Here is a 144,179-nt window from a genome sequence, read left to right as displayed (position 1 = left end):
TCTAGGGTATCTCTTTAATAGATTGCTTTATGTTTAGTTCCTACTGAGGAGTTATGAAACTTACTGCTTCTGGCTTATTAGTATAGTCTTAAGGTCTTCTTAAATCAAAAGTCTAATCTAGATATGGACCACCTTGCTCACTGAGCCAAGTGGGGTTTTGGCTACACCTTGCAGATGAGTTCCAAGATTGGATGTGTCACTCATGCAGAGTAGAACTGCCTGGCATTTTGATTCTGGAATGATCACATAGATGGGCCCAGTCGGTAATGTTAAACACATAACTCTTTAACACGCTATGAAGTTTACTTAAGACCTGGGCAGACAAAAATCCACAATTCAAAACACTTTACAACAAAATGGAGAAAAATCCTTTTTGTGCACTTTTTTTTACATTACCTCATTGACTCCAATTAAAGAGCCACTGGAAAGTACATTTCTAGTGTCTACTGTCCAATGTCCATGACAGCAGGTTGTATGTTGCATGCTCCGCTGTCAGATAAGATTTACCTTTAACTTGTAATGTGCAGGCAACATTTAAAAAAATATATGATGTGTGAGTATATATATATATATATATTTTTCTTTTTTTAGAACAATGAAAGGAATGTCAGATGTATTCTACGTGCAACGTCTATGCTTTCATTTTGTATTTGTTTGCCATGAAAAGCTGCATACCCCATTCAAACAGCATTAGCACACCTTTGGAATTCCGTACATTCTTGTGCTTCTTAATACAAATACTATTGTCCAAATCTTTTCTTCGTTCACATAGAAAAAGAAAACTAAAAAAAAAACCACAAAAAACTGTCTTTCTTGCTTGTTAAATGAAGAGAGGAGATGTGGGAGAATGGCATTTTAGACAAAACCTTAATCGCAGGGAGAATATGGAAATACTGAACAGAAGGAGAATCTCTGGAGAATGGGAGGAATGTACAAGGAGAATATAAGTAACCCAAGTACAATGCAAAAAGAATAATGCAAAAATTAGATTTGTTTTAATCAGCACTCTCACAGGCTCGTTCTCATACACAACTAGGCAGCCTTTGTCTGGCTCCCGGCTCCTTGACAACTTTGAGATACGGGCAAAGGGCCAAGCCAGAAAGAAATGAATACCTGTAAATACCAGACCTTTCGAGCAGTGAGAACGGCTAGCATGTCATAATGTCACAACTGTCTCAGAAGAATCTTAGCAATGAAGAAAGGGAAACAGATCTGCTTTGAAAAAGCTTAGTGAGCTGGCTCCCTTTTGTACGTATTGACTTGCTTTTATTGATGAATGTTAATTGAAACTGTGGCCATTATGATCTTATTATTAACTGGGGTATAGGACAAGATACAAGAAAATAATAATAAGATCCACATAGCACGTAGACAGTAAAAACCATAAAAACTTTACTTTCTTTAATATGTAGCTCCTCTTCACAAACATGTTAATCACAATATCTAAAATGTCATTAACCCCTTAAGGATGCGGGACGCTCTATGCCATCCTTAAGTAAGTGGCTCTAAACGCCGCAGGGCGGCATAGTACTTCCCCGCCATCCTATGTACTTACCCGGTCGCTGGCAGTCCCCCTCTGTCCTCTTCGGCCCCTCTGGGCCATGTGATCGCAAGGTCCTTACGAGGACCTCGAGATCACATGGACGGCATAGCCGTCCAAGGCATTGCCAGCAGGGGGAGTGCCTGTAATGACTGTCTGAAAAAAAACAGTTTAAAACAGTGTAAAATTAAATAATATATACTTAGATCATATATATATTTGTATATATATATATATATATATATATATGATCTACGTATATAGATACACATATACACACATACACATAAATACACATACACTGTCTAAGTGTATTTTAATATTAATATATATATATAATTATATACATATATTCATATCAAAGAACACGTACAATGATATTGACTAAATATATATATATATATATATATATAATTATCATTATATATATTTATATAAAATATAAAATAAATATGTAAATACGTTAAAAAATAAAATAAAAAAATAAATAAATAAAAAATATATATACATGTGTAATTTCGTTCTAACTGTATTTTAAAATGAATATATATATATTATTATCAAAATACATGTAGAACGAAATAATATATATATCTATATACATAAGAATATAAGTATATATCACTATATATATACCTATATATAAATAAAAATAATTGTAAAAAATTATATATATATATATATATATATACACATATATATTTAAATATATATACACACGCATAATTATAATAATTCTACATATATATTTATGTAATAATTATATAATTAGGTCATTTTATTAATTACAATTTGCAGGACCTGCTTGACAACTCAGGCTGAAAGTTCAGGGAATTTAATTTGCTAGCACTATATTTAACCCTATAACTTTCCAAGACACCATAACACCTGTACATGGAGGGTACCGTTTTACTCAGAAGACTTCGCTGAACACAAATATTAGTGTTTCAAAATGGTAAAATGTATTACAATGACAATATCATCAGTGAAAGTGACATTATTTGCATTTTCACACACAAATGGCACTTACACTGACAATATAATTGTTGTGATACGTTTTACTGTTTTGAAATACTAATATTTGGGTTCAGCAAAGTCTGCCGAGTATAACAGTACCCCTCATGTACAGGTTTTATGGTGTTTTCAAAAGTTACAGAGTCAAACATAAGGCTTGCATTTCAGTTTTTTTCACAGTGAAATTCGACAGGTTGGTTATGTTGCCTTTGAGACCGTACGGTAGCCCAGGAATGAAAATTAACCCAAGGTATTGCAAATGGGGTATGTTCAGTCTTTTTTAGTAGCCACTTAGTCACATACACTGGCCAAAATTGGCGTTCAAATTAGTTTTTTGCATTTTTAAATATTAACACTAACTTTGGCCAGTGTTTGTGACCAAGTGGCTACTAAAAAAGACTGGACATACCCCATTTGCAATACCTTGGGTTGTCTACTTTTGCAAATGGTAAACCATCATGGGGGTAATTCTTATTCCTGGGCTACCATACGGTCTCAAAGGCAACGTAACCAATCTGGCGAATTTCAATGTGAAAAAAATTAACATGCTATATTTGACTCTGTAACTTCCCAAAACACCATAAAACCTGTACATAGGGGAATACAAATATGTGTATTTTATTGCAGTAAAAGAAAACAGTATTATGACATTCACAGTTAGAATGTCAAATAGAACTAAAATAAAATTAAAAATTCTCATTTGTCCGCATTTTTTGTACATTTTATTCAGATTAAATTATGTTTCATACCTAAATATTTGATGTTACATGAAAGCCCTGTTTCCCCTGAATACAATTATATATAATAAGTGTGGGTGCACATAATATGAAAGAGGTGAATTACGCCTGAACAGACATATAGCGCAAATTCCAGTTTTTGTTTACGTTTTGTTTTGATCACAACGTGTAAATTTGGCTCAGTTCTTAAGGGGTTAACAAATCAAAATGTAGGGCGCATGAAAAAATAAAAATAAACGATATAGTGTAATAGTGCTGGTAAACAAAATAACTCCACACACAGAATAACATGGAATGACACGTTATAGCACACTTTACAATAACTGTGGAGTATGTCTTTCTTTTTCTAGTTCAAGGGTACCCAAAAGTTAAATCCACATCTGGTTCTAGAATGCACCTCCGTTCTAGAATGTAGCTCACAGAAAATTAGTTAACATGAACAAAGTAATAACGTATACATTATTTATTCAAACTTATCCAAAAGGTGCAATTAAAGGTGGACATTAAAGGTATTGCATATAATATAGTGGCTTCACCAATTATTTAAGGTTCTTTACCCAACACATAACACTTATCTGAAAAATGTACATTATATTTTGTTATCTAGAATTTCAGAGAGAGGAAAGAACAGCAATCCAGCACTGGAACACAGACTTTGAAGTTAAAGCGTTCATGAAAACATAAGCTGGCACGTGGCAAAATAACAACATCTTAAAATATAGATAATGTTTCTAAACGCACTCAAATATTAAAGGGCATCATGGATGAAAACAATGGGCTCACCATTTGGCTCAGGCTCTTTTTTTATTTTATTTTTTAACCCCTTTACTACCAAGTGGTTTGCAAAAACAACACTTCCAGAATCCGATTTTGGTTGTCCATGAAAGTAATGCTTAAAGTACCTCCTGACACCGGATCAACTTATTTTTTGGTGACAAAACTGGTCCTTCAAATGCATGCATAGCACATTATTTAATGAAAGCAAAAACAAAACTTTTGGTTGAATAGAAAAACGTTTAAACACAGACACCAAATACAACAGATACCAAAATACACTGTCAAATACATACATCATATATACATTCTGACAGACACACCAACTGTCACACCACACATACATTGCCAGAAGCACAACACACGCACATTTAGCCTGGTGTTGTAGCGGTCATAGTATGAACTGATGCGACCGTCAGACAGTTTCTCAGCACTTGCTGCTTCACTGCTCCATTGTAATGTGAAGTGAAACTAGTGATGGAGCAGAGCAATCAGACTGTGCCGAGAGACCGTCTCATCAGGCATTACACTACCGGCTGTTCAGCTGGTGCAGGTCGGGGGTCCCGCCAATGCCCATTGCTCCTATGGGCCACACCGGGCCTTTATTGGTTGTGCCGAGACTGCTTGAAGTTCTGGCACCAATATAGAGGCAAGGTTGCACAGAGGCTCACTGGGGCATATGGTAGATTGTGTGCACAGCAGAAAAAGTGATGGCGAGACAAGTTAATATGCGTTCGATTGTGCACATATGTGTCAGTGTTTGTGGATGTGTCATTGTGTGCATGTGCGTGTTTATGTGCATGTGTCACTATATTTGTTTATGTGAGTCAATCTGCATATGTGTATATTTGTTTGGCGATGTGCATCTTCATAAATGTGTGACAATGTATGTGAACACGCACCTGCATGCAAAAATCTCACATCACACCACCTCTGCTTTCAAATGCTAACACTACACAGAAACATACTCCTGCATTCAAACACCAACACTCTACACAAAAACAGCCTTGCATGCAAACACCAATGCTACACACAAACAAACCCCTGCATTCTAATACTACAAGAAACACACCTCAGCATTCAAATGCCAACACTACACATAAATAAACCGCGACATTCTAACATCAGTTGTATACATAAATATGGCTGCTCACTTCCTTAAACTGAACCTGTCCAAAACAGAACTTCTGGTCTTTCCTCCCTCAAGTGTTGCTACTCCCTTGTCTGTATCCCTCCAAGTCAATGGCGCTACTGTCCGCTCAACCTCTAAGGCTTGCTGCCTTGGTGATCTCTTTGACTCCGACCTCTCCTTCACCCCTCATGTCCAATCAATCGCCAAATCCTGCCGCTTCCATCTCAAAAACATTGCGCGCATCCAACCCCATTTAACATCTGATACAGCAAAGGTGCTTGTACATCCTGCTGTCCTCTCTTGCCTTAACTACTGTAATCCGCTTCTTAGTGGTCTTACGTGTTCAAAACTTGCCCGTTAAGTCTATAATGAATTCGGCAGCGAGGCTCATCTTCCTGTCCGCCCGCACCTCCCACGCCTCCCCCTTTGTCAGTCCCTCCATTGGCTTCCCATAAGATATAGGACTAAATTTAAAATCCTGATATTTGCTTACAAATCTCTACACAATGCAGCTCCCACCTACATATCCTCATTAATACACAAATATGTCCCGTCTAGGCCCCTACGCTCTACTGGAGACCTACGTCTAACATCTGTACGTTCTCCTACCTTTGATGCTCACCTTAAAGACTTCTCTAGGGCTGCACAGTTCTAATGGAACGCCCTTCCCCTCTCCGTTAGACTCTCACCCAGTCTCCACTCCTTCAAAAAAATCTTTGAAAACTTACTTCTTTAGGAAAGCATATCAATTAAACTGTGAACAGCTTTCCCTCCCCGCACCCTGATTCCTCTCCTGAAACTGTCATCAAAACAAAACACTAAGCCCTCAATGAATACTATTCCTAGCAACCTACTTTTCTACCCTTATCTTTTGTGTCACTATATCCCACTTCCTCTAGCATGTAAGCTTACTGAGCAGGGCCCTCAATCCCTTTGTTCCTGGGCGTCAAACTTGTCTGGTTACAAATACGTGTCTATTAGTTCACCCATTGTACAGTGCTACGGAAATTGTAAATAAATAAATATAATAAATATGCAAACATTCACACTCTCCATACAAACCCCTCCACATTTACACTCAATTACTGCACTATAAAACCCTGCAAGGATGGTCAAATGATAAATATACAGCTGACAAGCATTGTCAGGATAGATAGACAGTAGAGATGGCATTTTGACCATCCCTGCTCTATATGTAGGGAGGCACAGACATGTTTTTTATACCAGGCCCTCTCTACATTAGTTCTGTCACTGTGTCTGATGGGTCCTGTCAGGTTCCAATTACACTCACTGCTCTACCCTGCCAGCCACCCTTGATTACCTTATTCTCTGGGAGAGTGCCTGTTCTGTACCCTGCACTTCCAGCAGGCTGACTTTCAGATGATTCACAGAGAGCAGTGGTGGAAGTAATGTCACATCCACTCACTGCTCTTAGTAAATACAGGAATAGGAGAGTGGAGAAGGCGCCTCGTCAGACCTCAATGCCACGGCCCCACCTAACTCCAACAATCGAGCAGAACCGCATAGAGAGTACTAAATACAGAGAGCTAGTCACTCTGTATTCAGCTCTCGGATGCTAACAGCATAGAGGCTCCCATGCCACTGTGAGCTTCTGGACAGTGGTAATGGCGTAGATTGCAAATTAATTTATTGCAAACCAATTTTATTTAATTTGCAATTATGAAAATCATGTATACATGATGGAGGGTTTTTGCTGAATACATTGCAAAGGGTTAAACATACTTTTTCACGGGAAATGCTATTTTCATGGGAACACATACTCTGCATTACACACATCTGCAAGTTTAGGTGGAATTTTATTCCCTATAAAGTGACACCAAGTCTTGTTTATCATGACAGGTGCACTTTAAAATTGATCCATTTAGAGGAACTTCATTGTTCAGCTAGTCAAGACTCTCACATCACACCTCTGGTAAATGCAGTCATATCTCTACCTATGTAGCATGCTGTCAAAGATTAAAACCTTTGGCAAGAGCTCTAGAAATCATTCAGTGGAATTTGTCTCTCCATATCTGCAATCATTTTTACACAGGCTTTTCCATATAGTCAATGTAAGTAAGAATTCCATACACAGTCATTTTGTACAATCCTTGGCTGGTAGTGTAGACAGATGAAGACAGTGTAGGAACACTTCCAGAAGATAAGAGATATTTCCTGTGATACAAGAAGGCTACTGTTTTGCACCAATTTTTTTTTCAATGTTTCCTTGTGTGAGTAGAAAACTTGCAAAGAAGCCAAATCTTAAGCAACTTAAAATAATCTACTTGGAGACATAAGAAACCACAAGTAAAACTTTATATAGAATTGTATTCCAAAATGTACTGATTTGGGAGGCTAAAATTGAATTTAAAACAGTGAATCTTGGATCTGTGTTGCGGTGAACAGAGCAGTTGGATTATTTTAGAGGTTACATGCCATATTGTCATTCTTAAGAGTTCAGCATCAGTAACGGATTCGTAGCTTTTGACTTTTGTCCAGTATGGCAAGATAGTTATCAAGGTGATTACAATCCAGATTTCATGAACCTTTTTTCTTTTACAACGCAGCCAAAGTCAGAAAACATTGTTGTAAAACCTGACCTAAATTGCGATCTCATTGTTAATTTTATGATGTTGAGCTCCAAAGGCTCATATGGCAAGGTTAACCAAACAAAACAAAACAAAAAAAAAACAATTACCATCTTTGAGGGTTTTTCTTTTATTACATCACAGTTTGAAGGTTAGAGAAGCCAAGTACATTGATGATGCCAATAAGTGGCAGGTGTGTCACTGACCTGTTATGATGTGTAAAAGTAAACATGGGCAGCACATCTCCATGTGAGCTACAGTTAGTGCAAACTAAATAAGAGTTGGCACAACTTCTCCCAGTCACAGTAAAATCCAATGATATTTGGGCACACAATGGCTCAATAGATAGCAGCTTTATTAGATCAAAATTCACATCAATGTTTTTTCCACCTCACAATTAGAGCTTTGCCAAGCTAATCACCAAAATACCAATAATGCCCATAAAACTAATAAACACAGCAGCAGTAATTACTTATACAGCCTTCTGCTTCCAACAGAGGCCATGCCCCGGGTACTGGACATAATGTAGCAGCTGTTATTCACAAAAGAAAACATGCATTCGGTTGTAAAATAACTGCCATGACCACGAGGTCTCATGGCATGTGTCTGAACAAAGCAGAAGATATCAAAACAAGACAAATGAATCAGACCATCTCCAAAATGGCAAGTCTTGTGGGATATTAAGTGGTTAGTACCTACTTAAGACAACTTAAGACAACCAGTGAACAGGTGTAAGGATCATGGACACCCTGGCTCATTAATGCACTTGTAGAACGAAGACTAGCCCATCTGGTTCAAATACAAAGAAGAGATTCTGTAGCTCAAGTTGCTGAAAAACGTAATGCTGGCCATGAAAAATGTAAGAACACACATTACAGTTTGCTGTAATGGGGCCACATAGCCATAGACCAGTCAGAGTGCCTATGATTGCGCCTATCCATCAACAAAAGCGCCACCAATGGGGACTTGAGTGTCAGAACTGGACCATGGAGCAATCGAAGAAGGTTGACTGGTCTGATTAATCCAGCCAGGTGGATGGCTGGGTGCATGTGCTTCATTTAACGGGGAAGAAATGTGACCTGCATGCACTAGGAAGAAGGCAAGTCAGTGGCTACCCTATATAAGGACCATTTTTGTTATTTTTGGGTTACTTTGACAAAGATATCATTGTAAGGTTGAAACGTTGTTTATGTGCACTTTGATCTACTAAAGCTGATATCTATTGCTCCATTGTGTGTTGAAACAACTAGATTCTAATGTTATGATATAAACACTTCAGCATGTATGTTTTAACTAGACAGTTTCATGTCTTGTGCACATGTGTAGCTTTTATGTTATCAATTTTGCAAGTTATATTTTAGTTACAATGCTTATTTGTCCTTTAATTGGTGTAAATGATCAGTGAGGAATTATTAGGTAAACACTCAAATATAAATAAGCATCAGATGAGGTAATCTGTTATGATGAATTTTGTCCAATCCAATGCTTCTCATAGAGAAGTGTTGGATACATTGGGCACATACATGCCAATTGCTATGCCTCGCCAATAAAATGCTTCTCAATGAGAAGCACTGAATACAGTGATACTCCAGGAAGAGCATTGGGTGCGTTCCGCATTATCATGCTCTGTATCATGTTTTGAATGGAACCAAGGACCATAACGGCTACCGTATGCTGTTGTAGTTATGGTGCCAGGAGTGCCCTTGTTCCATTCCACTATAAGATATCAAACCATTTTAGCATAGTTTGACAACTTACTTGGGTCCTAGCCAGGGGCGGGCTGGGCCGGGGGGCAGGGAGGCAATTGCCCCCCAGGCCGCCCGAAATTATTTTAGGACCGGCCGCGGCGGGCCGGCCCTTTAAATGCTGCAGCCGCCGAGCGCTCTGTAAAGAGCGCTCAGACGGCTGCAGCTGCTTTTCCCTCCCTCCCCTCCCCTGTAGGTGGCCGAGCTGCACTCCGGTCCGCGGTCCCGGCCGGAGTGATGGGAAGGTGTTTCTGTTTCCTGTACCCGGCCGGACTGACAGGAAGGTGCACACTGAGCACCTTCCTATCACTCCGGCCGGGACCGCGGACCGGAGTGCAGCTCGGCCACCTACAGGGGAGGGGGTAAGAAGAAGGGGGGGGGGAGAGTAAAAAGAGGGGAGGGGGGGAGAGTAAAAAGAGGGGAGGGGGGGAGAGTAAAAAGAGGGGAGAGGGGAGTGGGAGAGTAAAAAGAGGGGAGAGGGGAGAGTAAAAAAGAGGGGAGGGGAGGAGAGTAAAAAGAGGGGGGAGAGTAAGAAGGGGGGGATAGTAAGAAGAGGGGGGGAGAGTAAGAAGAGGGGGGGAGAGTAAGAAGAGGGGAGGGGGGAGAGTAAGAAGAGGGGAGGGGGAGAGTAAAAAGAGGGGAGGGGGAGAGTAAAAAGAGGGGAGGGGGAGAGTAAAAAGAGGGGAGGGGGGAGAGTAAAAGAGGGGAGGGGGGGAGAGTAAGAAGAGGGGAGGGGGGGGAGTAAGAAGAGGGGAGGGGGGGAGTAAGAAGAGGGGAGGGGGGAGAGTAAGAAGAGGGGAGAGTAAGAAGAGGGGAGGGGGGAGAGTAAGAAGAGGGGAGGGGGGAGAGTAAGAAGAGGGGAGGGGGAGAGTAAGAAGAGGGGAGGGGGGGAGTAAAAAGAGGGGAGGGGGGAGAGTAAAAAGAGGGGAGGGGAGAGTAAGAAGAGGGGGGGAGTAAGAAGAGGGGAGGGGGGAGTAAGAAGAGGGAAGAGAGGGAGTAAGAAGAGGGAAGGGAGGGAGTAAGAAGAGGGGAGGGGGGATAATAAGTGGGGGGGAGTAAGAAGAAGGGGAGGGGGGAGTAAGAAGAGGGAAGAGAGGGAGTAAGAAGAGGGAAGAGAGGGAGTAAGAAGAGGGGAGGGGGGATAATAAGTGGGGGGGAGTAAGAAGAAGGGGAGATAAGAGAAAGAGGGGGGTAAGAAGAAGAAGGGGGAGTAAGAACAAGAGTGGGGAGTAATTAGAAGAAGGGGGTAAGAAGAAGAGGGGAGTAAGAAGAAGAGGGGGGAGTAAGAAGAAGGGGGTAAGAAGAAGAAGGGGGTAAGAAGAAGAAGAAGGAAGGGGTAAGAAGAAGAAGGAAGGGGTAAGAAGAAGAAGGAAGGGGTAAGAAGAAGAAGGAGGGAGTAAGAAGAAGAAGAGGGGGTAAGAAGAAGTAGGAGGGTTAAGAAGAAGGGGGGTAAGAAGAAGGGGGGAGTAATAAGAAGAACAAGGGGGGGAGTAAGAAGAACACAGGGAGGAGGGGGGGGGTAAGAAGAACACAGGGGGGGTGAGAACACACAGAGGGAGGAGTGAGAAGAACACACGGAGGGTGGAGGGGGGATGAGAAGAGCACAGGGAGGGTGGGTGAGTGTGAGAAGAGACCGCTAGGGGAGGGTGGGGGAGAGGAGAGACCACTAAGGGGCAGGGAGAGCTCTAAGGGACAGAAGGGACAGCTCTATAGGACAGGGGGCAAGACAGGGAGCTCTTTAACACTATGCGCACACACACACACACACACACAATGCATCCCTATACATACACAGAAACACACAATGCACCCCTATACATACACAGAAACACACAATGCATCCCTATACATACACAGAAACAGAACATGCTTCCCTTACACACAGAGAAACACACAATGCATCCATTACACACAAAGACAATGCATCATTTGCACACATACACAGAAACATACAATGCAAACCCTTACACACACATGTAAACACACACACTGTTTTTCTTACATACACACAGAAACACAATGCATCTCTTACACTCAATGCACAGACATACAGACACACACCTTGCATCCCTTATGCATACAAACACAGATTCACACAATGCATCCCTCACACACAACCAGAAACACATAATACATCCCTTATACACAAATACACACTGCTTCCACTATACACAAACACACTGCATCACCTGCACAAACTGGTATCCCTATACACTACATACCATAAGCACACATATGAGATAACACATAACACATCCCCTACACACTCCACTCCCTGTGAGCGAGCTCATGGGTGGGTGGAACATATAAGTGGACTTATGAGTGGGCCTTATGGGCATACTCACCGTCAGGCACTGGGGCCCAGACCTTGAGCTGTGTAAGAGGCCCCCAAAAAATGGAGCTTCTTCCAATTCTCCCAGAACGTTGAATTTTGTGACCACAGTTGCAAACAGCCTCCAGAGGTCCTGTTCTACACCAGACCAGTGGAGCCAAACTGCAGCCCATCATCATCCTCATCTAATTGTAAGTAGGCAGTCTAGTATATTATTAGTGACACTAATCTATAATTTACCTCACATTAAAGGGACACTATAGCTTAATGAAGTGGTTCTGGTGTCTATAGCTGGTCCCTGCAGGCTTTTTAATGTAAACACACACTGTGTGCAGCACTGGCGTTAGTTCATATGGCAGATCATATGGGTGGGGCATTGTGATGTCACATGGGGGGGGGGCGGCAAATTTATATTTTGTCTAGGGCGGCAAAAATCCTTGCACCGGCTCTGATCCTGGGCAGGTGCACCAGTCTACTGGTGACCCACAGGAGGGGAGTGCACTGATTGCACTGCACTCTCCTCCTGCGCAGACCCGTCTTGACCGCAGTACAAGTGCCCTCTGCCCCTAATTTACAGTGGCTCACACTCACAACAAGCAGTGCCTAGAGCCCTTTGCAGAGACGGAAACAAAGAGGTTCTGCGGCAGCTGGCCGTCCTGCAAGCATTACATTAAACAGCTGTTCCCCATGAAGCCACAGGTGGCGTTGTGCTGGGAGACTGTGATTACTCTTCACTTCCTCCCAGCCTACAGAGCAGCGCATGGGGGAGAGAGGAGGAGGCATGATTTAATCTTGAATAAATCCTCTAAGCAAACCTTTATAAATTTGGGGGGGGATCAGCTCTGTTTCCACAGTTTATTGGTGTTTACTCTCATCTCTGTATTAATATTGAGGGATGTCTAAGTAGTAACATCAGTGTGTGTCAGCAGGGCCAGCCATTAGGGTGGGCAAGCTGTGCGGTCACGCAGGGTGCCATGACAACAGAGGCGCCCGGCGGCCAACACAGCTCACAAGTTGGGTACACCAGCATATTTAATTTAAACGATTCGCTGGTGGTCCACTGGTGTGCACCAGCAGTAGGTGCAGTCAGATCATATCCTCTCCCTCGTGGTTCCGGCGCTCAGTTAGTGAGTCAGAGCACAGGCTCAGAGATTCTCAGCCTGTGCTCTGACAACATTGAAAGTCAGAGCCGTGAAGGAGCGGGTATGGCAAAGAGCTACTGATTAGCATAACATCAATATCCGTTATAAAACCAGAAAAAGGTGGGCATGGACGGTGAACTGATTTGGTGGCGCAATGGGCCACTTGACTGGTTTTGCCCCCCAGGCCTAAGGCTGCCAGCCCTCCCCTGGTCCTAGCAGACGCCCGCAGTGGCATCCTTCGCATACAGTCTTATTCAGCAGGAGAATTTGGATTGTCCCATAGTAAGCAAGATCATGCAGGATCCCATCAGCTGAGCACTTGCAACCAACCATCAGGCATGACGTATCTCACAGACATTAGACTCTTACAGCAGGTGAAGATTGGAAAGTGATGCCATTAGAGATGTGATTTTGTACACATGCAAATGATGTTTCTAAGAAACTGTAATGTTTCACATTGTCTGAAAAAGGAAATGGGGTCTCCCCTTTAAACACTTTATCAACATGAAGTGGTTGTGGTGCTTAGAGTCCCTTTTAAAGTTGCTCATCATCAAGTTAGGTGATTAGAGTAGTTTTTGTTGCAAGTTTTTTTTAATCAAATCTATTGGTATTGTAAGGACTACTGACTAAGAGTGTGTTATAAAAAACAAGTGTCTATCTCAGTTAGACCTGCACTGTTCTTACTCCCCTTGATTTCTTAAGGGAGAAGTAGATGGTTTTGTGCAGGGCATCTCACGGGGTTAAATAGGTTGAGCCCATCAAGTCATAAGTGACACCCCCACCATCTTTTTTTTTTTTTTATTCTTTATTTTACTTGTGCGAAAAGTAACAACAGGCGTGCATAGCCACGATAGCATCTGCAGGCGTTTTTCAATACATTTCAAAGAGTGGCAGTTGAGACAGCACATTTTTCATATATATAACAAGAGAATAACAGGCTATTAAACATCATTGAATTAGGTTGTAGCATGCTGGGTTAAAAAGTGTATGTAACGAGGCTAATATGTATGTAGCATTGCGTCGTTAAGAATGACAGCTGATACGTTGAACATAATAATGACAAGTTATTAACGGTTGGCACTAGGCAAGAGACGGCGGCATTGAACATGAGTTACGTTCTTAGTGCTGAACTTTTGATGTTGATCAATAGCGGAGCCACAGTATTTAGGGTTTCACAGGGGTGGCTTAGCTTAGTGGTCATGTTTCTAATTAACCTTTTGACACATAAATAACTATAGCAAAGATTTGTCAAAATGTAATGTCAACAGGTTAACGCCAGGTATGGCCATTGCTGACTGAAGCTTAGTTTTGTGATAGTACCAACTAGCATAATCTTAAATCTAAGGCTGGATGGGCCAAATTGCGAGTCATGTCGTGGGGGAAGCCACGCGTATAGGCAGTATGCCTGAGAGTGTACTCTACCGGGTAGGGAGTGATATACGAGGGGTTCAGGGCCGGTGCAAGGATTTTTGGCTACACAGGCGAAGATGAATTTTGCCGCCCCCCCACACACAAATAAGATGTATCTTTAGCGGTGTCTCATATCCAGCCTTTTGAAATCCCCATGTAGTGTATTGTTTTTTTTTTTTTTTTAGACAATCTTTATTTTCGTTTTATATTTGACATACATCAAGATGGTGATACAAGTGTACATTTATCGATAGTCATTGAAAACAGGTTAATTGGATGAAAAAGTTAACATCGGTTTAGTAACAACAGAGTCTACTATTCATTCGTTATATATGCACAGTAACATCAAAAGAAGGTAAAACTTGTAACAGGGATTGCTTCCTACCAAATATGGGTGACAGCAATTGTACAGGGAAACGGGAACTCGGGGCGTCTCTACCAGAGGGGGCGCTTTGGGGGCTATCCCCCGCTAGTGGGTAGGACGTTCCGAGGGCGAGGTGAGGTGGTCAGTACCGCAGGAGGGTTGCACGGTTATCAAGTTGCTTATACCCTGTGAGATGAATTTTTCAGTCAGTTGGTAAGTGAGAACCGTCTTGTTTGTCAAGTTATTGCTATCATCCTGTCTGAGGTTGGTACGTGTGGGTATACTATGTCGGTAGTTCCGGTCTCTTAGGTCCGTTTTTCGGGTATCTGGCCATGTCTGGAAGCAGGTCGCACGTCTGGATTTGTGCGGGCGGTACTCAGGCATTGGACCTGTGCATTGTAGGCATTAACGTTGTCAGTGTCCGGTCATCTCGAGGCCTTACAAATATGTAACAGTAGGTATGGGGTACGGTGGAGGTTGGAACATATGAACACAGGGGGCGTCCATTGAGGAAGAGCGTTTATGAGGTAGGGTTAGTCCTTACTCAGTCGACTGGTTAATTGTCCAGTGTTCGGTCAGGGGGGGCATGACAGGGAAGGAGGGGGAGGGAGGAGAGGGGGGGGGGAGGGGGTGGAGGCCTCCGGCTTCCCGCTCCATCCATCATAAGGTACCACAACCATGGTGCCCAGGTACGATCACATTTCTCTAGCCTCCCATAAAGCGCTGCCGTGAGTGATTCCATATGGTGTATCTCTCCCACCTTGTCCAGCCACTGCCAGAGGGTAGGCGCATCCTTCTGTTTCCACCTAGTTGGGATTATTGCCGCTGCCGCGGACAACAGGTGTTTGAGTAGTGATTTTTTGTATGCGGAGATGGACATGTCTGTGTGGTGAAGGAGCATAGCGAGTGGTTGGAGAGGAACGGTAATATCCGTTATGAGACGGATGGTCTCCCTGATCTCTGACCAGAAGGGAGTGATATCAGGGCAACTCCACCAGATATGAATAAAAGAGCCATCGGGGGCCCCGCACCTCCAGCATTCGTTTGGTATACTCAGGTCTATACGGTGTATGATGTCCGGGGTTCTATACCAGTGTGTGAGGATTTTGAAGCTAGTCTCCTGAAGCTTAGAGCTGATGGAGCATTTGTGAGTCAGTATTAGGATCTTGTCCCATTCCTGCTCTGTGAGCGTGGACCCTGTCTCTGATTCCCATCTCGCGATGTACCTCGGGTGGGGCTGATGTTCGCCGTTGAGCAGGGTCGCATATAGCTGCGAGACCCCCCTTTCCGGATGGGTTTGTGCTATACAAAGGGATTCGAACTGCGTGGGCGGTCTGGTCAGGCAATGTTTATTAGGGAAGGTCGCGTAGTAAGCTCGGATTTGGGCGTAGTGAAAGTGATCTACTCCAGTTGGTGTCTTGTCCCCCAGTATATCGGTGAGAGGTCTGAGGTGGGTACCCCGCAGCAACTGCCGAAAGCTGAGCCAGCCAGTGTCTGTGAAAGCGCGTAAGTCTGAAGGCGTGAGTCCCCCTCCCACCCGTGGGTTATGTGTGATGGGTGTAAGGGGGCCGTCGGTGGTGGTGAGTTGGTGCGGGAATCGTAACTTACACCAGACTCGCAGTGTGGCGTCGGTCAGGGGATTACCTGTTCGTAGCGCTGTTAGAGTGAGTGAACTGAGCCACAGGCGGGAGGGGAGTGTTCCTCCCGTCTGCGTCCGCTCCATGGGGACCCACAGTTTGGCCGTGGGACGCGCGTGCCAGTCAACAACCCTGAGTAAGTGTGCCGCATGATAGTATCCCCGGAGAGATGGGAGTCCCGCGCCTCCTTTACTTTTAGGGCGCTCTAGGAGCTTCCTGCTTATTCTGCTTGCCTTACCGTTCCAGACGAACTGCCGTATCGCTGTGTCTAGTGTTTGGAAGAATGACCTGGGTATCGTAATGGGGATGGCTTGAAACAAGTACAGGAGGCGCGGGAGTACATTCATCTTCACGGCATTAATTCGGCCAAACCAAGAGACGTAGAGGCCTTTCCAGCGATGAAGATCCACCTGAAGGACTGAGAGGATGGAAAGAAAGTTTAACCGGAACAGGAGTGTTAGGTCACTGGGCAACCAGACGCCGAGATACTTGAGTTTCGTATCACACCAGGAAAAGCGAAACTGCGACTTTAAGTGCGCGACTCTCTCGGCGGCGAGTGAGATCGGCAAGGCTTCCGATTTGCTGAGATTTAGCTTGAGATTAGAGATCTCACCGAAGATTCGGAAGGCCCGGAGGAGATTAGGGAAGGAGACCGTGGGGTTGTCTAGAAAAAACAGCATATCGTCGGCATAGGCGGCAACTTTATGTTCTGAGTGGTGGTGCCTATACCCGGTGATACCCCCGTCCCGTCTGACCGCCTCTAGGAAGGGTTCTAGAGTGAGGGCAAACAGGAGGGGGGACAGGGGGCAGCCCTGCCTGGTACCGTTCCGAATGGCGAAGGGGGCTGAGAGACCGCCGTTAATCCGAATGCGGGCCGTCGGGTTTGTGTACAGGGCGAGGATCCACGAGCGTATGTGGGGGCCAAACCTCATGTGGCTGTGGGTGGCTTCGAGATACTGCCAGTCGACCCGGTCAAAGGCCTTCTCCGCGTCTGTGGAGACCAGGATTAGGCTACTATTTGTCGATCTAGCAGAGTGGACCATATGTAGGGCTCGGATGGTGTTGTCTCGAGCCTCCCGTCCCTGAATGAACCCCACCTGGTCGGGGTGGACCAGAGTGGGGAGGACGCGGGCGAGTCTCACGGCTATGGTTTTTGCGAAGAGCTTAAGATCGGCATTGAGGAGCGAGATCGGTCTATAGCTCCCACATTCAGTGGGGTCTTTCCCCTCTTTAGGTATGACCGTGACCGTGGCGCGGAGGGTGTCCGTCGGGAACCGCCCACCATCCAGCAAGGAGTTGAGACCCTGTAACAGATGTGGTAACAGTATGTCTTTGAACTTTCGCAGGTATGAGACCGTCAAACCGTCGGGGCCCGGCGCTTTATTCGACTTAGAGCTTTTTAGTGCGGCGGCGAGTTCCTCCCCCGTCAGAGGCTGTTCTAGCTCCTCGGCTAGTTCCTCCGGGAGCGTTCGGCCTATGTGTTCTGTGAGGAAGGCATTTATTTTGTGCAGGTGCTGGGGTTTATCTGAGCGTCGTGTTGTGGTATCTAGATTATATAGCTCCTCATAGAAAAGCCTAAACGTGTGTAAGATATCCGACGGTGTCCTTCTCAGTGTCCCATCCTTCCCTTTAATCTGGTGGATATGGTGTTGTCTCCGTTTCTGCTGCAGTGTGCGGGCTAGTGTCCTACCGCATTTGTCAGAAAACTCATAAAAGTGTCTGTGGGATTTGCGTATGGTTTGAAGTAAGTTCTGGGATAACAGGTCTCTAAGCTGCCTGCGTGTGTCTGTGAGGCGTCGGTAGGTTTCGTCCGTCTGGTCGCTTTTATGTGTCGTCTCTAAGGTAGCTATTTCGCGTAGCAGCTCCTGCGTTCTGGCTGAGCGCTCTTTTTTCCGCCGGGAGCACAGTTTAATCATGTGTCCCCGTATTACGCATTTATGTGCCTCCCAGACCGTGAGGGGTGCAGTGTCTGGCCTGACATTGTCTTGGAAGTATTGGGTCAGAGTCTGGGTTATTTGTGTGGCGATAGCGTCGTCCGTCAGGATAGTTTCATTTAGCCTCCAGTGGCGGTCACTGGGTTTGAAGAGCGGTGACTTAATGGTGGCTCGGACCGGTGCGTGATCAGAGTCGTGCTGTAGCCCTATCGAGGAGGACATGAGGAAGGGGAGGTATTCCTGTGCTAGGAAGATATAATCAATTCTGCTATACCTATTATGTGCTGCTGAGTAGCATGTGAAATCTTTATCATCAGGATGCGCCACCCTCCAGCAGTCCACCAGGCCCGATCTGGACAGGGCTTGCTTAGCTTGTCGGATACAGTGCGGGGGGATGGCGCTAGAGCCCGCGGAAGAGTCCATCCGGGGGTCCAGGGGGATGTTGAGGTCACCGGTTAGGATCAAAGTTCCCTCCCGAAACCTCTCCAATTTCACGAGAGTTTTTGCCAGGAATCGGTGTTGCCCTTTATTGGGGCAGTAGATAGTAGCGAACGTGTATTTGTGGTCAGCTATTGTGCCCTTAACGAATAGAAATCTGCCCATGGGATCAGCCTGTGTTGCTGAGCTGAGAAACGGGGTGTTGTGGGAGAAGAGGATGGCAACCCCCGCACGTTTAGCATCAGGGTGGTTAGCGTAGAATCCTAATGGGAATCTCCTGTCTTTGATCTGCGGGGCATCACCTCCTTTCAGGTGAGTTTCTTGTAGAAATGCTACTGAAACCTTTTGTGACCATAGAGTGTGCAGCAGATGGCGCCTTTTATTAGGGGAGTTGAGACCGCGGACATTATGTGACCGCAGGAGCAAGGGCGAGGGTCTGAAGCCCGACGCCATGTCCGAGCAGTGGCACCGTACTCTTGGAGGGAGCGGGGCGCCGGGGGTAAAGAGGAGGGGAAAAAGGGATGTAAAGGGCAGAGAGGGGCAGTAGGGAGGGGGGTGGGTAGGAGAGGTTAGGGTGCTAGCCCGTGAAGGGGCTCTGTGGTATAGGCAACCGTAGCCCTAGGTCTAGCTAGGGTGACCTAATTTACAAGAGGGCCGGTCGCAGGGGGTCTCGGAAGTCGAGCGGGTGTGGTCTGTCAGGATATATCAGGGACCGCGGTCCCTCGGACCACGATATCGTTCAGCAGGTCTTCTGGGGGTCTCGTCAGTAAACTGGTGTGGGCGGGCTGGGAATTTAGTCCGGGCGGGATTAACGTGTATCCCCAGGGGCGTCCCACCGTAAACCGTCAGGATCGTCAGAGCATTCGGGCGACGGGCACCGGGGAGGGGGGCACTATGTCCTATGCGATGTCTCTAGGGGGGTAGCAACGGTAGGGGCTATCCAGCCATGCCGTGGTGGGTCGGGTGTAGTGAATGAATTCGTCACCTGGTTCATGAGCCGTCTCCGGGCCGTCCGGGGAGGTAGTAGGAGAGGGCGGGGGGGGGGGGGGGGGGGGGGGGGGGCCGACCCAGCACCGACCCAGCCAAGGGGACCCGGAGGGTACCTCAGTCAGGCCAGTTCAGGGATCGTCTCACACGGAGGCAGGATTATTCGGGTTTTCACAGACAGTACTTATCATGCAAAGTCATACATTGCTCTCGACATTCCCAATGGATGAAACCATGCCCAGTTCCCCCCGCCCCCTGAACCTCTTGTCCCGAGGCAGCGCGGGCCGCCCCATGACCAGCACGGGCGGCCCGCTCAGCCCCGGGAGCAAAAATACGACAGCAGCATGGCAAGCATAACATAAAGGCAATTAACGGAAAACAAACTTTATGGGTGCGTGGAGGCATGTGAACAGACATATAACAGGACTGGGGGACGAGCATATTCAACACAATACCATGGGTAGATCAGATCACCCCAGGGAGCCCCCCCTCCTCCCACCCCGCTAAGGAATCATATGAGCGTCACATCGTATGGGCGGGGGGCAGTTGGTGCCCTTGGGCTAGAGTGTCGTAGCGGTGTGGCCATCAATTCTGCTCAAAGTGCTAAGAGCCACAGGCAATAAGATCAACCGATAGCATGCGGGTGTGTAATAAACAGGGCAGGTTACATTTCACAAAACATGTGACACTCCAGTCTAAGCAAAGAACCCCCAATATTCCCGAGCCCCCACCACCCAACCCTGATTCAGTGTGTGTCTACTCGGCCCCAGTTTATGGGTTATCATGCGGGTCAACAGTTACTGGTGAGGTGGTCGGCGGGGCAGGAGGGGAGGCAGACCTCCATTAAGTCGGTCCGCGAGAGGGGTCCAGGGCAACGGCATGTCATGAGGGGAAAGCAAAGCCAGGATACCACATCTCAGGAACCCCGGTAAGGTGAGATCCGCTACACGGCTGACCTGGGAGGCATCGGTGAATCCCTCACCCGTACCCCACCCAAGAGACAGTCAGATTGTAAGAAGTGCAGGCCCACCCCAATAACCCGTGGTGGTCAGAACTATAGGCCCCAGGCCCCCCTTACCCTTGGCAGTATGGGGAATGTGGCAGCACCCCAGTGGATGAAAGTGTGGGTACTTATCTGGTGTCGCGAAGCCATGGGGTAACCTCAGCAGGTTAAGTCAGTGCAGGAGGGCAGGGAAGCTCCGGGGCCCGTGTGGGTCAGTCTATTCTTCGGGTTCATCAGGGCCTCCCCATCGCGTGGGCTGTGTGTCGCTCCGTGCCTGGTTACGTAGCGTAGCCGGTACTTCAGGGTTGTCCGGGCGGGCCGGAGGTTGGTCCAAGATCCAGTTGCGGATGGAAACCGGTGGCAAGTCCATCGTCCTCAGGAAACTAGGTATGTCGTTGGGCCACCTCAGTGTGCACCACGTGTTCCCTCGCTTGGCCTGAAGGCTGAAGGGAAAGCCCCACTTATAGGGAATACGTTTTTCTTGGAGAGCTTGCGTGAGAGGCCTCAGTGCCCTTCGTGCATCTAGAGTGAGGGTGGATAGGTCTTGATACAGCGAGATAGTGGCCTCTTGGAAGGTGATGGTCTGAGGGCGCGCCGCTCTCATAATGGCGTCCTTGAGTTGAAAGGACAGGAGGCAGCAGATCACATCACGTGGTAGGCCGTCTCTCCTGGGGGGGCGCAAGGCCCTGTGAGCACGTTCTATTTGAAAGTCCTCTGGGGCGTCGTCGCCCAGGATGTGGGTAAATAACTGTGTGAGGGTTGAGGTCAGGTTTGCTTGGTCAGTTTCTGGTAGGCCTCGAATTCTAATATTATTGCGTCTCCCCCTGTTGTCCAGGTCCTCCACTTGTCTTCGGAGGTCAAGCAGCACAGAGCCTTGCCTCGCTGTGGCATGGTCTGCCGATTGGGAGTGTTGTATGGCCCTGAGGTTCTCCCCTTCTAGTTCTGAGACTCTCTCCTCTAGCGCTGAAAGGTCTCTCCGTACCTCCTGTATCTCCTCTCGTATCGCCGACCGCAGCTCCGCCACTAGGGCAGTCTTATCGGACTTTGAGAGCATGTTAGCTGAGATGGTTGCCAGTTCGGCAGTGATCCTTGCAAGAGGGTCTCCGCCGGTCGCCCCTGGCTCCGAGCTTGCGTTACTCTCCGCCCCTGGGGAAGCGGCCGCCATCTTGTCCGCGTGTCTCGCGGGTCTCGTGCTATCAGAGAAGGAGAGGAATTCATCTAGCGGACCTGCGGTTTTTCTTTGCGGGCTGGACCCAGATGGTCCCGGAGTGCCCTGGCGCTTCGTTCTGCCCATCGTTGTGGTGTAGTGTGGCATTGATATGGGGCTTTGTGGTCCGAGGTGGCGGAGCTCCTGTGGTGTGCGACTCACTCCATGCACGGCAAGCCACGCCCCCCCCATGTAGTGTATTGTATCCCCCTTTAGTGTGTCTTACACCCCCTTGTATGTCTCTTACAACCCCCATGTGTATCTCCTTTCCCCCCCCCCAGCCCCTTTGTGTGTCTTTCTTTCCCACAGCCCTTTTCTGTGGGTCTCTCCCCTCAGCCTGTTTATTGTGTGTCCCTCTTCCCCTCAGGCTCCTTTGTGTAACTTTTCCCTCCCAAGCCATATAGACATAGATATATAGCTACACACACACATACAGGCACATAGTCACAGAAATATGCAGGCACACAATCAAACAAACACAGCCATACAGGCACACAGTCATACAATCAACACATACAGGTACACAGACATACAGTCATACAGACACACACACACAGACATGCAGACACTGGCATATAGATAAATAAAAACACAGTTATACAAACACAGACATACAGAGACATGAAGATGCAGGCATACAGAGACCTAACGAACAATGCATACAGAGACATATATACACAGACAGTCACACAAAGATATACAGAACAAGGCATACAGAGACATATGGATACAGTCATACAGCGACATACAGGCATACAGGGACATTCAGAAACACACGGACACAGTCATATAGAGACATACAGACACAGACAGACAGTCATACAGAGACATGCAGACAGGTATACAGAGCAGGGGCAGATCCAGAACCTAATCTTGGGTGGGGGGGGGAGGTGGTAGTGAGTTTTAGTGGGGTAATAGGGGCTCTAATTAAGGAGTTAAGGGATGTAGTAGGGGGACAGGGGCTGTAGTTGAGAGTTAGGGGCTGTAATTGGGGGCTTAGGAAATGTAGTGGGGAATTGGGGCTGTAGTAGGGGGTTAGGGACTGAAGTAGGTTGATGGCTGCAAGTGGGAACAGGGGCTGTAGTGTGGGGGATATGGGCAGCAATTTGGGGGAGAGGGGCTGTAGTGGGGGTAAGTACTGTAGTAAGGGAATAGGGGCTGTACTGGAGCTATGGGGTAAAAGGGAGTGGAAGGGATGTGAAGTAAGGGAGTTAGAGGCTGTAGAAGGGAGTATAGGGGCTGTGGTGGGAGCAAAGGGGCAATGTGGTTGGAAATGGGCAGTAGAGGGGGGACACAGGGGCAGTAGAGGGGGACACAGGGGCAGTATGGTGTGGGCACAGGCTGTAACGAGGGACACAGGCAATAAAGTGGTGTCACAGGGACAGTATGGTAGGGGGTAAATGGGAAGTAGAGGGGGGGACAGGGGCTTTTGAGGCGGGTAGAGGAAGTAGAGGGGGGAGACAGAGGCAGTAGAGGCGTGTGAAAGGGGGGCAGAGGCAGGGGGCAGGGGCTGTAGAGGGAAATAGAAGTGCTGTAGAGGGGCACATGGGGCAGTAGAGGGGGCAGGGGCTATTGAGGGGCTGTAAAGGGGGCAGGGGTAGTATGATGGGGCAGGGGCTATAGAGGTGGCAGGGGTAGTATGGTGGGGGCAGGGGCTATAGAGGTGGCAGGGTTAGTATGGTGGGGGCAGGGGGGAGTTTGGTGGGGGCAGGGGGGAGTATGGTGGGGCAGGGGGGAGTATGGTGGGGGCAGGGGGGAGTATGGTGGGGGCAGGGGGGAGTATGGTGGGGCAGGGGTAGTATGGTGGGGCAGCGGGAGTATGGTGGGGGCAGGGGAAGTATAGTGGGGGCAGGGGGAGTATAGTGGGGGCAGGGGGAGTATATTGGGGCAGGGGGAGTATAGTGGGGGCAGGGGCTGTAAAGGGGGCAGTATGGTGGGGGCAGGGTCTATAGAGGGAAATAGAAGTGCTGTAGAGGGGCACATGGGGCAGTAGAGGGGGCAGAGGCACTATGGTGGGGCAGGGGCTATAGAGGGGCTGTAAAGGGGGCAGGGGTAGTATGGTGGGGCAGTTTGGAGGGGTAGGGGCTGTAGAGGGGGCAGGGGCTATAGAGGTGTCAGGGGTAGTATGGTGGGGCAGGGGCTATAGAGGTGGCAGGGGAGTATAGTGGGGGCAGGGGCTATAGAGGTGGCAGGGGAGTATAGTGGGGGCAGGGGCCGTATGGTGGGGGCAGGGGCCGTATGGTGGGGCAGGGGGAGTATAGTGGGGGCAGGGGGAGTATGGTGGGGCAGGGGGAGTATAGTGGGGGCAGGGACCGTATAGTGGGGGCAGGGGCCGTATGGTGGGGGCAGGGATAGTATGGTGGGGGCAGGGATAGTATGGTGGGGGCAGGGGGAGTATAGTGGGGGAAGGGGGAGTATAGTGGGGGCAGGGGGAGTATAGTGGGGGCAGGGGGAGTATAGTGGGGGCAGGGGCAGTATAGTGGGGGCAGGGGCAGTATAGTGGGGGCAGGGGGAGTATGGTGGGGGGCAGGGGGAGTATGGTGGGGGCAGGGGGGAGTATGGTGGGGGCAGGGGGGAGTATGGTGGGGGGCAGGTGGAGTATGGTGGGGGCAGGGGGGAGTATGGTGGGGGCAGGGGGGAGTATGGTGGGGGCAGGGGCTGAAGAAAGGGGCTGAAAAAAAAAAACGTTTTGATTTAAAAAAAAATAAAAAAAAATGCTACAAGTTCTTCCCCCACCCCCTCCCAGAGACTTACCTTGGTCCAGGAGGGAGAACCTTATCCCTGGTGGTCGGATGGGATGGGATGGGCTGCACTGGAGGCTGGAGGCTGGAGCTGCAATCAGGACCGCTGGGGAGTCTGGGAGCAGTAGAAGTCCCGCCCCCTTCTGACATCATCAGAGGAGGACGGCTGACTTCACTGCCAGGCTCCTGTGTGCTGGCTGCAGGGAGAGAGGTGAGATTAAAAATCCGAGTCTCCAGCCAGAGGCAGGGGATTCGGATTTTTGCGCCCCCCTTCTCTGGCGCCCTAAGGCGGCCGCCTGTGCCGCCTTATGGACGCGCCGGCCCTGGAGGGGTTAACCTGCGGTACTACGCATATGGGCATGAGCCTGCACGGGTGCTGAGTAAGGGTGTACTAATTGGCTGGCTATTTATTAGCTATGCCTTCAGTGACAAAAAATAAAAGTAAAAGTAAATAAGAAAGGAAAAGAGAAACAATCAAGAAACGCATAACAGTTAGTGTAGCAGGAGCCATAGGAAGCGGTTGTAGTAGTCTTCTCCTAGGGTAGTTAGAGGGGTCTTGCTCTTGGGTTGGATTCAACCAGTGCCCCTTCTGGAGGGCTACTGGTGACTCGGGCATGAGTCCTTCGTAACGGAAGCATGTGGGACTGCGACAAGTTCCCGTCGCTGGCTTTCCTCGGTTGCCGCTCACCGCCGGTAGTTCCGGGTGCTCTCGTGTGCGTGATCCATGGGGTTTCAGCCTGTTGGGGGGCAACAATAGTGAGCCATGTTCGGGAGTGTGGGGTCTTCTGATGTGACATAGTCTCTTAGGTGGAGCCAGAGTTTTGTGGAAGGAGTGGTGAAAGGGAGCCCCTGAGGTAAGTCCTTGTTGTGGTGTAACATGGCTCGCTGTCTGTCTAGGATTGTGATGTTGTGCCTACTTCGTGCTCTCCTCCTCATTCTATAGGGGGTGGTTGGCGGTTTACGGGTGGTGGCGTCCGTGTTCGTGTGTCTTATTTTTGCCGGTATCATGCTGCGAGGTTAAGACTCAGGCGGGTGGGTACCTTCTCGTTTCTAAGTCGTGATTGTCGCATATGCGTCCGGCGTGGGGATTTGGGAGGTGAATGGGATGGTCAGGTCTGGGTCCCAGGTGTGGGTGCGATTTGGAGAGCTGCTGTTGGCGCTGGCCAGTCCTACCGGGGGCATGGAGTCTTGAGGCAGATTCAGGCTCTGCAGGAAGGCTGGGGCGTCGTGAATATCTAGGATGGTGTGCACGACTGCCCCTCGTTGGACCACCAGTGTCCTAGGGGACCGACAGTGGAAGTCTATCTTGTGGGCTCTTAGCGTCGTGGTGAGTGGCTTAAGCGATTTACGCCATGCCAGGGTGCCACTGGACAGGTCCATGTAAAACGAGAGGTCCATGTTCTCGAAGCATAAGGGGGTCCTGCCACGGTGGGTGGACAGGATCGTCGCCTTTTCTTTTCTGTTGCGGAGGGTTACAATGACATCCCTTGTGGCCCTGATTGGTGCGCTTGGCGGTTTAGGGATACGAAACACCTCCACTGGGGTGATTTTTGTGGCCTGTCTGGGTGGCATAATAGCTGGGATTAGGCGCCCCAAAAGCTTAGGTAGGTCGGCTTCTGGGATGTCCTCCTGGATTCCCCTAATCTTGATGTTGGAGCCGCGCCTGGCGTCTTCAAGCACCGCGAGGCGGTGCTCATATTGCTGGTTCTGCTTTTTGAGGTCTTGTACAGTATGTTGCAGTGCAGTGACTTCCTGGGCCTGGGAGTGTACAGAGCCCTCCAAGTTGGAGATGCGGCCTGTCAGGCCTTTCAGGTCTGCATGAAGTGTTGTGATATCCTCGTGGATACTGCTTTTCAAGTCCAGCAGCAGTGCCTTCAAGACCGCTGTGGTGACCGGTTCCGAGTCTACTTGTTTGTCACGTTGTTTTGCCTTCTGTGGTGAGGGCTGGGAGGGCTGCGTGGCAACAGGTTGTGTGTATCCCACATCCTCCACCTCCGACATGTCCTCGGAAAAATCCGAGTACCCACCATGTAGGGCAGCCATGCTTGTTTCAGTTGCTCCTTGTGCCTGCCTCCACATCTGCCCTATCGTGAGTCCCGTGGCGGGCTTGTTCGGGTTTTTTTTGTTCCCCTTTTTCCCCATAACATCTAGGAGGTGTTGCCCAGCTATTGGGGTCCCGGGGGGGATATTTCTGCTCTTTTTCTCCGGTAACAGCTCGGAGCTCCTCGTGTGTGCGACCGTTCGCTTCGGCGTGCTAGCTCCGCCCATCACCCCCACCATCTTTAAACCTCACTAGCCGGTGTTCGGTGAGGTCATGAGCATTAGTTTATGGTTATTCATTAGAAAAGTGTTTTTTTTCAAGTCCTTGTGCTGTTGAATGAACTGCTTTCAATGTTTCTATAAATGTTTCTACCTATTTGGCAGTGTTGTTATCAGTAAAAAATGAGTTTGTAAAGCAAGGTGTAAGTCCCATTTTCAGGTAGCCAATACTGGTAATAGTTTTGCCAGAGAGTACTGGAATGTGGGGATAGTGATCGCATCAGCATTATTAATGTCTCTGTAACAGAGAACCCTCTACCCTGACTGGGCACCTCTGCCAAAGGACCACTTCCTAGCTGAAACAGAATAAGGGAATAGCTCAGTGCCCTCCCAGGGACTGGACGACACAGCCATGTGAGCCCTGAGATCTTACAAGGACGTCCCCCTGCCGAATCCTCCAAGAACTGGAACAAGCTGGAACAGTGATTAGCCCTTTCATCTCCCATTAACCAGACGACACACAGTTCTGGGAGTACATCTCAAACTGAAGTTTATTGGAACACACACAGGTTTTATGCAATAGCCCCTAAAAGGGGTTTCCAATCCAACATTACAGGTGTAATACTTACCTGAGCAAACACTTATAATTTAATTATTTCTCAGGGACAGAAAATATAACAATTTATAAAACACCACAAAATACACATAAAATACACGAAAACCCCACAAAAGTCAAAGCCCCAATCTGGGTGACCAACATATCCAAAAATCACCCAGATCGGTTTCCGTTTTTAACTGACCGCACGTGTGCCTGAAGCCCAAAATAGTTCCATGAAATCAGTGCTAGCGGTCGGTCAACTTTGGTAACAAAAAAAATAAAGAATTACTGAACGTTAGGGATCGACCGATATTGATTTTTTAGAGCCGATACCGATATCGACAATCTGTGAACTTTCAGGCCGATAGCTGATAACTTACCGATCTTCTGTACATTTACCATTTTGAAAAATAAACTATTTCTAAAGGTAAATGCACAAAATATACATGCCACATGTAGTGGATGCAGTGTGTTTAGACAGGGGAGCTGTGTGTGTTTGTGTAGTGTGTGTATAGTAAAAGCAGTGTGTGTTTCTATATAATGAATGCAGAGTGTGTTTGTGTAGTGTGTGTATAGTGAATGCAGTGTGTTTGTATATAATGCATGCAGAGTGTGTGTGTTTGTGTAGTGTGTGTCTAGTGAATGCAGTGTGTTTGTGTAGTGTGTGTATTTAACGAATGCAGAGTGTGTGTATGTTTATCTAGTGTGTGTATATAATGAATGCACGGTGTGTGTGCTTGTGTAGTGTTTGTCTAGTGATTGCAGTGTGTTTGTGTAGTGTGTGTATATAATGAATGCAGTGTGTGAGTGTGTGTGTTTGTGTAGTGTGTGTATATAATGAATACAGAGTGTGCATGTGTGTTTGTGTATATAATTAATGCAGAGTGTGTGTGTGTAGTGTGTGCATATAATGAATGCAGTTGTGTGTGTAGTGTGTGTATATAATGAATGCAGAGTGTGTGTGTAGTGTGTGTATACAGAGACATTAATAATGCTGATGCGATCACTATCCCCACATTCCAGTACTCATTCAATTAAATCTTGCGGCCTGTGTGCCGCGCAGAGCTTTGCCATGGTAACCCAAGGCAACACTCTGATGGCCATGGGACTGCGAGATTTACACAGGGGAGTTGAAGGGAGCTGCTGGGAAGGTAAGTAAGTGCTTGCTGGGCCCCCCAGGACTGCTGGGCTTGTAATGGGCCTGGCGGTCCTGCTATGTATTATCGGCAATATCGGTATCTCTAGAGGCCGATACTGATATTGCTGAAAATACAGAATATCGGCCGATAATATCAGCCAGACCGATAATTGGTCAATCCCTACCGAATGCAGTCTATATTTGAACCATGGAGCTTTTCCCCCTCATCCAGTCGAATGATTCCACCAAACAGTGTTCTTTTAGGATCTACAGAACTGAACGTAGGCAATGATGGAAGACCAGCGGTGTTCAGGAGTTTCAGTGTCCGTGATTTTAGTTCCATGAACTCGACGACCAAACACTGCTGCCTGTGTTCATGCGAACAAGATGGCTGCCACCTTGTGGTTGTTCATACAAATTGCAGCCACCGAGACGAACAATTAGAACACTGAGGTGAGAACCGTTACAAGGTGTTAATAGGCTTTAACAAGCTCCCGTGTGGTCCGTGGTTCGTGCGGTTGTTCGGTTACCGAATAGTATAGAGAAATTACATAAACCAAGCCATTTAAACTGTCTTTTACAGGTTTCCCTGCAGGGCCCATAGTCTGTGAAAAGGAAGAGAAAAGGCAGTGTTTACATTGCCCCTAGGGACACCTTCAAGTAGCCACTCCTCAGATGGCCACTGTGAGGACGCTGAATTTTCCTCATAGATATGCATTGATTCAATGGATCTCTACGAGGAGGTGCTGATTGGCCAAAATGGCATTTGGCCCCACCCTCTTGACGATTTTAGCCAATCCAATGCTTTCCCCAAGGATTTCAGCCAACCAATGCTTTCCTCCTGCTGTTCAGGCTCATTAGCTTGAGTAGCACAGAAGGGACAGCTGTTGAGGAGTCTTGATTAGCGTTAAACCATTAAAAAATGGATGAAGAGACTAAAGTGCTTACAGTGTCCATTTAAACGTATTGCATTTTAAGCTCCATTGAACATGTAGAGAGAAAGGAGTGGAAAGCAGTGGAATCAACGAACAGCACCAGAATAACTAGATATCAATTTCAGTCCAATCTACAATATTCACAGGCTGTGCCTGGACAAGCACTTTAAGCCACAGTATGGTTTGATTCCAGAACTTGAAAATGTCGGTGACCTCATTCCCATAAATAAGAAATTACAGTGAAAAGTGCCACTGTTCATTGTTTTAAACCTTCCATCCACCTCTCGTAGAGCACTAAATATTATGGCTTAGTGTCCTATTTCCTTTTGGTAGGTCTGCACGCAGGAATGTGTCAATTGTAATTTAAAAACAATGCAGCCCTACACACGTGTTACTCTCATTTATAGCGGTTTGTCATAGTGCATGACAGGTATTTAAAACCATTTATGATTCCTTTCCTTCATCAGATTTCTCAAAATACATACTGAAATTCAAAGTACACAAGGCTCTTTGCACAGCTGCTTATAAGACAGTCATCTGTTATATATTGCATATTTCAACCTAATATAGGCAGGAAGACTTATTGAATGGGAGAAACATATTTTCTAGATTATTAATTTTGAGTACGAAGTGGCAGTTTCAACATTATTAATTAAAAATAGATGAGATAGGTAACATTTAACTGTGAAGGTTTTATGGCTTTCTAATACACAAAACCCAACTCATTGGTTCTTAACCCTGAGGTTAAGGTACAGAATTAGGCGGTTGTGGTATTTTAGTAGGTCCCAATTGATTGGACATGGAACATCATATTCTTTATTCCCCAAGCAGCATTCAAATTTAATGGTACCGGTACTAGCGTACCAGTACCAGTTCAAGATATATATGGTAGGAATCTAGGTGCCATGCAGATTTTATTTTAATATTTATATATATATATATATATAAAATCTGACTCTAATCACTGGGCTGATTTTAGCATTGAAGGATCGGTGACTATGCTTCTGCCGTACTGGTGTAGCCATTTCATGGCAGCCCACATCAATCAATAGTTATACTATGTGCACATAATGGCTGGTATCTATTGGAATCCATCCATTATGTCAGCTGTTCATAAACAGATCATTAATCTACAAACTTTATGCCCAAGAAATCGAATAATGCATACGATTTCCTACATTATTACAATCAACCATTGGTAGATTGAGAGACTAGTCAGGTAGACTGATACCAGAATAATCCAGAAATGGAACAATAATGTAAAAACTCCAAACAAACCTACCCCACTGACTAGACAAGCACAGCGCACATATTTTATGACATTCGTTGATGTTTATTCTGTTGATGATATTTTATCTCGTGTGATACAGAGCATGTAATACAATGGACAGAATCATTTTCCAGCCCCCTGTTTAGTAAATAAACACTGAAATTATTATTTTAAATGTTGATTTAAATCTTCAAAATGAAACAAACTGACAAATCATTAGCCGAGTGGCTATAGTAAAAACTTTGCATCCAATTCTTCCGAAAACTGGAGATAGTCTATACAACATTCCACCCTGTTTGGACCCATTTATATTGCATCTACAGGCAAGTTTTCATTATGACATTGCTGATTTTAAATTGCTTTCAATGTTTGAAAATGAGGATAAAACAATCCTTCTGTGTTTGAGATACGACTATGCTTTAATTGACTGAACGAAGACAGGGGTTGCTTCTGATATCTTTGATAACTGGGGTAAGCAAGCAGAGATGTTGGAACACTCCCAAAAATAAGTTGCAAATGACATTGCAGAGCACTCAGTGCTGCGGGATGGACTGCTGGCACCATTATAAGGTGAGACTGATACACCTACTCTGTTCTTGTATAATAGGTGGATGGAAAAATGAAGCAGCCTAATGAGGTTTTACCAGGGTCTCGGATTTTCAGATGAACTATGTTAAAATGGAAATCTTGAATATTGGACCCGATATAAAGAGGCTTTACATGGTTTTTAGTTACCAATAGATCAAAATGCTCTTTGAAGCATTTCTGCTTTGGAAACCTAAGTTGATGCCATCTGCTACAGAATAGGGTGAAAGATAATATGCAATGTGCATTTTTAGACTGATTTACCCGAGGATGAGTAGCCAAGTATATTCCTCTCCTACAGCCACCTCTCTGCACTCCCAACTACAGCACATTCAGTACAGAACATAGGACAGTGTTCCCATAACAGTTCATGTTCTGATAACATAGCCTTGGTCTGTTTGGGAAACAATTGAAAAACATACCCGTCTTACAAACCTTCAGCACTCCATATGCTGTGGACTATATCTACATGCTCTTAAAGCTCTAATGCTGGCAAAGCATCAAGGGAGATGTAGCCCACAACATCTGGAGTGGTGAAAGTTGCCACACTCCGATCTCGAAGGGATATTTTCATTTGACACAATACATGGAAGGGTGGAGGTACAATTGTTTAACCCCTTAGTGACCGCGGACATATGAGGAGCATCCGACAAAAACGGTCCTTAAGGTCCCTAATTTGAGATGGAGGCGATCGTGATCGCTTCCAGCCGCTTTATGGGTATTGCACGATGCCTCAATGGCGAGGCATCATACATTACCCCCCCTCCCTGCCGGGCACCAGGCAGTGTAGAGCAGAGCATCGGAAGTCATCAGGCAGGCTTCAGATGCTCTGCCTGTACTGAGTGCCTCGAGGGGTCGAAACACTCAGTTAAAGTAAAAAAATAAATAAAACAAAATACATTAAATTTCTTTTTAAATTAAGCCCTCCCTCCCTCTCCCTCCGCATGTATATACTGGCTCAGCCCAGACAGTCCCCCTTCTGCAATTTAGGACCCCCAGGGGCCATGTGACCACTCTAAAAGAGCGGTCCCATGGCCGCAATAGGTGTCCACAGTGCTGCCAGAAGGGGGACTGCCTGAACTGACAGGAAGTCCCCCTGCTGGTGGAAAAAAGTTTAAAAAAAAATAGTTAAAAAGAAATTTAAAAAAACTTAATAAATGTTAAAAAAATTATTACATCACCGCAATATGACTCTAGTAGTTGCCAGCAGGGGGACTGTCTATATATATATATATATATATATATATATATATATATAAATACACACACACGTATTGTATACACACGTATTATATATGCACACACACACATATACAGTTGCAAGAAAAAGTATGTTAACCCTTTGGAATGATATGGATTTCTGCACAAATTGGTCATAAAATGTGATCTGATCATCATCTAAGTCACAACAATAGACAATCACAGTCTGCTTAAACTATTAACACACAAAGAATGAAATGTTGCCATGTTGTTATTGAACACACCATGTAAACCTTCACAGTGCAGGTGGAAAAAGTATGTGAACCCTTGGATTTAATAACTGGTTGAACCTCCTTTGGCAGCAATAACTTCAACCAAACGTTTCCTGTAGTTGCAGATCAGACGTGCACAACGGTCAGGAGTAATTATTGACCATTCCTCTTTACAGAACTGTTTCAGTTCAGCAATATTCTTGGGATGTCTGGTGTGAATCGCTTTTATTGAGGTCATGCCACAACATCTCAAGCGGGTTGAGGTCAGGACTCTGACTGGGCCACTTCAGAAGGCGTATTTTCTTCTGTTTAAGCCATTCTGTTGTTGATTTACTTCTATGCTTTGGGTCATTGTCCTGTTGCAACACCCATCTTATGTTGAGCTTCAGCTGGTAGACAGATGGCCTTAAGTTATCCTGCAAAATGTCTTGATAAACTTGGGAATACATTTTTCCTTTGATGATTGCAATCAGTCCAGGCCCTGACGCAGCAAAGCAGCCCCAAACCATGATGCCCCCACCATCATACTTCACAGTTGGGATGAGGTTTTGATGTTGGTGTGCTGTGCCTCTTTTTTGCCACACATAGTGTTGTGTGTTTTTTCTAAACAACTCAACTTTGGTTTCATCTGTCCACGGAATATTTTGCCAGTACTGCTGTGGAACATCCAGGTGCTCTTTTGCAAACTGTAAACATGCTGCAATGTTTTGTTTGGACAGCAGTGGCTTCCTCTGTGGTATCCTCCCATGAAATCCATTCTTGTTTAGTGTTTTATGTATTGTAGATTCGCTAACAGGGATGTTAGCATTTGCCAGTGACTTTTGTAAGTCTTTAGCTGACACTCTAGGATTCTTCTTCACCTCATTGAGCAGTCTGCGCTGTGCTCTTGCAGTCATCTTTACAGGACGGCCACTCCTAGGGAGAGTAGTAGCAGTGCTGAACTTTCTCCATTTATAGACAATTTGTCTTACCGTGGGCTGATGAACAGCAAGTTTATGATGCAAGTCAACAATTCTTAATCGTAGGTCTTCTGAGAGCTCTTTTGTGTGAGGCATCATTCACATCAGGCAATGCTTCTTGTGTAAAGCAAACCCAGAACTGGTGTGTGTTTTTTATAGGGCAGCTGTAACCAACACCTCCAATCTCATCTCATTGATTGGACTCCAGTTGGCTGACATCTCACTCCAATTAGCTCTTGGAGATGTCATTAGTCTAGGGGTTCACATACTTTTTCCACCTGCACTGTGAAGGTTTACATGGTGTGTTCAATAAAAAACATGGCAACATTTCATTCTTTGTGTGTTATTAGTTTAAGCAGACTGTGATTGTCTATTGTTGTGACTTAGATGATGATCAGATCACATTTTATGACCAATTTGTGCAGAAATCCATATCATTCCAAAGGGTTTGCATACTTTTTCTTGCAACTGTATATAATACGTGTATATGTGTGTGTGTATGTATATATATATATATATATATATATATATATATATATATATATAAAATCCAAATGTGTGGCTGCACTCACGGTTTAAAAGTCCAAAGTTTAATGGAAAAACGATTTAAAACATCAGTAGATCAACGTTTCAGTCATGTAAGACTTTCATCAGGATTATGATCCTGATGAAAGTCTTACATGACTGAAACGTTGATCTACTGATGTTTTAAATCATTTTTCCATTAAACTTTGGACTTTTAAACCGTGAGAGCAGCCACACATTTGGATTTTTTGGATATTACAGCTATTGATGGTTGGCACCCGGCCATTAAGGGACACTAAAGCGTGAGTGCAGGAACCACTTGTGTTTTTTGGTATATATATATATATATTTGTGTTAGGGGCACAAAGCCGTATATGGAGTAGGCATGTGCATGGGGAAAATTTTCGGTTCGGTTCGGTTCGGCATTCCAAAATTTGGGACTTCTGAAATTTGGAACTTCGGCGATTCGTCAATTCGGCACTTCGGCACTTCGACACTTCGGAACTTCGGCACTTTGGCACTTCGACACTTCGGAACTTCGGCAACTTCGGCACTTCGACACTTCGGAACTTCGGAATTTCGGTGACTTCGGCATTTCGGAATTTCGGGACTTTGGCACTTCGGGACTTCTCTTGCAGTCGCTTAGTAGATAACTCCCTAATTCCCATGGAATTGGTCTTTCAGCCAAATTTACTAATACTAAGTAAAAATGACTTAGTATTAGTAAAGTTTGCCCCTACTCACTATACCGCGAGTAAAGGCATGTCTATTAAACAGTAAGCAGCCTGTGGCTGCTCACTGAAAAAAAAAAAAAAGGACATATTGCCCTCCCCCCGGCCCCCACCCCTGTGCGGCGGGTGGGGGGCCCTAAAGTAAAATGATGGTGGGGGACCTATTGTCCTACCCCCCCAGCCCCTACCCCTGAGCGGTGGGTGGGGGTCCTAAATACTAATAAGGACCTAATGTCCTCCCCCATGGCCCTCACCCCTTTGCAGTGGGTGGGGACCCTAAATTAGAATAAGGGGGGAACCTAATGTCCTCCCCCCTGGCCCCCACCCCTGAGCAGTGGGTGGGGGCCGAAGTGTCGACATTAGGTCGGATGGTATGGAGTAAGGTAAGGGGTTCCCTTAAGTAGGTAAGTAACACTAATGCCCCTGCCACAATTACAGGCCACAATTACAGGTAAGTAACAGTAATGACCCTGCCACAATTACAGGCCAACCGGCCTTAATAGTTGTGTTAGGGGCACAAAGTTGGACAGGGCAGGGGGAGGGTAATAACACTATGGGACAGGGGAGGGGGGAATAACACTACGGAACAGGGAAGGGGGGAAAGAACACTGGAACAGGGGAGGGGAGAAAAGAACACTATGAGACAGGGGAGAGGGGAGAAAAGAACACTATGGGATGGGGGGGACACTTAGGGACTGGGGAGGAGGGAAGAAAGAACACTAAAAAAGAGGGAGGTACACCAGAGGGGGAGAGAGGAACATTAAGGGGGGGGGGGAGGCAACTAAAAGAGAAGGGAGAAGGGAAGTTTTTCATATTAGATGAATAAAAAAAAAGTCTAATATTAATAAAATTATAGGAAAACAAACTTTTTTTAAATCATTTGGGGGAAAAAGTCATTTTCGGATTCGGTTTTTGGCCAAGGCCATCCTGAATTTTCGGTTTCGGCCCAGAATTTTCATTTCGGTGCATTCCTAGAAAAAATAGTACCAGCCTTTCCATTTAATATATGTATAGGTAGTAGCTTAAAAGCATTGACTATATCTGTCTTGCTTAGCCTTGCTCCTACCCCCGCTTTAATGATAGCTGTAATGGCATTGTCAATGGTGGTGTATTGTAGGAAAAACTCCTACAATTCAGACAGTTCAGACTAGGAATTGCTGAGGTGTGGGGTGCAGACAGGTCAATGATTAGTCTTTGTTTTAAGGAGCTTTTCCCCGTGACAACGCAGAGGCCCTAATAGGAAACGCTCAGCAAGTTCTTGTGCTATGAGTGTGTCTACGACTGTGGGATTCTTCTGTGCTGACTGCAAGTTTGGGCATTCTAGGTTCCCTGAAGGCATGTGTGTGATACCTGTATGGAAACCTTCCAAAAATCCTGATATTAAGAAATCCACCAGATATCTCGAAGGGTGTGTAGACTGTAAAGCTGATAATGTAGTAACATTGACAGACGTTAAGCAAGGTTTAGGGTACCGTTTATTGGGACACATGGTTTTTGCATGTGCCTGGAAGAATTTTGAACAGATATGCAACAGCCTGCATGTGCTGAAGCTACACGTACCAACATTGAAATTATTGCATATTTGCGATTTCCCAAGGAAAATAATGGGACAACCTAACTTGTCCCTAGCAGTTCTCTCTGTTCTACCAGAGGTGCTAGGAATAGGAGCATAGAGATAATCATCAACTGTGTTGGGACAAAAATTGGTTGTATGTGTGGAAGATGAGCAGGATGCACAAGCTGGCGTCTTAAGACCTGCAAAGTGTCTGCAGAAAATTTCTGTATCTAGTTTGCTCCAGTTGGTCCTATTCCCGAATTGAGATACAGCGCCAGACACTTTAGCTGAAAAAGACCTATGATAATCATAGAAAGCCACACCTCCGTATTTGTTGCCTAGGTCTACCCCATGTAAAGAACACCTATACATGGGGGTTATCACTGTACTCATGAGATGTTGCCGAACATATATTGGGGTGTTCTTTGGAAGTAACTCTTAAAGTTCTCAGTACATGTATTCCTAAATTGCTATTAAAACAAGATAACCTTAGGTATAAAACTTGGAGTAGTTTGACTCTTTTCATGCAGCCATTTTACCACCAATCAATGCCAAATAAAAAATTTAAAAATTTAAAAATTGGTGATTTTTTTGACACACATAGCAATTTAGGAATACATGTACTGAGAACTTTAAGAGTTACTTCCAAAGAACACCCCCCCAATTGAGACAGTATGTTTTCCTGGCACTATAGTGGTCCTTTAATTTTGGGGAAAAAAATGGTTTGGAAATAGCAAAGTGCTACTTGTACTTGTAACAATTTGGGTTTCCTCTGAATATAACAAAGATCATTATTTGGATCCACAACAATTTGGTGCCGTGACCCCGGGATCAGACGAATCCAGTTCATCCGGACCCAGAAGGGTTGGCTCGGAGCCCAGACGGTTAATCAGCTGCAGCGGGTAAGAAAAAGCTTTTATTTTTCTATCTATAAATGATTTTGACTCTCTGGTGCTCTTTGAGACCCCTGTCCGGGTGGGTAAGGATTTTAAAAACGTCTGATCTAAAGAACTTTTTTTTCTGTGGTATTATGGTTATATTCAGGTGGAGGTTGTGTTATGTCTTGTGAAAGGAATCTTGAGATAGTGGATTATAACTGTGGGTTGTAAGTTATTTTTATTGTTTGCCTTGTCATTTGTTTTATAATTTGAGTTAGAATCCTCCAAGGGCAGATCTCCTGATCTGTGTTTAGAAGACAAAACTGTGAAAATTCCACTGCATTGGTCATAAGTGTTTAAATACACTGTTATTGTACAGTTTGTCTTGTGTAAGGAAGTAATTAACCCTTACAAGTTTTAAGATGGGTAGCTCTGAAAGTACCCAAGGGGGATTTACGGCTTTGACTATTGTCAAGCATCACAAAGGACAAGGAGCAATTAAGAATGTTAAGAGGTTACTTAAGAAAGCTGGCATGCCCTCAGAGGGCACTCTAGACCCACATATATGGAGTGAATGTATGGCAAATTACAGAGGTTGGTTAGAAGATAATAACTTAGTAGAAGTTGCACAAAAATGGCATGATACTGCTGTTGAATTAACTAAATGTGGTTGTAGAGAAACCACCAGGAAAGGTGTACCATATTATCAATGTTTTGGACCTATAGGGTCCCAGAGTAGGCAGGATCCTGGGAAAAATCTTGTAAACCCACCCCTTTACCAGGATAATGCAGGGACTCCTTTGGTCCCTAAAGGCCAGGCGATTTCCCTTTTACGGAGATCAAAACCTCTCTTTCCAGTAATATTACGCAGTGGGACTTCATATGGTCCCCTAGCAGCTCCTGTAAGACCTATGGGTTCATTAGAGCAGGCAGATAGTCCAGACTTAAAGGAACCCCTAGTTGCCCCCATAGACACCCCAGTGGGGCCATTAGCTCAGCAATTTTCTACTCCAATGATATCCAAAGTTGAGAGCGTATACCATGAGAACAGACAGCCTAGCTCAGGTATCCAATACTGGGAAGAATATAAGCCCTGGACACCCAGTGAACAACTGGCAATAATACAGCAGCTGGCAGATGTTGAAAAGGCCCCCTTAGCTCTAGTCCAGTCTCTATCCACAATTCAAGCTACTTACCAGTGTACTTGGATGGATTTAAAACAGATTGTGGCACTAAAAGCTGGCCCCATTTGGGCTAGAATAATTGCTAAATATACTGATGCCCATGAAGATAACCTCAGAAAAAGCAACATGCAAACAGATGAATGGTTTAGAACCAAGTCTGCATCTGGAGCATGCTATGTCACTGCAATGAGAGAATGGGCTAAGCTAAAGACAGAGGAACTAGCCCATAAATTAGGAGATATATTACAAGGGAAAGATGAACCTGTAGAAACATTCTTCACCAGACTACAGATGGCTTGGGAGGCATTGGGTTACACAGATATTGAAACCACTTCGACCAGACTGCTTATTAACTGCTTCATGGATGGTATCCACATACCCATAAGGACTGGTCTCCAAAATGCTAGACCTGAGTGGAGAAGTTTAACCTATGGTGATCTGGTGAAGGTGGCTAGGGGAGTGGAAGCTAATCTAAATACTAGAAAGAGGAGCACACCTCTAATGGCTGTAACTGTCCCTAGAGCTGATGGAGACAGAAGGCAGGTAGACAGGTAGGAATTGTGGCAGGAAAGGACACATTAAACGTAACTGCAAATGTCCTCCTAAAAATAGAAAACCCCAGGATTCTAATGATAACTCCCAAGACAGCCAACCACCTCCACCACCTCCCCCTCTCCAATAGGAAATTGGCAAACCAGTGTCCCTACATATTATAAATACCCCTGACTCTGCAGGACCCTCACCCATTATCAATGTTACACTACCCGGGGGCCGAATAGTCCCTTTCCTGTTGGACACTGGCGCTGCTAAATCGATGTTACAGGAAAAATATGTGTTCCCATATGAGAAATCTAATGATGTATTATCATGTGTAGGGGTGGATGGTATCGAAAATGACATTCCCCTTACCCACAAGCTGAAATTGAAGCTACACGACTCTACTGCCCTTGTAACAAGGCTACTTATGAGCCCTCATGCTCCTGTTAATCTACTAGGCAGTGATATACTGTCAATATCCAGTATAGCCCCACTGGAAAAGTAACATTGTCTGTGCCTTTGGAGGACAAACAAATGATATCTCTTTCAAATGTTCTGGCAACTCTCACTATGCCCAGCCATGTACCAGAACCTACCATTGACTTGTCCTCAGTCCCTGATTCCTTATGGGCTACAGGGAAGACAGATACAGGTCGACTCTCTGTGCCCCCAGTCAAGGTGAATCTCCTGCCCGGAGCCAAACCTCCCTACCAAAAACAATACCCCCTAAGCCCAGCACAGGAAGATGCTATTTCGCAATCTGTGCAAGAGTTTCTGCAGGCAGGGGTAGTTGTCCAGACCACCTCCCCTTGTAACACACCATTGTACCCAATTAAGAAAAAGCAAGAGAAAGGTAAACCTGTGGTATACCGTATGGTACATGATTTGAGGGCAATTAATGCTGTAACTGAACTGATTGCCCCTAATGTTCCCAACCCACACACCTTGTTGGCACAAATACCACCTTCCTCTAAGGTATTTACTGTTATTGACTTGGCAAATGCATTTTTCAGTGTCCCCCTGGATCCCGACAGTCAGTTTTTATTTGCATTTACACATAAACACAAGCAGTACACTTGGACAGTATTGCCACAGGGCGCACAAAACTCACCCACTATGTACAGCATGGCAATGGCCCAGATTCTTGAAGAATGGGAAAGGCCAAATAATGTAATTTTATTGCAGTATATCGATGACCTACTCCTATGTTGCGATAATATGGAATCTTGTATTGTAAACACTCTTTCCTTGCTAAATTTCTTAGCAAAAGCAGGCTGTAAAGCGTCAAAAACGAAACTGCAAGCTTGTGTGAAGAAAGTTATTTTCCTAGGACATTGTATTTCCCAGGGCATAAAACATCTCACAGAGAGTAGAAAGACTGCAGTTCAAAATATTAAACCCCCCTGCAGCTTAGCCCAGCTTTGTACATTTCTCGGTTTGGTATCTTACTGCCGTCCTTGGCTGCGTTCTGTAGCTATCTACATGCAACCACTGTATGATTGTCTTGCCAACGAAAACAAACCATTTAAATTAAACCATGCGGCAGAAAATGCCTTCTATACACTTAAGATACTGGGTCTCCCAGATTACAGAAAGAATTTTAACCTGTTCTGTACTGAGCAATCAGGTTATGCTACTTCTGTCCTTACACAGGACCATGGTGGTAAACAAAGACCAATAGCTTACTACTCCACCAGATTGGACCCTGTTGCCAGGGGTCCCCCCTCGTGTGTTAGGGCAGTGGCGGCTGTTACTGCCCTCCTGGACAAAGCCACTGATATTGTTTTAGATAATCCGGTGACCATATACACACCGCATGATATCAACAGCATACTGTCACAAGTTCAACCAAAACACATACATACTGCAAGGCATCTCAGAATGCAATGTGCCTTGCTTATGCCACCTAATGTTACTCTTAAAAGGTGTATGGTGATAAATCCATCTACATTACTTCCCATGGATTTAAAAGAGGGGAATGGGAATGGTACTTGTACTTCTGATCTTTTTGTAAATTCACTTTCACCAGATGAGTTAGCTGATGCCCAGGTACCCCATGATTGTGCAGCACTAATGGCACAAGAAACAGCAGGTTTTTTGCATGTAATTGATTCTCCATTATCTAATGCAGATTTTGAGTTTTTTGTAGATGGTTCCAGATATGCTGATGAGAAGGGTAATTTCCACACTGGATATGCTGTAGTCTCTGCACATGAGGTAATAAAAGCTGAACCAATCGCTCCTCACTGCTCTGCACAGGAGGCAGAGCTGAAGGCACTCGTTGAAGCGTGTAAAATGGCTTCTGGTAAGACTGCTAATATTTTTACAGACTCGCTATGCTTTTGGTCTAGCCCATGATTTTGGCCCTATATGGCGGGCTCGTGATTTTCTCACCTCAGCAGGAACTCCAATCAAGAATTCGGAAGCCGTGAGTGCACTTATCGACGCTATCCTGTTACCCACTCAAGTAGGCATCATCAAGGTGGCAGCTCACGTGAAGATCACAGATGAAATTTCAAGAGGAAACCACAGAGCAGACGAAGCTGCCAAGCAAGCAGCAATTCAAGTTCATCCCTCTACAGGTAAAACCTTCCTACAAGTTGTTCTTACAGATGACGCCGTTGACTACAATATACTGTTGAGCTTACAAAGACAGGCAAGCAAGGAAGAACATGACCTCTGGAGGAAACAAGATGCAGAACCTGATGATGACAAAATGTGGAGGAAAGGTAAAAGACTGTGTTTGCCACGAGTATTGTACCCCATGATGGCCCAGATTGCCCATGGACCTACACATCTATCCAAGATGCACATGAACAGCATAGTAAACACCCATTGGGTAGCACCCGGATTTACTGTTGTAGCAGCTAAACACACCCAAGCTTGCATGATTTGTGCTAGAAACAATCCAGGACAGGCTGTCAAAACACAGAGTAAGCACACACCAAGGCCACTTTACCCATTTCAAAGACTGCAGATAGACTATATTCAACTACCTAAGGTAGGAGTGTATGAATATGTGTTGGTGTGCATTGATCTCTTTTCAGGTTGGCCTGAGGCCTACCCAGTGTCGAAAGCCACAACAAAGGTCACAGCAAGTAAGCTTCTGAAGGAACTGGTATGTAGATATGGAGTACCTGAAGTGATTGAAAGTGACAGAGGTAGCCATTTCACTGGGGAAATAATGCAAGAAATTATGAAAGCCTTAGGGATCAGTCAGGCCTTCCACACCCCTTATCACCCCCAGAGTAGTGGGAAAGTAGAAAGGGCACATGGCACCTTAAAGAACAAGATTGCAAAAGCCATGCAAGACACAGGGAAGCCCTGGACTGAATGCCTTCCCCTAGCACTCTTTTCTATGAGATTCACCCCCAATTCCAGGCATGGCCTATCCCCTTTTGAGATCCTGTTTGGATGTGCCCCAAAGACAGGCCTCTATTTTCCCCAAACCCTCCTGATGCAGCATGGTAGTATGACTGCCTATGTTCAGGCCCTACACCAAAGATTAAACAGGGTGCATAAACAAGTCTTTGATTCTATTCCAAATCCAGACTCTGACTCTGCAACTCACAAACTGCAGCCTGGTGATTGGGTGGTGATAAAGAGGCATGTGAGGAAAGGACTTGAACCACGCATTGACGGTCCATTCCAAGTGCTCTTGACTACGGCTACCTCGGTAAAACTAGAAGGAAAAGCCACGTGGATACACGCCAGTCACTGTAAACAAGTCACTCTGACTGATCCACCAACATGAAGCTGTTCATATCCTTTACCATTTTATGCTCTGTTCAGATATGCTACTCTGACTTGAGACCAGAAAATAATAATGCATGGCAGGAAAATATATGGTAGCAGATAGCAAAGGCTTTTACATAGAGCAGCCACTGACTACTTACTAATGAAACATGACTTAGGATGTGAAGCTATTGAAGGTATGTGCTGTTTTAACCTATCTGAACATGGCACTATGATCCATAAACATATAAAAGATTTACATGACTTAGTACAGGATATCAAACAGGATAACGGCTTCTTTGGGATTGGGATTGGACATTTGGGCTAGGAACATGGTTGACTTTACTAATTAAGAACATTTTGTAGTTTTTGCTATTAGCCATATTTGTCATTATGGCTATTTTTCTAACCTTTAGATTTTTTGTCATGTCTACTAACCTCTCTATGTAAAAGCAAACCTACTGTTGGTCGTACCTTAACTTACATTCCAGCTCCGACCTCGGAAAGGTTTTATGATGTTACCTCACCTAACAAATGAAGGAACTCTCCTCTGCTGATTCTGGTGGTCTCTCAGTCCAAGGGAACCGTGGTGAAGCAATAAATGAAAGTCCCACAGGCTTTGGCTAGCAGGCCTGGAAATACCTTGGACATTTGGGTGACCCTTGGATCAAAAGAGGGGATTGTGATAGAATTTATCTTGATTCCAAGGCTCAAGCTTACAGGTGTCATATAATGATATCCTGTATTAAAATTGGCTAACTTGGAATTAGGAAATGGTTGATGCTTGAACAACACTTAAGACCATATATGTCTAAGTCCCGGGAGCAGAGAGCCCCCACCTAAGATGTCTCTACACTAATCTTTTTGTTCTCTCTTACCTTGAAACTTAGTTGTTATGTGTACATGGCGCTCATCCCCATGTCTTATCTGTATTCCCTTGCTATTTTTGTTCTAAGAGTATTTGCACGTAAGCACTTACTTTTTAATGTATAAAACCCAGCTGATGAATAAAACGTCAGAGGCTTATTTTGAATACCAACAGGTGTCTGGTGTCTAATTCTCGCTTCTCCAAGTGCACTTGTAACAACAATTTGGGTTTCCTCTGAATATAACAAAGATCATTATTTGGATCCACAACACAGCCGCTAGAGGCGCTTGCGTGATTCTCACTGTGAAAATTACAGTGAGAGCACGCAAGCGTCCATAGGAAAGCATTGATAATGCTTTCCTATGCGACCGGCTGAATGCGCGCGCAGCTCTTGCCGCGCGTGCGCATTCAGCCGACGGGGCGGAACGGAGGAGGATCGGAGGCAGAGAGCTCCCCGCCCAGCGCTGGAAAAAGGTAAGTTTTACCCCTTTTCCCCTTTCCAGAGCCGGGCGGGAGGGGGACCCTGAGGGTGGGGGCACCCTCAGGGCACTATAGTGCCAGGAAAACAAGTATGTTTTCCTGGCACTATAGTGGTCCTTTAAATTATTTTACAGGTGATGCTATTTTATTTGGCATTCCCTGTGTGTGGTCTGACCTACACGTACATTTGGAACGCCATTTTGTTATAAAATTAGCTACATATAGGAGTATTACTTCACTTACCTTATTCAAGAATTGAAGGTAAAGTTATAATAAATTAAATAATTAAATCTTTAATTAAAATGCGGATGATTCCTTTTTTTTCTCTACAAATTAAACAAAATAGCTATTTACCCGAATGCTGTAAATTAATTCAAAATTCATATTTTTAGAAATTTTAAATCGGGCATGGTGCTGTAGGCTGACTATAAAATGGGAAGATTTATGATTTACGTTTATACATATTTTAAGAGAATGTGTCAGAATCTGGTTGCTGTGCCGTGTTAAGTTATGACTTTAATTAAGCCATAATTCTATAACTGTCACAGAGAAAGGTCACAGATCATATTTCAGCCAACGTGACCTTTACTTTGCATGCTAATATTACAATAACGCATCTCTACTAAGTGATATAAGCATGTATATTTTCCTCCAGAATTAAAAGTGAAATCTATTTTACAATAGCAGGGCTATAACTAAATAATCTTGACATATAACATTTCATAAATATGTATTACTGCTCTTAATAACGATATGGCATTTAACATATTCTGTTGTATTCTCTTTAGATTGGGAGCCTTAGCAAATATATAACGTATGTCACTATTTGTCTACTTTGTATAGATGTTTTATTGCACAAGACTTAACAAGTGATTGGTATTGTACAGATAAATGGTTAGAAAAGTAATACTGAATCAAAAGCCATTTGTTAATATGGATTGCATCACCGGATTGAAAATATAATGGAATGAGGCACACAGAGTAATATTCATTAAATCACCATGGGGGATTTCTATTGGGGGCTTAAATGTATTGAAATACTAGGTAACTAATGAGTACTAGATCTCCAGGACAGCAACCACAACTTGGATGTGATTCAGAACGTAATTTACAACTAGAAAGAGAGATTTTTCAAACACATATTGTTCAACATATGTTCATACTGGAGTGGTTTACTTGGAATTAGAATGTAAGTGCCAACAGTCCTGAAATTTCTGGAGTAAATTTGGGAATGTTGCCACCCTCAGGGTACTGTCCCTGCCTCACATTTTGAAATCTGCCTGGCCAATTTTAAAAATACAGGAGGGGATTGAACATTAGGACCATGCACAGAGCACTACAGTAGCACATGTATAACCTGCCTTGAGGTAGCAGGCTGTCAGTTGGCCTGAAAATCCCTCTTTAGTGGTGGGTCTGCCACATTCACAGATGGACTCATCCTTTTCACGGATGGATCCATCTTTTACATGGGCAGACTCTCCCCTTGCACCGTGCCTTTAGTAACCTGCCCTCTTGCCTGCCTATCGCTGTCCCACATGGTGAGCAGGCAAGATTATCAGGTATGGCCGTACTAAAAACCTGTTTTAGGATTTAGTGAAGCATAAATAACTTAAATCAGAATATATGTGAGCTTGGTCTCTAGCGCGTATGTATTTGAACAGGTAGGCAGCCACAACACCCAAACCAGAGTCTCTCAATCTGGTCCAATAAAATGTGCAAACAGATAAGGAGAGGGAGTAGCACCTTGATTTATTTAGTTTGTAGAGCTAGGATAGCTCGATCTAGTTGCGCCTGAGTGGTATAATGCCCGCCTAAGAATATATGGTGTCATCTTATCTTAAAGTGCCGTAGTGCAAAGAATCTTAGTGTGAAGGAATATCCCATCACTTGTTTCAACACCATTCCCTTTACGAATTTCCGTTCGAATGTCCTAGTTCGGCTACCGAACGATGACCACCCCAGAACCCCATTAGAAAGTTGAACATCAATTATCAAGTCCGAAACCGCGAAGAAAACAATAAATGCTCCCCTGGGTGGCCGCCATTTCGTGCAACCATGTGGTCGACAGAATGGATGGCGGGCATTTTGTCTGACAAACGCAGGCAATGGTACATGGTCGTTGAATGCCTGGAACTCTTTTCGGCTGTGCACTCGCACGAACACCGGTGAAGATAGAGCCGCTGCCCATCCCAGTTCCTGACCAACTATACAACTGGCGTTTGGGAGATAGGAACTACCGAACGGGGGGAGCATTCGCCACTTTAAAGCATTCTACTATATTGAGTGGTTTTTGTACAGGAACCCTGTGCTTTTTGGGCGCTCAGATAAGGGCTATCTGGGGATGTGACTTTTGTGGGGTCCCCATGTATTTTTGGGGTACTTTTGGGGTGTTGTATGATTTGTTATGTTTTTCTATAACAGAGATAATGGAGTTATAGTTTTCTGACTCAATTATCTCTCAGGCACAGAGAGGAGCTTGCTACATTCCTGTATGGAGGGTATCCCCTGCTGGGGGTCTGTGTATAAATTGAGAGTGCTTGCCTGAAATAAGCAGATCTACTCCCTGCATTCAGTCTAGACTAATGTATGGGGGGGAAAGCGATACCAGCTATATTCACTTTCGCTACTTAGAGCCACTTCACACTGGGAAAGGGAGTCTGTGGCGGTGATATACTGGCGGTCCACCTCACTTAGGTGTGGATTATACCACCTAGGTGCAACTAGATAGAGCTATCCTAGCTCTACAGACTAAATACATCAAGACGGTAGCCCGTTTTTTTTATCGGTTTGCATAAATTATTTAAATGCTGTTTCTATTTTATATTAAATAGGGGCGAACAAACATTGATCTTTATAACTGTAATATTATACAGTATTTTTTGGTTGAGAGCTTCGCATGAAAGCAAAACATAATTGCTTCATAAAGACCCAAGAAAGCTGAAATGCAAGCCTGGTCCAACTTGCTTTCTTCACTGAAGTCTAAACTATGTCAAGGCTGCTTAATACAGGGTATGAGCACAAAGAAAATCCATTGCACTTTGATTATTGGGATTGCAGGATGTAAATATTTGAATACAAGAACATCAATTCAAACCTTACTCAACAGCAAGCATAAAAAAGTTAAATTCAACTACCTTTTTTTTTTTTTTAAATTCTTTATTTTTGTCGTGCAGGTGATTACAAAGCATAAACATACGCCACAACAGCGTGTTTGAATAGTTAAGCATAGGATTAACAGTGGCACGAGAGGTTTGCACATTTTTGTTTTGTTTTAACATAAGAATAACTGACTTTATAACAATAATATGATGATATATACGCTAGGCTAAACTAGCTTAGAAATGGTTTTATCACGTTCAGGATTATGGTAAATGGTATGTCGTCTCAATGGTATCGCTTTTCTGAGGAGGTTAAACGTTTACTCTTATACCAGATTTACAACTGTTTAGAATCTCTCTGTAGTTATGGGTCTAGAGAAGCTTGGCATGAAAGAAAAGACAGAGGAGAGACACAGAGTGGGAGCACTGCATTTGTAGACATCATAACATAGGGCTATACACGTTGTGTTACATACTCGGCTGCAGGATTGTTAAAGCAGTGAGCTAACAGGCTCTACATTAGCAATTTACTAAACGTTGGTATGCAATTAGCTAATAACAGGTTAGGCTCGCAATGTGTGATAGGTTATGCCTGCTTGGTTGTGCTAGATATTTCAGGCTGCATTATTTATATGGCTTTCGCTCTCGTTTTAAACTGTTTAGGATGGGCCCTAGAGCACAATCTATCGCTTGCAGTCCCATATTATGTGGTAGGGGTAGTCTAATACATCAAAAATAAAAACAGAACATAATATAATAATAATAATAACAGGTGCTGGCATGGGAGCCTAAACTGTGGATTATGCATTAGATCTCTGTATCTGGGTGTCTAGGAGATGTGAGAGTTCAGGACAGTCCAGGCTGAAAATAGCCTTGTGAAGCGGTGTGGCTGGTGGTTCAGCCCATACCTGACGCTGGTGAGTCCCGTGTGCCAGTGCTGATAATTGAAAATGAAAATGAAGTGCAATGCAGTCCCGTCCTTGAATATCAGGTTGATATGAAATCGGCGGGGACCCATGAGGGTGCCATCCGGCTGATCGGGTCGACTCCTTTTCTCAGCCGATGCCCTGTCTCTGGGGCGGTCGTTGGTCCTGTGGGGGCCGACAGGCTTCTAGCCGCGATCTACTGCGTGTGGGAGTGCAAGGCTGTTCTGCCGCTGAATTCCGGTCTTTGGATGCTAGGGCCGCGGAGTGATAGGGAGGTCGGGTCCTGTTCTGTGGCTGGAGGCCGTGTGTTCCGTCGTTTGAGGGGCCCGGTACCGTTTCCCGCCTTTTTGGATGTCGACTCCGTTCCAGGCTGGATGCTACTCTGGATTTGCGAGGGGGATTCAGCTGCAGGTTGCGCCGGATAGCTGGGCGGATCCAGGCTGCCACCTCTCTCATCGCCAGCCTGTAAAGCTGTCTCTGGGCCTGGAGCTTTGCCCATAGGTAGGTGCGCAGCCGGTTGATGTACTCCAGTGCGTGCTTGGGTGGTATAGTGAGTGTTTGTTTGTCTCTAAGCTGTTTCTGAGCCGCCATCTTGGCTGGGCCCTGTAGGTTTCGCCTGGTTGAGGGTCCTGTCGCCGTCCCTGCCGCCATTTTGGCTGGGACCTGTAGTTCTCATGTGGTCGACAGCGTATTCATCCCCATGTGGGGTCTGCTAGTGTGCTTGTCGCTTGGTCGGTCGCTTGTGCCGGGATATCCCTCACCGGCAAGGGGGGGGTGATCGGGGTCTTAAGCTTTGCAGTCAATTCCCGCTGGTCCGTCGGCGGGGAGGTCGGCCGCCTCTCCCATGCCAGTGCGCTTATGTAGGCCGCAAATCAGCGTCTGCATCAGAATGCCTCCCTAAGTCTGGAGGTCCGGTCAGGTAAGTCCCCGGGTGACACCGCTGCTCTGCTGTGCCTCATTAGAGGGCTCGGTGTAAGTTAGAGGTTCAAAGTCGCTTGTTAGCAGGGTTTTCTCCCGGAGCTCCTGTTCAGTGCGACCGGTCTGCTCAGCGGTCAGGCCCTGCCCCCCAAATTCAACTACCTTTTGATTCATACTTTTTTTTTTAGCAATGTGGATAGGTAATTATTTTTAAACTATTAACAATGTCAGAAATCAGTCATCCTTTGCCGGTTCAAATTCAGGCACTCAAGGTGCAATGTTTTAATCAGAACATAGCAAGCTCTAACTGGCATTCACATCATTTAAGTTTGTTATTTAGCAAGACAGATACAGCGACAGGAGCATTTAATGGAATAAGGTTTTCCTCTTACTTTAGACATTACCTTGTAATCAGCCAAACACATGCCTCTAATACTTCTTGAACCAAAGCAAGGAGGGCTAGATTTGATTTTGGCTGCCTTTGCCCTCTTAATATATATGATAACAAGAAAAAAAACATTATTTTTGCCTCGAGTTGTTTTGCTGAAATGAAACTATTATGTGAGTTCACTGACAATCTACCATTCGTGAGTAACCATAGGCCTATTTTAGTTAACTATTTCCTCACCCCATTGTTAAAAATAATGCAACACAATACTCTGTTGCGCACTTATTTGAAGAGGTGAATTTATCATAAACACGTGGAACATTGAAGGTATATTGACAGGAAGTTTGTCAAGCTTTCACATTCAAGGTTCATTAGGGGTATTTATGACTCCATTAGTGGAAGAATTTATCTTTTTAAAATACTTGATGTCAAACATATGTTATGAGCATCAACATTTTTATACCCCTGAGGTTTATTCCTATTATTAAATATTCATATAAGTAGATCTGATTTAATGTAGAAAAATGTGACATAACAAAAGAAACACACTATCAGTTTGTTCAGCCTAGTGTTTCCTGATATACAATGTAATGCAACTTTCCAAATTTGTATAGAATGTCTAAGCATTAAGCCTTGTATACCGTTACTACCACATGCTGTGTGTATATCCGGTGCCCAAACACTAATGTAATACATTAACGGCTTGACAATGACACATTGCAGTTGTAGAGTAAGAGTCCCCATTGAATAGTAAAGTATTGTACCAAAACCTAACTCAGAAATGTCTATATTATTCAATATTACTACTCTAAACAAAGTATATTATTATTGTTTAATAAAGGAGTTGGTTATGCTGCTTTTCACATTTTCTGCAATGAACCATTTAATTACTTCAGTCTGGCTACTTATATGCAAACAGTTCTTTAAAGCCAAACAATGACATTGTGGCACTCCATGTGGCTTAAATAGTGATATCACACATTATGCCATCAGTGTTGCCTCCAAATAAGCTTCTGCTAGAAGTCTCCTACTGCATTAATGGGAGTATCAATGGGCATGCATCAGTGGGGATGTCACAAAGCCAGCCATTACGTTGCAGACCAAGCTCAGCCAATACCCAGAAGAGAGATAAAAATGTCACCTTCATTTTTTTGGACCCTTTAAAGGGTTATTCCCTCACAACAGGGAGTCCCAAATATCAATTGATACCGGGACTCACCTCTGTCAGATGAGGCCACATCTAGTGGCCCCAGACTGACCATTTAGCTGGATGTGGTGGTCAAAGGGAGTGCTGAATCCATTGAGAACACTGCGTTTGAGCAATTGTGCTCCGCCCCAATGTTTCTCAGCTGCTAGCTCCTCAAGGGAGACCCTCCCTGCATCTTGTGATCCGGCTTTACCACACTGTGATCAGCAGAAACAGCATGCTGACGTTTCATTATTACAGTGAAATATTCATGTAATGCTTAAAAACAGGCAGTAGATGACAGTTACCTACTGTTTTTTGCAGTCTTAATTAGGAAATCTATCTGCTGATCAGTATTGATATTGGCAGAGGGTATTCCTTAGGGTAAAGGTTAGTGTAATGTTTTTGGTTTAGAGATAGTTTTATGTTAAAGTTAGGATAGCTATATGGTTAGTATAGCGTTGGGGTGGTGGTATAGTGTAAGCATCAACTACCAACATTTATTTAGATCCTAGATGTATGAGACAGACAATCAGGACTGATATATGATTCTATTTTGCATTTCTTATTCTTTAGTTGCACTGGATGTGTAATAATAATTATAAGCAAAAATGTGGAAAAAAAATGTTTTCATTTTATTCTCATCTTAAACATTTTATTCAGACTTAATATTGTTTTAGGTATACATATACAATATTAAAAGAAAGCCCTTTCTGGCCTTTAAAAAACAATATATACATATGGGGACACTTAAAAAGAAACCCTTAAATTACGATGGAACAAACACATAGCGCAAACTCTAAAATTAAATAAATAATATATTTTGTTTTGGTTCAGAATTTGGACAATTGCCTCCATCCTTAAAGGGTTTAAGTGGTAGATAAATATTTAAAGTGATAATGAGAAACAGTGATCTAATGATATCATTAAATCCAAACAAACAATTAAAGTGATTTAATGATTGTGAAATGCATTTCATTTACAATACGTTCCTTAAAAAACACTAGGGAAATAGGATCACTGTGAAATACATTTAAAACTTCAAATGTTATGCTCAGTGCATAAAAAGTGCATGAAACATTTTCTATTAGATCTACATCTACATCTGTATCTAAGTGCTATATAAATCTATAATAGTTTCAACTAAAATGAACTAAAAGAACAAAATTGATTGGAAGGGCAACCCCAAAGTTGCCTACTTAAAGGAACACTGCCCAAATAAAAAATAAAAACCCCAACAAAATCACTATTTAGTATATATACCCCAATAATAACATGCATGCATTTAATTATGCATTTTTCATTGGGGATAGATCTAAAAACAGTTTACAAAAACTGCTGGTGTCTTATCTGTAGCCTTGTTGAGCCCTCCCTTCCAGCAAAAATCTTTCTGTGACTGATAAATTATTGCATATGTGGTATTGTCCAGAACACATTTATATAAAAGTGATAAATAATACAAAAGCTCTTGACAAAGGCGTGTAGATACGCCGAAACGCGCGTTGAGCGTTTAAACATTGAGCCGATGCTCACACTTAGACTCTCCACCTGAAACCTGGGATGATTTAAGCCGATGCTTACCCCTTAGACTGAGTCTATAACTTTATTTAACTTTTTTCATTTCCTATTCGGATGGGCAAATGTTTTGTATGTTTGAAGCCTCCACTACGTGGCTCATCTACTAAGGGGTGGGAGAGACTGTGGTATATTTGTTCATATTGTTTTGGTTTAGGGATATAGGGATATCTTGAGGCTGCCTTGAAGTAGCAGTTAGTCCTGATACTCACTGATGTGAGCTAGACAGCTATCTTAGGGCAAGCTTGAGACGTTTTGTGGGGTTTATGGGATAGGTATGGACACGGGCCGCATTGTGTAGCAGCAATATTGTATTTCCGTTTGTTGGAATACCTCCCTCGCTCCTGTGTATCCCACCTTCTACACACCCTCCCTTTGCAGTAATAATAGCCCTCTATACCCCTTACCACAAGTTTTTGCACTTTTATGTATAATAGTGCTATATTGAGTTAATATACCCTGGAGACAGGGGCACTGAGTACCCACAAGGATATAATATATTTTCTGTTCTCTTGCCCTCCCCTTTGTCTAGATACCTATACTTTGGAGCTTCTGGCCCCTTATGAATATCTATTCTATGACAATTGATTTGCCCACCGTTTAGGTTTCAGTGTGCATTGGCACCTACTTGTGGCCATTTTTTACGGCCCTTTTTAACTTTAAATTACATTTGTCTTCTTAATAAAGGTTTACCCGGTTTTTTTCTTTTCTTTTTCCCTTCCCCCCCCTTCCTTTATATGTGCCTTTCACTATTTTGAGGTATATAACCCATGAAGACGGATCTGGTCTACACTCACTGTATGTGAGTGTTCTCCATATTCAGTTTTCATTTTCATTATTCTTTTCTGATTTCTCTGGGGTTAAGCCCCTTGTATATACCTCTAGTAACCTATTTGGAGTGTGGGGGAGCTGGTGAATCCAACTACACCCACTCCTCTTTTTCAAAATCTATAATAGTTTCAACTAAAATGAACTAAAAGAACAAAATTGATTGGAAGGGCAACCCCAAAGTTGCCTACTTAAAGGAACACTGCCCAAATAAAAAATAAAAACCCCAACAAAATCACTATTTAGTATATATACCCCAATAATAACATGCATGCATTTAATTATGCATTTTTCATTGGGGATAGATCTAAAAACAGTTTACAAAAACTGCTGGTGTCTTATCTGTAGCCTTGTTGAGCCCTCCCTTCCAGCAAAAATCTTTCTGTGACTGATAAATTATTGCATATGTGGTATTGTCCAGAACACATTTATATAAAAGTGATAAATAATACAAAATGTAAAAAATCCTCATTCACACTTAAACAAAGCATATAGGGTGTGGTGGTGGCACAGAACAAAATGTCAATGTGATTTTTCAGAGGACAACATTCAGTTGTCCTCATAGTTTCAAACATTTTACACTTAGCTATGACACATGGAATTTAGCCCACATGATGCATCTCATTTCTATGGATTATCTTTGAGCTGTTGATACACTCTGTTTGGAGTCCACCTGTGGCAAATTGCATTGACTGGACATGATTTGGAAGGTGCACACATGTCTACACTGATCACCAGCATCAGTAAGACCACCTGCCTAATATTATGCAAGTTCCTCTCGTGCTGCCAAAACAGTTCTGATGTGTCGAGGCATGGACTCCACAAGACCTCTGACCGGGTACTGTGGTATCTGCTTTGTAGTCCAGCACATCCCACAGATGCTCAATTGGATTGAGAACGTGGGAATTTAGAGGCCAAATGCAACACCATGTTCCTCAAACCATTCCTGAACATTTTTTTGCAGTGTAGTAGGGTTCTGCTGAAAGAAGCCAGTGTTATCAGGGGACACCATTGCCATGAAGGGGTGTACGAGGTCTGAAACAATCTCTAGGTAGTTGATACATGTCAAAGTAACATCCACATGAATGCCAGTGTTTTGGATCAAATCTAACTGTTTGATTATTTGTCTATCTACTTCTTTTTAAATTGATTAATTAATTAATTGCGTGCACGCTTTCCTAGAAGTAATTCCCACCGGAGACAAAGATTCTGATTAGTGAAAAACCTGAGGAATGTTTATTCCAAGGGATGGGAACCTCTTTTAAAGCAGAAATACGTCATGTACAGAGTCACAGTTAACATAAAGTATACATTCAACAATTGGTTAACAGTCTAAGGGGTCTTGTCTAAACCCACCCTACAGGATGCAATGTCATCGTTACAGAGCTCTCCCACCCACATTCCAGCTCCATCTTAGTTACACAATGGGAGGGGGAGGTAGTAGTTACTGAACAAAGAAGGGGCTGAACGGGAAACAGTTACTTTAACAGCAATTCTCCATTTTGTTACATGTGGCAGAGAGCTGTTAGTTGCACAAAGGAAGTGGGGGAGGAGTTCGTAAAGGAAGCTGTTCCTTTAACACAGGAATCTGTTACATAAGGCTTGCTCGATGGGAAGGTGGGAGGGGAGCAGGATGGGAGGCGTTTACAGAGGAAATAGTTACTGAGCACACAGAGGGGTGGGGGGAGGGCAACATTCACTGAATGAGCACACATTTACAGAGAAAAATAGACATTTTATCCATTCAAGTATTTTGTCCATAACACCAGGACCCACGATTTCCCAGCAGAACATTGCCCAAAGCATAACCCTGCCCCAGCCTGTCTTCTTCCCTTAGTGCATCCTGCTGCCATCACTTCCCCAGGTAAACGATGCACATGCATCCTATCATCTACCTGATCTAAAAGAAAATGTGATTCATCAAATCTGAAAACCTACTTCCATTGCTCCACAGCCCAATTTTGACAATAACATGCCCATTGAAGGCGCTTTCGGCAGTGGACAGGGGTCATCATTGGCACTCGACTGGTCTGTGGCTATTTGCAGCAAGATATAATTCACTCTGTGTTGTGACACCAGTCTAGCATGGCCAGCATTACGTTTTTCAGTAATGTGAGCTGCAGTAGCTCTTCTCTATGATTAAATCAGATGGGCTAGCCTTCGATCCTCACGTGCATCAATGAGTTTTGAGCTACCATGACCCTGATGCCTGTTTATTGGTTGTCCTTCTTTGCACTACTTTTGGTAGATACTAACCACAGCATACAAGGAACACCCCACAAGACTTGTTTTTTTAGATGCTCTGACCCAGTTGTCTAGCAGCACTATTTGGCCCTTGTTAAAGTCACTAAGATCTTTTTGCTTGCCCATTTTCATGCTTCCAAAACATGAACATCAATAACTGACTGTTAACATGCTGCCTAATATCTCATCCAATTGACAATTACTACACCTATCAGTGGTTATAAACTTGTGGCTGATCAGTGTAGTTTATTGTAGCTATAATAAAGGTTACCAAAGGCACAGTGGCCTCCTTAATTCTTAAATGAAAGAAATTTGGACAACCATGACCCTTCCGACAGATTGCTACCTAATCAAACTGAGTGCTTAGGGGAGAAGGACCTTGGTAAGATAGGTAACCAAAAAACTGATGGCCACTCTGCGATCTACAAATTATGTGTCGAGATGGGATAAACTTGCTCAAGGACAGCCATCTCTGCAACACTTCGCGGATCTGACCTTTATGGCAGAATGCAAATTGTATCTAGCGCTACACTGTACACTTTAGTGTTTTATAGGGGGTGGTTTATCACCTAAACATGGTTTATTGTTTTTGTTTTCTTTTTGGATTTGTGGGTTAATAGGAGTGTCCACTGAGTGCTACGGCTGCTATTATACTGTTCTACTCTATACCCTTACAAGAAGCGCCATCTGAATTCACACATTGTTTTAATCCTTTTTTTATGGCAGACTAGCCTGATGGAAGCATCGCCTTACTGCAAGACAGAAAAAGCCTGTTTGGAATTTGCATAGGACTCAGATTCTAAATAACAAGATTCTATGGTCTCAAAGTGGCATAAACCAGGCACCACACATCACTTGAATAATACCATTACAATGGTAAAAACATGCTTAGGACCTCAGACTAGGCAGAAGGTTCACCTTCCAACAAGACAATGACCTCAAGCACACAGCCAAGAGTAGCTTAGGGACAACTTTGTGAATGACTTTGTGTGGCCCAGCCAGGTCCCAAACTTGAACCCAATAAAACGTTTCTGGAGAGACCAGAACTGAGTTAAAGGTCTGAAAAATTATGTCAATTTGATATTTACTTTTTTTCTGTCTAATATATTTGCAATGCTGTCAAAATATAATTTTTGCTTTGTCATTATGGGTTATTGAGTGTAGAATGATGTGGAAAAAGTAATAATTTAAATAAGGCAGCAACATACAAAAAAGTGAAACATTAAGGTGTTTGAATACTTTCTGAATGCACTATACATTGATTATATTTTTATACTCAATCTATTATGAGATCTCATAATGAAAATGCCCTCCATCAAGAAGATGAATTGCATAACATTCTGATTCTGAAGCCAGTTACATAAACTAATTATACATAAACCTTATATACATAACAGAAAATAATGAAACATAGGGGATGAATACTTGATTTATGCAGTACTTTTTTTCCTAATGTGGATATAATGCATGTCATGATGATATGCAACTCATCCTCTTGACCACGGAAAATAATGAACATATGTGGGGTGTATATGATACTTCACCAAAATTGTCCAATTCTGTTGTGGCCACCTGTGCAATATATAAAAGTTCATAGACATTTCTGTAAGTAGCGATCAAGTATAGATAGATTTAGAGAATTCTCTATGTTCTGTGCTGTTCCAAGTCTGACCATGGCCTCTCACCACAATTACCATACACATAGCTTCTAGAGACTCCAAACATCCCTAAACTGCTACATAATATCACCAACACTACAAGGCTCCCACTTGATGTTCCTCTTTCAAATTTATAGATCAGTGAATAACCTTTTAAATCTACATATTTGTTCGTGGATATGTTACCACAATTTCTAGACTAGATTTAATTTAATTTAAATGTGAACCAGGCATCTCATTCACAAATTGTTTTGAATATGTTTCATTTGTTTAATCTGTTTGTAGTACACATATAATTACTATATACAATTCAATGATACCTGCTTTAAACTTAAAATCAATAGATAATCATAAAGCAAACGGGAAACAAATACATTAAAAAATGTGTTTATATTTTGAGATTGGAAGTCTATAAATGAAAAATAAAGACAAAAACATACAGAACATCTAACTTACAATTCGCCATCAAGGTTTTCATATTTGTAATTTGGTTCCATACTGTTTGCCTAACGTTTTCCTTAAACTAGAATTTTTTGATTGAACTGACAGAACTCAAAGTGAAAAATGGATTACAGATTAGCATGAAGTCTGTAGCAAATTCCTTGACTGAAAATTCCACAATTAATCTGACTGCACGCAAACAAAACCAATTTTAACTGTTTGCATAAGTTCTTGTAATGACAATGTGCCTCAGAAGTGGGTCTTCGTAGTGTATGTGTGGAAATACATTGGCAGCCACCGTGAACTAATGTCTGGTTTCTTACTCCTACTTTACAGGGCCACTGAGTGTGTTGGTTTTATATATATATATATATATATATATATATATATAGAAGGCATATGCCTGAAATTGTGGGAGGGATTTAAAGCCCTATATAAGCCTAACAAACCCCTGCTTACCTGTCTTCGTCGATCCGGAAGTTCCCGCTTTCATTCCGCCTCGCAGACCTCTGACGCCATTCTTCCGCGACGTGCGCCACGCAGCCCGCCGGTTCCTGGCTGTCCCACGCGAACTTAGCAATTTTCTTTCATCAAACCGTAAGTCTTTTCAGTCCGTACGTCGTCTCACTCTTTCATATTTTACTCACCCTTAACGATCACTATTCGGAGATCATCTCACTTTCCCAGTTTGTCGCATTTGTTTCGTTTCAAACGCATGCCTTTCCATCCTCATGTGCACATGCCGGTTCGGCTGTTTCCTTCCCGATTTTATTAAAAGCGCTTTGCATAATTAAATGATAGACTATGTATATATACGTGTACCTGAACAGTTCTTTACCCCCCATGGCTTTTTATTGCTGAATGCGGATTTACGTTAACTGGGTTCAGGAACTGTTTTCTTATCGCTTGATTGTTAAACTCCTGTGTTGATGCAATTTTTCATATGTATAAGGTACAAGTGAGGGAAGCATGGGGAACACTGTCATGATACCTGAAATGTTTGATTTGTTTGCCATGAATTTACATAGATGCTAATGGTCATTTAAATTGGTTTTCCTAATGGCTGGCCTTATGGACTTTAATTTTTCACGTGGTTACTGAATTCATGGGTCTCCTTTGCTTTCTCTCCGTTTATATTTCCGGGGGTAATTCTGCTGTTCTGTTACAAGTTGCGGTTTGGCTAGTATTATTTCCTCTCCTGCCCTATGTTTTTTTTTTTTTTTCCATCTGCTTCACTCATTTCTAGTGTGAATCGGTAGACTCACTCATCTTACATATAAGATAAAAAAAAAAAAAAAAAAAAAGGAAAGAGGGGGGGGGGGGCTTCTAACCTGAAATTTGCTTTTTTATTTTTATATTTTCTAACGTCACCTGGGTCCCTTCTCTACAATTCGGGGCATCTGCAGTGCAAGCTAACAGAGTGTATTTGACTCTGTGGGTCGTCTGGGCTACTACTTGTCGCTAACTCTATCGTTCAGGTAAGGATAGCGTTTTCTATTCGAATACGTTCAGTCTCGTGGCTATTTTTCTCCATCCAGTTTAGTTGTGGCTGGTTTCAGGGTTTTAGGAGCCCAATAGCGGTAGTTTTCCCCCGGCTTCTTCGCCTTAGGTTAGTGGTCCCGCGAGGCCATCACCCATCCTCAATTCGGAGGTTCCACGCCCCTCAGGCCAAATCATAGTTAGCCGCCTCGCATTGTGGCATAGAGAGGGCCTCACCTGTCACCCCCAGTCTGTCTTATGTTTACAATTCACCGAGAGGCCAACGCCCCGCCACTACGCTCAGTGGCCACGAAATCCCCTCGCGCCAACTCATAGATAGAGCCTCTCAAGCCGCTTGGCACTTAGTAGGGCCTCACCTGTCATCAACCTAGTCTAATTGCTTCGCCACGGCGGCACTAGCTAGCCAACCAGCTCACAAAAAAAATAAAAATAAATAAATAAATAAATAAATAAAAAATAAATTAATTTTTTTTTTTTCTTTTTCCCCCTTCTCTCTCCCTCTAACGCTACGTTTTCTCTCATGCCCATAGCATGTCCACCGCTTCAGCGCAAGACGATGAACTGTCAATTGCAAGCACCCCGTCCAGGTCTAGCATCCAGCCAGCTACAGATCCTGGACCATTTCAAAGATCACGGCCGAGCTGAACAGAAGGAACATTCCCTTCCCGGCTACTACCAGGAAAGCAGAACTCTTCCGTTTGCTTAATCCCCAAAATGCGGAGGTTTTGCCAGGCCCTAGTTCTGACGGTACTATCCAGAGTAGTCTAGCAGAACTACGAGGCATGATGACCTCTTTGGTGGCTTCTGTAGCCAACATAAGCGACAGGTTAGATACTCTGGAAGCCTCCGGTCAGACCAACATTACTGAAGTCCCAGTTCCGCTGGTACAACCAGAGCCCGGCTCCGGAGGTAACCCCACTACTATTCCCGCCAAAAAATCTAACATAATTAATCCGGTGCATTTGATCCCTCAGAACCTTAAACGGGACATACTAGAAGGGAAAGATGTTAATTTAGCTTCCCTCCTCATCGCATCACAGGATATTATCGAGAACAGGTCTTACACTTTTGAAGATATCTCCGTAGTGATGAAAGCTATAGACCCTAGGCTCAATAAAAAACTCAATATCCCCGAGTTCGTGTTAGCCTTTGGGTTATATAGGGACGTAATTTGCTCTTCTTTTCCACACCGCAGGGAAGAGCTGGACTTATACTTGCACAAACTGGTGGACCTTGCCTACAAGTACGGTGGTTATGCGTTCTACGACTACCATAAGTCTTTCTCAGCCAGATCAGCCGCATCACTGGCACAGTTCAACACTCCCACTGATTGGAGTCAGTTGGACACTGAATTGTTTTGTAGGCATTTCGCCGGGCTTAGGACACCAGCATGTGCAATACGCGCTTCAGCTTCTCACACATCCAATTTTTGTCCCAGTACCGCAGTAGCTCCGTCTACTGGTTTTGCTAACTCAGACTACTCTGGTCAGAGGGATATTAAAGACAAATTAGGCAGACCTATAGTGTTTCTCGGGAAAGTGCAAGTATGCAATAACTTTAATGACGGGGGGTGTACTTATAGCGCCTGTAGATTGCTCCACGTTTGTTCTATCTGTTTCAGGGCTCACGCAAAAACAATGTGCCCTAACAAACTGTTTCCGAAAAAGGCAATTACACCAATAAACGTACCTAATTTGCAACGTTACCTGACTACACATCCTTCCTCACACTTGGCGGACTTTCTCATCTCCGGTTTCACCAAAGGCTTTCACACAGGTTTTGTAGCACTCCCTCCGGGCACACTAGAATGACCCAACCTGCATTCAGCGTTGTCCAACCCAGCCACTATGAAGTATCTCCTCGATAAGGAGGTGGGTAGCGGCTTCATGATAGGTCCTTTCACCACACCTCCTTTCACGTCCTGGAGAACAAGTCCGTTGGGTATAGCCACGGGTAAATTTAACGACAAAAATAGGTTAATAATTGACTTCTCGGCACCGCACTCTTCCACCTCCCCAAGCTTAAATTCCCTTATTCCATCAGAGGAATTCTCACTACATTACGCTAGGATAGACGATGCCATTCAGGCCATCATTAACCTCGGTAAGGCAGCCTGGTTAAGCAAAACGGACATCTCTAATGCTTTCAAATTGCTACCCATTAAGCAGTCGCTCTGGCACCTTCACGGAGTTAAGTGGCAAGGGGAATACTATTTTGCAACCAGGCTGACCTTTGGCTCCAAAAGTAGCCCAAAACTTTTCGACATGTTCGCAGAGACCCTGAATTGGCTTTTACTCAACGAGTGCAGGTGCCCACTAGTAATCCACTACCTCGACGATTTTCTGTATGTCGAACCTCACTACTGCACACCACTCAGCCTGCAAAAGGCGCTCTCCTTATTTGAGGAACTAGGTGTTCCGGTAGCCTCTAATAAGACAGAAGGTCCTAAAACTGAAATCACCTTCTTAGGTATCACGATCAATTCGGTAACCATGCAAGCCAGCCTCCCTCAGGTCAAAGTAGATAGGATTCTAGATTACATTCACACCTGCACCAACCTCGGGTCGTGCACCAGGAAAGAGTTACAGTCTCTCTTGGGCTCTCTTAACTTTGCCATGAGTATTATCCCGCAAGGCAGATCTTTCATCTCCAGGTTGCTCTCGCTACTCCACGGCCTCCCTGACGATGACACTAAGATCAGTTTAGACAGTTCTGCAAGGGCTGACCTAGCTATGTGGGAACTGTTCTTATCCTTGTGGAACGGCAGGTCGTTATTCATTCCTCCCATCTCCGATGATTCTCCAGTTATTTGGACAGACGCTGCTGCTTCAGTTGGGTATGCAGCAATATTTGGGGATGAATGGGTATATGATAGTTGGCCACCTGAGACTAGTTCACTAGATAACTTCGACAAAACCTCAGCGTTGTTCGAAATTTTTCCCATAGTGGCAGCAGCACACATTTGGGGTGAGGTTTGGAGGGGTAAAGCGGTTAGGTGTTATTCGGATAACTTAGCAGCCTGCAATATAATTAACAAAGGCCGATCTCAGTCCCTGTCTATAATTAACTTGGTAAGAAAGCTCACTTGGTTGGCAGCAAACTTGCAGTTTTTCATTTGTTGTATGCATGTTCCAGGTATGTTCAACAACGCAGCTGACGCTTTGTCACGTTTCAATTTGCAGGAATTTTTCCGACTTCACCCTACAGGGAACAGACAACCCAAAAACTCCCCCGCAGTTCAGAGATCTAGTCAAGCTTTAGATCAATTATTGGCCCACAGTAGAATTCTAGCTCAGGCCGGGTTATCCGCTAACACAAAAAAGGCATACAATAGGGCGTTTGATTTGTTTAATAACTTTGTACGCAACTTTAACATAATAAATCGATTTTCTATTGAAACTATGGTGGCATTTTCAACTTTTTGCCACTTCTCTTTGAAACTTGCATACAATACCATCAAACTATACTTAACAGGCATACAACACTTCATGCTTACCCTCTATCCAGACAAGACCCCTTTCTTGTCCACATACCCAATCAAAAACATTCTTAAGGGTATCCAGAGACTGAATAACCATAAAACCCTCGTAAGACTGCCAATAGATAGTAACATCTTCGAAAGAATCTCTAAGCTGTTAGATAAAATCCTTTTGAAAATTCTACTAATCTGGTAATTAAATCTGCAGCTTACTTGGCCTTTTTCGGGTTCCTACGGCCCAAGGAGTTTTCAGTAGAAAAGATAACTGACACAGACGCTTGCCTTAACCCCTTAAGGACACATGACATGTGTTTCCTACGAGGAAAACCACTCACTACAAAACACTTTATGCTATACATACGTGCTTTACTACTTAGACTTGGCCTCAATCCTAATTCCTTCTCAGGACATTCATTTCGGATCGGAGCAGCCACCACGGCTTCAAGTAGTCATGTCCCGTCACATATAATAAAGAGAATGGGACGCTGGAAATCTGCAGTGTACAACCGGTACATTCCAAACCCAGAGAAAGAGATCAGACTCGCTTTCCACAGAATGACTAAATAATGTTATCATTGTGATGTTAATAAAGACATAATCGTTACATACTTTTTGGCCTTTTTTTTGCAGGCCTAGCCTCTCGTCGGTTTCGGCACACCTCAACCGACTATTATTTGTTAAAACTAAACCTATTGGGAATGTACGCCCCTTTTCATAATCCCGTACACAAATAGAAGGCATATGCCTGAAATTGTGGGAGGGATTTAAAGCCCTATATAAGCCTAACAAACCCCTGCTTACCTGTCTTCGTCGATCCGGAAGTTCCCCTCCCACCACACCCTCTTATCAGATCATTACAACCAGGTGGGCCCTCTTTTTTGCAGGCCTAGCCTCTCGTCGGTTTCGGCACACCTCAAGCGACTATTATTTGTTAAAACTAAACCTATTGGGAATGTACGCCCCTTTTCATAATCCCGTACACAAATAGAAGGCATATGCCTGAAATTGTGGGAGGGATTTAAAGCCCTATATAAGCCTAACAAACCCCTGCTTACCTGTCTTCGTCGATCCGGAAGTTCCCCTCCCACCACACCCTCTTATCAGATCATTACAACCAGGTGGGCCCTCTTTTTTGCAGGCCTAACCTCTCGTCGGTTTCGGCACACCTCAACCGACTATTATTTGTTAAAACTAAACCTATTGGGAATGTACGCCCCTTTTCATAATCCCGTACACAAATATATATATATATATCATCATAATAATAAAATGTCCAATTATTCCTAAATGAAAATAAACTTCCAAAAACTACATCTGTTTGTTTTTTACGATTTAGATGTTGGTGAAGTAGCCTTTTACTAATGCTTTTGAGAGGGCACAAAATGTGTGCAATAAATAGCTATATTCCTGAAGATAACAATTGTGAATTATAACAAAATGCGTCCAAAATAAATACATGTATTCCTGATTTCCATGTATAGTTATGTGCTCATGTTGAACATATTTAAGGCATTGTCATATAACTGACCACGGCCGTTTGACAGTGGAATTTTGTTCTCATTAAGGTAACCCACAATAGTGTCTTCTAGATTCTTTGCTCCATGAGAAAATATGGGGATGAACTTAAAGGAATTCTCTAGTGCCAGGAAAACAAACCTGTTTCCCTGGCACTAGAGAATCCTGGAGTGCATCCCTTCTCCCACCCCCATCCCATGTCGCTGAGAGGTTAAAACCCCATCAGCTACTTACCTGAATCCAGCGCCAATGTCCCTCGGCGCTGGATCAGGCTCCACCCATGCTCCTCCCCCGATGACATCAGCCGGCGAGAGGAGACCTAAAGTGCATGTGCGGCAATGGCTGCGCACGCATTAGACCTCCCCATAGAAAAGCATTATTCAATGCTCTCCTATGAAGAAAATTTGATACTGGAGGTCCGTGAGGACGTCCAGCGTCGGATAACGGACCAAAAGTCCATTATGAATCCGGAACCCCCCTCAGTGGCTGTTAGACAGCCACAGAGGGCAGACTTAGAACTGAAATGTAAACATTGCAGTTCTCTGGAACTGCAATGTTTTACATTGCAGCACTAGGTGCAAAAGGGACACAGCAACCAGACCACTTCAATGAGCTGACGTGGTCTGGGTGCCTACAGTGTCCCTTTAAGAAAAGGGTCCACATGCTCACTTCATCACAATGTACCAGACCATACATGTCAGCTGATCATTGTGTGATATGTCTGTAGTAGAATCCACATTTATTGAAAAATACTTTGAGTCTGATTTCTTCAAGAACAGCACAAAGTAATTGTCCTATTAATTCAATAAATTCCTCACAAATGTTTGCTGATAAATATGATTGTTTCCCCTTTCTTGAATCAAGGTAAGTTTTATTAAAAACAAAATATGCTTGTACCAAAAAGGGGTGGGCAATAAATCTAAAAGTAGAACATAACACATTTACAAATGAAAATATTGTGTAATAAGTAGGATAAAAGTTTCCATTTAAACAATGAGAAGGAATGAACTGGCAGCAAAATTAAAACAGTTGGAAATTAGAGATCCTTTCCAGTTTTGTTTTATCTCAAATTTTGCCAGCTCACTGTTAAGTAAACTGATCCCCTGTGAACACCTACCTACTTTGTGTATACACTGGGTGGTTTCTGTCAGGCATGGTTCCGTCATGGAAAACGAGTTCTAAAATAAACTTGAACTAGATATGTATCCCATTTTTCCCATTTTTCAAATAAATCTTGTGCTTCATATTTCCCCTGAAAATAATTTGGCAGTGAATGGTTAAGATTGTTCTGAGGAGTAGTAGCTGACCAAATCCGAAGATACCTCAAGCCAAAAAAAAGTAACAAAAACCTGAGCTCTGCAAAATATAATCTCTCAAATAAAAAAACGACTCGACCCACTTAATGAATGATATACGCAATTCATAGGTTTTAAAATCTCTGGCACTCATTTAATCTTGTGCATAGGCGTATGCAACACATTACTTTAGGGTGTGCACACAGACACAATTACCATCTAAACTTTACATACAAATGCCAATTTAAAAAATGAGACACTGAATGCATATTTTTCTTGAGAAACTATGTGGATACAGAGACAGTCATCACTTTTTTTCTTTGAAATCATGGCATACTAGAGCCAACGCCTGCAAAAAAGCCTCCATAGGCCCAAATAAAGGGACAATTTGGCTGTGCATTTGGGTGTGTCTTGTTTGTCATTTCCAATATAGCTGCTTGATGATCTACCTGGAGAGCCTGAACTATTCTATTTTCTGTTATTTTGCATCAGAACTACACTTTTCCAGGGAGCACAACAAACTCTTCCTCTTGGTGATAATTACAGATATAATTATCCATTTTACTCTGATTTTCCCCACAAATTGCATCTAGATCATAATTTAGATGATATACTTCATTTGCTATTCTACAAAATTTGCTAAATAGCATCTGGATAGATTTGAGTGAATATCAAATTGGATCCCATCTAAATCCATCTAAAATGGTTTGAATTCTGCCAAAATATATATTTTGTGTGGGGTTGGGTGACCTATACCGGGTGATAGAAGCACTTATTTTTGAAACCTTTTAACACTTTTTTTATATTTGCTATAAAAAAAACTGAGTCAATGGTCGAATGGATTAGATAATAAACCCAAAGCACACCAATAAGTATTGGACATAAACATATTTTATTATATGACGAAATAGAAAAATACATGAAAGATAGACTGCAAAAATGAAGAAAACATGCAAAGAGTATGTACCATACATATAACCACATAAACAACGTGCTCACAGTCTAAACCCACTAAAAAGTGTGTAATCAGATATGGAGAGTACGAAACCCCGAGTTTCGGCATACAGTCTTCTACAAGGGAGATCCATGATGGGTTAATTAATAAAATGTCAAAAATATTGAAAGTGAGAGTCCCATGGATTCCTTAAAGCTAGGTCAGTGGTTTCCTCCTATGAAACACTCATGTGCAGAGAAGAGAAGAAGGGTTAAACGTACTCTGTAGATCCAGGAGGAAATCTGTACAGAGATCTCACATGTGGTAATACCATGGTTAGAAATTAGTGGGAATGTCTTTGAATGCCCTGTTAAAAAAGGGATGTTTTACTAACTGTCCCAATATCTTAACACACATGAGCAGTTGGTGAGGTTTTTAGTACAAATGACTGTGGTCAGGCTAGAGTGAATTAGCTTGCCTATGCCCACCATCTTTTTTTTTAAGTTTTAACTCTACCAAGTCCGTGAGTGCTGATCACTATCTATCTATATATATATATATATATATATATATATATAAAATATCAAAGAGGTAGCTTGCACTCACGGCCTTTCCAGAGTTTAAAATGCCATATTTTATTGAAAAAAGTTTAAATGTGGATCAACGTTTCAGTCCACGTCCGGGACTTTCATCAGGATCAAGCATAACTTAAAACAAAAAAATGAGCATATTTATAATCCAACAATCAAGATAATTGGCTTACCACAGGTGCATAGTGTCCCGCCGTTGTGCATATGTGCATATGCGCTCCGCCCCCTTGTACCATGATGAGCGGGACGTGTTGCCATAGCAATGGATATAAACGCTAAGGAGAGATAAACAGTGCATTCCCACTAGAAGGCGGCTGGTACAGTGCAAAGTAATAGAACTATGGTAGTTTTAAGTGCAAAATGGTAGAATATGTTGCGAACTAAGTCGGGAAAAATAGTGCCTAACTATTGGTGATCATTCAGCATAACACACAGGCTCAAGGGGCTAAAATACAAGTGCATGACTATAAAGAGACAGTGCTTTATTAAGCCAATAGTTAGCTAATGTGTAACATAACTACGTGCCACTAAATTGATTGTGTAATATGCAAAAGTAGTGCCTATCCATAAAAGCGGTGATATTACTTTGGTTATTAACTATCGCCCATTATCATTGCTCCCAGTAATGTCAAAAATCTTAGAAAAATGTGTCCATTGGCAACTATGTGAGTATTACCAACAATCTAACTATCTGACCCCTGATCAATCAGGTTTTCACCCGAATCTCTCCACTACAACTGCCCTCTTAAAACTTTGCAATGACATCCAAACTGGCATGGAACAAGGAGACCTAACTGGAGCTATTTTCCTTGATTTTGCAAAGGCCTTTGACACAGTAGACCATAACATTCTACTGCACAAACTAAAAAACTCAGGTATTGGTGATCATCCACTAAAATGGCTTTGATCATATGTATCGGATCGATCCCAATATGTGTCGTTTTCTGACAGCGACTCCCTTCCTCTCCCAGTCATGTGTGGTGTTCCCCAAGGTTCCATTCTCGGCCCCCTACTATACACATTATTTATAAATGATCTGCCTAATGTCTGCAAATTCTCAAATGTACACATGTACGCAGACGACACAGTACTCTATGCAAGCAAATCCAATCTACCGCAACTTGAGGCTGTGCTCCACGACCAGTTCACAGAGGTAGAAAAGTGGACCACAAAAAACAAACTCTTCCTAAACACTGACCAAACTGTCACAATGATCTTTGGAACAGTACCTAAATTACACAAATTACAAAATTCCCATCTATGAATCAAAACAAAGTCAAATAGCACACTGACCGCAATCCACTCTTTCAAATACTTGGGTATGTTCTTAGACCCCAATCTATTTTTTGGCCTCCACATGGAAAAACTTGCATCTAAACTTTATCCAAAACTAGGTGCCCTGTACAGAAACAAATCCAGCATAAGCCCTACAGTAAATAAAAAGATTGTACAGCAAATGCTTATGCCAATCATTGATTATGGTTATGTAGTATATGCACCTGCACTGCAAACCCACCTTAATAAACGTAATACATAGTATAACTTGTTCTGCCGATTTGTGCTACCATGTAATTACAGGACCCACCATTGTGACATGCTAAAATAACTAAACTGGCTGTCGCTGGAATCCAGACGCACACTTCATCTTTCCAGCCTTGTGTTTAAGAGCTTTTCTGAGAAGCCCCCGCCCTACCTGAGCAGAATGCTCTCCCCTGCTGTTCCAACCTCCTATAACCTCCGATCCAGTACCAACACTTTACTTAGTCTACCTCAATACAAAAAGAAAGCAGCCCGATCCTCCTTCTCCTACAGAGCACCGCAATTGTGGAACGACCTCCCGCACACTTTCAAATCTTCCCCAAGCCTAAAGTCCTTTAAGAGATCCCTCGCTACATATCTCAAAACAGAATTCACCTATCATGGTTGATTATATATTTCCTACCTGTTCTATGTTAAATTTTGTATATATTGTGTATTAATATTGTTTTTGTATTTTATTGTACCCTGTTGTATCAATGCAATGTTTTGTGGACCCAGGACATACTTTAAAAAGGGGGGAAATCTCAAAGTTTCCTTCCTGCTAAAATATTTTATAAATAAAATAAAATAAATGTAGTGAAATAATAGTGACTTCCTGATCCGGTGTCACTGTGTTAGTCAACACTTATACTTATTATAAAAGTGTGTGAGATAATATACCTCTAAAGTGCAAAAATATGGAATGCTGTACAATAAAGAGAAAAATGCTCTTACATCATAATCTAAATCAACTGTAAAAACATATTAAAAACAAATGCAGCAGGGAGCTTAAAGAAAAGAGTGATATGAAATGGTTTTTATGCCTCACTGATGATGCCTAACAAGGCTGAAACGATCGTCTGGGGTTGCTGTGTCTCTCGTGCAGAGGGAACTTGCTGGCATTTCGTATCTGGACAGTGGGACCAGTCTGATATGTTTCAGAGATGTTCTCTCTGTATTGGCACAAGAGGAGCTAAAACCAGCTTGAGATCTGAGCGGGGACCCACTGAAGGGCAGGCTATTTTAGCTGCTGCCCGTTCTCAGTATACTCTTGCGCCCTGTTTTTTGCTCTCAATGGTTTTTATTTAACCCTCGAGGAGCAATAGTGTCCAACTTGAAGATCCAAAATGTTTCCTTATTAAGTAATAGTTTTCTATGATCCCCACCATGCTTATGTAGTGGGATGTCGACTATACCAACAATCTTGAGGGATGTTAGTGGGTGTTGTTGGTCCAGAAAATGCTTTGCAACCTGTTAATCATAATGTCCATCCCTGTAAGCTACCCGTATGCTTGAATCCCCTAATCCATTCACACATAGGGTGTTTCTGTTTTGCCTATTTAGGCCAGTCCACAAGGGCAGGTAAGCTTACAGATCACATACAGAGTTCTGCATGTGATTGTATAGCAAATCTGTTAAATTTTTTACTATGTGGGAGGTTGAAGGTGCGTGATGACATTATATGCCCACATGTGATGCAACCTAAACACCTGACACCACCTTGATTTTGTAATCCAGCACTTTTCTCATAACTGTTTACAGGATCTGTGTAGACTAACAAGTCCTGCAAATTCTTCTCCTTCCTGTAACAGATCAGGGGAGGTTCCTTAAACACTGTAGGTAGAGTGTCATCGCAGGATAAAATTATCCAATTTTGCTTGACAATTTTGGAGATAGTTGGAGTTGAGTGGTTAAATGCCATTGGAAAAAACATCCTTGGAGCTTTGTTCACCTCCTTATCGGCACGGCATACTTGGCTTCCTCAAGTGCTTACAATAGGTTATGGCGTTTATAGCCTTGTGCAAGGAATTTCTCGGTCATTTTGTTAAATTGCTCCCCTCTTATTAGAGTTATTGCGGATCACTCTCAGGTACTGTGTCTTTGGTAGTGAATTTTTTAGTGCCGTAGGATGTGCACTATCATGATGTAAACTGGTGTTGTGGTCCGTCGGTTTGGTGAAAAGACAATATCATACTTTGTGATTCTTCATTGAAATTTCCAGTTCAAGGTACTGCTCTGTATCAGTGCTAATGCTAATGCATCTTAAAGTCTTTCAGTGGTTTAACTTTATATAAGTACACAAGTCCTAAATTTGATACCCTGATTTGTTAAGCTTAGTTTGTTTTGGCGCTTATAGAGTTCCTTTAAGGGTACCAAATTCAGGAGCTATCTACTAGCTCCCTAATTTGGTAGTGATAACCTTCAATATGATCATCCCACATAAGGATAACAGTTTAATGAATTTAAAAGAATTTGTCATGCATGGAAAAATTGAGTTCATTTGCACAATTAGTTAATTTGTTCCTTCTTTTACTGTACCAGAGATTTGTTATTCAGACGAATGGACGAGTAGGACAATTTGTGTCTGACTTGCAATTCTTTTGAAAATGAATATCCATGTATAATGCACATTGCTTAGCATATAACATTTTTGATCCTATGCTGAGATTAAATATATTACAATTAGTAATCACCATTACTATGTAGCTCAGTTTTCTTTTCCATACTTGTGATTTTCTTAAAATAGGCTGTGCTTCCTAAGGCTATGAAATACTTTACAGTTCATTAAAAAGTATGTATTTTCTTGTACAATGGCTCATTTTAATATAGTTAATCAATACCCTCAGGACTGAATGTATGTTATGAACTTAGTTTTCTCTTAGCAGACTGCTATTTTAAGGAAAGGTACCTGACACCTGCAAATTATGGTTACAGTCAACCGTCATTGTTGAAGTACATTTCTACATGTTTTCTCATCTAATTGTGAGATATTATTAATCAGAATAAAAGGATTAGACCGTGAGCTAGTTCAGTGGATAGGCTTCCAGTTGTAGTATTTATGCGTTATAATCTCTTTTTCAGGCAAAATCAATTCAGCCATTTTGTTCTGCTTGGCTCAATAAAAGTAGTGTCATTACATTTGGTAACATCTGTACCCTAGGACAACTTGCATTAAGCTAAATATACCTATTCTGGGTAAATACTTTGATATTATTATTAAAGTGTCACTCCAGACCCCTAAAGCACTTAAGCTTGCAGAAAAGCATTATGTGTGAAAAGTGTGTCCTAAATTTTTGATTTTCAAAAAGTTCAGATTTCAGTAGACACTTTTATAAATTATATTGGTTACACACCCTGGCTTTTCAAGCTGACAGCATATCCTGTTACTTCCTGGTTCAGTTAGCTTAGTTGCACTTGTGGCGAAAGTAACCTTGTCACTGGGTTTTGGAAAGGCCTGCTTGCCAGCCTCTTGCCCTGTGACTATGGCCCCTGGGGTGTATTGCCTTTTAAAAACACTATTTATGCATATTGCCTTTTAAAAACACTATTTATGCATATTGGGACTTAGCACAAACATGTGGCGGCGGCCATCTTAAATTGTCCAGCAGTGTTTTGTGTTCAAGTGTATCGAACTGTTTTGGGCATGGGACCATGTGCACGGTGCGGCAAAAATAAGACTTCCGGGAAATTCCTGTACCCCTGAACCGATCTGGGTGATTTTTGGATATGTTGTTCAGCCAGATCGGGGCTATCAGGATGTATAATTTGTGGGGATATGTAGTGTTTGGGGGTGTTTTCTGGGTTTTGTGAAAAATTTGTTTTTTCTGCTTCGGGATAATTGAGTTAATTAAAGTATCTTACTCAATTATCTCCCAAGCAGAGGGGAGGGTTTGTGCATATTATCTGGGAGTGTCTATCTGTACAATACTGTTTTGATTGGCTTTTGTGACTTTGTGTCCTCTGCCCCACAAGGTCCACCTGGGTGGTAACCGTGTGGGAAAAATTGTATAAAAGACAATAAACCCTCAGATCTGCTGAGTTCCTGTTTACCCTCAACATAGAGCCTTGTCTCATGTGTGGGAGAATCTGCTACAAGGGATTGCTATGCTCTTCATACTCCCTTGAATAATCACTAAGCTCTTGTAAGAGCTTGTTCCTGTTCCTGCTTCACTCTCTGGGGAAAGAGAGGTTCACCCACTAGAACCTGGAGCTTTGTCGTAGGTCCAGGGTGGGTAGGAGACAGCGAGACCCCAACCAAGCTGCGGTGGTTTGTGGGGTCTGCAGTGCTTATGGTGTCAATTGGAGTGCTTGGAGCTCTCGGGAAGCACTAGGAGCATCCATCAACGGAGGTACACAGTCGGGGTGCCAGTTGGTCCGTTACAGCACTGAACTCAGGAGGCAGACAATTGCTCAGAGCACCTGCCTTGCAAAGACTTCTCATTGAGCTGTATTGGGAAAGCTATGATTGGACAGCCAAATAAAGGCTGGGTGCGGTTGGAAGGGGAGATCTGCAGTTTTTACAAGCTGTTTTTTTTTTTTGTATATAACTCCAATGGAAAAATGCATGTACATTTTCATTTGGGGTACATCTACCAAACAGTTATTTTTATTTATTTTGTATTTTGGCACTCAAGTGTCCCTTTAAGGGTAGATACCCTGTAACCGTAATCTTACAGGCTTATTTACTACAGTGAGAATTGTCAAGAATTCAAGGTGAATTTGAAATTTGAAAACAGAATTGCTGAACTGGAATAATTTCCCAGGTCAACCATAGCTCCAGTTAAGCTATTTTGGTTTAAAAATGTGAAAATTCCCAAATCGCTCTCAAATATAAATTATACTGACAGCCTAGCACAGCGCTGTGTAGAGGTAAATCTCCATCTTCATACCAAAAAAACACACGGCTCATTCCACAGCCATGTCATTTCTACAGTGAGATAATTGCATTATGATACTCCCTGCCAAGAGAAATGTACAAAATGATGAATATGCAGCAGCTATGTTGTATCTCCTACTTTGCTCATACTGAGAAAAACAACTCAGAAACATCCATAATCAGAGCCAAACATAGATAAAAAGGAAACATAAAACTTAAACTGAAATCTGGCAATGTGTAGCCTCATTTATTGTTGCAATTTATCCAGCATGTTTTAAAGATTAAATTCCTCAAATGCGATATACATGTCTCCTCTCCTGCTCCATTTTTTGACCCTGTAAAAGAATGATTGTCATAAATGGCCTGGATTTAGTTTTCCAAGCAGTGGTATAAAAATAATGGTATCAAATTGAAGGGCCCCCAAATAATATGTAAGCACATTTATTATGCACTCAAGGTTAAACAAGTATATGTAAATGAATGGGAATACATGTGTGGGTTGGCACTTTAAATTGAATTGTTCCACTCTTTTTTTGGAACCAGAGTGTTTTTGAATAAGCTAAATTGAGGGCAATTTTAATTATTGGTTGCATTTTTAAAGTTGAAATTTGTTAAGCTCCATTTACACATATTGTGCAATCCGGAGACGGAATATCTCTGCTGGAATCCTCTGGAGCTGGAAGAAAACCCTTTTTAGCGATTATAGCCCATTCCCTCAGTAACTGGATGACACACAGTTCTGGGAGTCAACTGAGGTTTATTGTGTCACACTTTACTTTTTAGCAAAAGTGATTGTAGGAACCGCACTCAATCCCAGCAGCCACCGGTGTTCAGGAGCAGGACCAGTAATCCCATCACGTTAAGGCAACAAGAAAGTTCACCAGGCACTGAAAGTGTCAAAGCCGCAGGCAGATTTAATGGAAAAAAAAAAAGAGCAGCAATGTTTCGACCTACTACGAGGTCTTTTTCAAGCTTGAAAAATACATCGTAGTAGGTCGAAACGTTGCTGCTCTTTTTTTGTTCCATTAAATCTGCCTGCGGCTTTGACATTTTGAGTGCTTGGTGAACTTTTTTGTACACTTTACTTTTTATGCACATACCCCCAGCATGGGGTCTCTGTAGAGAAATGAACAAGTTCCTCCCAGGCATCTCTGTGTCTGAGAGATAATTAAGTCCCTGGAAGGCTATCTTAATTATCTCTCAGGTACAGGAAGGTATACAAAATATCACAAAACACCCCAAAAACATATGAAAATTATACAGGAAGCCCACATGTCTGATATCTCCGAATAGCCCGTGGCTGAGTGCCCAACATATCCAAATAGCGCTCAGAACTGTTTGGTAAAACGGAATCGCCATTTAGGTAAAATTTTGACTGGTCGGCCACAAGGTGATGACCCAAAATAGTTCCAGAGAATCGAGAGCAATGGCTGGTCTCCTTTCGCGGGTTCCCATACGAACACTGATGAACACTCTCCCTGGCTGTTAGGTAGCGAAAGCTCCCCCCAGTCGGTAGTTCCTATCTCCCGAACGTTGTTTGTGTAGCTGGTCGAGAAGTTGTACGGGCAGCAGTACAATCTTTGCCGCGGTTCACGAGATTGTGTAGCCGAAATGAGTTCCACCAAGTACCACTGCCTGTGTTTGGGAGACAAAATGGCCACCATGCACTGGACCACATGTGTTCTGTTATACGAATGGCGGCTACCCAGGGAAGCACTCGATTTAATCCTTTAGTTGCAGTTAACAGCCATGGGTGGTCGGTGTTCTGAACTAATAAAAGGGGGAACACATATGTTTTGTTTGGTCCATGAACAGGGGGATACGTATAAGTTTGGGAACTTTGGAGATGGGTTTGGGCAACGCCAGTGAAACCAAGCTAAAGATAAAGATTTTTTTATGTACAAACACACATATTCCTTTGCTGGCCAAATATTTTGTATGCCACGGGTTGCACACAATTGCTTAGCTAGGATCACATAAACCTTGGTGCCACTTCTTGAGAAGCTACCTTTCACCTATCAATCCTCTTGCCCACTCTATCAGTACATCCCCCAGATTGGTTTATCAGTTTTCTCACTATTACATCTGATATTTATTTTAACTCCCACTAGCTTCAGGAAGAACCTTAATAGAGCATAAAAAGAGTTGTAATTCAGTATAGGCACTTAACTTCTTGTATTGTGATTACATATTTAATATTATGTTTATTTATCTCTTGATTTAACAACAAATGCATTATAAAGGGACACTATAGTCATCAAAACAGCTTTAGCTTAATGAAGTAGTTTTTTGTTTAGATCATGCCTCTGAAGTCTGACTGCTTAAAGTTAAATCACTTTTGTTTCTGTTTATGCAGCCCTAGTCACATCTCCCCTGACTGAATGAAAAAATAGTTTAATAATCAAACAGATGTAACTTACTTGTACTTAATTCTATCTCTTTCTCTTTTAATTGAACATTAATTGCACACATGAGGATTTAGCTAAGGTTTAGCAAGCTATTAATGGAGATAAGGAATTCTAAATTAAACAGAATTTGCAATCAAGCAAACATTAGACAACTCTTTACAGGAAGTGTTTAGGAAGGCTGAGTAAGTTACATGCAAGGTGGTGTGACTAGGGTTGCGTAAACAACGTGATTTAACTTCTAAATGGCAAATTATTGAGCAGTGAGACTGCAGGGGCATAATCAATACACCAAAACTGCTTCATTAAGCTTTGTTAGTTTTCAAACTACCGAACTAGACCGACCGCAAGCCCTGATTCTCTGGAACTGTTTTGGGCTTGGGCCATGCCTGCAGTTGGTCAAATATGTGACTTCCATAGAATTCCTGAATCCCTGAACTGATCTGGGTGATGTTTGGATATGTTGGTCACCCAGATCAGGGCTATCACGGGATGTAACATTTGTGCGGATATTATGTGTTTTGGGGTCCTTTGGGGACTTTATAGAAATGCGTGTATTTTCTGCCTGGAGATAATTGGGTTAATACAGTATCTGACCCAATTATCTCCTAGGCAGAGGGGAGGGATTGTATGCTATGTGTGGGAGTGTCGTGCATTGGAATACTGTTCTTATTGGTCTGTGAATATTGTAACTCGGTTCCCCACAAGGTCCATATGGGCGTACCCCTTGCATGGGGATTGTCATATAAGAGCTAGTTGACGGAGAGATTGACCGAGGTCCGTCACATTGGTGGCAGCAGCGGTATGGTTTCCTAGTGCAAGGAGAAGCATCCTGGAGACACCAGTAACATGTGGATTTTACAAATTGAGGGAAACGCTAGCAGTGCCCCTGTCTACAGAGGAGCTCAACGGAATGGAGCTGGCCTGTAATCAGCATTCACCCTCAGGGATGAGAGTGACCTCGAATAGAGGAGTATAGCCTGAGAGCAATGCTGGGAAGCTGCCCTGGAAGAGATGCAGTTTCAGCGAGGAGAGGGACTCCCTGGTATATACCAGCGTTTGTGGGACCAGGTAGCTCAATGGAGGCCGCTTCTGGGAGAGCAACCCAGGGCAGAGCGGGTAAGATGCCTGGAATCCCTAGTGGAGCGGGAACTGATACTTTATAATTCCTACCAGGCGCTGTGGTGGCACACAGTACATCTAGATGCCTGGCTGTCGGTGGGCGCTTTGCCAGAAGGGAAGGACTATGGTGGCCCCGGCCTGTTATGGAGGGCCCTTGAGTAGGACAACGACTTTGGCAGTCCTACCCAGCCATGATACTGGGCCATTTATGCCCACCGGAATGCTGTGCTGCAGTATCCCTCAGTCCTGGGGCTGGGACCTGACCTTGCCCATCTGGCTGCAATAGAGTGGGAAATCAAAAGAGACTATGTGGAGCTAATATACGCAGTTCAGTCACCAGACAGTGGCACAGAACAGGAGATCTGGGTGACTGACCCAGACCTGCCACCTTACAGCTGGGAAGACCTGGCCAAGGTACCCCCTGCTTCACTACCAGCTGCAGAAGTAAGGGACCTCATAGACTGGCCTTTGGAAGACCCCCAGGAGGCAAGTGGAGATGGGACAGAGGTCTCTCCACCAGCCCTACAGGGATGCTGGGCAGCCAGCCCATATCTCCAACTACAGCCGAAGTTACCGGGAATGGAGACGGTCGGTCTCATTCCCCAGCAGCAGTGCGTAACACAGGGAGTGGAGACAGTTGGTCTCACTCCCCAGTGGCCAAGTATGTTACAGGGAGATGAGATTGTTGGTCCCTCACCCCAGCAGCATCAAGCAGCCCTGGGAGTGGAGATAGCTGGACTCACTACCCAGCACCAGGCAGCGTTACCGGGAGGTGAGACGGTCGGTCCGACTCCCCAGCGGCAGCTTACTTTACAGTGAGAGGAGACAGTCGGTCTCTCTCCCCAGTGGCAGAGAGAGTCACAGGGAGAGGAGAGCATCGTCCTCCATCCCCAGTGGCTGGGTGAGTTACAGGGAGTGGAGACGGTCAGTCTCACTCCCCAGCGGCAGAGTGTCTTAGTGGCAGACAGAGTCACAGGGAGAGGAGACAACCGGTCTCTCTCCCCAGCATTAGGGCAAGTTATTGGGAGTGAAGATGGTCAGTTTCACTCCCCAGCGGCGGTGTGCATTACAGGGAGAGGAGCCTATTGCCCTCTCTCCCCAGCGGCAGATAGAGACACCTTGGGAGGGGAAAGCTGGTCCCCCTCCCCAATCACAGGTAAAGATACAGGGAGTGGAGACAATCAGTCCCACCAGCAGCTGGGGCTGTCGTCCAGAGACAAGCCCCCTGACATCTCCACAGCGGAACAGCTGACAACTGTTCATCTGGGTGGCCGCAATTCCTATGGACAACCACGAGGTGGTGGCCATCTTGTTCGCATGAATGCTGGCAGCGGTGTTTGAGCATGAATCTCATGGAAGTAAAATCGGATACAGAAACTCCTGAACACCACTTGACTTCCATCATTGCCTACATTCGATTCTATTCAGCTTAGAAGGGCACTGTTCGATCATTCGTCTGGATGAGGGGAACAAGCTCCAGGGTAAGACTGTTGACTCTGTTCCGTAGGTCACCCAGATCAGGGCTATCAGGGGATGTAACATTTGTGCAGATATTATGTGTTTTGGGGATAATTGGGTTAATACAGTGTCTGACCCAATTATCTCCCAGGCAGAGGGGAAGGATTGTATGCTATGTGTGGGAGTGTCGTGCATTGGAATACTGTTCTTATTGGTCTGTGAATATTGTAACTCAGTTCCCCACAAGGTCAATGTAGGCATACCACTTGCATGGGGATTGTCATATAAGGCCAAGTGTTTCTCCCATTAAACTGAGATTTGGTTACACCTTCATGAAGTCATGGCTCATGTTTGGGGCATTGGAGAACTATATTACATTGGGGATTGCTATATCAGAAAATATAAGAGCTGTTCCTGCTACGCTCTCTGGACTAGGAGAGGTCTACCCACTGGAATCTGGATTCTGGTCTTGGGTCCAGGGTGGGTGGAGGACAACAAGACCCCAACCAAGCTGTGGCGTTTTGTGGGGTTTACGGTGGTTATGGTGTCCCAGTGCAGTGCTTATGGTGTTCGCAAGTACTAGGAAGCAGCGATTGATGGAGGTACCTGGTCGGGGTGCCAGGCAGTCTGTCACAGTTTCCCTTAAAGGTTTGAAAATTAAATTAAATGTCGAAATCCACATCACTCTATCCTGTAAATGGTGCCTCTATCATGGCTCCTTCTCAATCATTGTTATAAGCTCTGTCATTTGCATCTGGCCATCAGCATTGAGAAAGCACACAGAAAAGAGGAGAAATTCATCAGAATTTCTATTTTTTTTCTCCTCACTTGCAATAATTGCTACAATTTTGCCTTGCATGAACTGGATCATTTCAGTTACTAAATCTTTAATATAAATTTAAAGTAAACAAAGCATGAAAAAAGGGTCAGCACAAGGTTTTGGTGACAATCCACATTTAAAAGTAAAATAAAAAAAATGAACCAGGAAATATATGTGGTCTGCCCTGCAATCATTTGGTAAAATGCAAACATATTATATTCTCAAATTCTTTGCATTATCCAGAGGAAAAAGTGCAATTTCCACTGAGCCACAGCAAGACATCAGATTGTTTGCCTACTTTTAAGACCAACTCATCTGCAATAACATTAATCACAATTTGAGAAAATCCAGCTCTTGAGCTGATATTCTGGATGCTCACTGAGCTTTGTTCTTGCTTCAGAGCCCGTGAGTGCTCAAGATTGACTATTGAGTATATTGACAATGATAAAACTAACGTCAGTTTCAAAAGCTATGTGACTAAAGCACCATCTTGTTTAAGCTATAAGAGATACAACAAGTAATACTGGTTGTACTGAATATGGCTAGTATGATAGAGTCCAGGGTAGATAATAACAGAACGTGCAGATTCATAACACCCTCTCCCTTACTGCTTGGGTGTATTATCAGCTGCTGTCTTTTTCTGTTAGAGAAAGTAGGTCTGGAAGCCGATTATTCGCCATGTCACCATGTGAATTAACTAAACCTCGTTTACCTTGCTACTTTTTTAAATTGTTAATTACATGACTTCCTGTCCAAGTATCCCAATGTTATACTTTGCACAACTCACTTGTGCCTTATGTCCTTATATTCTACAGCAAGGGTGCCCGAGATGTTTTAAAACTACAACTTCCATCATGCGTTGTCATTCTAAAAGCATCTTAAATGCATGCAAAGCACCAAGGGAGTTGTAGTTCTGCAACATCTGAGGATCTACCTTTTGTGCACCCCTGTTCTACAGCATGTAATCAAATTGTAAAATGACAGTGCACTTTGTAGTTCTTGTAGGAGATATATGCAAATTAGATATCAAGAAATGAAATGGTAATAGGATTGCAGAACAGGTGCAGAACAAGGTTAACGTGGGGTAATACTATACAGGAGATGGATTTAAGAGGATTTTTAATAAAGAGCACAGAGGCATTCTTGTGAAATTTTCCATTGATATTTATAGTGGTGGCATCAAAGAGACAGCTACTTGAACCCTAACAGATTCTCATAATACACCCCGTAGCCCTGTCGCATTGCGTTCTGATTATTTTGCTCACAATACCTTATTTTATCCATGAACCAGGATTTTGGCTGAATCAGAATGCACCTGTTGAATTTCATAATGACTCATGTCTCTACTCTTAAGCTTCTACTTGGACCAAAGTCAGATGTTGGTTCCATTTACACAGGAATGCATTGAAATGACAAGATTCCCTTGTTAACGTACAAGCTCCCAAAACACTCTCAGTCTAGATTTTCACTTGAAGCCAAAATCCCCTAAATGTTTCACAATGAAGTTCTTATGAAAAGATTGCATAATCCTATATTACATTAAAAATAGAAATAGGTAGCGTATTTTCTCAATATCGATCACAGAAGAACCCAGAATTATTGGATGTTGCTATTATTTCAATTTAAAATATACAAATATTGGCCAGTGAAAGCAAAACATAATGGGCTTAGAAATAAATATTTGATACTATTAAAGGGTTATTCCAAACATCATAATCCCTTCATACAGCTATAGCGGTAATGATGCTAGAAGTACTCTGGTCTAGTTCCTTGGTATTGTGACCAACCATTTTACAATGCTTTGCCGTTTTACCTGGGTCACCACTGGGCTTCAATGCACACTGCTGCTTTGGTGGAGTTCAGCTCTGCAGAAGTTGAATGCAGTCATTCATTGGATGAGAGCAGCAGCTGACCAGTCTCAGCCAACCAATGACACTCTGAGTTTGGAAATTTGCTGTAGTTCACAGCTGGCTGATGACATCCTAATGACTCTGCCAGAGGTAGAGTTACACTTCCAGCAGTAAGGGGTTAAACTTGGTATGTGCAGCGTTTCATAGCAAAAAGCTGCACATACAGACTGCCGTGTCCATGACCACTTCAGATCACTGAAGTGGTTTTGGTGCTTGTAGTAACCCTTTAAAGAAACCATGTCAATTGTATTTTTAAAATTAAATTAATTTTATAAATTAATTTTATGACTTTTAGTGTTATATTTAAAATATGTAAAAGTAGAGATTATTTTACCTCATTGGCTTGCCTTCACCGTGACAAAATTAGAACATTAATTAGCTTTTTTTTTTTTTTTTTTTAAATTAAACTGTGAAGGGTTTAAAGTAGTAATTGATGGCTGAAGTCACGTGTAATATGGTCCCTGTCCACACATGTAACAAAGACTAAGGAAGAAAACAGGATGAATTAAGCTTGACAAGATCCCTAACATTCTGACGGTGTGAGTGATTGGATTTGAAGCCCATGAGGTAAATAATATTTACACAACATTGAATTGAAAATAGGACACAAAAACTTGAAAATACAGACAGACACGGGAGAAGAATGTTATCAGATTGCTAAATTTAAGCTAAAATAACTGTTGTTATAACTAAGCTGGAGCAATTTTCTAAATCCTTTATTTTCACCATGATTTTGCAATTCCATTTTCAATTAAGTGTACATGATGTAAGATTACAATGATTTATTTTTTTGCCTCTGTTACAATATATATATATATATATATAATATATAATATATGCATTGATCCTGATGAAAGCCACGGACGAGGGCTGAAATGTTGATCGGTTTTAATATGGACATGGGATAAAGGATTTTTTTTACAAGGAAAGAGTGCAAGCCCTTCACTATTTATGTTATAATTTTCGGCATTGGCTATAAATTGCACCCGGCATTTAAAAAGTAACAGTCAGAGTGCAAGGACAAAGAAAGACATTATATATATATATATATAAAACAGAGGCAATTATATATATATACTTTTGTTTATCTTTGCTGCTAAATCCCATGTTGGACAGATTCATATCTACATTGTTCCACTGCATAGATCACTGTGCTTTTTTTGTGTGAATTCTCATTTCACTAATTATTATTGCATGTTATGGTCAGGCATTTATGTTACTGCCCTTAATACTGTTGTCAATACTATTTGATTCCCCACCCGGTATTGTACCCTTTTTTCTACTTATTTATTTATCTATTTGAAAGCTGAATTTTCCTTTAGTCTTATTTATGTTGTTCCATCTATTTTAACTCTTTGTGCTGTTCTCTTTTCATATTCTCCTATTTCACCTGTTTCAGCTTGAGTCCTTATTCATCTGTATCCATACCAGCATTTTTTACAGTCTTTTATACATTCCACCTGTTTTCTCTCCTGTTCTATACTCTAATTTTCACTGTTGCTTTCATTTATATTTCTATGTAGATTTATTTTCATTTCCTTTTTATTTTTATTTATTTTTTATTCTTAATCTCTATTTTTACTTTGCAATCTTTATATTGATTTTTATTTATTTCTATATTAATTTTTGTTTTTGCACTTTGATTCTCATTTTCTATTTTATTTTTATTTTATTTGTTTTTTCATCTTTTGTTCTGTTCCTCACTTCCCCTATATAGATCACCCACTTTTTCCTCCATTTCCTTTATATTCTATTTTTGTCTTGCATACCCATCCATTTCCTTTGTACCTATTATTCCTTGTGCTTTTACACTGCTTCACATTTTTACTTTTTATTAGATATCCTGGTACGTTTAGGGCTTACCACCTATATTTGTTTATATATCTATACATATAAATCTATATATATATATCAGAACCCTTTATGTCTAATCATAGCCTGTCAAAAGCTGTTCATTATGATCCATTGATTTAGTTAGCATTAAATCACATTTCTGTCTCTCATTCCTTAAAGCATTAATGAATCTCATAACCTCAGTATGTTTATCTGGCAACACTTCCAGGAAGTTCTCATAGCAACTTTCAAAATTAGCTTTTCTTGTTATCATGCAGAATACTTTGTTTCTAAACTTTGCTGTGATTCATAACTAATGATTACTGTATGTGAATTATTGCAAGATGTGGAATTTGAAGTGCTTTTGAGCTGCACCTCTACAGTAACATCCAGATCAATTTAACAAATCAGGACCACGGACAGCAGTACTTTCTTACTCTTATGGTGCTCTATTTATGTAGGTATACATTGCTGAATGCAATTAAAAATAGCTTATCTATAACTCATTATAGTGTTCAGGTTGACCTTCTTAGAGTTTAAAAAATAATAATAATGTTTACTTAGACATTTCTAGTACTTGGTTAATGATACATAACAGCCATTATTATTATTTTTTCTTTATTTTTTTGTAAATGTATCTCATCCTCCACAAGAAAAATATAAAGACTATATGAAACAATGATGTGATGCAGGCAATATATCTAAGAGAGCAAGAAAATGTTCTTCTAAATAGTACGTTGTAATGAGTTGATGACTGACACAAGTCATTTTGGGGGAAAAAAACAAAAACAAGCAGAAGCAGATCTTGTTTTTAAAGTTCTTTAACCCCTTAAGGACACATGACATGTGTGACATGTCATGATTCCCTTTTATTCCAGAAGTTTGGTCCTTAAGGGGTTAAAGTATTTTAGACTAAAGTTTTCAGCTAAATTGCAAACACAGAAGTACCCAGGACACGCAGCAGGGGATCATATGTAGTAGACATAAATAAATGAATGGCTGATTTACAGATCTATTGAATTTATTTGATCAAGAAGGGGAAGTGATGTTTCAATCTGCTATAAGAAACTCTACTGAGTGTAGTTGAAACACCGGCACTCCAATATCTCCTAGATGTTTGAAGCTTATATTGAATACCTTAATAAAATATATTCTATGAATTATACATTATTTGTTCCGACTCATCCTCTATAAGAGCCACCAATTTTTTGTTGCCGTTTGTTTGAATTTTGTCTGTTAGTTTGTGTCGGTTATACATTCTTAACCATCTGCAATTTAGTAATTAAATAACCTAACTTTATAAGGTTTACTTACAAATATTAAATTATAATTCATTTAAATTGAAATTTCACAATCCTTCAGACTAAAATTGTCAAGGTGTCATTATAGCGCAATTGGATATATTTTTCCAAATCAATTACTATTGACTAAATTTGCAATTCAGTTATTAAGTCAATACAATTTAGTGTTTAGTGAAGGAATCCCTTCACAAACTTGCCTGCAAATTATTTGTTGCAAGTTCTCTCTAATTGTTTCAATGCTATGCTGTCATGAGGGAGGACTCAGAGCCAACAAGGCATTTGCTACACATTCGTTTGACAATCTGCAGAAAATATGGAAAAACCAGAACAAGAAGGAATACGACAGAATTATGAGGGTGACTAAAGAATTAGTTTTAGCTAAAACTAACCATGCAGCACATCAGCGACAAGCCTGTTTACTGCCAATTCTCTTCATTTGTTCTTGGAGGAAAAGTACTATAAATTGTTTAAAAATAGGCTCTATGAACATTTCACGGGATTGCCTTGACCACAGCATTGTTTCTTAGCATCCCACAGTTTTTTAGTATTTTCTTAACAATGTTGGACTTCGGATTGCATCTGACTTTAAAAATCGGCAATATTTTTTCACGTCTACCAGCTATCATTTTTCCATTCTTACTATAACATATAACACAGTTTTGAGAATAGCTAATAAAAATGGATATGCAGTAACAATGACAGCTACCAGTGCACACTCTAATTAAAACAATGACAATCACTTAAACTGTAAGGGAAACTGCAACACAGTTCACATAAAATGCTCACAAGCCATGAAATTGAGAAACAACAAATGTATTAATTCCATAATAAGATATAATATATAACCAAGCAATTATCTTATAATTTGCCTGTGCTTTGCAATGTGTACATATAAGCACAGTGTTAAAGAACCACTAAAGCCACTTCATCCTAATAAGGTGATCTGGGTGCGGAGGTCCTGTTGGTTTAACCCTTAAATGTAAAACATTTCAGTTCTTTTTAGAAACTGCAAGGTTTACATTGACATTGTAGGATCAAAGCCGCCTCTGTTGGCTGTCATACTCACAGACACTAGAGGCATTTCTGCGTGACTGACTGAGTGAAAATGAGTCATGTGACGTGAAAGCTTCCAATAGAAAAACATTAATTCATTGCTTTCCTATAGAGAAGCTTGGATGCTTGCTCATTGCTCGCTGTGCATGCGTATCCGGTCTTTCTCTATAAGGAACATTAAATTGGAACAATAATGGATGAAGTGGCACTTTTTATTAATGACATCATAGGAGGAAAAAAGGTAAGCAGTGCTCAGGGAGACTGTGCGCTGGAAAAAGCACTCTAAAAAGCTTTATTTAATTATATTTTTGGCACATGGGGGACTTATAGAACTAGGGACAATGGCAATAATGTACTAGGAATACAGGTTTGTATCCTTAATGCTTTGTTTTTTTGTTGTTAAGGAACAGACAATGACATAAGAGAGGATGGAGGTAGACACTGGAACATACATTACAGGAGAATGAAACACTGATTTGATTCCAGTAAGTTCATACTAGAGATACGTTTGTGTATAATGCAGACACTGAACTCAGACATTTACATAGATTTTGTATTCTATATGCAGCACTAATGAAGTACTATCCTGGGGGTAGGTTACACTTGATCATTGTCAGGAGGGAGCTGCAGTCAGTTGGTAATAGTGCCAGGTGTAGGGTCCATTATATTAATGCATTCCTTCCCTTTACTGTCACCAGTTGCAGGGTAGATAATCAGGATCACAACACATTCTTTGCAAGTTCCTCTGTCTGGTCTCTCAAAGAACGTTCTTGTTGTGGGGTAGTGCTGTATGAGCGGAAACATTACTCAAAGCTTACTCACACCGTCATTGAGAGACATGGCAGAGGTACTTGCATAGACTCTGCTGTGATCCCATTTGGCAAGGCTACAAGAGTTCAAGTTTATGGGATATAGTAAGGCACAATAAGAGTGCTTAGAAAGGCATACAAAGTGATAATGAGTAGAGACAGCTAGGAGAGGTATGCAAGTAAATAGAAAGTCCCCTTTATGAGCGGGGATTTGAAGGAAGACACAAAGCGATAAGGGGTTGAGAGACACAGGGAAGGGTAAGGGGTAAGAGGCAAGAAGACTAGGACAAGAGGAAAAAAAGCACAAGTGAAGGTTGAGATGACTTGGGAAGAATGAAGCAGAATACACAAGTAGGTGAAAGGTACAAGCAAAGAGGAGCAGCATGTGGAGATAGATGTAGATGGGGGAGAAAACAATGGAGAAAAGAGAGAGACACAAATGTAGGCAAATGGACGCTGTGGGGAAAGTGAGAGATATAGGACTTGGGGACAGGGAAGTCCCTAGACAAAATGCATTCAGAATCACATACCCACAACTCAGAAATACAAACTTACTTTTACATACACTACATAAAAGCCAACTACATTCACACAATACAGGAGCCTGCGTTGAGTCAGTGGCATTTAAAATGGTTGACAGAAACATAGAAACATAGAATGTAAAACATACATTTTCTTAATCAGCAGCCTTCAATTAGTAACACTCTCAAAAATCATCCCAATCCCTCCAGTAGATCAATAGTTAGCTGGAGGTCCCTTTATGACCGACCGCAAGCACATTTTCCTGCCCAAAACAGTTCCATGGATTTGGGCTGTGCGGTCGGCCAATTTCTGGCATAAAAACAGCTAAGTCCCGTTCGAAGTGTGGCCGGTACTTCGACTTTAGTCGAAGTGTCGAAGTGGAGTCAATGGTAAGGGTCGGCGGTGTTCGGCATTAAAATGGCCGCCGCCACGTGGTCCTTTGTCCGATACCGGTCACTTCGACGACTTCGACAACTTCGGTTACTTCGGCTACTTCGACAGCTTCGACTGCTTCGACTGTGTCCGAAGTGCCATATAGAAAGTACCAATCTTTCTCCAAAGTATTTAAAGGGCTAGGAACAGTATTATACAATCCATTATGCCCAAATACAGTTTTTACAGTGCAATATGTCCAGGGGCCATAGTCCAAAGGCAAGAGGCGGGCAAGCAGCCCCCTCCAAGGACACCTGGCGAGGTCGGTTTCGCCACAGCTGCCCAGCTCAGAATTTTCATATTGTTGGATAAATTTTTCAAATTATTTAATATTTTTTCATACATTTTTAGAATACTTTAATATTATGAAAAATATATCAAGTTTGCAATATTTTGATATTTTGTGATATATTGATATATTTCTAGACATTTTAATGTTTAAAAAAAATCATCTGAAAAGTCTATCCAAAACTATTAAATAATTTGAAAATCATATGCAACAATATTAAATCGAATCTGGATAGTAGATAATATTTATGACAAGCAATGTGTTACAGAGAAAGTTTGAGTAAATTGCAGATCTTTTTTTTTTTATTATTCTTTATTTTATTTGTGCAAGGAAAAGACACATCAGGCTTACAATGCCACAACAGCAAGGGTAAGCAGTTATTCTCATGGTTTTACATTGGTTAGGCATTAGAGGGTATTGCACATTTTTTATATATTTATGAACGTCGCTCTTCAAGTATTTACTCCTGAACTGCTTATCAGAGAAGGTGAGGTGCAAGGTTAGTTAGAACAAGGGAACATAAGTAACATGAAATAACAGGAGATTAGTTCTAACGGTAAGAGCGTTGTTACTCAGGCTTACAATACTAACTCAACTTAGGTGGGCAGTTATTCTAGCATGGTGTTGCCTTAGTTAGGCGTTAGAAGATATTGCCCATTTATGTATATATATGTTGATTTCCCTTTTCAGGGTACACAACTAGCCAGGACAGGACACCTTACAACAACATATGATCTGCGCTAAAGATTATGGTTAGTCAGTTTTAGGCTGTCAGGCTTATAGAGTACAGGCTTTCCTGGTTGTTAGTGACTTTAGCATGCATTAAGGTTCACACTTAAATTACATGTGATATAAATGAACATAACACATTATAAGGTGCTGCGCAAAGTCATGTTAGGAGTGCGTTTTAGGCAAAACTAGATCAACGGTATCTGCATGAGAGAGTCCCAGTGCGAGTGTGTAGGGCTTGTGTACCAATCTCCCGACCTGCCTGCATCTCGTGGTGGGGGGGCTGGTGCCTTGATGGTGTGGTCAGTTCAGCCTATACCCCGCTTGTGCAGGGGTGTTATAGCTGGAAAAGGTGTCTGATTCTGAGACGCTTTTGTTGTCGGTGTGTGAGGCAGGTCAGTTACTTGGGTATGAGTTCTCAGGGGTGCTGTGGGAGTGCGACAAGGTTCCGCTTTATGTCTCCGCTGTCTCTTGTGTGGGTTCTCTACATGGTGGGTGCTGGTCTTCCGGAGTGTGGTGAGACTGCAAAGTCCCTGTTTGGGGGTAGGACGACTCACCGCTGGTCTTGGTCTGCGGTGTCGAGGTTTGTGTCAGGTCGTTAGCCTCCTCTTTCCTACCATTTTAGCTTTGCCATCACCCCGGACGGGAGCCGCAGATCTCTGCCCGGCCTTTACTTGGGTTGCTGCTGGTGGGATCTCCACTTCTGTGCCCCCCTGGTGGTATATTTTGGCCCAAAAGGCGATGAACAGGCGATCCAACCTTTCTTCCAGAGGGGGTAGCGGGGCACTATTCAGATGGTTACAAGTGGTGACCGCCATGGTTGCTGGTGCTGTTCCGGCTGTTTGGATCAGTCACCGCTGTAGTTTTGCTGCTGTGTCTCAGGCTTTAGTTGCCGGGATATCCCTCACCGGCAGGGGGGGAGGGAGTATGCCAGGGAGACCTCCAGGTGAGTCGCTGCAGTCAGCGTAGGGATCGGCCGCCTCCCTCGCTTTGTCAGAGTAGGCCTGTGGTAGGCCTAAGGTCTATCCCCAGTTAGAAGCCGCTGATTTCGGTCGGGATGCTTGTCGCTTGGTTCTGCGGTTTAGGGCTCCCTTCTCCAGGTCGCTAACCATCCATTTGGTGTTTTTTTCCCCCCGATTTTGGCTGATTGTGAGCGATTTTGCACGGAGCTCTTCTCCTGTGCGACCGCTCAGCATGGCCGCTTGGCTCCGCCCCCTAAATTGCAGATCTTGAGAACCACGTTTACTTAACTGGCATTTTTCTGGACATGTCATAACATGATTCTTGCAGAAATACATAAATATTGAGACACACACACACACAAAACTAGAAAATGATTAACCTACAAATTCAACTCAACTCATGAATTAATGACATCTTACATGAATATGTAATATAAATTGTAATGTGTTGCTCATAAAACAAAGTTGTGTTTAATAAGAGATTTAGTAAAATATGTTTTTTTATTAAATGGTACATATACTTTAACACTGGATAACATGACAGGGACACTATCATCACCAAAACAACTTTAGCTTTATGAAGCAGTTGTGGTGTATAGATCATGCCCCTGCAGTCTCACTACTCAATTTCCTGCTATTTAGGAGTTAAATCACCTTTGTTTTTATATATGAAGGCCTAGCCACACCTCCCCTGGCTGTGATTGACACTGCCTTTATGGAAATATAATGCTTTCATTTACTTTAAATGTTTTATTTCCTGCTTTGTAAATTTAACTTTAATTATTATTATTATTATTACTATTATTGCCATTTATATAGCTCCAACAGATTCCGTAGCGCTTTACAATATTATGAGAGGGGGGATGTAATTATAAATAGGACAATTAGAAGAAAACTTACAGGAACAATAGGTTGTAGAGGATTCTGCTCAAACAAGCTTACAGTCTATAGGAGGTAGGGTATAAAACACATGAGGACAGGAAATAGCAATCAAATAAGGTGGGAGTGAAGCAGAGCTGGAGGAGAGAGTAAAGAGCTGCCCTTTATGAGAGAGCAAGAGACAGGTATGTGAGGTAGAGGTTACTCTGGGAGGCCATAGGCTTTCCTAAAGAGATGGGCTTTAAGGCACTTCTTAACCCCTTAAGGACGAGTGACGGCCGAGGTCCGTCACTCAGGGGAATGCGTTAATGACGAGTGACGGACCTCGTCCGTCACGCGTTAAAATTAACGCCGCGATCGCGCAGTGCCGGCGATCGCGGGGTTAATGCTGTTGCTGGGTCCCTCCGAGTCAGGGGCAGACCAGCAGCAGCAAATACGGATATCCCAGCACATGTGATAGCTGTGACAGCCAGTCACAGGGGTCACAATACTGCTCGGATATCTGATCCGCCTCCCTCCACCTCGTGTCGGTTTGTGAAGTGGAGAGAGACGGATCGGTGCAACATTGTGTCCCAGAAGAATAGTCAAAGGTTTTAATAAGTTCCCAATCCCTTTCCCCTGTATAAAAAAAAAATAATAACCCTTTCCCTGCTGTTTGATCACTGCTAGCAGTGATCAATATACAGGTCACAGTACTTTACTGTGATATTTTTTTTTTTACTTTCAAGGGTTAAGTTTTTTTGTTTTTTTTTAACCCTGCGGGGTTAAATTTTATTATTTGATTTTATTAGTGTATGATTTAGTTACTTGGGTGGGTGGAATTTAGTGGGAATTAGGGAATAAAAAAAAAAAAAAATTATTTAGTTAAAGTTTTGTTAGCTTTGTTAACTGTATTTAACAATGTTCAGGAAGTATAGTGCAGAGGAGGCTTATGCCCTGTTAGCGGCCGACTCAGAGGCGACAGACACTGCCTCAGAGAGTGACGCAGGGGACGCAGGGGACGCAGGGGACTATGTGCCAGATACTGCAGGACCATCAGGGGAAATCGCCGATTCCCCTAATGCTGAACATGGCGCAGATGACTGGGTACCCCCTAATAATTTTTCCCCAGACATCCCAGTGTTTACAGCCAATCCTGGCATACAGGCTGACCTGTCTGGCTATAGTGCGCTGGATGTTATGCAGCTGTTCTTGGGGGATGAGATTTTTGGGGAGATAGTCACCCAGACTAATCTCTATGCGGAGCAATATCTGGCACGCAATCCAGACTCTCTTATCTCCAGGAAAGAGAGATGGAACTCAACCAGTGTGCCAGAATTTAAACAATTCTGGGCACTGACCATGTTAATGGGGTTAATTAAAAAGCCCGCAATTAGGATGTATTGGTCCAAACATCCTATTTGCAATACCCCCATTTTTGCCGAGACAATGCCGAGGGAAAGATATGAAGACATACTGCGGTTTATGCACTTTAGTGATAATAGCAAGTGCCCCCCAAAAGGTGATCCGCAGTATGATCTTCTATATAAAATCCGCCCTTTAATTGCCCACTTTAACCATAAATTTGCCACTATATATACCCCCAATAAAAACATTTCCATTGATGAGTCCCTGATGAAGTTCAAGGGAAGACTGGGATTTAAACAATATATCCCATCCAAAATATCCCGATATGGGATCAAATTGTATAAGCTGTGTGAAAGTGGCAGTGGCTACGTATGCACCTTCCGTGTATACGAAGGAAGGGATAGCCACCTTGATCCCCCAGGTTGCCCAGATATAGTAGGGACAAGTGGGAAAATTGTCTGGGACTTAATAATGCCCTTACTTAACTACGGTTATCACCTGTACATCGATAACTTTTATAACAGCATCCCACTCTTACAAATGATATACTGCTTCGAGACCGTGGCCTGTGGCACTATTCGAAAGACTCGCACAGGTTTCCCAAAGGCTCTGGCAAACAAAAAAATTAAAAGGGGGGAAACAGCAGCTCTCTGCCAGAATGAACTGCTGGCACTCAAATACAGGGACAAAAAGGATGTTTTCATCTTAACCACCATTCATGGTGAAAACACTCAGAGGGTCGCAGTTCGTGGCAGAGAGGAATGCAAACGAGTGCCAGTCTGCATACGGTATATAATCGGCATATGGGGGGCGTTGACATGTCCGATAAACTGATGCAGCCGTATTTGATCATGCGTAAGACCAGGGCATGGTATAAAAAAGTGGGCATATACCTGATGCAGATGTCAATACACAATGCATTTGTCATTTTCAAAAAGGCAAATGCTGGGCTGAATATATCCTTTCTTTCGTTCCAGTTTAACCTCATTACTGGGCTACTTGAGTGCCACACAAGGAGACCATCAGTGGAGCCTAGCAGAAGAATGGAGGCAGGTCACTTCTGCTTTAAGATTCCACCAACCCCTAAAAAACAAAACCCCCAGAAAATGTGCAGGGTGTGTTACAAGAGGGGCGTAAGAGTTGAGACCAGCTATTACTGCCCCGATTGCCCCTCTCAGCCCGGCCTATGCATTGGCCACTGTTTTACATTTTTTCACACCCAAGCCGAATAAGTAGACCAGTTTTGGGTTGTGATTTTTTTTTAGTTATCTGTCTGATTGGTAACCGAATCTTGGCTTTGTCTCCCGCTTATCCTGTCTTCTCTGATCCTTGACCGCGGCTTGTCCTATCGTTGTTCCGTTTCTCTTTACTCCTTTGACCTCGGCTTGTACCTTGACAATTCTCTGCTTGTATAGCCCGGCCATTCTAAGGACCGGTATTACAAGTTTCTCTCTGTGTTCTCTCTCTTTGTGGTCTGTCTGTGTTTTGGTTTCGGAATCCATGACAGCTTTGCCCGGGATGCAGTTTACCCCAACTATTCCCCCTTTTCACAGCAAATAGTATGCACTTGTTCATAATTTGAATTGATGAGCTGCCTATACTTAAAAATATATGTGGCCTTTGAGAGGCAATTTGCAGTCCTGAGCTGCTACAATGAGACTTGGGCCCAGCATCCACTTTTGAAAAATATGGAAGTGGTGTTTCTCCAATGTGCCCCTTCAACATCCACATAACCCTGAGAAAGGTACACATTGGGTTATCGTTGCACTAACATGACATAGCTGAGCAACATATTAGGTGTTACACTGCCTTAGCACACATAAGGATAGCAAAATATACAGTAACATCTCCAAGTGTGTGTCAAAAAGGCAGAAACAATGCTAATTGCAACTAGACTTGGTACAAACCAACAAAAAAATTATCCTACACTAAGGTTTAGAATATACCTTTTGAAATACCCTGGGGTATCTACTTTAAGAAATGTTAGGCATTTGTGGGGTAGTTTGAATTTAAAGCCTGCTAAGATGCTTGGAAATTGCACATAGACCAGCGTCAAAATTCAAAGTTCGGTAAAAACTGATATGACTTGGTCGCCAATGTGCCCCTTCAACATCCACATAACTCTGAAAAAGGTACACATGGGGTTATTGTATCACTAAGATGACATAGCTGAGCAACATGGTAGGTGTTATACTGCCGTAGCACACATAAGGATAGCAAAATATACAGTAACATCTCCAAGTGTGTGTCAAAAAGGCAGAACAAATGCTAATTGCAACTAGACTTGGTACAAACTAACAAAAAAATTATCCTACACTAAGGTTTAGAATATACCTTTTGAAATACCCTGGGGTATCTACTTTAAGAAATGGTAGGCCTTTGTGGGATAGTTTGAATTTAAAACCTGCTAAGATGCTTTGAAATTGCACATAGGCCCAGCGTCAAAATTCAAAGTTCGGTTAAAAACTGAAATGGCTTGGTCTCCTATATGGCACTTTAGCTTCCCGAAATAGTGCCAAAGACATACAATGGGGGTGTCCTTTTACTCAGAAGACTTAGCTGAACATAATTTGGGGGTTGGAACTTAGTGGCACATGTTAAAAATACAAAATGCCCAGCAAAAATGCAATCCATATGTAAAAAACGCACAAAATTCTTTTCTACCACATACTTTGGCATTTATTGATGAAAAAATGGGGGCATGTTAAGGCACAATATGCACCTTATGAGATACCCTGGAGTGTCTACTTTTACAAATGGTAGGCCTTTGTGGTTTTTTTTGAACAGTCAAACTGTTATAATACCCCAAACGGAAGCATTGGCTCATTAAATCCGTCTGTCAAAATTCTACTGTGAATACTGAAAAGGACAGGTCTCCTATGTGGCACTGTAGCTTCCCGAAATAGTGCCAAAGACATACAATGGGGGTGTCCTTTTACTCAGAAGACTTAGATGAACATAATTTGGGGGGTTTGAACTTAGTGGCACATGTTAAAAATACAAAATGCCCAGCAAAAATGCAATCCATATGTAAAAAACGCACAAAATTATTTTTTACCACATACTTTGGCATTTATTGGTGAACAAATGGGGGCAGGTTAAGGCACAATATGCACCTTATGAGATACCCTGGAGTGTCTACTTTTACAAATGGTAGGTCTTTGTGGGTTTTTTTTGAACAGTCAAACTGTTATAATACCCCAACCGGAAGCATAGGCTCATTAAATCCGTCTCTCAAAATTCTACTGTGAGTACTGAAAAGGACAGGTCTCCTATGTGGCACTGTAGCTTCATGAAATAGTGCCAAAGACATACAATGGGGGTGTCCTTTTACTCAGAAGACTTAGCTGAACATAATTTTGGGGGTTTGAACTTAGTGGCACATGTTAAAAATACAAAATGCCCAGCAAAAATGCAATCCATATGTAAAAAACGCACAAAATTATTTTTTACCACATACTTTGGCATTTATTGGTGAAAAAATGGGGGCATGTTAAGGCACAATATGCACCTTATGAGATACCCTGGAGTGTCTACTTTTACAAATGGTAGGCCTTTGTGGGGTTTTTTGAAAAGTCAAACTGTTATAATACCCCAAACGGAAGCATAGGCTCATTAAATCCATCTCTCAAAATTCTACTGTGAGTACTGCAAAGGGCAGGTCTCCTATATGGCACTGTAGCTTCACGAAATAGTGCCAAAGACATACAATGGGGGTGTCATTTTACTCAGCAGATGTAACTGAACACAAAATAAAACTTTGTACAGATATAGCACACACCAACTTTACAAAATACACACAAGAAGTTCTTTGTTATAAGTTTGTGTGCCAAAAACTAAATAAAACACAATTTTACTCCAATATTAAGCAGAGGTTTGCGGTGAAATGGCTACGTAGAAAGTGTCAAAACAACCATAGGTAAATAGCCTGTGATGTGTTCTTTCTATAAATATATACTTTTGTGTGACAATTTTGTTTTATTTTATGGCTATTAAGCTTACAAGACAAACATACCAAATTCTAAAATCGCTCCATATTAAAAGTTTATTTTACTCCTTGTGCTTTGTGACCTGTAACTACCAAAAAAAACTTTAAATCCCAGACACATTATATATTCTGTAAATCAGGACAACTAAATGAATTTATTTTTAATTACTTTCCTTAACCTGCACTAATTATGAACACATTATTATTGCAAAAACTGTAAAAAAAACACAAAAAAAATATTTTTTTTGCATATTTATGTATTTTTTTTATAATAAATAACCATTTATATATATGTGTGTTACATCAAATTAAAGCCCTTTCTGTCCTTTAAAAAACGATATATAATATGTGTCGGTGCAATAAATTAGTAAAATGCAAATTGCAGTTGAACGCAAACAGCAAAAAATGCAAAAAATGCCGTTGTCATAAAGTGAAAGACAAGCTTCCGAAGCTCTGTCCTTAAGGGGTTAAACGATTGAAGACTAGGGGAGAGTCTGATGGCGGTAGGCAGGCTATTCCGTAGGAAGGGATCAGCCCGCGAGAAGTCCTGCAAGCGTTAGTTGGCCGTACAGAATGTTCGTGCAGAGTCTGACAATCTAATAACGGAGAAGTGAATAGGACAATACGACAATTAAATAGAAATTGCAATAAAAGAAGTGTAAACATTAGATGACTATTTACAGGAAGTATTATGAAGGCTGTGTAAGTCACATGCAGGGGTGTGTGTCTAGGGCTGCATAAACATAGTGACTACTAAATGGCAAATAATGCAGCAATGAGATTGCAGGAGCATGATCTATACACCGAAACTGCTTCATTAAGCTAAAGTTGTTTTGGTGACTATAGTGTCCCTTTAGGTTTCCATGTATACTTCATATAGTGTACTTGATAGTGAAACATTCAGGGTTAATTCATTAAACAGTGCAGAAACTGCAGGTTTTTCGATTTTTTTTATTTTTATAATAATGCAATGATCCTCTGTTTAGTGTGAAAACCCACACTTTAAAATGACACTGCACACACTATGTGACTTATAGCTTTCATATAATTGCAGTGGTTTGCAAATAAAACAATGTTAAAATCCAAACTACCATTTCTATACATCAGTGCATCTCAGATGGAAGCAATGCATTCTTCTGGAATTTGTATGGTGTAAGATCAATATTTAGGAAATTCATGAATTGGAAAATCAATCTCTTTCCTAATTATTTTCATAAATAAATATACAAAAGCACAGTAGTTTTTTTAAAAAGATGATATGTAGCAACTACATGACATTAGGAACAAATGCAGGGCATTGTGGGAATATTGGGGAAATTCAGTGCAATGGGAAAGTTTATTGAACCTTATAATCAGGCATGGTATCTGGACCATGTTTGCAGGCACAGGCATAGCCTAAGTTGTAGCAGACATTCTCTCTCACATGACACAATCTTGCTGGGACTTGGACAATGATCAATGCCACTAAATGTAGACAAGTATTTATAACCCCAACATCAAAGTTGCTTAAAGCAGGATACTATTGGTGGAGTAAAAGGGCGCAAATCACAGCACTGGCATAACTTCATGGAGTGGTCCTACCCAAAAAGTGGGATGGTCAATACAAAAAAAAGGAAGGTCACGCTGGTATGAATGAGCGTCAGGCTACCTGCCAATCAGTCAAGTCAGCCAGTTACATGTGAGCCATGCACAGAGCACAGAGTGTAGCTTGAGTGTGTCTAATGATGCGGTTGTGCTACACTTTTTGGGGACAGTTCCCTGGTGTCCCCAAAAGCAAGACACCAGGAAACAAAGTTGGGGTGGTTTTACTTTAAAAGATGGACCATCCTACTGAAATTGAGAGTATTGGAAGCCCTGAGTAACATTGGAAAACTTATAGAATGCATACGTTACATTTCAGTTAATTTCACAACAAAATATAAATATCCATTGTGACTATATTTTCAATAGCTGCTCTCTATTTATTAACGCAAAATAAAATCAGGAATGCACACGCTAATTAAGTTGGTTGTGCACACCTATGTTGATAGCAAAATATGATGTAAGCATTTTAATCAGCATCAGCATTTAATAAATAAAACAAATTCTAGATAACAGAAAGAAAATATACTCTCAAACAATATACAGCCAGATATGTCTCTATTACAGAATTTCAGAATGACCTCCCTCTAACCCTAGAGTTGGTTGGAAACCAATATATTGAGAAAACATAGACAAGCATTTAGGCACATAATGGAAAATTATAGGCCTACGGGAAGGGATAATGCTGAACACGTGTATGTACTGAAAGCCAAAGGCTAATATAATTATATACCAACACATACTAATGATATAATAACTCAGTGCCAAGAAATGTTGTTTATCGTGCTGCTTTATTCATTGGGTACTCAATTATATACTCTACACAAGAGTCTTGGTTTCAACTGCTTAAAAGGAACACATTGCATGTTTAGCTATCAATGGTTTCATTACATTAGCTAAACGGACCTTGCAATTAGGTGTGATCTCAAAGTACATTTGCACTGCAAGTAGCTTAACAACCTGAGTTACCTAACAAGTGCACATTTGCTTGTATCCGCAGCAACTTGTAAACAGTTTCAGAAATGAACTGTCCTTTTATTGATAAGCATCATAAGTGAAAATTATACTTGATTCTTTGCTTGTCCAGATATTGGTATAGCATGTGTGGACTAGATGTACACACCACTATAAATTGCCTCTGACAGCTTCAGTCAGATGCATGGAGCTGTTATTATGCTTATAGCAGCTAAAATAAGTGTCCAAAACGTGTTTCACCCCTTGGGCTTCTTCAGTTCTTCATCCAAGAGAAGAAGCCCGAGTGGTGAAACCCGTTTTGTATGCTACTTTTTTTTATGTGTATAGGTGATTTATTTGCAATTAATCTTTATACATTGCTTCTTTAATAAAGAATCAAATCACTAAAGGAACATCCTGAGGATTAGTTTTTGCATATTGATGGCGTTTATAGCCAGCTTCTATAGGCTCGACACCACGTGAGTGTTTCCGGTTACAAACATTTTATTCCTGTGTTGCTTTGGTTTAGGCTTTGATGCTCATTGCAGAGATCTATATTACAGTCCAGTGTATCTGAAAAAATGGGGAGGACAACCTATAAAGAGTCCTACAGCGCTTTACACCAGAGCCAATTGTTAAGATGGCTGTATCATATTTGACTTCCTCCTTGTCTTTGGTTTAAGCTCACAAATATTTTATATTGAACTGCACTATTTTGTTTCTCTATTTTTTTCCTTTTACTTAATCCCTACATACCCTCATATTACTATACCCATTGAAGATATGCATGTTCGTTGTATTTCTAGAGCTCCACCCTCCTGGTACTTAGGAAATTCTATTTTACCTATATGATGAATGTAATTGCTGCCAAATACTTAAACGGTTACTCCAATCATCATAACCACTACAGCCCACTAGATTGATTAGCAATGTTTAGCTCTTATGCTCCCTGGTGATCCGGTGGCACACTGCTGCAGAGCAGCAGAAACTGGAAGCCACGGCCATCGCCATTCATTGCAGAGAGCATTATCAGAACCTTCTCAGTCAGTCATGGTCATTCTGTGCATAAAAGTTAAACAGCTTTAACAGAATTGATGACATCCCAGTGACACTGCCAGAAGTGGAGTTACACATCCAGTAAAAAAGACAGTAAACTCTGAATGAAGATTAAAGGTAAAATTGTACTAAGCTGTGACATTTGCACTCAAGGAAAATTTGTTCAGAGTAGATGCAAACAGCCCAAAAGTAACAGCAGCATTAGAAATGGTTCATACTGACTTATCAGATCCCATAGAACCACAAGTAGAGAAGATTTCAAGTATGCCATGGCAGTTATTAATGACTATTCAGTGAGTTTTCCATTTGGCACAGAGTTGGGAAATCCATTGATCCTAGATTGTTTGTGTGCATAGACTCTTCCATCATACACATGTAAGTGATTGAATGTACAAGGCTTAACTAATGCACATGGTGCCATGAAGTGGTTGCATTTTGCACCTATAATGAAAAGCATTAGAAAATTCTCACAACTGCCTTCCTTCCTTCAAGCTATTCTTCAAGCCTTTAAACCAACCTTCTGGCCAGGGTCATCTCCTGAGGATTGATTTCCAACCTCTTTACCATAACAAATGGAACCCCTTAGGTGTGCATATTATCTCCACTTATATTCATTTTATTCCTGGAGCCACTGGTATGTAAAATTAGGACCTCCATTATTGCAGGCATACCCATACACCAACATGCTTCCCTATTTCCAGATTATATATTGTTGACACGCTCTTCTCCTGAGTCCTCGATCCCTGGCTTAATGGAGCTTCTGATACAATATGGCAGTGTCATATTATTATAAAAATATGTTAGTAAGACTGAGGTTCTTCTCTTTCACTCTAGCAAAAAAACGATCACAAATACTCTAAACACTCTCCACAATTTTCACTGGAGGAATACCTCCTGGCAGCTACAATAACATCCTTAATTAAAGGAAACCTTGTCCTATTGTTACGGAACGTTAAATCCCAACCGAACACTTAGAATACAAAACCTTTTTGGATACACCAAAAAAAAAAATGCCTTTGATCTTATATGTCTTCCATACCCTCCCCATCTGCCTGTCTACACAATACACAATTATTACATAAGTTCTAAATCCTAATTATCTCCTATATATGGAAGAAGATACCACCAATGATCTCCCAGCTGGTATTGAGGTTATTGCTTCACAAAGGAGGCTTGGGAGTCCCAGACGTTAGACTCTACTACTATGCTACTACATTAGCTCAGTGTCGGATGTTTAGATAAACAAATGAGCTGCCCACATGTGTACTCTTGGAGAATTTGTATCTTTTGCCCCATGATATGAACCAATTTTCATGGCTTTATGTTCTCCATGCTGCTCTTTTAACAACAAAACATTATATTAGTGTATGGAGATTCAAGATGTTAAGTTTTGTGCTGGACTTTCTGGGTTTATACTTTGCTCCAATAACTTATCTAAACTCGCTAACTTCAGATTTACCTACTAACTGTGGGGCAGCAGCAGGCATATATAGGGTACACTGGCTCTGGTACCAGGGCATGCTTGCTAAGTTCCTCACGCTTTCCCACAATTTCCGCTCCCACCAGTGGAAGTATTCTTGTACTTCTGAATCAAATATTATTTAGAAATATGGAGTGCCCCCCCCACCCCCCCTGCCGCGTGGGAAACTCTCCTACTTCCAGCAACTAAGTCTTGGTCCACAAAAACATCAAAGAGCACTCTCAACCTGTTATCATTTGCTTCTAACCCTAGGCTTATCTGGCAAATCTCTATATGCTACACAATGGGAATCAGCATAGCAAACTACGTTCACATCTGATCAATGGAGTAAGGTAGGAAGACTAACCGGATGTTGTTTTGATAGTGTATAGTACCTACACGCTTGGCATATATTTGTCAAAACACATGTCCCATGTTACTAGCAATACACAGACAAGCCATTCTATTACATATTTTTGGAGCTTTGCATAGATTAGATTACTGGAAAGATGCACATAGCCTTATTAGGGATATTACTGGTTGTGACCTCCTGCAACTTTCCATGCAAATTTTCTTATTAGACATGCAACCATCCGTACTCAATGGGCAGAGGAAAGTCTCAGATTACATATCTTGCTAGTGTAAAGGAATAGTTTGGGGCCATATTGTAAATATACTTGTACACCACCCTTGTCAACTTTGCAAGTCTGCCTACACATCACTAGGAGCTCTGAAGAAATGTCCCATAGACTCAAACACTAATTACCTAAGTTTTATAGGGTGTTAGGAGCACAGGATAAATATTTTACTTGGATTTTACCATATGTCCCTCATCTCCCTTTGGATTACCCCTCACCACCTCTGTCCCATCCATCCATTTCTCCACTTGCCCAGCCACGTTTACACAACTGATGCCAGCATACTGTAACTTGCCTGTGCACTGAATATGTATACATATGCAGCCACGTTAACACAACTGATGTCAGCATACTGTAACTTGCCTGTGCACTGAATATGTATACATATGCTTGAAAAAAAATTTTTCAATGTATTGTACCGAGCAGACTGGCTGTGCATGTGCTGCATTACTTGAAAAACTATATATAAACAACAAAGAAGCTGCCATCAATAATATGATAGTATGGGTGCAAGAAGGTGCTTGCATAAAAAATGGATTAAATTCAAGGATAAAATTGTGAACATGGAGTAATTAATTCTCTAGGGCAATGGTGGGTGAAAAGTAGATGTCAGATGTTATAGAGCTGCAAATTGCATGATGCTGTTCCATTCTAAAGGCTGACAAACCATTATGGCAGTTGTAATTCTACATCTGGATATCTACCATTTACCCAACCCTGCTCCATGATCTAGATATAGTGCTATATCATTCTCCAGCCAAACATGAATTTAGACATGAAATGCTTTGTATTTTTTTTTTTTTTCACACACATATTTATTTTACATTTTTGGATAGATATCCCTGCAGCAGTAACATTCCGCTAATTTCCATGGTGATTGCTTTACTTGTACAATTTTGGAACACAAATGGCTTCTTATACTGAAGTTAACTCTTTTTACCTTTACTACAGGTTAATGATTGACTACGCTTGCTGGAAACTTTTTTGCTTCATAACTGACAACCTTTTACGTTGTTTAACATTCTTGAAATGCTTTCAAATGAAAACATTTTAAGTTCAAAACATGAGTGTGAAAACAATGTTTAAGAATTTAGAAAATTGTCTCTAAATCAAGGATTCCTCAATGTAGTTTACTCCAGTCCATGGTACTGCCAGCTCCATGTGGGCATTAGGAACTAGCATACAGAACCCTTGTTCACAGTGCATCAAATAGTTGACTTTTTGACATTTAAGAAATCCTTATTCGTGATGAGCCCATGGGACCATAGTCTAACCACCTCCATGAATTCTCTTCTGATTTAGCTGTGTTTGTATCTTAGGACCAGGTAATAGCAGATTTGCAACTTCAGTTAATATGTTCTCTAAATCTGAGATAATCCTGGGCTTGCCTGACCTTGTTGTGGTCTCATAAATTGTATCTTCAAATATTAAATTGTCTTGATAATAGCTCTTTTAGAAAGTAGCAGACCAATTAAATTGTGTCTGAAAAAATTGTCTTACATTTCTTACTAAATATATAGGCTGTCTTTTTGCTTTTGGTTATGCTTTTTTTTATTCTCACATTTTTTTTTCCTTTTCATACTTATTTAGAGCTATTAGATATCTAAATAACACATAAAGTACATAGAATATCACCCCTTGGAAAATAATGTAATGTTTTCAGCACTAATAGTCTGCCTTTTATTGCTTAAAGGAACACTGTAGTGTTAGCAATACAAAGCTGTATTCCTAACACTATAGCAACCCGCTGCCCCCTCCACCCCTGGCTATGTGAAGGGTTTAAAACAACATTTTTTCACTTACCTGGTTCCAGTGCCAAGGTTCCTCAGCATTGGCTCCATCGCCTCCGATGTCAGACGATGGGGGAACGCGTAAGGCCTTCCTCATAGAAAAGCATTCACAATGCTTTTTGGGGGGATTTTTCAACATCCTCCTCCATCCTCATGCATCCTATGTAATCTAAGTGATCCCTCTCCCTCTCTAATCTTAAACCCTCCTTTACCCTAGCTAGATCTAATATTGTTTTTGACAATGCATGCATTCATCCAGCTGCATATACTCACAATACAATACATTAGAAGAAGAAATATGCACATACATACATTTAAACATATACAGTTGTCATATATGAATATGTTTTTTAGATATTTTTAGGCCTGCAATGTCCACTTAATAAATTCATGCTTACATTCTCTGACTTATTTTGGTGTTGGGGAGCAGGGGATACATTAGATTTTTGTGCCTAGAGGCAGCTGATATGCAAATCCTGCACTGCATACAGAAACATATCATGTTGGTTGATCCAATTGTACGAAATATTGTGAAGATGAAGAAATTATGTTTTATAAAAGTTATACGAATGTATGCTAAAGGGAATAATTCTGGACACATGCATTACTGAGATTGACCCCAGCAGGCACTGGTAAAGGTTGGTCATACATTACGACTAAAACTATTACTGGGTTCTGAATAATAATTTTGAAACTGTATCTCCCATGGTGAAAACGGCTCTCACTTTCTCTCAACACCAAGTACAGTGTTTAAAATCCATAAAACTATTAATGAAAAGCAGCAGTAGAAAGATCTCCACGGATTACTAGTAAAACACATTCTTCAAGATATTTGGCATTCATTTCATAAAAATCCATATCAATTTTTAAATACATAATTATGAGTCAACATAAAAGACTGATATATATTCTTACGCTTACATAAAAGAATGACATGAAAAGGAGCATTAGTTGTTTTTTTTATTTTTATTTTTATTATGCATTTATTGAAAATTTAGGTTAACTCCATAATTGTACATTGTAGGCAACTTTAATGCATTGTAAAACTGATTATATCACCTGATTTTTATATGTGTGTTCAAAGTTATTTACTTGCTTCAAAAATACATTAGTTTGCCCAGTACAGTGAAATTAAAAGTGGGGTGTAAAATATGTAAAATAATTGATGAACCGTTTATTTAAAGGTTGTTTGCTTTCGAGATGCTTGGAAGGTAAGAACACATAAAATCACGATAATGGTGTAAAAATGGACAATGTACTTCCACTCATTTACACAGGCATATTCACTAAAGTGAGAATTGTCAAGAATTCAAAGATTACGGAGATTAACTGTTTGCTCAGTAATGCAGTGTCTGAAGGTAAGAACCTTTTTTTTTTTTGCAGACTACCTGCAATCGTCCACAGATAAATCAATGAATAATATATTTTTTTCAGGGAAAATTGCTTGAGAACATGTAGTGTCTTTGTGGACGTATTTCCCTTCACGCTCCTATAATAACATGTTGTAGAAAGCAAACAGAGTTATTAAAACAAACACTCCATACCTTGCATACCTACTTTTAGCTCTGCAACTGATACCTGAACACAACTGCAAACAGACCGTGATCTATCATCTCGAGACTGTGAAATGCTAGTTAAATATGACCCAGAGATGTTTGCTATAAAATACTTTAGAATGGAATCTAGCCAGTAATATCAACACAAGTAGCATGAGAAGACTAATGCATTATTAAAGTATCTGTGTTAAAAAAAACACACAAAAAATAACACAACCTATTCATTAGCGTAATCCCTGTGTATAAATGAAGCATAGGAGGGTTATTTTAATTTTACCACATTTTGTTCATTTGACATTTTAGCACCGTTTCCACAAGGAAGGGAACCTAGGTTGACCGATTATCTTGTGTGTTTGCACCATAATGGAAAATAAAGCTATATACTGCTAAGTCTAAGGTAGAGACAGCCTTTCATAACAAATATATTTCCCTGAAGAAGAATCTGTTATAACATACTATTTATCACAAAAAAATATTTTCTGTGATTTTTGCATTATTTTGTTGAACTAAAATAGTTTTAAAAGCTATATGGAGAAGATAACCAACTTCTTTAACATGTTTTATTTTTATCATCTTTCTTAAACAGTAAAACATATTATTTTACAAGATACAACATCATGACTTGGCAGCGTCTTACCCCTGTCAGTCTCCCACTAGATTTTCTGGAGTAGACTTATCCCTCTACTTCGTACACCAATAGTCTAAGACAGGGGTTCCCAACCCAATCCTCAAGTACCCCCTAACAGTCCATAATTTAGGGATTGCCCAGTTGTGCCTAAGGTGTTTAGACACTTTAGACAAAACAAATCCTGGACTGGCAGGGGGTACTTGAGGACAGGTTTGGGAACCCCTGGTCTAACACATTACTCACTGTGTGAGGGGAACAAAGTTGGAGTTTCTTGGATCTCTTGCACAAAGAGAATCCAAGATTTTCAAATATGATTTTGCCATATTTGTTGTAAATGTTTGATTGTCACAGTTGGGAGCAGTGCAGAGATGTTAGTGGGAGTATGGCTTAAACGGGAGCCGACTTCAAAAGTACAAAACTGCCTAAACAAGTTGCAATGAATGTTCAAATTCAAACAGTATACAAATAAGCTCAAAATGCATCTCTAGAAAGACATTTTCTCTAGTAATAACACTGAACATCTGACAAAACACGCCAAGCTTCTTATATTAAAAATAGCATTTCTTTAAAGAATTATGCAGTTAGATTGAGTGATATAGTAAAATATCAGTGGACATGTATAACTAGGGATTCCTGCTTTGAAGGCTAGAACCCAGCTTATGCTTTTTTATTGTGAAATAATCAACACAATATCCTGAACAAAACCTCTAGAACAATGATTGCAATATTAGCACAGCTAATTGCACATCTTTATTGATAAACTCCCCGAAAAACTAAAACCACTGTTTATATAAAATGGGTGAACTGAAATCTATATAGTATATTTTTAACATTCCACGGATTAAAAAGGCTATGGGCAGGCGGGCTGCCAAAGAAGAAAAAGAGATATGAGAGTTTTGAGATAAACATCTCATTATCAAAAGGAAACCACCTGTCTACCCCTAGCAATCCATGTTCCGCTGGTACTTTCTATTTATAGTTGTTTTTGTATTTATGTAGATATATTTACAGCACAATATTGTTAGGAATTCATGTACTTAAGCACTCTGTTTTCAAGTTTTTTGTTGTCTTATTCTACTGTCTGACGTACTGTGCGGAAATACTTTTCATTAAAACATCTTTACCCATTTTGTACATTTGGGCCTCGATTTAATATTTTTGTATAATCTTTTCCAATGATTTAATATTTTTGGACAAACATAAAATTATTTCATATTTTAAAAAACTATTTTAATATTTTGATAATTTTTATATTTGATATATTTTTGATGATTTATCCACAATTATTAAATTATTTGATTCCGTAAATGGCCCAGACAACACATAGGAAACTATTAATTAGTTCCATCAATAGTGTAAAACAGTTCATTAATAAGTCAGAACAAGACACAAGAGATTTATTTTCACTTTTACTGTTTTTTGTTCCAGGGAATCTTCATATACATAGGAAGCATGATTGTGGTCATTTTTTTTTTTTAATGTAACTAATTATATTGATTTAAATGACTGTCGACTTCTGCCATAGTTCATTAGCAAAATACATAAAACCCAACGGCCGAAATAGAAATAGCCCTTATGTTATTCTGGGTAATAGATGGGTACTCTTCTCTTGTTTTGAGTTGTCTATCCTTTTCTCAATTTAGCAGAGAATTTGACATTCACTTTGATGTGTTTTACACCCCATCTCCTATAGAATGTAAGCTCGATTAAGTAGGGTCCTCTTCAACCTATTGTTCCCGTAAGTTTATTTGTAATTGTCCTATTTATAGTTAAATCCCTCCTCTCATAATATTGTAAAGCCTTACGGAATCTGTTGGCGCTATATAAATGGCAATAATAATAATAATAATAATAACCCTTAATTAACCCTTTAAGTCCGGAGGACGTACTATTACGCCACGCAGAAACCGGCTCTAAACACCGGCGGGCGTAATAGTACGTCCTCGCTTTTATTGCCGCCCACGTGGCCGGCGGTATTCTCCCGCTGCAGATCGCGGTCGGGGGGGATGCCTGGCCCCCCGGGCAACCCCCCCTGTGGCCGGTGACCGCGATCTGCAGTCTCTGATCGCAGTGACAGGCTGTCACTGCGACCAGTATTCAGCATGTGTCAGCCGATTTCAAATCGGCTGACACATGCGGCCGGCGGCTTTCCCGTTGTGCAGATCGCGGTCGGGGGACTTACCTGGCCCCCCAGGCAGTCCCCCTGGGGTCAGTGACCGCGATCTGCTAAGTCTGATCGCAGTGACAGGCTGTCACTGCGATCTCAAAGCACTCTGATCGCAGTGACAGCCTGTCACTGTGATCAGTGTTACATGTGTCAGCCTATTGGCTGACACATGTAACTGGCACAGTGATCCCCCTGCAGATTGGAAGGGGGGAGTGCTTGTACCACCCAGGCACTCCCCCCTGTGGTCAATTACCCAATCTGCAGGAGGTGATCACAGTGACAGGCAGTCACTGTGATCACTGATCCTGTGTGTCAGCCAGTGATGTGAAATCACTGGCTGACACTGTCTCTGCCCCTGTCCTGTAAAAAAAAAAAAATATTAGTTCAAAAAATAAATTAAAAAATTACAGTTACAAATAAAATGAAGGATAAGAACAAAAGGGGAGGGTGCAAGTCCCCCCTAGTGAGGGCGCTAATCAATACTGACAAGTACGTGAATATATAGAAGTATCAAAATTTATTACCATAAAAAGAATACAATGAAATAAAATACTGGGCAATATAAAACAGAGAGCCAACACCAACCACTGAGCTAGCAAATACAAAGATGAAACAAACAACCCTGGGTCGCGACTCCTAGGGCTGAATATACTTGCGGCTCCTATTACAATAGTGGTGATGAAGTCTCTGGACTGCAATGTGAAGGCTCAACGCGTTTCGTCCTGTGTTTTTCGGGACTTCCTCAGGAGCTGTGGATGCTGTAATATCTTCTCCGGATCTCTCTCTTCTTATACCTTCTAAATCTTCAATCTTCGCGCTAAAAAATGCCGTAGCGCATGCGCATGCTGACATAGAGTTCCATGTAGCTACGGGTGCCTCTAAGGACCAGTAGCTATCAGGAAGTCGCCAGTGCGCATGCGTGGCCAGTTCAAAGCGCACAAAACTTTATCGGCACTGAGTGTAGACACTACACAGCACGATCTAAGCTGGAAGTGACCAAAGCTCATTACATACATGCCCATAACGGTTTAAAAAAACCTTGAATTATACCACAAATGTAACAAATGTATATAGACTTTAAAAATTGGTAAATCTACAAAAAATATTAAATCATTCTAAAGAACTTTTAAGTAATAGTGTTGTATGTATTGTATATTTGTGGTAATCCTTACAATCTAGGCATATATTACATACCCCTTCCTAGCACTGCTGATAAGGATGATTCAGTACAAAATATAACTATCTGGATATATTCCATCTTTCTATAAAATCAAAAATAATAATAAATAAAAAGATAATGATGATAATCTTACAATCTAGATATAGGGATTGTTTACCCCCTCTTGTTATTACTAATACAATTAATTCCGTACAGCGTATATTTTCCAAGATACATTCCATCTTTTTGTATGATCAATAAAATAATATAATAAAAATTGTAACAATAACAACAATAGAATACTCGCAAGTTCCATATTCATATTGTTCGTATGTGTACTATATAAAAAAGGGGATGAGACAGAGTGGATTAGATAACATGAAATATCTTAAAAGAAAATCCAAATAATGTTTTCAAATTAGAACTTCATGCCATACTATCCAAAGCACTAGAACACAAAATAATAACAAAAATGGAGTTCGAATATCTCTATATTGAATTTCCAAAATTGGCTCTTTTTTATCAACTACCCAAGATCCATAAATGTCTAGAGGACCCCCCTGGGAGACCCATAATTAGTGGGATTGGTTCCCTCACAAGCAACATCTCAGAGTATGTGGATATCTATCTACAAAAATATGTGACTCTAGCAGCCTCCTATGTAAAAGACTCAACCCAAATGATAAGAGAATTGGAAGGAATGGAATGGAAGGAGGATTACCTATGGGTTACCATAGATGTCACCTCATTATATACGGTTATAGACCATCTTAAAGGGATAGCCGCCGTAAAAGATGTGCTAGATAAGGATGAAAAAATGTCAAAAAAACAGAGCGAATTTATTTTACAATGCATTGATTTTATTTTACATAGAAATTCTTTTTGGTTTGAAGGTATTCATTATTTACAGATCTGTGGTACCGCCATGGGCACCAGGTTTGCCCCAAGCTACGCTAACATCTTCGTGGCGAGTTGGGAAGAACGATGCATTTGGAAGGATAATCCATTTGGGGCAAACCTGGTGCTATGGAGACGGTACATAGACGATGTTTTTATTATTTGGAAGGGGGATGTACATTCGTTCAATAGTTTTATGGTTTATGTCAACTCCAATGATTATGGGTTAAGTTTCACCCAAGAAATAGGAGATGACCAGATTAATTTTTTAGATTTAACTTTTTTTAATGAGAGGAATATCATTTGTAGCAAAACTTTTTTTAAGCCTACAGATTGCAACAGCCTGATCGAATATTCAAGCTGTCACAATCCTGTATGGCTACGCAATATTCCTAAAAGCCAGCAAACTAGGTTGTTCAAAAACTGTACAAACCAGAAGGACTTTAGGGATCAGGTCCAGGTTCTTAATAAAAGATTTCTGGATAGAAACTATCCCAAAGAACTACTTGTAATGAGCCAAGAGGAAGTCGAAACTAAAAAAAGGGAAGAAATAATAAAAGTAAAACAAAAAAATACCAACTCTGGGAAGAACTCCTTTGACATGGCATTTATCACAAAGTACAACAATAAAGCGAAAAAAATGGATAAAGTTCTTAGGAAGTATTGGCCGATTCTATTGCAAGACGACTATTTACATAAAATATTACCTAAGAAGCCTAAAATTGTATATAAGAAGACTGACAGTCTGAAGACTATTCTAGCACCAAGTATACTTCCAAAATCAGTACCAGTAACTAAACAAAATACCTTTTTGAGAAAAAAACCGAATGGTTTTCATAGGTGTGGAAACTGCAGTACCTGTAAGTTTCAAAAAAGAATTACCACTACTTTCAAAAGTACTGTTACAAGTGAAGTATTCATTATAAAACACTTCATAACATGTAGTAGTAAGAATGTAGTATACTTGCTAGAATGCGATTGTGGAAAACAATACATAGGCCGTACCATTCGCAAACTGCACGAGAGACTGTTAGAGCATCTTAACGGTATAAGGAAGAAAAGTGAAAAACACAGTGTACCTCGTCACTGCAATAGTTGTTCTGTCTTTTCTCTTAATAGTTTTGTTTGTATCGGTATTGATTTAGTTGTTCCAGATTGGAGAGGCGGGGATACCACAAAGACCTTGGCCAGAAAAGAGACTGAATGGATCTATAAAATGAAGTCCTCTACCCCTTTAGGTCTGAACACCGACCTAGATATTCTGGCTTTTATGTAAAGAATAGTATATAATTTCCATTTTTTTATCTTCATTTTTATTTTTATTTCTAGTTTTATTTTTTATTTTTTTATTATTTATTATTTATTTTTTATTTTTTTTTTTTATTTTTTTAATATTTATTTTTATTTTTATTTTAATTTTATTTTTTCCCATTTTTTCATTATTTCATGTTATCTAATCCACTCTGTCTCATCCCCTTTTTTATATAGTACACATACGAACAATATGAATATGGAACTTGCGAGTATTCTATTGTTGTTATTGTTACAATTTTTATTATATTATTTTATTGATCATACAAAAAGATGGAATGTATCTTGGAAAATATACGCTGTACGGAATTAATTGTATTAGTAATAACAAGAGGGGGTAAACAATCCCTATATCTAGATTGTAAGATTATCATCATTATCTTTTTATTTATTATTATTTTTGATTTTATAGAAAGATGGAATATATCCAGATAGTTATATTTTGTACTGAATCATCCTTATCAGCAGTGCTAGGAAGGGGTATGTAATATATGCCTAGATTGTAAGGATTACCACAAATATACAATACATACAACACTATTACTTAAAAGTTCTTTAGAATGATTTAATATTTTTTGTAGATTTACCAATTTTTAAAGTCTATATACATTTGTTACATTTGTGGTATAATTCAAGGTTTTTTTAAACCGTTATGGGCATGTATGTAATGAGCTTTGGTCACTTCCAGCTTAGATCGTGCTGTGTAGTGTCTACACTCAGTGCCGATAAAGTTTTGTGCGCTTTGAACTGGCCACGCATGCGCACTGGCGACTTCCTGATAGCTACTGGTCCTTAGAGGCACCCGTAGCTACATGGAACTCTATGTCAGCATGCGCATGCGCTACGGCATTTTTTAGCGCGAAGATTGAAGATTTAGAAGGTATAAGAAGAGAGAGATCCGGAGAAGATATTACAGCATCCACAGCTCCTGAGGAAGTCCCGAAAAACACAGGACGAAACGCGTTGAGCCTTCACATTGCAGTCCAGAGACTTCATCACCACTATTGTAATAGGAGCCGCAAGTATATTCAGCCCTAGGAGTCGCGACCCAGGGTTGTTTGTTTCATCTTTGTATTTGCTAGCTCAGTGGTTGGTGTTGGCTCTCTGTTTTATATTGCCCAGTATTTTATTTCATTGTATTCTTTTTATGGTAATAAATTTTGATACTTCTATATATTCACGTACTTGTCAGTATTGATTAGCGCCCTCACTAGGGGGGACTTGCACCCTCCCCTTTTGTTCTTATCCTTTGTTTCTTAGGCTTTACTGGGGTGAGCCTATTTTGAGTGGCAGCTTTTCACCTATAGATTATATCTATTTGCACCTTGTTTCTGGATCCATTTCTATCTTATATTGGACAAATAAAATGTACTTAGATCATATATATTATATATATATGATCTAAGTATATATATATATATACACATACACACACACACACATTTACACATACACGACGTGTATTTAAATATTAATAAATATATATATATATATATATATATATATATATATATATTAATATCAAATTACACGTAGACTGATACTGATTAAATATATATATAATTATTGTTATATATATATTTATATATAATATAAAAAAAATATATATGTAAATACGTAAAAAAATAAAATAAAAAAAATATTTAAAAATAAATAATTAAAAAATATATAGATGTGTGTTATTTCGTTCTAACTGTATTGTGATAATAATATATATATATTTATATCAAAATACACGTAGAACAAAATAATATATATCATAATATATATATATCTATATACATAAATATACATAAATACACATAAATATATACGTATATATCACTATATATACCTATATATAAATAAAAATATTTTAAAAAATTATATATATATATATATATATATATACGTATATATACACATATGTATATATATACATATATTAATTCTACACATATATTTATGTAATAATTTTACATAATTAGGTATCCTAATTAATTACAATTAGCGGGACCTGCCTGACAACCCATGCCGAAAGTATAGGGAATGTAATTTGCTAGCACTATATTTAACCCTATAACTTTCCAAGACACCATAAAACCTGTACATGGGGGGTACTGTTATACTCGGAGACTTTGCTGAACACAAATATTAGTGTTTCAAAACAGTAAAATGTATTACAACGATGATATCGCCAGTTTTCTGCATTTTTCACGCACAAACAGCACTTACACGGACGATATTATTGCTGCAATACTTTTTACTGTTTTGAAATACAAATATTTGTGTTGAGCGAAGTCTCCCGAGTACAACAGTACCCCACATGTACAGGTTTTATGGTGTTTTCAAAAGTTACAGCGTCAAATATAAGGCTTGTGTTTCATTTTTTCACATTAAAATTCGCCAGATTGCTTACGTTGCCTTTGTGACCCTATGGTAGCCCAAGAATGAAAATTACCCCTATGATGGCATACCATTTGCAATAGTAGACAACCCAAGGTATTGCAAATGGGGTTTGTCCAGACTTTTTTAGTAGCCACTTAGTCACAAATACTGGCCAAAATTGGCGTTTTTTGTATTTTTCACACACAAACAAATACTAACACTAACTTTGGCCAGTGTTTGTGACCAAATGGCTACTAAAAAAGACTGGACATACCCCATTTGCAATACCTTGGGTTGTCTACTATTGCAAATGGTATGCCATTATGGGTGTAAATTTAATTCCTGGGCTACTATACAGTCTCAAAGGCAACGTAACCAATCTGGCGAATTTCAATTTCAAATGTAACACGCTATATTTGACCCTGTAACTTCCCAAAACACCATAAAACCTGTACATAGGGGGTACTGTTTTACACGTGAGACATCGCTGAATACAAATATGTGTATTGTATTGCAGTAAAAGCAAACAGTATTTTGACATCCACAGTTAAAATGTCACATAGAACAAAAAAAAATTAAAAAAAACTTTTTTTCTCCCATTTTTTTTATATATTTTTTATATTAAATTATGTTTAATACCTAAATATTTGATGTTAAATGAAAGCCCTGTTTCCCCTGAATAAAATGATATATAATAAGGGGGGGTGCATTTCATATGAAAGAGGTGAATTACGGTTGGACAGACATATAGCGCAAATGCCAGGTTTTGTTTACGTTTTGTTCTGTTCACAACTTGTACATTTGGCTGCGGTGTTAAGGGGTTAAATTAAAAATGACTACAGACACGCTTGAAAGCAAAACATAAGAATGTCAACATTTTGTCAATGGCGTGAACTGTGATACCAATTACTACAATAAATAAACAAATATGTATTTAATACTTTTTACACATGTTCATATACAGGAGTAAGAGTTTATTCATTTTAAAATGTTTAGCTTGTGAAGGATGATTACAGAGTATAGGTATTTGAACACTTTCCACATATTCCATGCAGAGCCTGGGAGCAATTTATTGAACATTACAGTCTGGCATAGGTAAATCTAAAATGAACAATTGTGCTTTTGTATGAGCCTGAAAATGACTTTTCTGTAAGTTGCAACAAACAGAATGCCACACACTCAGAACTGTGTCTTGTCAGTTGTTTTAAATCTGGCGTTTGTATCCTGTTGAGATTAACAATTACAAGTGAAGCATTTTTGTGGTTAGAAGCATTTATAAGCATTTCTAATTGGAAAGTCGTGCCCCCACAGCTACATAGATTTGTTAAAACCAAATAAATCAAATTACCCAAAACATGTTTTGGATCATAACAAATTTCAGATTTTTATAGATGCATGCTTTCCCTTTAAATATGTTCACACTGTCTGCATACAACTTACATTTTACTGAAAATAATTTTTGGGTGTTTATAGAAGAAAATCGTATGTATGTCTAACATTCAGCCAATTTCCTTGTCCAAAATGCACACTATGCAACACTTTTAATAGTCACCTTCTCCTGGTGTCCCAGTATCCCTTCACTACTAAATGTATTTATTTACAAATCATGTAAATGTACATAATGTTAATGTTTCATTACTTTATTCATTTTTACAGATATACTGGAAGAATATTAAACCTGTAAGAATGTATACAGGCCTTAAAATACTACAGTCTAATTAAATACTAGATTGGGACCAAAATAAACAGCACTTTGCCACATCCATTGAGTGTGAAAAAAATAGAAAAAAAAAATATATATATATATATATATATATATTTTATTAAATACCTACCTTAGTAGTGTCATGGTACCGTTCTCACAGGCTTCCTTCTCCTACTCCAGCAATTTCAGCACTTTGGACGCCAGCCGCGATAGCCCCGCCCCCTTTTATGACGCGGCGCAATTCCGCCGACGTCATGACGTCAATGACGTCACGACCCGCCGAAAAAGTCAAACCAGGACGTTTTGGGGGCGTGGACATCAATTAAAGAGGCAGGGTATAAAAGGTACTCACTGACAGTGAGTCATTGCCCTGTCATGGTTTCAGCTTGTCTGTTCCCTCAGTGCGTTTCTAGTGATTGGTTTTTCGGTTATTGCCTTGGCTTGTATCCTGACCTTGCTTCTCTCTCCTATCCTTGTACTCGGCTTGGCTTTCGCTTACCTGTCTTCTCATTCCCTCGACCTCGGCTCATCCCTGACCATTCTTTGTTTGTGTGACGTTAGTCTGGCCACTCTAAGGTCCGGTATACGTCTTTATAGTTTTCAGTACACTGCATGTTGGATCCCTGTCTTGATCCTGACAATTGGTATTTTTACAGAGCCAAATGAGATGTTTGTTTCATTGCTGCCTGCACATGAGTTGTACAGTGTGCCGAGTGATTTTATTATCTCTTTTCTTCTCTTTGGGTGCTGTACATTTGAGCTACAAAAAGTCTATAGTTCAATGTGTGAGGAGAAAAAATACTGTAGCTCTGGTTGTGATTTTATTTCTCCTGTGGCTGAATACTGGCATAGGAGATGAGGAACTATTAAGTGGTACTTTATTTATTTATTAGAGTATGCATTGCAAAATGTAATACAGCACATGTATGTGCAAGAGTTTAAATGTCTCGACTTGATATGGGATTTGGAACTTTCTCGCGATTGTGTGCGAGGAAGGCTGGATGTTGGGGCTGATCACTTGATTCTGGCACTGTGCGTAGGGATGGAGGTTCAGGACAATCACGTTACCCGCATGTTGCACAATGACATTAACAAGCCCAGCTAGAAGCCCTTGTAATTGTAAAACACAGAGACGGACATCATGGACACTCCTCCATAATGAATTGGTCAAAAGTTGGAAAATTAGGCAAATGGGAGGGAGGGGTATTTAAATATACAATGGGCAATGTGCTTGTATTGCTTTTCTCCCATAAACTACAGTTTTATTTTATGATTTTAAATCAGACTGGAAACTTAATTTATTGGAAGCCCTGAGGAAGTGTGAGTATAGCCTGTGACCATATTGATTATTCATCGGATTAAGTGATGTTATTCATGATCTGCTGTGAATTCTTTTATATAAGTTAAGTGCAATAACAGCGGTATATTATGTCGCCTTTTGTTGTTCCTCTGTATGCTGAATGTATCTCATTGTTTTTTGTATCCCTGTGTATCAGGAGTGGAGATACCTGTGAGAAGCCAATCTTTAACTGTGCCAAGTATCCCATTTCCAACACTGCTTTGGTATTAGTGGTTGTGGTATGCGTGTATACTTTCATGAAACATGATTTTTATTATTGTCAGAACCTGCCCAAGTTATTGCAAAATTCCTTGTATGTACGTAGTGGGGAATCGCGATGCAGCCTAGAACAAAATCTAACCCCATTCAACCCCCCCAATAACGACAGACCACTTAGTATGGATGAAACAGGCCACAGCATTTATCATCACAAACTAAATTACTGCATAACACATCCATAACTTTATTTATTAAATCTCTTCTTTTTCTGTAACCAAACGTTAGACATAAATAAGCATAAATTAAGATATATACATATATAACTCCACACATAGTGTTATACAGTGACCCAACCGTCCTTGCCAATAAACATAGAGTGGTTCCTAATCACCACTTCCTCTCACCTCCCCCCTCATCATAAAAATCAAATCTTCCAATGCCCGCCATCAGCCGACCTTATCCACGCTCGATGGGCACGAGACCTCAGGCAACCTAATGTTTAACCTTTGAAGCAGGGGAGGTTGAGACCTTAAAAAACGTGTTCATCTCATTCTATATACTTAAACATAACCCCTCAAACTTAATTGGCAAGGACATACCCCCGGCTACCTGTGACTAAATATACCAATAGGGTGGGCGGGAGGGAAGCTGTTTGCTGGCCCGAATCCCAAGTGGCACTGAGGTAAGACCTCCCCCACACTAACTTACACAGAACATAATCCCACCCACACACTCTTTCCCAACCAATCCCATGCATCTATCCCCACACTCCTACATGTGTCCTTGTCCGCTTAGCTGCGCTATCTCCCCAGGGCCTAATAGAACATATGTTATCTGTCCCTTCTCAGGTTTGCTAGATACCAGGCTCTATCTCTATTTATGGAAATACAAATTTAAATGTTCATCTGCATTTCTCTGCATTTCTCTGCTATTCTCTGCATTTTCAACAGTTTAACTACTTTCATTGAGGGTTAGGGGGCATCAGGGTGCCTCTGTCACCATAACCACTGATGCAGGGGCTATATTGCTTTGAGTGTCATTTAAAGCCTGTGTGTCTATATGCCAGTGTGTGGCTGTGTTTGCATACATGTGCCAGTGTGTGTCTTTATGTGTACCTATGTTTATGTGCTTGTGTGTATTTGTGTGTGTGTGTCAGTACGTGTGTCTGTGTTTATATACCTGTGTACATCTGTATGTACGTGCCTGTGTGTGGTTGCCTATGTGTGACTGTATGCGTATATCTACTGTATGTCTTATGTATCTTATGTTTGTTTCCGTAGGACATCTAAGAGGCATACCTTGCAAATGTTAAGGGTGTAGTTTATGAGGCTCCAGTGGTATTTCTTTGGTAAGGGGCCACCAAATGTTATTTTGGGTTCATGCTAGTGGTATTTTTTCACCCTAGCAATGCCCCATGTTCACCCAGATCAAGCAAATATATTATATATTATATACATTTCTCATCTCACCTTCCACTGTACAGATGCTGAGTGAACTTTTAAATTTATGGTTTGGACATTCATAATCTCCAGCCTACATCACTTGATCCAAAGCTTGCATGCTGCTGCTCACACATGGAAACCAATGCACAGTTTTTGTGCTGATATTAACACCAGTGAAGGTTTCGAACTAATTCTTCAGCTATGGAATCAGAGCATTGGCGACTTTTAAGCACCATGCGCCTCAGTCTTCCACTTCATGGCTAAGTTGCTGCTCTTTCTAAACACTTCCATTTCCCATTAATATCACTTACAGTTGACTGTGGAATATCTAGCAGGGATGAAATTTCACTAACTGTATTATTGGAAAGTTGGTATCTTATCACAGTAGCATGTTGGTATTCTCTGAGCTCTTCAGAACGACCCATTTTTTCCACAAATGTTTGTTAATGCAGACTGCATGGCTAGTTGCTTGATTTTATACCCCTGTGGCAAAGAGTCTGATTAAAACAGTTTATTTCAATAATAAATAGGACTGTCACAATACTTTGTTCATATAATGTATAATAGATTTATTTTTATATACCCATGGAGAATGAAGATTACATTTTTTTTCTGAGCTTTCAATTTCTACTGTTCTGCAAATGGATTTGTTGAAAAATCCTTGTTTTTATAAATGTAATAATGCGGAAACTTGGGCATGATTTATTTTAAACCAATTAAGCATACATTACATGCTGATCAGTAGCTGGTTGGTAAAGTACCTGAATAATGAATGGAATTTAGTGAATATGTAAAGCTTGAGCAAGGAGGAGAATAGCCACAGTAATCCAGGTAGGAGCTGTTAGGTGCTTGCGCACACTTTTCACAAACCCATGCAAAGTGTGACTTGGTGAAGGAATTTGAGGTCACCAGCAAGGGGTTTGTCGGTGACACTAAAGTTCTCAACTTTCTATTGAATTACAAAACATTCATATAAAAATAAATGAAGGTAGAGTCATGTTCAGAAAGCATTAGCTTTAAAAAGTTAATTCTGGGAGTTATTAGTAACGGTATTAATTTCTGCAAAATAAAACTGTGGTACTGACTAGACATGTGCAATTCGTTTCGGTCCGAATATGTATTCGGACGAATTTCGGACAATTCGGACATTAGGGTACTTCCGAATGTCCGAAGTGCCGAAGTGCCGAAGTGCCGAGGTCCCGAAGTTCAGAAATTACCGAAGTGTCGAAGTTCTGAAGTGCTGAAGTTCTGAAGTGCTGAAGTTCCGAAGTGCTGAAGTGCTGAAGTGCTGAAGTGCTGAAGTGCTGAAGTGCTGAAGTGCCGAAGTTCCGAAGGCGCCGAAGTTCCGAAGTGTCCAAGTGCCGAAGTTCTGAAGCACAGTATTGCCTAAGTACTAATATACTTACCCAGTGAAAGAAGAAGATTGTTACATTGTGAATAATTGTAAATAGATAGATTAAATACATAGATTAAAAATGAGATGGGGCTTTTTAAGAGGAAGGATACCGTACAGAAATATGAAATGGGAAAAAATGTCTAAAATTCTTAGAAAATAATGAGCAATTTCATTAACTCATTGTGATGTATATACACTGAAATGTCGAAGAAAAATGTGTGTATATATATATATATATAAATTGTATCCTATGTATGCTGTGGCCTTTTCCCACTTTGTATGATGTTAGGAATGAATTATGATAGATTCTATATTGTATAGATTGAATGGTTGGATATTATTATTATTGTAATGACTGTTTTTATTTATTTTTTTTTGTACGACTTATGTGTATTGATATTTATTGTTTAAAATCAAACAAAATCAAATAAAGTTTTAATTGGAAAACAAAAGTAAATAATTGTAAATAAAAAGTATACAAACATAGCCAGGATTCAGCTGTAAGCATTTGCAACACTTACAACAATCAAGTAACACACATTCATATAAAATGTAAGTTACTTGGCCAGTCAATGTAATGACAGGAATGAATAAGTAGATAACTCCCTAATTCCCACGGTATTAGGGAGCTATCTACTAAAAGGCTGAAAGACCTAAATTGGTCTTTCAGCCAAATTTACTAATGCTAAGTAAAGATTACTTAGTATTAGTAAATTATGCCCCTACTCGCTATACTGATTAGTGGTAGTGATGTCGCGAACATAACATTTTCGGTTCGCGAACGGCGAACGCGAACTTCCGCAAATGTTCGCGAACCGGGCCAACCGCCATAGACTTCAATGGGCAGGCGAAAAACCCACAGGGACTCTTTCTGGCCACAATAGTGATGGAAAAGTTTTTCAAGGGGACTAACACCTGAAGTGTGGCATGCCGGAGGGGGATCCATGGCAAAACTCCCATGGAAAATTACATAGTTGATGCAGAGTCTGGTTTTAATCCATAAAGGGCATAAATCACATAACATTCCTAAATTGTTTGGAATAACGTGCTTTAAAACATCAGGTATGATGTTGTATCGATCAGGTAGTGTAAGGGTTACGCCCGCTTCACAGTGACAGACCAAACTCCCCGTTTAACGCACCACAAACAACCGCAAACAGTCCATTTGCACAACCGCAAACTCCCCATTTGCACAAGGTTGGATACCAAGCTAGCCATGTCCCGCTCCTTGTCCTCACTGATGTCACTGAAGGTCTCTCTTCCTCCACCCAGGAAGCGGGAGATGGAAAAAGATGCTTGGTCGGTCCTCCTACTTCAAATTTGGGGCACTGCGCGTGCAATCTAATGTGCCACCAGATAGGAGTAGTGTGTTAAGTAGTACTATTCTTATCAGTTTAATCCCTGTTATGTCCCCTATCAGGGGACGTGTATATAAGGCATCGATTTTAGGAAGCGGGAGATGGAAAAAGATGCTTGGTCGGTCCTCCTACTTCAAATTTGGGGCACTGCGCGTGCAATCTAATGTGCCACCAGATAGGAGTGGTGTGTTAAGTAGCACTATTCCTATCAGTTTAATCCCTGCTACGTCCCCTATCAGGGGACGTGTATATAAGGCATCGATTTTAGGAAGCGGGAGATGGAAAAAAGATGCTTGTTCGGTCCTCCTACTTCAAATTTGGGGCACTGCGCGTGCAATCTAATGTGCCACCAGATATGAGTGGTGTGTTAAGTAGTACTATTCTTATCAGTTTAATCCCTGTTACGTCCCCTATCAGGGGACGTGTATATAAGGCATCGATTTTAGGAAGCGGGAGGTGGAAAAAGATGCTTGGTCGGTCCTCCTACTTCAAATTTGGGGCACTGCACGTGCAATCTAATGTGCCACCAGATAGGAGTGGTGTGTTAAGTAGTACTATTCTTATCAGTTTAATCCCTGTTACGTTCCCTATCAGGGGATGTGTATATAAGGCATCGATTTTAGGAAGCGGGAGATGGAAAAAGATGCTTGGTCGGTCCTCCTACTTCAAATTTGGGGCACTGCGCGTGCAATCTAATGTGCAACCAGATAGGAGTGGTGTGTTAAGTAGTCCCCCTCATCAAGCCTTTTTTAGTCGAATGTATCGCCCACTGTCAGTCCCTTTGGGATGTATCCCTCATTAATTTTAATAAAGGTGAGGTAATCTAGACTTTTTTGACCTAGGCGACTTCTCTTCTCAGTGACAATACCTCCTGCAGCACTGAAGGTCCTTTCTGACAGGACACTTGAAGCGGGGCAGGCCAGAAGTTCTATCGCAAATTGGGATAGCCCAGGCCACAGGTCAAGCCTGCACACCCAGTAGTCAAGGGGTTCATCGCTCCTCAGAGTGTCGATATCTGCAGTTAAGGCGAGGTAGTCTGTTACCTGTCGGTCAAGTTGTTCTCTGAGGGTGGACCCCGAAGGGCTGTGGCGATGCATAGGACTTAAAAAGCTCCGCATGTCCTCCATCAACAACACATCTGTAAAGCGTCCTGTCCTTGCCGGCGTGGTCGTGGTAGGAGGAGGATTACTCCCCTGTTAGATTCCCGTTGTGCTGTGACATCCTTTCCGAATTGCCGTAATTTGGTAACATTTCAGGCACTTTCTGCTTATACCGGGGGTCTAGTAGCGTGGACACCCATTACAGGTCGTTCTCTTTCAGCCTTTTTATACGAGGGTCCCTCAACAGGCACGACAGCATGAAAGACCCCATTTGCACAAGGTTGGATGCCGAGCTACTCATGTCCTGTTCCTCATCCTCAGTGATCTCTCTGAAGGTATGTTCTTCCCCCCAGCCACGTACAACACCACGGGTACCAGATAGGTGACAACGAGCACCCTGGGATGCCTGTTGTGGTTGGTCTTCCTCCTCCTCAAAGCCACATTCCTCCTCTGACTCCTGTTCCTCACAATCCTCTTCCAGCGTTGCCGCAGGTCCAGCAAGCGATGCTGATAAGGCTGTTTCTGGTGGTGATGGTGACCACAACTCTTCCTCTTCACGCTCATCTACGGCCTGATCCAGCACTCTTCACAGGGCACAATCCAGGAAGAAAACAATTGGTATGATGTCGCTGATGGTGCCTTCGGTGCGACTGACTAGGTTTGTCACCTCCTCAAAAGGACGCATGAGCCTCAGGCATTGCGCATGAGCGTCCAGTAACGTGGCAAAAAAATTCCCAGCTCCGCAGAGGCTGTCCTAGCACCCCGGTCATACAAATACTCGTTAACGGCTTTTTCTTGTTGGAGCAGGCGGTCGAACATTAGGAGTATTGAATTCCAACTTGTCAGGCTGTCGCAAATCAAGCGCCTCACTGGCATGTTGTTTCGCCGCTGGATATCGGAAAAGTGCGCCATGGCCATGTAGGAACGCCTGAAATGGCCACACACCTTCCTGGCCTGCTTAAGGACATCCTGTAAGCCTGGGTACTTATGCACAAAGCGTTGTACGATCAGATTACACACATGTGCCATGCACGGCACATGTGTAAACTTGCCCAATGCAATGCCGCCAACAAATTTCTTCCGTTGTCACAAACCACTTTGCTGATCTCCAGTTGGTGCGGAGTCAGCCACGGATCCACCTGTGCGTTCAGGGCGGACAGGAGGGCTCGTCCGGTGTGACTCTCTGCTTTCAGGCAAGTCAACCCCAAGACGGCGTGACACTGCCGTATCCGGGATGTGGAACAGTACCTGGGGAGCTGGGGGGGGTGCCGTTGATGTGGAGCAAGACGCAGCAGCAGAAGAGGACTCAGCCGAGGAGGTTATGGAAGAGGATGGAGTAGGAGGAGTAGAGGAGGTGGCAGCAGGCCTGCCTGCAAGTCGTGGCGGTGTCACCAACTCCTCTGCAGAGCCACGCATTCCAGGTTTGGCAGCCGCCAGCAGGTTTACCCAATGCGCAGTGTAGGTGATATACCTGCCCTGACCATGCTTTGCAGATCAGGTATCAGTGGTCAGATGGACCCTTGCCCCAGCACTGTGTGCCAGACATGCCATTACTTCCTTTTGCACAATCGAGTACAGGTTGGGGATTGCCTTTTGTGCAAAGAAATTTCGGCCCGGTACCTTCCACTGCGGTGTCCCAATAGCTACAAATTTTTTGAACGCCTCAGACTCCACCAGCTTGTATGGTAAAAGCTAGCGGGCTAAGAGTTCAGTCAAGCCAGCTGTCAGACGCCGGGCAAGGGGTGACTTTGTGACATTGGCTTCTTACGCTCAAACATGTCCTTGACAGACACCTGACTGTGGGCAGATGAGCAGGAACTGCTCAAGGCGAGAGATGGAGGGGCGGATGGTTGAGAGGGGGCAAGGAGGACAGCAGTGGTTAACGTGGCTGAAGATGCTGGACCGGGAGGAGGATGGCGGCTTTGAGTATGTGTGCTGCTTGTACTCATGTGTTGATCCCATAGGCGTTTGTGATGTGCGATCATGTGCCTTCGCAAAGCAGTTGTACCTAGGTGGGTGTTGGACTTCCCACGACTCAGTTTCTTTTGGCACAGGTTGCAAATGGCATCGCTGTTGTCAGAGGCAGACACAAAAAAAATATGCCACACTTCTGAGCTCTGCAATGACAGCATTCTGGTAGTGGCAACAGCATGCGTTGATTGGCGTGCTGTCTGGCTGACCCCGGGTGCTGATGCATGCTGTCTGACTGTGCCACTAGCTCCTTGCGACGACCTCCCCCTGCTTCCAACTCGTCTCCTCCTCCTCCTCTCTGTCTCCCCATCTGAACTTTCCCCCTGTTCTTCTTCTCTTCTAGCAGGCATCCACGTGACATCCACGGATGCATCGTCATCATCAACCGCTTCACTTGTATCTGACAACTCAGCAAAGGAAGCATCAGTGGGTACAACATCATCATCATCACATCGTACGTGTGTAATGCTGCCTGACTGAGACATATCCCTGTTATCTACATCCTCTGGCAATAATGGTTGCGCATCACTCATTTCTTCCAAGTAACTCCTCTGACAAGTGAAGCGGCTGTGGTGCTAGTGTTGGTGGTAGTGGCAGGCGGGTGAGTGGTAACTTGAGAGGTGCCTGAAGCTAAGCTGGAGGAGGATGGTGCGTCGAGGTTCCGAGCGGAAGCTGTAGAAGATTGGGTGTCCTGTGTTAGCCAGTCAACTATGTCCTCAGAACTTTTCAAGTTCAGGGTACGTGGCCTCTGAACACTGGGCATTATTCTAGGGCCAAAGGAAATCACAGCACCACGACCACGACGGCCCCTGTGGGGTGGCCTGCCTCTGCCTGTCATTTTTTTTTCGATTAGTGGTACTATGCGTGCAAGCTACTGTGACAACAGATATGAGTGGCACTGGTGTGACACTGTGCCCTGGCAGACCCTGAAACGCACACTCGTGAAGGAAACTGACTGCTATTATATTACAGTCCAAAAAGTTTAGTTTTTTTTAAATGCAAGCTATTGGGACACCAGATATGAGTGAGTGGTGGCACTGGGCAGGCCCTGAAACGCACACTCATGAAGGAAACTGACTGCTATTATATTACAGTCCAAAGAGTTTAGTTTTTTTAAATGCAAGCTATTGGGACACCAGATATGAGTGAGTGGTGGCACTGGGCAGGCCCTGAAACGCACACTCGTGAAGGAAACTGACTGCTATTATATTACAGTCCAAAAAGTTTAGTTTTTTCTTTATTGCAAGCTATTGTGACACCAGTGAGTGAGTGGTGGCACTGGGCAGGCCCTGAAACGCACACTAGTGAAGGAAACTGACTGCTATTATATCACAGTCAAAAAAGTTTAGTTTTTTTTAAATGCAAGCGATTGTGACACCAGTGAGGGAGTGGTGGCACTGGGCAAGTGGGCACAGTATATGCTATGACACACAGGCTGGCAGGCAGGCAACTGCAATTACATTACACAGGAAAAAAAAAAGCAGACTGATGTTCTAGCCCTAAAAAGCGCTTTTGGGGGTGCTGTCCTTACAGCAGAGATCAGATGAGTCCTTCAGGACTGTAGTGGACACTGAATAGACTAGCCTAGCTATCAATTTCCCTATCAAATCAGCAGCAGCTACACTGTCACTACTCTCACTAAGAATGCAGCTTCACAATGAATGTAAAATGGATGCTGTCCAGGAGGTGGAAGGGTCTGGGAGGGAGGGTCTCCTGCTAATTGGCTGAAATGTGTCTGCTGACTGTGAGGTACAGGGTCAAAGTTTACTCAATGATGACGAATAGGGGGCGGACCGAACAACGCATGTGTTCGCCATCCGTGGCGAACGCGAACAAGCGATGTTCGCCAGGAACTATTCGCCAGCGAACAGTTCGGGACATCACTAATGGGTGGATGAAGTAACCAATCAGAGAGTTATGAGTCAAATTACACAGCGTGGGAAAATTCCAAAGAACTTTCCCACGCTGTGTAAAATGACACAGAGCACTCTGATTGGTGGATTTCAAACCAACCAATCAGAGTGCTATGACAGGTAAATGTAGAGACTTACCTGTCAGTCTCTTCATTTACCTGTCAGAGCACTCTGATTGGATGGTTTAAACCCACCAATCAGAGTGCTCTGAGCCTAATTGCAGGGTGGGGCAAGGCTTTATAAGCCTTCCACCGCCCTGCAGAGCTCAGTCTGCGCAAAGTCCTCCATGTGTGAAGATGGATTTTTTGGGGGGGCGCTCAGGTTTTTTTGTTTTTTTATAATTGCGTCGGTTATTATGGTTTTTTATTTGGCCTTTTTGGGGGATGAAAAAAAGAAAATTTTAGAAGAAAGAAAACATTGAATGGTAAGTTTTTCTTTTTTTTTTTTTTACAGGTACTTAGTTAAAGGCCCCCCTCATTAGTTTTTAAGGTGAGTGGGGTAGGTAGGGGGATAATTTTTATTGGGGGGAGGGGGTGACTAGGGGTTTGGGGACCCCTAGTCACCTGGGGGGACATTTATTTTAGGGCCCCCACCCGCTGCTCAGGGGTGGGGGCCAGGGGGGAGGACCTTCTTAGTATTTAGGGCCCCCACCCACCGTTCAGGGGTGGGGGCCAGGGGGGAGGACATTAGGTCCCCCCCCCTTATTAGTATTTAGGGCCCCCGCCCACCATTGAGGGGTGGGGGCCAGGTGGGAGGACACTAGGTCCCCCTAATTACAATTTAGGGCCCCCACCCGCCGCTCAGGGGAGGGGACCAGGGGGAGGACATTAGGTCCCCCCCTTATTACAATTTAGGGCCCCCACCTGCCACTCAGGGGTGGGGGCCAGGGGGGAGGACATTAGGTCCCCCCTTATTAATATTTACGGCCCCCACCCGCCGCTCAGGGGTGGGGGCCAGGCGGGAGGACCTTAGATCCCCCTCTTATTTTACTGTAGGGCCCCCACCCACCGCTCAGGGGTGAGGGCCAGGGGGAATGACATTAGGTCCCCCCTTATTAGAATTTAGGGTCCCCACCCACCGCTCAGGGGTGGGGGTCAGTGGGGAGGACATTAGGTCCCCCCCCTTATTCTGATTTAGGGCCCCCACCCGCCGCTCAGGGGTGGAGGCCAGGAGCGAGGACAATACGTCCCCCCCGATCATTTTACGTTAGGGCCCCCACCCGCCACTCAGGGGTGGGAGTCGGGGGGTGCTATTTTTTTTTTTTTTAAACAGTGAGCAGTCACAGGCTGCTCACTGTTTACTAGACATGCCCCTACTCGCGGTTTAGAGAGTATAGTAGACGCCGGGCAAGGGGGTGACTTTGTGACATTGGCTTCTTACGCTCAAACATGTCCTTGACAGACACCTGACTGTGGGCAGATGAGCAGGAACTGCTCAAGGCGAGAGATGGAGGGGCGGATGGTTGAGAGGGGGCAAGGAGGACAGCAGTGGTTAACGTGGCTGAAGATGCTGGACCGGGAGGAGGATGACGGCTTTGAGTATGTGTGCTGCTTGTACTCATGTGTTGATCCCATAGGCGTTTGTGATGTGCGATCATGTGCCTTCGCAAAGCAGTTGTACCTAGGTGGGTGTTGGACTTCCCACGACTCAGTTTCTTTTGGCACAGGTTGCAAATGGCATCGCTGTTGTCAGAGGCAGACACAAAAAAAATATGCCACACTTCTGAGCTCTGCAATGACAGCATTCTGGTGGTGGCAACAGCATGCGTTGATTGGCGTGCTGTCTGGCTGACCCCGGGTGCTGATGCATGCTGTCTGACTGTGCCACTAGCTCCTTGCGACGACCTCCCCCTGCTTCCAACTCGTCTCCTCCTCCTCCTCTCTGTCTCCCCATCTGAACTTTCCCCCTGTTCTTCTTCTCTTCTAGCAGGCATCCACGTGACATCCACGGATGCATCGTCATCATCAACCGCTTCACTTGTATCTGACAACTCAGCAAAGGAAGCATCAGTGGGTACAACATCATCATCATCACATCGTACGTGTGTAATGCTGCCTGACTGAGACATATCCCTGTTATCTACATCCTCTGGCAATAATGGTTGCGCATCACTCATTTCTTCCAAGTAACTCCTCTGACAAGTGAAGCGGCTGTGGTGCTAGTGTTGGTGGTAGTGGCAGGCGGGTGAGTGGTAACTTGAGAGGTGCCTGAAGCTAAGCTGGAGGAGGATGGTGCGTCGAGGTTCCGAGCGGAAGCTGTAGAAGATTGGGTGTCCTGTGTTAGCCAGTCAACTATGTCCTCAGAACTTTTCAAGTTCAGGGTACGTGGCCTCTGAACACTGGGCATTATTCTAGGGCCAAAGGAAATCACAGCACCACGACCACGACGGCCCCTGCGGGGTGGCCTGCCTCTGCCTGTCATTTTTTTTTCAATTAGTGGTACTATGCGTGCAAGCTACTGTGACAACAGATATGAGTGGCACTGGTGTGACACTGTGCCCTGGCAGACCCTGAAACGCACACTCGTGAAGGAAACTGACTGCTATTATATTACAGTCCAAAAAGTTTAGTTTTTTTTAAATGCAAGCTATTGGGACACCAGATATGAGTGAGTGGTGGCACTGGGCAGGCCCTGAAACGCACACTCATGAAGGAAACTGACTGCTATTATATTACAGTCCAAAGAGTTTAGTTTTTTTAAATGCATGCTATTGGGACACCAGATATGAGTGAGTGGTGGCACTGGGCAGGCCCTGAAACGCACACTCGTGAAGGAAACTGACTGCTATTATATTACAGTCCAAAAAGTTTAGTTTTTTCTTTATTGCAAGCTATTGTGACACCAGTGAGTGAGTGGTGGCACTGGGCAGGCCCTGAAACGCACACTAGTGAAGGAAACTGACTGCTATTATATCACAGTCAAAAAAGTTTAGTTTTTTTTTAAATGCAAGCGATTGTGACACCAGTGAGGGAGTGGTGGCACTGGGCAAGTGGGCACAGTATATGCTATGACACACAGGCTGGCAGGCAGGCAACTGCAATTACATTACACAGGAAAAAAAAAAGCAGACTGATGTTCTAGCCCTAAAAAGCGCTTTTGGGGGTGCTGTCCTTACAGCAGAGATCAGATGAGTCCTTCAGGACTGTAGTGGACACTGAATAGACTAGCCTAGCTATCAATTTCCCTATCAAATCAGCAGCAGCTACACTGTCACTACTCTCACTAAGAATGCAGCTTCACAATGAATGTAAAATGGATGCTGTCCAGGAGGTGGAAGGGTCTGGGAGGGAGGGTCTCCTGCTAATTGGCTGAAATGTGTCTGCTGACTGTGAGGTACAGGGTCAAAGTTTACTCAATGATGACGAATAGGGGGCGGACCGAACAGCGCATGTGTTCGCCATCCGTGGCGAACGCGAACAAGCGATGTTCGCCAGGAACTATTCGCCAGCGAACAGTTCGGGACATCACTAATGGGTGGATGAAGTAACCAATCAGAGAGTTATGAGTCAAATTACACAGCGTGGGAAAATTCCAAAGAACTTTCCCACGCTGTGTAAAATGACACAGACCACTCTGAGTGGTGGATTTCAAACCAACCAATCAGAGTGCTATGACAGGTAAATGTAGAGACTTACCTGTCAGTCTCTTCATTTACCTGTCAGAGCACTCTGATTGGATGGTTTAAACCCACCAATCAGAGTGCTCTGAGCCTAATTGCAGGGTGGGGCAAGGCTTTATAAGCCTTCCACCGCCCTGCAGAGCTCAGTCTGCGCAAAGTCCTCCATGTGTGAAGATGGATTTTTTGGGGGGGCGCTCAGGGTTTTTTTGTTTTTTTTATAATTGCGTCGGTTATTATGGTTTTTTATTTGGCCTTTTTGGGGGCTGAAAAAAAGAAAATTTTAGAAGAAAGAAAACATTGAATGGTAAGTTTTTCTTTTTTTTTTTTTACAGGTACTTAGTTAAAGGCCCCCCTCATTAGTTTTTAAGGTGAGTGGGGTAGGTAGGGGGATAATTTTTATTGGGGGGAGGGGGTGACTAGGGGTTTGGGGACCCCTAGTCACCTGGGGGGACATTTATTTTAGGGCCCCCACCCGCTGCTCAGGGGTGGGGGCCAGGGGGGAGGACCTTCTTAGTATTTAGGGCCCCCACCCACCGTTCAGGGGTGGGGGCCAGGGGGGAGGACATTAGGTCCCCCCCCCTTATTAGTATTTAGGGCCCCCGCCCACCATTGAGGGGTGGGGGCCAGGTGGGAGGACACTAGGTCCCCCTAATTACAATTTAGGGCCCCCACCCGCCGCTCAGGGGAGGGGACCAGGGGGAGGACATTAGGTCCCCCCCTTATTACAATTTAGGGCCCCCACCTGCCACTCAGGGGTGGGGGCCAGGGGGGAGGACATTAGGTCCCCCCTTATTAATATTTACGGCCCCCACCCGCCGCTCATTGGTGGGGGCCAGCGGGGAGGACCTTAGATCCCCCTCTTATTTTACTGTAGGGCCCCCACCCACCGCTCAGGGGTGAGGGCCAGGGGGAATGACATTAGGTCCCCCTTATTAGAATTTAGGGTCCCCACCCACCGCTCAGGGGTGGGGGTCAGTGGGGAGGACATTAGGTCCCCCCCTTATTCTGATTTAGGGCCCCCACCCGCCGCTCAGGGGTGGAGGCCAGGAGCGAGGACAATACGTCCCCCCCGATCATTTTACGTTAGGGCCCCCACCCGCCACTCAGGGGTGGGAGTCGGGGGGTGCTATTTTTTTTTTTTTTAAACAGTGAGCAGTCACAGGCTGCTCACTGTTTACTAGACATGCCCCTACTCGCGGTATAGAGAGTATAGTAGACGCCGGGCAAGGGGGTGACTTTGTGACATTGGCTTCTTACGCTCAAACATGTCCTTGACAGACACCTGACTGTGGGCAGATGAGCAGGAACTGCTCAAGGCGAGAGATGGAGGGGCGGATGGTTGAGAGGGGGCAAGGAGGACAGCAGTGGTTAACGTGGCTGAAGATGCTGGACCGGGAGGAGGATGGCGGCTTTGAGTATGTGTGCTGCTTGTACTCATGTGTTGATCCCATAGGCGTTTGTGATGTGCGATCATGTGCCTTCGCAAAGCAGTTGTACCTAGGTGGGTGTTGGACTTCCCACGACTCAGTTTCTTTTGGCACAGGTTGCAAATGGCATCGCTGTTGTCAGAGGCAGACACAAAAAAAATATGCCACACTTCTGAGCTCTGCAATGACAGCATTCTGGTGGTGGCAACAGCATGCGTTGATTGGCGTGCTGTCTGGCTGACCCCGGGTGCTGATGCATGCTGTCTGACTGTGCCACTAGCTCCTTGCGACGACCTCCCCCTGCTTCCAACTCGTCTCCTCCTCCTCCTCTCTGTCTCCCCATCTGAACTTTCCCCCTGTTCTTCTTCTCTTCTAGCAGGCATCCACGTGACATCCACGGATGCATCGTCATCATCAACCGCTTCACTTGTATCTGACAACTCAGCAAAGGAAGCATCAGTGGGTACAACATCATCATCATCACATCGTACGTGTGTAATGCTGCCTGACTGAGACATATCCCTGTTATCTACATCCTCTGGCAATAATGGTTGCGCATCACTCATTTCTTCCAAGTAACTCCTCTGACAAGTGAAGCGGCTGTGGTGCTAGTGTTGGTGGTAGTGGCAGGCGGGTGAGTGGTAACTTGAGAGGTGCCTGAAGCTAAGCTGGAGGAGGATGGTGCGTCGAGGTTCCGAGCGGAAGCTGTAGAAGATTGGGTGTCCTGTGTTAGCCAGTCAACTATGTCCTCAGAACTTTTCAAGTTCAGGGTACGTGGCCTCTGAACACTGGGCATTATTCTAGGGCCAAAGGAAATCACAGCACCACGACCACGACGGCCCCTGCGGGGTGGCCTGCCTCTGCCTGTCATTTTTTTTTCGATTAGTGGTACTATGCGTGCAAGCTACTGTGACAACAGATATGAGTGGCACTGGTGTGACACTGTGCCCTGGCAGACCCTGAAACGCACACTCGTGAAGGAAACTGACTGCTATTATATTACAGTCCAAAAAGTTTAGTTTTTTTTAAATGCAAGCTATTGGGACACCAGATATGAGTGAGTGGTGGCACTGGGCAGGCCCTGAAACGCACACTCATGAAGGAAACTGACTGCTATTATATTACAGTCCAAAGAGTTTAGTTTTTTTAAATGCAAGCTATTGGGACACCAGATATGAGTGAGTGGTGGCACTGGGCAGGCCCTGAAACGCACACTCGTGAAGGAAACTGACTGCTATTATATTACAGTCCAAAAAGTTTAGTTTTTTCTTTATTGCAAGCTATTGTGACACCAGTGAGTGAGTGGTGGCACTGGGCAGGCCCTGAAACGCACACTAGTGAAGGAAACTGACTGCTATTATATCACAGTCAAAAAAGTTTAGTTTTTTTTAAATGCAAGCGATTGTGACACCAGTGAGGGAGTGGTGGCACTGGGCAAGTGGGCACAGTATATGCTATGACACACAGGCTGGCAGGCAGGCAACTGCAATTACATTACACAGGAAAAAAAAAAGCAGACTGATGTTCTAGCCCTAAAAAGCGCTTTTGGGGGTGCTGTCCTTACAGCAGAGATCAGATGAGTCCTTCAGGACTGTAGTGGACACTGAATAGACTAGCCTAGCTATCAATTTCCCTATCAAATCAGCAGCAGCTACACTGTCACTACTCTCACTAAGAATGCAGCTTCACAATGAATGTAAAATGGATGCTGTCCAGGAGGTGGAAGGGTCTGGGAGGGAGGGTCTCCTGCTAATTGGCTGAAATGTGTCTGCTGACTGTGAGGTACAGGGTCAAAGTTTACTCAATGATGATGAATAGGGGGCGGACCGAACAGCGCATGTGTTCGCCAGCGATGTTCGCCAGGAACTATTCGCCAGCGAACAGTTCGGGACATCACTAATGGGTGGATGAAGTAACCAATCAGAGAGTTATGAGTCAAATTACACAGCGTGGGAAAATTCCAAAGAACTTTCCCACGCTGTGTAAAATGACACAGACCACTCTGATTGGTGGATTTCAAACCAACCAATCAGAGTGCTATGACAGGTAAATGTAGAGACTTACCTGTCAGTCTCTTCATTTACCTGTCAGAGCACTCTGATTGGATGGTTTAAACCCACCAATCAGAGTGCTCTGAGCCTAATTGCAGGGTGGGGCAAGGCTTTATAAGCCTTCCACCGCCCTGCAGAGCTCAGTCTGCGCAAAGTCCTCCATGTGTGAAGATGGATTTTTTGGGGGGGCGCTCAGGTTTTTTTGTTTTTTTTATAATTGCGTCGGTTATTATGGTTTTTTATTTGGCCTTTTTGGGGGCTGAAAAAAAGAACATTTTAGAAGAAAGAAAACATTGAATGGTAAGTTTTTCTTTTTTTTTTTTACAGGTACTTAGTTAAAGGCCCCCCTCATTAGTTTTTAAGGTGAGTGGGGTAGGTAGGGGGATAATTTTTATTGGGGGGAGGGGGTGACTAGGGGTTTGGGGACCCCTAGTCACCTGGGGGGACATTTATTTTAGGGCCCCCACCCGCTGCTCAGGGGTGGGGGCCAGGGGGGAGGACCTTCTTAGTATTTAGGGCCCCCACCCACCGTTCAGGGGTGGGGGCCAGGGGGGAGGACATTAGGTCCCCCCCCCTTATTAGTATTTAGGGCCCCCGCCCACCATTGAGGGGTGGGGGCCAGGTGGGAGGACACTAGGTCCCCCTAATTACAATTTAGGGCCCCCACCCGCCGCTCAGGGGAGGGGACCAGGGGGAGGACATTAGGTCCCCCCCTTATTACAATTTAGGGCCCCCACCTGCCACTCAGGGGTGGGGGCCAGGGGGGAGGACATTAGGTCCCCCCTTATTAATATTTACGGCCCCCACCCGCCGCTCAGGGGTGGGGGCCAGGGGGGAGGACCTTAGATCCCCCTCTTATTTTACTGTAGGGCCCCCACCCACCGCTCAGGGGTGAGGGCCAGGGGGAATGACATTAGGTCCCCCCTTATTAGAATTTAGGGTCCCCACCCACCGCTCAGGGGTGGGGGTCAGTGGGGAGGACATTAGGTCCCCCCCTTATTCTGATTTAGGGCCCCCACCCGCCGCTCAGGGGTGGAGGCCAGGAGCGAGGACAATACGTCCCCCCCGATCATTTTACGTTAGGGCCCCCACCCGCCACTCAGGGGTGGGAGTCGGGGGGTGCTATTTTTTTTTTTTTAAACAGTGAGCAGTCACAGGCTGCTCACTGTTTACTAGACATGCCCCTACTCGCGGTATAGAGAGTAGGGGAAAAATTTACTAATACTAAGTAATTTTTACTTAGTATTAGTAAATTTGGCTGAAAGACCAATTTAGGTCTTCAGCCTTTTGGTAGATAACTCCCTAATACCGTAGGAATTAGGGAGTTATTTACCAAGCGGCTGCAAGAGAAGTCCCGAGGTGCCGAAGTCCCAAAATTCCGAAATGCCGAAGTTCCGAAATTCCTAAGTGTCGAAGTGCCGAAGTTCCGAAGTGCTGAAGTGCCGAAGTTCCGAAGATGCCGAATTTCCGAAGTGTCAAACTGCCGAAGTGCCGAAGTTCCGAAGTGCTGAAGTGCCGAAGTTCCGAAGTTGCCGAAGTTCCGAAGTGTTGTAGTGCCGAATTTCCGAAGTCCCGAATTGCGAAAATTCTGAATTTCGGAATGCCGAACCGAACCGAAAATTTTCCCCATGCACATGCCTAGTACTGACGTACAGTGGATTTTTATTTGCCTGCATCTTGCATATATACGCCTGCATCTTGCATATATAGAAGCTTACATTATCTTGTGCAGAAGTGTTTTAACATATCACTTTCTTCAAGCTAATCAAGTTTGATATATTGTACACTACACATTTATTTATGTTTTACACATTAACAAACACGAGAGAACAGAAAGCAAAATATTTGCGGTGAAATATTTATTTTGCTCAACTAGATCAAAAACACACTTATTTTAACATTACACAGAACCATGTCTTATTTTGGTACATAATTTCTTCTTGTTAGCACTATGTTGGAAATTATAATCATTCTAAATATAAAAAAGAAAAATGCAAACCTGATCACTTTTCAAATCTGTTGTTTTAACCTTCATTTAAATTATGTGAAAATCTGTAAAAAAAAAAAAAATCTGTAACATTTTGTTTGTTTACTCTTTTACAGGGGTGCTTCTTGATTCCATAACTAACCAGGGCTTGAGCCCAAAACTAAAATCCTGACACAACCCCATTAAAATATTATTTGTGGGGGGCGTGGCCTGACGCACGGCGAGGACGGTCGCAAGGTGCTAGTGCTCCGACCTCCACGGCCCGTAAAAACATTTTTTAGCAGCAAACTAGAAGAATAACCATCCTAATTATCACCACAAGAGATGTCCCAAGCAAAGAACAAACCCAAACTCCAGGATTAAGGAGAGAAAAACACGTTCTTCGGAACCAGGCAGCCTCAAACGAAGCATGCCGCCTCCCATGAAAGCGACCAAGATGGCGACGGAGACGACACACTCCCGCTACAGAAAGACCCGACAGGGAACCTACCAGTCACGCAGGAGATATTGCAGAAATGCCTAGACGACATGTCAAACAAAATCTTGGCTAACATTAACAAATCTATAGCAGAGATCAAAAGAGAAGTACATGATCTGGGAGATCGCATAGCAAGGATAGAAAACAGAATGGGCGAGTATGCTGAGGCCCACAACGACATGGCGGACCATGTACAAAGATTGGAACAGCAACAAAACCAGATCCAAATGAAAATAATGGACCTAGAAGATCGATCAAGACGTCAAAACATACGACTCATAGGCATCCCAGAAGACGTGAAACAGCCCGAATTACGAGAATACCTAACAGGCCTCTTTCACGCCATGGTACCGGACTTTCCTGCAGATATGTTACTAATTGACAGAACTCACAGAGTGGCCAAACCAAGATTCCTGCAGGCAGGAACGCCAAGAGATGTACTGGCAAAGCTCCACTATTTCCACATCAAGGAGGCCATTATGCAAGCCTCAAGGTCAAGAAGAGACTTACCAGAAAAATACAGGTCTGTACAAATTTACTCAGACCTGTCGGCCTTAACGCTACAGAAACGCAGGGAATATAAGGATGTCACAGAAGCCCTGAGAGAGCAAAGACTGCCATACAGATGGGGACACCCGGTACGCCTGCTAGTCCACAGGAATGGAATAATAACGACCATCACCTCACCAGAAGACGGCAGGAAGGCCCTAAGAAACTGGGGAATATCGTTACCACAGCGGTCGGAGAAAGATCAGATGGCGCAAAGGCTATCGCCTGACTGGAAAAAGCAGTGCAAATAACCCGCAGACTACAAGAAATCGAGTAAGGACCGACTAAGGGTTTGACTGCACACATAAGCACATAAGTACAAGAGCTATAAAGACTATGTTTAGCACATAATTTTATATTTTATATTTTTATATTTATATTTCAGTTCATACTCATAACCAATGCACAAACCACCTTGGTTTTACGTTAATCTGAGAGAAGGCAAGAGCATAGATATGTTTATCGTCTAAATGTTTAACTGTTCAACTAAATAACTGTTAAGTAGGAGCTATAGATCTACCACAGAAGGTAGTAAATGATTGGAAACGTGCGGCAGTGCACTTAACACCCCAGTGGTGAATATCCTGCCGAGCAAAGTTTAGGATCAAACTTGAGGATGAAACAGTAGCTAATAGGTTTTTTAAAGAAACAAAAGTTCAAATGTTTACTCTCATGCTTTGTATCAGTGACTAAGGCTCATGCTACCTGTTATATACAAGAGAGACTTGAGAGTTTTCGATGGTCTCCAAGGCCTTCACATGTAAATTTTAAATGTGGTTAATAAGCAATGAATACAAGGGAGCCATAGACTATCGAAGAAAGCAGTTAAGACTACGATGTATAAAAATAAAATAAAAAAAAAAGAATAAAAACACAACACACAAATATATGCATCACCACCCACAAGGGGAATTTTCCGCTACGGAAAATCTACCACAACACCCCGTGAATCTAATGTTACCAGTAACACAACAATTGGAAGGAAGAACTGCAATGTCTAACTCTCAGAACCTGACAGTTAGATCACACCCTAATGCTACACAAAGCTCGGGGAGAGCTACAGCACCATAGATCAAACACATACAGGGGCCGACCAACACACCCGTAAAATCTCAAAACAAACGACACGCCCCCACAAGGTCACGGCGTGCAGTGACCAAGCCCAATTTTGGGTATTAGTAGTGACAGTGACTGCAGTTATGTTAAACCCCAGTTATCCCCTAGTTACTCACCCCCTACCTCCCACCCACACCCCACAGTGTCAGGGTAAACCCAACCATAGAAGCACATGTCCTGGATACCTACAAAATCCTGTACCAACAAAGACAGAGCAGCCAAAACTTCCCTACCAAACCACTCAGGGACTAGCCAGAGCAAGAGGAAATCAACAAAAAACAAAGAGCACAAAAAAATTAGAACAACACCATGAAAATATACTCCCATAACGTTAAAGGGTTGAACACCCCATACAAACGCCATTGCCTCTTTAGAGACCTTAAACAAGACCAAGCAGAGATAATATGCCTCCAAGAAACACATTTCAAGAAGGGACCGACTCTTAGGCCTGACCTTTTTCCACACCAATACCATGCAGTCACGGGACACAAATCTAAAGGAGTGTCACTACTAATTCGTAACAAAGTGGCATTTACACACCATGACTCTCATTTAGACCCTCTGGGCAGATACGTAATTCTGGTGTGCACTATCAATAACATACCGTATACCATAGTCACGGCCTATGCTCCCAACAACGACCAAAGGAACTTCCTGCACAAACTTCTAACAAAAGTGACGTCAATACAAAAAGGAATGATGATTTTGTGTGGTGACTTTAACCATATCATAGATCCCCAACAAGACACCACAGCACAATTGACCTTGACATACAAAGCAAAACAAAGCAAGGCATGTAACAACTACAAGAAACTGCTAGATGAACACCAACTTTATGATACGTGGAGACTACTCAACCCAAATCAAAGAGACTACACTTACTACTCAGCCCCACACAAAACATACACTAGAATCGACAGATTTCACATACATAGAACATTATTAGATCAACTAGCCGACAGCGCCATAAGCACCATAAACTGGTCGGACCATGCTGCCATCACACTCACGATAAAAGACCAATATGACTATAAACACAAAAGCCCATGGAGGCTAAATGAATCCATACTACACAACCCGCAATTCGTGGAGTTCATAACAGAAGAACTCACTCAATATTTTGACGTGAATAATTCTGAACAATTAGCGATGCACACAATATGGCAAGCACATAAAGCGGTCATGAGAGGCCTACAGATACAAAAGGCGGCCCAAATCAAACACAGCACCCAAACACAATGGTAAGACTGGAACAAACAACTGACCGACATTACTAACCAAAACAAAACACTCCAAAGTGACACACTGCAAGCACAAATTAAGGACCTACAGGACAAAATCAAAGAACACACACTACAGAGGGTAAGCTACAATTTACGCAAGCTTAACCAGCAACAGTACACACAAGGCAATAAAGCAAGTAAATTGCTGGCATCCAGGCTTAAACACAGAGCTGTAAATAGTAGGATACAGTACATAGTAGACCAAGAAAACAAAAAAGTCATATCACCTGTGGACATAAGCAACGCATTTGCGTCATACTATAGAGAGCTATATAATCTTGAACAGTCCACCCAAATAGCCCAACCGAGTAGCGAGGACATACAAAAATACCTAGAAGACATCCACCTACCGACGTTATCAAACACCCAGATCGAAACACTGTCAGCCCCCATAAAAACACAAGAAATAGAAGAAACAATCAAAACCCTGCCAAAAAATAAGGCACCAGGTCCAGACACCTCACACAATTATTCAACCAAGCCACGCAATCAGGTACACTGCCCAGTGAACTACTGATGGCACATGTAATCACACTCCCCAAACCAGGCAAACAACCGATGCACTGCCCCAATCTCCGCCCAATCTCACTTCTCAATACAGACGCAAAACTATACACCAAAATACATGCACAGAGATTAAGCCGAATACTATCCCAACTGATCCATAATGATCAGGTGTGATTCGTCGCAGGGCGGCAAGGATCAGATAATACGCGCAAAGTCCTAAACCTGGTGCACAGCATGAGGAGAATGGGAATAGGAGGCCTCCTGGTGTCACTAGATGCAGAGAAGGTCTTTGACCGACTCGGTTGGCCATTCTTACGGGAGGTGCTCAAAAAATTCAAGTTTCCAACGCAATTTAACAACGTTGTCCAAGACTTATACAGCCATCCCACCGCCAGAGTAGTAACAGCTGGATTCTGCTCAGACACATTCCGAATAACTAACGGGACGAGACAAGGCTGCCCACTTTCGCCTCTCTTATATGTCTTAGCACTCGAACCGTTAGCAGCCAAAATTAGAGGAGAACTTTCTATAAAAGGGGTCACAGTGGATACGGAAGAATACAAATTGAGTCTATTTGCAGACGACATCTTCATAACAATGACCGAACTGTACATTTCCCTGCCTAATCTCATGGCACACATAGCCCAGTACGGAAAACATTCATACTACAAATTGAATATATCAAAAACACAAGCCATGGGAATAAACATACCCAGACAACAAATGGAAACCAAGCAAGATAAATTTCCAATGGACTGGCGCATTGACTTCCTAACCTTCTTAGGCCTCAGAATTATAAAGAATCCATCCAACCTGTTTAAAAACAACTATAAAATCATGCTAGTGAACTTTAAAGATACTCTGAAAGCCTGGGAAGGAAAGTACATTTCATGGGTGGGGCGAATAGCAGCCTTAAAAATGTCACTGCTACCAAAACTGCAGTATCTGTACAGAACCCTACAGATCCCAATACCTAGAAGCTTCTTATCAGAGATCCACAACATGTTCCTTAGATTTGTATGGCAAAACAAAAAGATACGAATTGCCACGAAGATTATACAACGAGACATAGCCGAAGGTGGGCTAGGATTCCCAGATGTACAAGCATATTATAAAGCAGCAATACTCCACACCGTTTCGCAAACCACACCCCACCTCGAACGACCACAATGGCTCAAAATAGAAACCTTCTGGGCCCAACCATTACCGCTCCATTTATACCTCTGGACCCCTGGGATAAACAGAAGTTCGATGCAGCACCTACTCCCCACATCCTAACTGCTAATTGAAATATGGGATTCGACCTATAGAAACTTAACGGCTTTCCACCCAATACCTCTAGCGACCCTGATGGAAGCTATGGCTACAATAATACCTACAATAGATAAAAACAAATGGCTGGAACATGGCATCAAATATATAGAACAGCTATTCGACAAAGGGGAAATGTTGCAGTTCCCTATCCTGCAAACCAAATACGACCTACCAAACCGCATGTTGTTTCCATACCTTCAACTCAAATCATGCTTAAAGACAACAGGCCCCACCAAACAATACAAAGGACCACACCAGATGCTCTCTGTATTTGAGAAATTCTGCACAAATGCTTTGCCCCCAAAGAAGGCAATATCACAGTGTTATAAAACACTCATACGCACACAGGACGCAGTGAAAATCACGCATAAAATAGCTTGGCACAAAGAACTACACCGAACAATAGATGAAGAACATTGGACAAGAGCATACTCGTCACACAAAGGTATCACATCCTGTACGAACCACCTAGAACTGCAAAGGAAAATACAATACCGCTGGTACTTAGTACCGTCCAAAATACACAGAATATGGCCCCAGTCATCCACGAATAAATGTTGGAGATGTAATACACAAGAAGGAACAATGTTGCATGTATGGTGGTCATGTGCCACTTTACAACCTTTCTGGCGCAGAACACAACAATAGATAAAGCAAGTAACCAATACCAACATACAACCCACAGAAGAAATGTGCCTACTATTCATACCACCGGACAATATGGACAAAGCCCAGTGGGCAACGACATACCACATACTGATCTCAGCAGCCATGGTGATAGCTAGACTATGGAAAACACCTACGGCACCAAATTTCGACACCCTCCTAAATCAAATCAACCTTAACTGGCAATATGAAACCATGTTCGCAAAACAAAACGGCCCAAAGAAAACAATTATTTGTCATGATCTGCTCTGCTCTGTTCTGATGTCTGGACTTGGCTTCTGGTATCAAGTACTCTTGTTTCAATTCTTGTTTGGTTTTTGGTTTTCTATTCTATGTCTGGTTTTCTTTATGCTGGGATTTCTGGGTTCATTCCTATAGTTCGCCCCTGGATTTCCCAGTCTCCAGGTTTCATTTAAATGTTTGTTTTATGTTGCCACACCCGTTTGTTTTCCATCATCCACTCTGTTTCAGTGTTCCTGCAGGCAGCTCCTCAAGGCTTCTGCCCTTTCTTGCAGGTAAGTGCTATATATGTCTTTTGGTTGTTTTAGCATACATTAGGCAGTGTAGGACCTGCCAGATATGGGGTACATCGGCGTTGTTGGCAGGCTTATGCAATGTATGATCATATAGTGTGACTTAATCCCCATGATTTCCATATGTAGTACTTAGTTATTTCTCCTCTTGTTTTGCCTATGTTATCTTGTCTTGTTTTAGTTTGTATACCCAGCCCATGTACAGTCCTGTTCAGTCATGCCCATGTTATGTTCATGTTTTCCTCATGTCTTGTGTATATGTTCTGGGTTTAGCTTACTATCCTTCTCTGGTTCTGGTTTCTACTAGTTCTGTCTTGTTTTCATGTTTGGTGCCTATCCCTAGTCTAGCCTTGTTTCTAGTACTGGATACATTCTTGCTGCAGAGCCTCCCTATTAAGCTCATGGGAGGTCTGCTTAAATTCCAAGCTCCTAGTTCCTGGTATCCGCTGAAGCTGTATCAGGGTCTTGGTATGTGGCTGCACTAACGCTGGTGCTCAATACCAGGGGGCATGCGGTTACCCTGCACCAGACCCTGCTAATCCACCTCCACACTGTGACTCCTCCTTAACTTCAGGCATATTGGGTCCCGGTCCTTGCTCCTCCGCCTGGACACTGTGTCTGGGTTCCGGGCACCGGACCGCCACCCTGACATTATTAAAGCAAACCTGATGTGGAAGGAGTACTGGGAACTTAAAGACAAAAGAGATACATCACAAAGCAACTCCCCACAAATGGCACCACCCTCTTAGCTTAGCACAAACACACTCAAAAGAAGACTCCAAGTCATATGGACGAACACCTGTGAATTAATACTAGACACCACAAGCGATTTGAATTAATCGCAAGCTCAGAGTCAGATGATTGTAACCAGAGTTAAAGAAGAAGAACAAGCAAACAACATTTACTTGAACAAAGAACACCCTATAATACAGAAACAAATATAAACAATACCAATAAGCCAGCAGACAAGATAGGCTGAACGCAGGACAAGACAACATGAAGACACGTACATGGGTCTCAAATGGCCCATTCTCCATCACCCCCCCCCCCCCACCAACAAAGCAACGCACTACTTATTTACCAATAGTTACTAATAAAGGTACCAATACATGTGACAATAATATAAAGATATGAGGTGACGTACAACGCAATAACGCATCCCCCCCCCTCCTCCTTCTTGCCGTAACCCTGGCATTAACATACAAGGATGTCAGCGCATTCGAAGTACTCACATCGACTAGCGTAAAGGCTGTTAACGCACCCCACCGTTCACCCCCCTTCTATTAATGAGCTACCCCCTAGAGACACTGCTTCAAGTGCTGCCTTGCCTACTGTCACGATTCAGGAACCTAACACGCTAACAGGTCACAGATTGTAAAGGGTGCAGTACCGGTCCTTAAAATGGCCGGGTTAAGCACACTAAGAATAGTCAGGAGACAAGCCAAGTAAAGGGAGCCAGAAAACAGGAGAACGAGAAACAAGCTGAGGTCAAAGGAATGGAGAAAGCAGGAGAATCGGAATAACAAGCCAAATATACGGTAACCAGAGAGACACACGAGCAAAAAGCAATACAGGTATCAAAGACCACAACAGGGCACTGAGAGACAGGAAAGGTAAGTATTTAAATCCTGTGCTTGATTCTGATTGGATAACTTCCAATCAGAATTAACAATCACACGTGGGGGATATCTATACCTCCCACTGTGATTATTGTGCTGTAGCTTTAACGCCGGGTCACGTGAGTGACCCCGGCGTTCAGATATTTGTGCCGGCTCCCAGCGTGCAGCGTTGTACATGCTGCTGCTGGGAGGAGGGGAGGAGGACGCGAGCGACGTGTCAAGAAGATGTTTTCATGTACTGTTACATACATATATTTATACAAATACATGGAGATATTAACTGTTGGAAATCCATGAATACTTATACTGACAGGGACTGAATCAAACATAAAACAGTGACATATATGACACAAATAGAAACATGCAGATATAGTTAGAAATAATCATACAGATACAGTCATGAACACAGAGCTGGATTAAGAGCCCATTGGGCCTGGTGCTGACAATTATGATGGGCCTAATTACAGAACCTTATCGATAGAAAACACTAAAACAGTTATACCTCCCGGGTGTCATGTATCTGGCGGAGGTGTTCTGGAGGAAAACTTACAGGATATACCTATCAGAAATCATATACCCTATGCTAATCTCTCACTTTCATCTTTCAAGTAAATCCATACCCCCTAACAGCAGTGTCCAGTGAAGCAGGATTTCGGTGGGCGGGGTAAAAGGGTGGACCACTGATGTAAATCATGTAACCAGAACTACCCAAAGGGACAAACATGCCCAAAAAGGGGGCATGTCTGCACAAAGAATTAGATGGTCAGCCTGGCGTGAATGCATGTCAGGGTGCCTGCCAATCATGCAATATGACCAACCAAGGGTACACTGCGCAGACAGCATCCTGAGCTTGGCATAAATGCGTCTAATGATGCGCTCGCTCCATGCTTTCTAAGGACTGTCCCCTAGAACTCATTGGTCCAGTACTCTCTTTAACTTCTTACTAGCAGGCAGAAGCTCCTGTGACAGAGAAAACGTGTATGTAGTGAGTGTAGAGCCTTTGCGTAGTGCACAGAGCAGTGCACAGCTTTACCTTAACTAATTTCATTGTCAGCCAGTCCACACCAGTTTTGTTCCCCTACATCCCTCTTAAGTTTCCATACTTAAGCAAGAGCATGTGAAGAGTGGTTAAAAATTATTATAATTTTTTTTTTTAAATCAATGGACCTATACCAGGGATAGGCAACCTTCGGCTCTACAGATGTTGTGGACTACATCCCCCATAATGCTCTTACACACATAATGCTGGCAAAGCATCATGGGAGGTGTAGTCCAAAACATCTGCAGAGCCGAAGGTTGCCTATCCCTGACCTATACCATAGGCATGGGCCTGAAGCTGCAGCTCCATCAGCCCCTATGCTAATTGTAGATTATGCTAGTTTTAGTGTACCTATAATCTTAATTTTTATTAATGACAGGAGGCTTTGTATTTGCTTAAGTCTCTCTTTACTAGAACTCCACAGCAGCACAGAAAAAACAACCAATCAGAAAAAAGTTAGGTACTATAAAACTCCCCTCCCCATGCATCATTTCCTCTTTCAAGCTGCGACAAAAACAGAATAAAAGGCAGAAAACATAATGGGGAAGAAACTAAGTCCTAGATACAATGAATACAACGATGTCCACCATCCGAGAAGAACTGCAAAACCAGATAGTGTTGATGGACTGTAAACTGAAACGAGAGAAAAAACAGAATCAAACAGGTTGATTATCCAATGAAAAGTACTCTGAATAAACATGTGTGCACCCAATGTAGCAACCAAAATTACCTTAATATGTAGATATCCCAACCCTACTTATGAAAAAATCGACATAAGAACAGGCGTCAGGTAGCAGAGACAACAAGCAGAGTTGCATATGTACCTGATAAACCAAACTATTAACATAAAACAAGGGAGGGATAAGAATGGGTGGGAAATACTCGCCTCCTGTCATTAATAAAATTAAGATTATAGGTACACTAAAGCTTGCATAATCTACAA

This window comes from Pelobates fuscus, chromosome 5 (assembly GCF_036172605.1).
Source record: "Pelobates fuscus isolate aPelFus1 chromosome 5, aPelFus1.pri, whole genome shotgun sequence".
Lineage (NCBI taxonomy): Eukaryota > Metazoa > Chordata > Amphibia > Anura > Pelobatidae > Pelobates > Pelobates fuscus.
The sequence above is the reverse complement of the archived record's forward strand: the minus strand, read 5'-3'. Positions refer to the sequence as shown.